This window comes from Pituophis catenifer, unplaced genomic scaffold, assembly GCF_029215685.1.
Source record: "Pituophis catenifer annectens isolate HBS135680 unplaced genomic scaffold, rPitCat1.0.hap2 SCAF_2, whole genome shotgun sequence".
Classification (NCBI taxonomy): Eukaryota; Metazoa; Chordata; class Lepidosauria; order Squamata; family Colubridae; genus Pituophis; species Pituophis catenifer.
The window spans coordinates 28,683,757-28,803,007 of NW_027256882.1; the positions used below are offsets into that span (position 1 = coordinate 28,683,757).

A 119,251-nucleotide genomic window follows, 5' to 3' on the forward strand; every position below is an offset into this window, starting at 1 on the left:
CGAGTTGGCCACGCCCAGCCAGGTTTTGTGGCTCCGGTGTGTTTTTTTTCTGTGGGAAACGGGTCCAAGTGGCTCTTTGAGTGTTTAAGTTTGCCAACCCCTGAGTTAGGAGAACTGGTAAATATCACCTCTTCGCCCCCATCTATTCTCTGCCTCCTGAGTCCTAGCTGATCAGGAGGAAATGGGGATTTTGCAGTGACCTTCCCCTGGAGTGGGGAGGGAATGGAGATTTTACAGTATCCTTCCCCTGCCACGCTCACCAAGCCACACCCACCAATCCACACCAACTGAACCGGTAGTAAAAAAATTTGAAACCAACCATTGGTATGCTGGCAGCAGGCTTTCAGCATAATTTCATCAATTAAAGCCTCAACATCTCTAAATTTAGCTCAGAAGATTTGACTGTAACCATTTTGGGACATTTTATCAGGCTTGAAATATTCTCCATGTATATCTGTATTTCTCTCTGTAGGGATGTCTGCAATGATAAAATCTATCCCCAGCACTTCAAGATATAATTGATGATAGTCCTTTGCATTGCTAAGAATTTATGATTGACCCAACTAAACAACTGAATTTGTTTGAATGCTTATTTGAACATGGACCTCAGTAGTATTCCATGTGTCAAATGAATCATAAATAAGATAAGAGACTATTCATGCATTGGGGCATGTTTGCTTTTTCATTGTAATATGTTATTTTTTCCTTTTTCACATCATCTCTAACCATTTTATAAACAATTAAAATTAAACTTTTCTTTGAATCTTACAGACAAAGAGGATGGCAATAAGAGCACTCCGGACACTTGTCAATAACAAGCAATGTTGAAAAGAGAAAAAAATCAAGCCAGAAATCAAAATATTTTCTATTTCCTTCAGAAAAACACACTATTCTCCTTCTCCTTCAGCAGCTGTTAGACAAAAGAGAGAAAATCGAGAAAGGTTTCAAGATGGAATAAGCAGATTATGCAGAACTCAAGGATACATTACATGAAAAGTGAAAGGAGATTATTTTTCAATCAGCAAAAATGGTAAATATCTGGAAATCAGTGGGGAGGAAAAGGTCAATAAGGAAAGTCACGTAGAACAGAGATGAATATAGCCACACCCTGTCAGGAAGAAAATGGCTTGAATGAAAGCACCATTAAACAAGGCATTATCCATATTTTTGACCTCCTCAAGAATATCAGCTGTGGAAAAGCTCCATAGATTTGCCTATTGTGGGAAAAGCACAGATTCCAAATCACAGCTGATTATGCAACAAGGAGCTAGACAGGAGAAAAGCCATACACATTATCTCAATGTAGCAAAAACTAGTCAGAACAACTCCCTTGTGGAAGCAACCACACAAGAGGGAAGTCATAAAAGTGCTCCCAATGCAATAAATGCTTTAGTGAGCATGGCAACATGGTGATACATCAGAGGACTCGCTATAGGGAGAAAACGCATGACCGTGTAGATTGTGTGAAAGTTTCATTAGAAATTGCCAGGTCATGAGGCACTAAAGGACTTATACACAGGAAAAAAACCATTTGAATATCCTTTCTGTGGGCAAGGTCTCAGTGAGAATTCCAATCTGATGAAGCACCCAAGACTCACACAGCAGTGAAACCCTTTGAATGTCCTGACTGTGGGACGACTGTGCGTCATCACAGCAGCGTCACTTGATGTATCGTGACTTTTCCTCTCTGCTAAAATGGGCATGGGCGTGGCCAGTGTGTGACGCATCTAGCCAGTAGGCTGCGGTTTTGACTGGCCTGCACTTGAGGAATCCCAAAGGAGAAAAACCCTTTCAATGTCCTGACTGTGGGAGAAGTTCCAGTCATAATTCCAGCCTGGTAAATACATCAGAAGATTCACTCCATGGAGAAACCCTATAAGTGTCGAGGTTGTGGGAAACGTTTCATTAGAAATTCCCACTTGATGATACACCAGAGGATTCACAAAAGAGAGAAACCCTTTGATTGTCCTATCTGTGGGAAATGTTTTAGTGATAATTCCATGCTGGTGAGACACCAGAGGATTCACACAGGAGAGAAACCCTTTCAATGTCTTGATTGTGGGAAATGTTTCATTACAAATTCCAACCTCATGAGACACCAGAGGATTCACACAGGAGAGAAACCTTTTCAATGTCTTATCTGTGGGAAACGTTTTAGAGATAATTCCAGCCTGGTGACACACCAGAGGACTCACACAGGAGAGAAACCCTTTCAATGTCCCGATTGTGGGAAAACTTACAGTCAAAATTCCCAACTCATGAACCACCAGAGGACTCATACTGGAGAGAAACCCTTTGAATGTCCAGATTGTGGGGAAAGTTTCATTAGAAATTCCCACCTCATGAGACACCAGAGGACTCACACAGGAGAGAAACCATTTGAATGTCCTGACTGTGGAAAAGGTTTCAATCAGAATTGCGAACTCATGAGACACCAGAGGACTCACACAGGAGAGAAACCATTTGAATGTTCTGACTGTGGAAAAGGTTTTAGTCAGAATTCCCACCTCATGAACCACCAGAGGACTCACACAGGAGAAAAACCTTTTGAATGTCCTGACTGTGGAAAAGGTTTTAGTCAAAATTCCCATCTCATAAACCACCAGAGGACTCACACAGGAGAAAAACCTTTTGAATGTCCTGATTGTGGAAAAGGTTTTAGTCAGAATTCCCACCTCGTGAGACACCAGAGGACTCACACAGGAGAGAAACCCTTTGAATGTCATGATTGTGGGAAATGTTTCATTACAAATTCCCACCTCATGAGACACCAGAGGACTCACACAGGAGGGAAACCCTTTGAATGTTCTGATTGTGGGAAATGTTTCATTACAAATTCTCACCTCATGAGACACCAGAGGACTCACACAGGAGGGAAACCCTTTGAATGTTCTGATTGTGGGAAAAGTTTCAGTGAAGATTCCTATCTCGAAATACATCAGAGGACTCAAACAGGAGAGAAACCCTTTGAATGTTCAGATTGTGGGAAAAGTTTCAGTCGAAATTCCTATCTCATGGATCACCAGAGGACTCACACAGGAGAGAAACCCTTTGAATGTCCAGATTGTGGGGAAAGTTTCATTAGAAATTTCCACCTCATGAGACACCAGAGAACTCACACAGGAGAGAAACGCTTTAAATGTCCTGACTGTGGAAAAGGTTTCAGTCAGAATTCCCACCTCTTGAGACACCAGAGGACTCACACAGGAGACAAACCCTTTGAATGTCCTGATTGTGGCAAAAGTTTCAGTCAGAATTCCCACCTCATCAACCACCAGAGTACTCACACAGGAGAGAAACCTTTTGTATGTCTTGACTGTGGGAGAAGTTTCAGTCGAAATTCCCACCTCATCTATCACCAGGGTACTCACACAGGAGACCAATCTTTTGAATGTCTTGACTGTGGGAAAAGTTTTAATCAGAATTCCTACCTGCTAATACACCAGAGGACTCACTCCATGGAAAAATCTTTCTAATGTCCAGTCTGTAGACATTACTTCAAGCATGTTTTTGTTGTTCGTTGCGATGTCATGTCCGACCCATTGCGATCCCATGCATAACATTCCTCCAGGCCTTCCAGTCCTCTACCATCCTCTGGAGTCCATTTAAGCTCATGCCTACTGTTTTAGTGACTCCATCCAGCCCCCTCGTTCTTTATTGTCCCCTTCTTTCCCAGCATTAGGCTCTTCTTCAGGGAGCCCTTCCTTCTCATTAGGTGGCCAAAGTATCTGAGTTTCATGTTCAGGATCTGGCCTTCTAAAGAGCAGTCAGGGTTGCTCTCCTCTATGACTGACCAGTTTGATCGCCTTGCAGCCCAAGGGACTTGCAGGAGTCTTCTCCAGCACCATAGTTCAAAGGTCTCAATTCTTTGGCGCTCAGCCTTTCTTATGGTCCAACTTTTACAGAATTTTCACTTCAAGCATGAACCATCCCTTATTGCACACAAGGAAATCCATATGGGAAAAAGTAGGTGAGTTTAGAGAAGTCCTGAATTTCATTTCTGATCTCCCATTGAAAGTGTAGGTGAGAAATTGACTATTTGAATTCTGGCCTGATTCTTTTTACTCAAACTTTTCTCAGGATTAAACTTGTAGGTGGAGAGAAAAAGAAAGCGGAAAATGGCTAACTACCAGATTCTGGTTATCAGGAGAATCTTCTGGCTATTTCCTTTTGCAGAAGAAGTAGAATTCCTCAAAAAGGATTTTTGGATGGAGCTTTTGTATTTTCATTATGGACCCACATGTGGAGTTTCAATCTTCTAACTTGGTTTCACCCAGATTTTAACCCCAGAATTCCCTAGCCAGCATAGAAGTAGTCCTCAAGATACAACTATTATGGGACTTGCAATTATGATTGCATGTTGCAATGGCCGTTAAGTGAGACTGCTTTTCTTAACTGCCCGAGGCAGCTATTAATTGAATGTGCAAGTCACTAAGCAGAACACTGGCTACCTCGATGCAGGGGAAAACTGTTGGAAGCCTAGCTCAGCATCATGATGCTTGCCTGCCATAGGCATCCCTAAACCTTCCCAACCCTCCAAGACTCCCTGTGCTCTGTTTCCTATCCCTTGTGTCCCCTCGGCCCTTCACTCCTCCACGTGGTCCTCCCACTCCTTTCCCTCCTCCCCAGGGTCTCCACAGGCCTCTCCTTTCCCCAAGGATCTCCTTAAGCCTGACTCTATCCCTCCAGACCTCATACCCTCCACCTCCTTACCTTTGGAAGATCTCTGATCCTCATGTTGGGGAAGGAGGGGAGGACACACATCCCTGGGACATATGACTGTGTCATGGAAGCAGCTATCATTTTCAGTGGGCCCTGGATTTGTCCCTGGGTCACGCAGTGGACTTGTGGAAGCGGCTGCTATTTTGCCACAGTTTGCACTGTTGCACAGAAGATGGACAAAACTCTGTGTTTGGCTACCTTAACATGAGGGGAAAAAATGTACAGTAGAAAATGTTCTTTTTTAAAAAAATGCATCATGTTACCTTTATCAGTAGCTTTTAACATGTAAAAATGGTTATTGTCAGTGTTGCTATGAACATTAGGGCAAGGCAAGATGCTCAGATTTGCCTCAAACTGTGAAAGTTTAATAATGAATGAATGTAATAGGTAATGTAAAGCTCATTTCCCAACTCTTGCTCAGTGGTGAGGACTCCACACATACAGTGGGTTTTTAATGCACTACAATTGTTAACTTGTAATCTCTCTCTTCTGCATTTTGCATCTCTGAGGTCTCCATGATGGAGGCAGTGGGTAGACACAAATATCTCAAAACGCCTGGTGGTGAATTTTTTTAACAAGAAGAACTTGGCTGATCAGTCTGAAAGCTGCTCCGGAGTGTGGGACTTTAGAGTATTTGGAGATGCCTATGCCCCCCTCTTGATTCTTCAGGGGTTGTGTCAAGAGAACAAGAGGTAATAGTACTGCTTCACACTATGCTAGGTCCTAAATCCTTGGGAACCACAGGAAATCAGTCATAAAAGTTTAAGATCTAGAGAGATAATCTTTACTGAGAGCCAAACCCCTACAAAAGTGCAGGAATCTATTGATAGGCTTTCAATCTGCAAACTAACACCCTCCAAATATTCTGCTCAGGAATACTCAGGTCTGATTTCTTACTCTGGAAATTGGAAGACTGCTCTAGCGAGATTCACTCCCCAATAATACAGATGGGGAATTAATGTTGCATGTTCCTTTATTCTATTAATGGAATCAAGCTAGCAATAATTTAGGGACTCTGCACACAAATAAGTGCTTGATGAGCTTTTAAGGCCCAGAAACTGGTTAATGTTGAAAAGCTAAGTACAGTCAAGCTTCCATCTTCAGGTTTCTGTCTCTTGCAAAACTAAGTGTTCATTTGTTGTTCTGTGCGCGCACACCCCACAACAAAAAAAGAGCCTTGATAGTACAGTGGTCTAAGCACCCTGTTATTAACACAGCTGCCTGCAATTACTGCTGGTTCGAATCTCTTCAAGGCTCAAGGTTGACTCAGCCTTCCATCCTTTCTAAGGTACGTAAATTGAGGACCCAGTTTGTGGGGGCAATAAGCTGACTTTGTATAAATATACAAAAGTATGAAGGCTGTTGCTTAACGCATTGTTAGCGCATTGTAAGCCGCCCTGAGTCTCCAGAGAAGGGTGGCATATAAATCAAATTTAAAAAAAAATAAATGAGTGGCTGGAACAATCTTCACCAATCCTTAAAGGAGGTGTGCTTTGACTGCTGTATGCATATAGTGCTCCCCCCTTCTTTCCCTTGATGTGGTCTTCGCTTCTTGCATGAGGAGCTTCTTGCTCTTTTTCTGTGCTGATGAGTGAATCCTTGGGAGGCCTAAACAAATAAGTTAGGAACAATCATCATGGAGAAATTCTATTGATGGGATAACTGGAGTGAAAAATGACTAGATGGTGCACAATCAATGAAAAAATCTTGCAGCTGCCTTAGGTAGAGATGGAACTACATGGTTTTCAGCTTAATGTCATTAAATGGCACACTATAGATAAGCAATGGCCACAATAGAAAACTGTAGACCAGAGTACAGGAAAACATTGGTAATTGAGGCCAAAAGAGTTGGCCTCAAAAAAAAAGAGTTTAAACATTTGAACAGTTGATTCCAAGAGAGGATTTGGAGGAGAAAAGGAGAACAGCAGGAGAGCTTCCTCTTCTGGCTCTCCGCTGCGATGTAGTGAGGTAGGAAGGGAGGCCTCCTGGTCTTCCCAGGGTAGAAGCAGCAGCTGAAAGGTGGTGGAGAGCCAGAAAGCAAGTAGGACTGTTTGGGTTTCCCCAGGGTGTAAAAACGGAGACGCAACGAGGCTGAAACTTGTCAGCTGCTACATATTCCTTCCCTCCCCAGATTGTATTCCACAGATGATGCATACTTTAAAACTAGTGCTTGAGTTTTTCTTTGTGTTGGGAGTTTTAAAAGGTCTCCTTCATGTTAAGGCTGACTCCTTGTAATTTTATGGGCATGTTCGTTTCTTGGCAACAATTTGGAACTGATCTGCCAGTGCTGTCTTCAGGAATTTTGTTTTTACTTCTATATCTAGCAAACAAACACAGGATTTTCTGGTGGTGTACCATCCATAGACTAACATGGCACAACTGTGCTTAACCCACAACTTTTTAAATAAGTCATTATTGAGCCCATTTGTGATGTCCTGTTTTATAGGTAGACCTACCTTATGACTTATCACTCAGTCTTCAAAGCTACATTCACAACTGACTTCTAACATACAAAATGAATTGGAAATTGACAGGAAGCTGCAAGTCACAGCCATGTTTACACTGCACTGAGGAGACCACAGTGATTCACTTAATGACCACAGCCAGAACAGTTGTTGTAAGTTGGCATAGTTATGTGATATCATAGTTAATGACTATGCCATTTAGGAATGGACTTGCTGGTCCCAGTGAGGTAAGTGAGGACTACCTGAATTGGGTTGTCATCAGTGTGATTGTGGACAGTATTTCTTGCCTATTTCTTATTTGGAATGGTGGACTTCCATGGGCAAGCATGGTCCTTTCAATCTTACCGAGGCTCTTGAGATCATTTCATCAATTAATCCACCCACCCATCTACCCCCACCCCCACCCCTCTACATTTAGGTCGAAAAGTGTGAGTTTATCCACATATATGTATATATGTATGATCTGTCCCCAGCACTTCCAGAATCCAGATATATTTAACTCTTTGCAGTTCTATGAATTTGTGATTTATCCAAGTCAGTAAGTAAATTTCCCAATTGAATGGGTATTTGAATGTAAGGGGTTAAATTAGCATTTTGGCATCTTTGATATGTTTTACTGTAATATACATGCTTTTGGCTCTTATATTTTTTGAAATGTTGTGTAGCCATTTTATAAACCATAATTAAACTAACCCTTTTATGTGAATCTTGCAGGCAAAAGAATGCCAGTGAGAGCACTGTGGAGAACTGAGAATCACAAGCAGCCTTAAAATGCCCAGGAAACCAAGGCAGCAATCAAAACGTTACTAGTTCCTCTGGAAAACCCCAAAACTCTTCTTCCCCAGCAGGTAACAGACAAGGAGAAAAAAACTAAGAAAAGAGTTCTGAGCTGGACAAAATAGAGTTTGTGGAAGAAACATCAAAATATCAAGGGAGATCAATTCCTAGTTCAAAAAAAAGGGGAAATAGCTGGAAGTTAGTGGGAAGGAAAAGGTCGCTTGGACAGCCACATAAGGCAGACAATAATTCAGGTCTCATTCTGTGAGGAAGGAAACAGTAGCTTGAATCAAAGTCCATCCAAGAAGTAATTCAGAGTATTTTTGATATCCTTGTTAATCCAAGAATATCAGTGGTGGAAAAGATCTACAGATCTGACTATTGCGGGAAAAACCCAGATATTGTAGATCACAACTGATTATGCCCGAGAGGATCGACACTGGAGGAAAGCCATATCAGTGCTCCCAAAGCAAACAAAAGCTTTGGTCAGAAGAGCTTCCTGGTTTTTCATGGATGGACTCACACCAGAGAGGAGCCCTACCAGTTCAATGAGTAGATTTTGTGAGTAAAAAGATCCAGGTTGGTGTAGTGGTGAAGGCACCAGGTTAGAGACCAATAAATACTCAGTTCCAGTTCTGCTTTAAAGTGTGAAACCATCTGTGCAACTTTTGGACAATCCTATCAGGCCTAGGTCTAAAAGCAGCAAAGGAAATGGCTTGCCTAACTTAAAAGGCACCAAAACCAAACATCTGGTGTAAGGCTCAAGGATGCTGGATGAAAAGCCCCCATCCAGCAAAAACAAAAACGAAAGAAAGAAAAGAGTTAGGGTTAGGTCATAAATTAGTGTTATAATTTAGCAGTAGGTCAGACATAAGGACACCTTCCATAAACTATGGAATATTGAGAAGCAAAGTGTATGTCACGATAGGTAGGTAGGCTGTCTGGGGGACATTTACCCTGTAAATTAAAGCATGATACCCTGTGCTTTGTATGCCATTATGTGTTCCTGAATGAAAAGGAAATCAATACAATTTTGGGGTTATTTTATTCCAAATTCCTTCATACAACAGAGTTCAGAGCCAATATCATCAGAATAGAATAGAACTGGAAGGGATCTTGGAGGTTTCTAGTCCAACCTGCTGCTCAACAGAGAACCTTATACCAGTGTTTCCCAAACTTGGGAACTTTAAGAAGTGTGGACGTCAACTCCCAGAATTCCCCATCCAGCATGGCTGGCTGTGGGATTTTGGGAGTTGAAGTCCATACATCTTGAAGTTCCCAAGTTTGGGAAACACTGCCTTATACCATTACAGAGAAGTGACTTTCTAGTCGCTTCTTAAAAACCTCCAGTGGTGAAGCACCCACAACTTCTGAAGCCAGTTGGTTCCACTAGTTAATTGTCCTTACTGTTAGGAAGTTTTACCTCAATTCCAGGTTTCTTCTCATTTTCCATCCATTGTTTCTTCCCTTGCCTTCTCTGGCTTTGGTAAATAAGTTGACCCCCTGCTCTTTGTGGCATCCATTCAAATACTGGAATATTGCTATCATCATCATCATCATCATCATCCATATCTTATTAAATCTGTATTAAAATGGCATTGTAGGGTGTCCTTCTAAAAAGTTTAGCCTGGTGATCAGTTAGCCATGTGGTTTGATTGGCTATTCTATTTTGACTTTTATTTTTTTTAGGAATCTTTTTTTGGAAACATTTCTACCAAATACAGACTATCACTCCTTCTTTTTTAGATTCTATTTTCTAGAGCCTGCTGCATATTTTTCGCTCTATGTGACCTAATGGAGACTTCCATGCAGACCAATTTACAAAAGCACATGGCATTTAGTTAGCAAAATCAGGAATGAAGAGATGTAGTGCTCTTGGATGCAGCCCTGGCCAACATAAGTGAAGTTGGCTGTCTGGCCAGATGGTGCTCCCATATAATATGTTGTAGAAATAAAGAACTGAAGCACATTCCTGGGTCAGACAGATCTGTTTATTTTGCGCAAAGATTCAGGGCTTTGTTTGAAAGTTGCAACCTGAATGAAGATTGGTCATTTTTCTATTACTTAAATATGTTTTCAAGACAAAGAGTCCCATGAGCCTTTTCCGGCTTCCATATATGGTTACATTAAAAATACATTTCACTTACATTACACTTTACTAATTATCAAACCATTACATGCTACTTAATACAATTATTTTGGCTATACATTTTCACTACTTCATGATTTAACCATTATACCTTAACTAACCCATCACTTCATGTTTTACAACAGTTCTTTAAAAGCTGTAATGTGTAAATGCAGAAATTATGACTATACTTTTAAACAATAAATAACTTTTTGCATCCCCTGTATCCGTCCAGATGTTCACATTTGATTCTGTTAAGAAGATGTATAGAATCAGAGAGTTGGACACAGGGCCATAGGTCAAGTGATTAGGGGGACATCCATGAACTAATTGCTCAGTTCTATTCACCAAACTCTACTCTTAACTTTTCTGCTGGATGACAGCTGAGCCTTATCAGAAGATATATTTGACTAATAAGGCAGTCCAGCTGCTTTTAGCCAGCACATATCTTTAAGTGAATAGATGAGCTCATTCAAAGGTTGCTTAGAGTTCATAGGATTTGATCTGACTTTATATACCTGACTTGGAATGATTATTTCTTTTATTCACCTTTTATCTTCTCTTATTTATCCTGATGCCATCTCAAATAAATCAATGGGACCCATAGGAAATCAGTCATAAAGTTTTGGGATGTAGGGAGATTTTGATCTTCACCAAGAGTCACCCCTAAAAAAGCTGATTGTGTGATTCTGTAAAACCTCCATGAACTTTTAGGGCTCAGCACTAGCTAGTCTTCCTAAGCTAAGTAGCCTCACATTTCATTATTTCACTTGGCTCAGCTGTCGGTTGCTAGAAGTCAAAACCGACTTGATAGCATTTAATCAGTGAAAACATCTTGCAAACGCTTTAGGCAGTAGAGACGGAACAACCTTGTTTTTCTGCCTCCTATCTGGAGGTGGCGATCAGGTAGGCAACCCCTGTGCCTGAAAAGTGCATAATAAAGGAGTTAAAACCGTAGAGTACTAGATTGCTAGAAAAGATGGGAGGAGAGGAGAAGCGCAGAGCAACTTCCTCTTCCAGATCAGAGGAGTAAAGTGGAGTGCAGAGCGGCTTTTGTGCTCTTCCCAGGGTCGAAGCAGCAGCTGGCAGGTGAGTTGAGGGCTGCAGGTGGGAGGAGAGTCCGGGAGCAACTTGGGCTGGAAGCGGAGAAGCAACTGGGCTGAAGCCTCTCAGCTGCTGCTGCTGCTGCAGGTTCCTTCCCTCCCCAAATGGAAGCCCACTGGTGCTGCAGGCTGGGAAACTGGTGGCTGCAATTTCTGCTGGTGGGAAGATTGAAAAAGCCTCTTTCAAGTGGAGGTTGATTCTTTGGGAATGGCTTCCCTCCAGAGGTTGTGGCTGCTCCTCACTGGAGGGTTTGTAACAGAGTAAAAGAGCTGGAAAGGACCTTGCAGGTCTTCTATTCCTACACCCTGCTCAAACAGGAGACCCAATATCATTTCAGACAAATGGCTCTCTAGTCTCTGTTTAAAATCCACAATAATAAACAATAATTTAACTACCAGTTTTCTGCCCTAATGACCATTTTAAGTATATAAAACCGATACTAAGTCTTATTTCCAGGGGATCATGTACTTACTTTACCGGGGTGGGGTGGGGGGCTGCGTATAATTCAGTGCCTGGAGCCCAGATGCCCTCACTTAAGCTGCTGTATATTTGATATCACGGACAGTACAAATCTTATTATCTGTGTTAAGGTTATAGAAAATAGCAGACTTAACAGAATGATGATGATAGTATATATTTTATATAGTTTGTCCCAAATTCAAACATTATCATTTAACTATTGGGTGCAGAGACATTGGGCTCTTCTTTATGGCTGAATTAAACTCCTATTCACTACAGCTTGAACTAACAGGAAAGTATACCAACTTAAAATGTATTGTTCCAGTGCCAATCTAATCCACTATAGTAATGAAGCTGATGACCAATACTATTTTTACTATTTTAGTGTCAAATTAAGGAGACATTGGAGCAGGGGAAGCCATGTTAGTCTATAGCAGTGGTTCCCAAAGTGGGCGGTACTGCCCCCGGGGGGGCGGTGGAATAATAATAATAATAATAATAATAATAATAATAATAATAATAATAATAATAATAATAATAATAATAATAATAATAATAATAATAATATTTTATTTCTATATCGCCCTTCTCCCGAAGGACTCTGGGCGGTGTACAGCCTATTAAAAGCACAAAGACAGACATCAATTTAAAAATAATTAAAATTATTAAATAATTTCGGTTCAGATTTAGAACCCCAAATTTAAAACACCCAATTTAAAATCATTACATTGATAGCCCGGCCTGGCGGAACAGCAGGGTCATGAGGGCACAGCGGAATACACAGAGGTCGGAGATCTTACGCATTTCCGGGGGCAGTTCATTCCACAGGGCAGGGGCTCCCACAGAGAAGGCCCTCCCCCTGGGTGTCGCCAGCCGACATAACTTGGCGGATGGCACCCTGAGGAGACCCTCTTTGTGGGAGCGGACTGGCCGGTGGGAGGCTATTGGTGGCAGAAGTTGGTCTCGAAGGTACCCGGGTCCTATGCCATGGAGCGCTTTAAAGGTGGTGACCAGCACCTTGAATCGCACCCGGAAGACCACTGGGAGCCAGTGCAGCTCGCGCAGGAGGGGTGTCACGTGGGCACAACGAGTTGCGCCCATAACCACCTGCGCGGCCGCATTCTGGACCAATTGGAGCCTCTGGGTGCTCTTCAAGGGGAGCCCCATGTAGAGAGCATTACAATAGTCCAGCTGGGAGGTGATAAGGGCATGAGTGACCGTGTGCAAGGCGTCCCGGTCCAGAAAGGGCTGCAACTGGCGAATCAGGCAAACCTGATAAAAAGCCCCCCTGGCCACGGCCGTCATATCCTCTTCTAAAGACAGCCATGCGTCCAGGAGGACACCCAGATTGCGAGCCCTCTCTGGGGGGGGTAGAGATTCACCCCCAATAGTCAGCGATGGCACCAGCTGACTATACTGGGACGCCGGAAGCCACAGCCACTCGGTCTTGGAAGGATTGCATCTGAGCCTATTTCTCCCCATCCAGACCCGCACGGCCTCCAGGCAGCGAGACATCACATCAAGGGCATCGTTGGGGTGGTCTGGGGTGGAGATGTACAGCTGAGTGTCATCAGCGTACTGATGGACTCTCATCCCAAAACCACGGATGATCTCACCCAGCGGCTTCACATAAATGTTGAACAGAAGGGGCGAGAGGACCGACCCTTGCGGCACTCCCCATGTGAGGCGCCTCGAGGTCGACCTCTGCCCCCCTGCCAACACAAACTGCGAACGGTCGGAGAGGAAGGAGGAGAACCACCGCAGGACGGTGCCCCCTATTCCTAACCCATGGTTGATGGTATCAAAAGCCGCTGAGAGATCTAATAGGACTAGGACAGAGGAGCAACCCCTGTCCTGAGCCCTCCAGAGAACATCCACCAACACGACCAATGCCGTTTCTGTGCTGTACCCCTGCCTGAAGCCCGACTGGTACAGGTCCAGATAGATAGCTTCATCCTGGTGCCGGGGAAGCTGTCGTGCCACCACACTCTCAACAACCTTCGCCACAACACGAAGGTTGGAGACCAGACGGTAGTTAGCTAATTCAGCCGGGTCCAGGGAAGGCTTCTTGAGGAGGGGCCTCACCACCGCCTCTTTCAAGGCAGCGGGAAAGGCATCCTCACTCAAAGAAGCACTTATAATCCCCTGGAGCCAGCTTCGTGTAACCTCCCGGGAGGCCAGTACCAACCAGGAGGGACACGGGTCCAATAAACATGTGGTGGCACTAATCTTACCCAGAACCCTGTGCACATCCTCGGGAGTCACAGGATCAAACTCCTCCCAGATAATATTCTCAAGACCTACCCTCGTCTCCTCCCCTGGACTCATCCAGTTGGAGTCCAAGTCTTCCCGAATCCAAGCGACTTTATCATGCAGGAATTGCACAAAATCCTCAGCTCGACCCTGCAAGGGATCATCCCGCACTCCCCCCCCCCGAAGAAGGGAGTGGATCACCCTAAACAGAGCGGCTGGGCGGTTCTCTGCAGATGCGATAAGAGTGGAAAAATGGTTAGATTTCGCCGCTTTTATCGCCACTAGGTAGGTCTTGATATAAGACCACCAGTGTCCAGTCAGAATCAGATTGACTAGTCCTCCAGATGCTCTCTAGGCATATTTTCTGATGCTTCATATCTCTCAGCTCCTTGGAGAACCAAGGAGCCAATTGAGATCGGCATCGGGTCAGAGGCCACAAAGGCACGATGCTGTCCAAAGCTCCGGCGGCCGCACTCTCCCAGGCGGCCACCAGGTCTTCGGTCAGGTCATATGCCAGGGTCTCAGGAAACGGCCCAAGCTCCGTCAGGAATCTTTCAGGATCCATCAGGCGCCTGGGATGGAACCATCTGGTTGGTTCCGTCTCCCTGCGGCGGGGGGAAGCAGCTGGAAAGTCCAAGTGAAGGAGCGAATGATCTGTCCATGACAAGGGTTTAATGTCTAGGTCCCCTCTACCAAGATCATTCAATCACTGACCAGAGATGAAAATCAAGTCCAGAATGTGTCCTCCTATGTGAGTGGGGCCTTGAACTAACTGGGTCAGGTCCATGGCCACCATGGAAGCCATGAACTCCCAAGCCACCTCTGACGTCTCACCTGCGGATGGTAGGTTGAAATCCCCCATGACAATAAGTCTGGGGGTATCAACCGCCACCCTGGCAATAACGTCAAGCAGCTCGGGCAGGGTCGCCGCCACGTGGCAGGGAGCCAGGTACGTAGTCAGCAAACCCATCTGCACCCCACAGCCCCACTTCACAAAAAGGGACTCACATCCGGCTATTTGAGGAACAGTGGTCTCCCTCGGACAAAGACTTTCCCTAATAATCGCCGCCACCCCCCCCACCCCTCCCCTGAGCCCTTGGCTGATGAAATGCATGGAAACCTGGTGGGCACATTTCAACAAGGGGGACCCCCCCCCCCCTCCTGGCCCAACCAGGTCTCTGTAATACCTGCCAGGTCCACACACCCCTCCAAAATAAGATCACAAATGAGTGGGGCTTTGTTAACAACCGACCTGGCATTACATAACATCAGCCGCGGACCCAGGGCCTGAGGCTCTGTGCAACCCCAGACATGAGTCGCGCATTGGGGGCCGGAGTGCGCAATTGCTCGTAAACAGCGTGTGTGCACCCCTGGTGCGTGATATGGCCCCCTGCATCTGTCATATCTGCCCCTCCCATTCATTATTTCAATTACACTGCCCTTCCTATCACCCCCCTGCTCTCCGGTCAAATTTCCTTCCATGACCTCTCTGCTGTGTCCAATCGACCATCACCCCGCTCAGTGGCTGTATGGACCCCCCCCAGGTCCACTTTTACAACTCCCTCCCACCCCAGAACCCCTTAAAATTTTAGTTAATACATTTAAAAAACCTCTTAATCTTCTCTTTAATGCATGCCATCTCTCGGGGTTCCAAAACCCATCATCAAGATAGGCCCTCAATAACATAGAGGGCCAAACCTGCGATAAGGGGAAATCTTGCAGCGCAAGAAGTTTGGACCTTGAGTACATCCAAACTCTGGGATGATGGTGAAAATATGGCCAGGGAGTCCACAGTGATAGTGCAGAAACGTCCAGGAGACAGGTCAGATTAAACATAACCGGGAGAGCCTCCATTGCCCTCTCACGGCAATGGGCTGGAGTCATAGCGTTCCGATAACTGGGGGGGGGAACATCCAAGCCATCCTCTCATGGTGGTTGGGCCACACTGGCCCTGGAAAAGGTGGAACATCCCACCAGTGGTGAAAATGTAGTACAGAACCGGCTCCATCAATCCTCCCGTAAACTGCCATTCTCCATATGGCCAGCAAGCAGGATGAAAAAAAGAGCCAGGTCCCAAGACTCCGAAATAAGGAGGTCCACATTGTTCACAAAGGTGATTGTACCAGAAAGGGAAAAGATGGAAATGGGTAGGGCCACCTCCATTGAGCAGGAACCAATAGGGCAAGGGTGACTGTCCTGGGGCCTATAAACTGGCCGAAGGTGGGGGAGGGGTCATACGAGGCAACAGGGTAGACACCACTGTCAACCTCTCGACCCTCCTCATCCACCCCGGATCTTCAACAGCCACCCCATGTCCAGTCTTGGCCTCCAACGATGTTAATGGAGGAGGCCTCGCCACAGGGGCTAATCTTTGGGAGTTACCCCAACAGCCTTGTAGCGGTCCAGCAGGCTCCGGGATCTAAATTCCACGATGGAGGGGCTCCCACCATCGTAATACCCCTCATCCGCTGTTAGCACCCGACTTCTAGCCGTCCCACCAGCCAACTGTTGCCCCGTCAGCAGCGTCGGCGTCAGCATCATCGCAGGCACCACCAATAGCCATCTTGTCGAGTATCTTCACCTCGTAGATGCCCCTCTACCTCCAACCAGGCATCTACGGCTCCGACGGAGAGATGTTGCCCACGTTGACGCCACAGCCAGCGCCGCCGGCGTCGCTCCAGCTGTAACTACCAACGGGCCATCTAGCTAGGAAAGCTGGCTAAACAAGCCGACGCGTTAGTTCGCCACCACCACTGCCACTGACGCCACCCTTCCCGTGGCGACCATGGACCGGCATTTCCTTACAGAGTCGATGTTCCAGGGAACGTTAGAGAGCGAGAAAGCTCTCTAACTGCTGATAATAGGCTCCGCTTGCTAGGGGGGGGGCATAGATGGTCAAAACGGCCCCTCGGAACTCCCTAAAGGCCAAATATCACCCTATCTCTCCACAGCGTTTAGAGCAGGACCGCCATCTTGGACATGCACAAATTGAATGACTTAGGGGGGCGCTAAGAGGCAAGGGGGGCGGCATGGGGGTGCTAAGTGGCAAGGGGGCAGCAGAAAAGTGCTGGAGGTGGGCTTGCGCAGTGTCGGCCATTCCTCTTCTGGGCTCACAACCCAAAGCTCAGATCATTAGACTAGCTGGCCAGTGTGCATGCATGCACCAGAAACTGAAAGTTTATTTCCTGCCGCGCGCATGCCCACTGGGCAGCTCCTCTTACCACACGTGAGGCTGAACTGTTGGATGCTTTCTTATTGCTCTCCTTGCTTGCTATTGGTCGCTGCTTGCCCGAACCACCCAGTCCAGGCCCAGCTGCTCTGGTCCTCGCCCACGTGATTGCCATTGCCTTCCTAATTTTTGGTAAGTTGCAGGTGGGCTGCCGTGGGAGGTGAGGGCCTTGGGGAGTGGCATGGCTGGCTGGCTGCTGCTGTTGGTGCTGTGCCGCTCAGGGGGGAGGCCCGGGGAGGGTGGCAGGCCTGGCTGGCTGCCGCTGGTGCCATGCTGCCCAGAATCAAGGTAGGCTGCCATGGGGGGGGGGAGGCAGGCCTGGTTGGCTGGCTGGCTGGACACATACTAGCCATCCCGGGAAGGCCTCTGGTGACATCAGGTTCGGCGGCAAAGCTCTGAATGCCTCTTTCTTACCGTAGTAAGGGGACGGGCTGAGGTGCAAAACGTCAGCAGCTGTTGCGCTGTCGCCTGCACTGCTTGCTTGGAGCTGGTTTGGAAATGGAAAAAATGCAGCCGAATTAGGTGGGACACGCCCCACCCAGATCCTCCAAACGGGTCTCCCTATGGTAGCCTCCCTGCTGAAAAGTGCTTCCTGCTTCTCCTCTACCTGCATGCTGTTATAGGCTCTGTACCCAGGTAGCGGCCAGTGGCCCTGGGTAGTGGCGTCTTGTTGGTCTTGGAGGGTGCAGCAGCATGCAGGTAGAGAAGCAGGAAGTGCTTTTCGCACCCCCAGCTCATTCGCTGGAAGAAAGAGCGGGCACTCAGAAGAGCGGGCTCCATTTGGGTGGGCGATCACTTTTGGGTTGCGTAGTTCAGCGGGAAGGCTACCGAAGGGAGACCTGTTTGAAGGGAGCTGGGTGGGGCATATCCCGCCTAATTTGGCTGCATTTTTTCCCTTTCCAAACCAGCTCCAAGCAAGTGGTGCAGGCGGCGGCGCAAGAGGACCTCGTGAACACCAGAGGGAGGAGCAATGATTCCCAGCGCTCGCCTCTTTCTTCCCTTCCTCGGTGGGAGGAGTTATAGTTGTTCCCACTCAGATTTTCCCTGGGAAGGCTGACTTCTCCAGCAGAATGTTAGGATCCACAGGTACCAGGCCGCTTCATTCGATCCTCCTGCAGAGCTGAGCCCCTTTCTTTGTTTTTTTTTGGGGGGGGTCCTTTAAGAAAGCCGCGGAATTATATATTCACGTTTAAAACAAAGCGAGCGATCCCAGATGATCAGATAAGATCCGGAAGACAGAATCAAAAGCCAGCTACATTTCAGCTGGATGTGTTGTGCGGACGCAGCCTTTGTAATTTTTAAAAGTAAAGCTTTTACTACTCACTACAGCTTGGTCAGCAAAGCAGGTCTATACGAACCATCATTTCACATATTGTGTTAATCCACCCACATTTCCACCTAATCATTATCATGATGTCATCACGCCGGGTACTCGTATGTGTGCGTATCTGCATGTGGGCGGACCTGCTTGGAGACGGATAGAGGAGCGGTGTCTTGGTTCCTAAGACCATCAAAAATATGTGTTTTCCGATGGTCTTAGGCGACCACTGTGAAAGGCTCGTTCGACCCCTAAAGGGGTCGAGGGCCACAGGTTGAGAACCGCTGTTCTAGGTGTTTATAGATCTGTTGTCTGGTTATCTTTTTCAGGCTCTTCTCAGGCATTGATGTCAGGTTGATTGGTCTGTAGTTTTGTGAAAAGTTTTCCCTTTTTGGAAGATGGGCGCTACATCAGTGTTCTGAACCATGTCACTCTGGAAAGGCAGGGTTTAAGTAGCATTATTTATTACTCACTTATCACAGTGTCAAATGAAGCACCAATCTTGCCAGTGAAAATCCTCTGCCCCCGGTCTGGATTCCCCTGCTGTAAAAAGTAGGTCCTAGCTGACCATGAAGCAAATTGAAGTAATGATACCCACAAGTCCAGAGTTCCAACAACAAAAGCACAATTCGAAAGTCAAGTCCAAAGTCCACAAGGAAAGTCTGAGGTTCAGAGTCCAAAAACACAGTCCAAAGTTCAAGAGGCAGGATCCAGCAAAGCTGGGAAGATACACAACAAAACAAACGTGTGTTCTCAAGAAACACACTTTTACCCAGCATCTAGTTAAATCACCTTTCCACAGCTGTTCCCTGTGAGGAGGGGTGGAGCTGCTTCCTCTCAAGCAGCCTTGCTGACCTCCTCTGTGCCTCCCTCTGGTCTGCTTTCCTCACCCGTGGATCGATTGGAGTAGCGGCTCCTCTTAATCAGAGGTGAACTGGAGACTCTCATCTCTGCTGGCCGTCTGTAGCTGCTTGGTTTTTTTTTACTTCCATGCCTTGCCAGTAACCATGGTGTTTCCTATTGGTGCTGCATCCATGTATTAACCAGGTTCAATTTGTGCTTTTTAAAAAATAGCTATTGAGGACTTTTTGGGATGTTCAGTTGTATAGGTAGAACTTGTCTATTTGTTCCCTGAGCCTTCAAAGTTATTATAGCACTGTAAAGGCACATGTACACCTGGTCCACAAATTTGTGGTCATAGTAGCACATGTTCAGTGACTGCACATTAGCAGTTGCTGTGGTTATGAAGGTGCAGGAAAAACAGATGGACCAATTTGGGTTCTGCCAACCAGTGCACATATACGATTGCCACTGTATCCCATACTCATGATCCCCATTTATGACCTCCCCAGCTAGTTTCTGACAAGCAACTCAGTGGAGATACCAGCAGGAATGTCAGGTCCCATATATTTCTATAGGGATGCTGTCATTCTGCGGGGAGGCTTGGGGGGATCTCTGTATGGAGTTTCTGTTTCTATTTCCTGCTTTGCTTTGCTGTAACTTTCAGGGCCTTGGGAGGAGGGAAGGAACATGCCTCAATCCAGGTGCCTTATCTCATCTCTGGAGAAGAGCAGCAGCGTTGCCTTGGAGACCGGCGTTTATCACCTCCTCAGCCTGAGTTTCTCATAATATCTTTACACCTCGGGTGTGATGATGTATTGGACTTTGGGAGGGACTCCCTGTCTGCTTTGCACTGATTTAATTTGCACTGATTTAATTTACTCTTTTAAGCGGGAAACTTAATTCCTGCCTAGATCTCTTGCTATCACAATCTTCCAATAAAAGTTTCCTTTTGAAATGGCTTTTGTTTCAAGAGTTCTGTTTTCTTGAGAGGATTGGTAAGGCAGGACCTTACAAGGAATTTGCAAGTCACGGTCATTTGAAATTGCCTTGAACAACCCACAGTGATTTGCTTAACAACTGCAGAGGAACAGATGTAGGTTGGCACTCTCATGTGATAACATGATCATGATCAGGCTGCTTAGTGACCAGGTATCAGTCTCAATTGTGGTCAGTAAATGAGGACTGCTTGAATTGGGATGTCTCTAGATAGGTTGTGGACAGTATTTTCTGCCCATATTTGGATCTGAAGACTTCCATGATTCCATGAAACGGGTGCTTCAAATCTTGCAGAGGCCTTAGGCATCATTTCATCAATTATAGTCCCACATTTCTAAAATTATCTCAGAAGGTTTGACTGTGACCATTTTGGAGTATTTTTTCAGGTTTGAAAGACATGGATTTTTGACATATATACATTTGTATGTGTCTGTATCTGTTTTTCTCTCTGTGTGCATATATCTGCAATTAGATAATCTATATAATATTAGCACTTCCAGATATATTTGAGGATAAGCCTTTGCACTGTAAAAATTTGTGATTGACCCAAATCAACAAGAGAATTTCATGATTTTTTTTTTATTGCAAAAGTTTTACAATTACATTTTCACCCCTTTTTTCCCCCCCCACCACCCACCCCAAACTTTCCAACCTCCCTAACCCTCCCTAACCCTCCCCTCCCCCCAGACTTCCCTATATTATACTCATTTCTGGTAAAAAAAAAAAAACAACAACCCTTAATATAAAACTTATGTAAAAACTTGAACCCCTCCCTCCCCTTTATAATTTTTCTTTTTACCCTCATTACATTAAAATATTTCTAATACATTATTTTCAAATAAAAGCTATTTGATACTTTCTAGTTTGATATTTGTTCTGAACATATTCTATCCACTTTTTCCATTCCCATTCATAAGTCTCTTGTGAACAATCTTTTAAGTATGCTGAAATCTTCGCCATCTCTGCAAAACTGGCCATCTTCAAAGTCCATTCCTCAATAGTGGGCAAAGCTTCATTTTTCCAATATTTACCTATCAACAATCTTGCTGCTGTTATCATATACAATATCAGTTTTGTTTCACCCAATGTAAAACCCTTAACTATGCCCAATAAAAACAATTGTGGAGAGAATTGAATTTTTTTCTTCAAAACATTCTGCATGACCCACCAAATTTTTATCCAAAAAGCCTTAACTTTCCTACAGGTCCACCAAACATGATAATACGTAGCATCCAAACATTCACATCTCCAACATTTTGGCTGAACATTAGGGTACATACATGACAACTTTTTGGGATCTAAATGCCATCTATAAAACATTTTATAGAAATTTTCCCTCAGGTTCTGCGACTGTGTAAATTTAACATTCTGAACCCAAATTTTTTCCCATGTTTCCAACATCACTGGTTCTTCAAAATTTTGTGCCCACTTAATCATACAATCTTTAACTAATTCAGTTTCTGAGTCCTTTTCTAGCAAAACATTATAAAGCCTTTTGATATGCATTGGACCTTTCTCTTTTATACGTCTAACCAATTCTTCCTCGTGCAACATAATACCAGTTTTTTGGTCCTCTTTCCATCTCAATTGTAATTGATTATTTATTATTTATTTATTTATTTTTATTTATTTATTAAATTTTTATACCGCCCCCTCTCCCGAAGGACTCGGGGCGGTGAACAGCCAAAATTAAAAACACACAATACAAATATTAAAATGCATTAAAACAGAATTAAATTATCTTAGGCTTCTCCAATTTAAAACCCCATTACCCATAAAATTCACCAATTAAAAAAATTTTAACCCAGCCCGGCTTGCTGAAATAAAAAAGTCTTCAGGGCCCGGCGGAAGGTCCGGAGATCCGGGATTAGTCGTATCCCTGGGGGCAGCTCATTCCAGAGGGCGGGTGCCCCCACAGAGAAGGCTCTTCCCCGGGGGGTCGCCAGCCGACATTGCCTGACAGACGGCACCCTGAGGAGACCCTCTCTGTGGGAGCGTGTTGGCCGGTGGGAGGTTATCGGAGGCAGAAGGTGGTCTCGTAAATAACTGGGTCCTAAGCCATGGAGCGCTTTGAAGATGAGAACCAACACCTTGAAGCGCACTCGGAAGACCACTGGAAGCCAATGCAGCTCGCGCAGGAGAGGTGTCACGTGGGAGCGCCATGCCGCCCCCATAAGTACCCGCGCGGCCGCATTCTGCACCAGTTGGAGCCTCCGAGTGCTCCTCAAGGGGAGCCCCATGTAGAGAGCATTACAGTAGTCAAGGCGGGAAGTAACGAGGGCATGAGTGACCGTGCATAGGGAGTCCCGATCCAGAAAGGGGCGCAACTGGCGTATCAGGCGAACCTGATAGAAAGCCCCCCTGGCCACGGCCGTCAAATGCTCTTCTAAGGACAGCCGTGCGTCCAGGAGGACACCCAAGTTACGCACCCTCTCCGTGGGGGCCAATGTCTCGCCCCCAATAGTCAGCGATGGCACCAGCTGACTATATCGGGACGCCGGCAGCCACAGCCACTCAGTCTTGGAGGGATTGAGTCGGAGCCTGTTCCGCCCCATCCAGACCCGCACCGCCTCCAGGCACCGGGACATCACTTCAAGGGCATCGTTGGGGTGGTCTGGGGTGGAGATGTACAGCTGGGTGTCATCAGCATACAGATGGCACTGCACCCCAAAACCACGGATGATCTCGCCCAGCGGCTTCACATAAACGTTGAACAGGAGAGGCGAGAGGACCGACCCTTGTGGCACCCCACAAACCAAGTGCCTTGAGGTCGACCTCTGCCCTCCAGCCAACACAGACTGCGACCTGTCGGAGAGGTAGGAGGAGAACCACCGTAAAACAGTGCCTCCCACTCCCAACCCCTCCAACCGGCGCAGCATGATACCATGGTCGATGGTATCAAAAGCCGCTGAGAGGTCTAATAGGACCAGAACAGAGGAGCAACCTCTGTCCCGAGCCCTCCAGAGATCATCAACCAACGCGACCAATGCCGTTTCCGTGCTGTACCCGGGCCTGAAGCCGGACTGGAACGGATCTAGATAGACGGTTTCCTCCAGGTACTGCGGGAGCTGTCGCGCAACCACACTCTCAACAACCTTCGCCAGGAAGCGAAGGTTGGAAACTGGACGATAGTTTGCTAAAACAGCTGGGTCCAGAGAGGGCTTCTTGAGGAGGGGCCTCACCACCGCCTCTTTCAAGGCGGGAGGCAAGAACCCCTCACTCAAGGAAGCATTTATAATCCTCTGGAGCCAGCCTCGTGTAACCTCCCGGGTAGCCAGCACCAACCAGGAGGGACACGGGTCCAATAAACATGTGGTGATTATATTGTAACCAAGTTAAATTAATCCCTTCGTCCAACAGTGTCTGCAATGTCTTCAGCTGCCATCTGCCCGCATCTGTAAAAAGAACCTCTTTGTATAAAAACCCCCCGAGTGACATTATATTTGTATTCCATAAAGTATGACCAAGATCCAGCCATAGCGGTATTTTATAATCCCATTTGAGTCGGTGCTTCTTCCAAACTCTCATCAAAGAGTCTCTAAGTATATGACTTTTAAATACTTTATCAACTTTGTCATCATAAAATAAGTAAGCATGCCATCCAAATTCAAGATCAAAACTTTCTGCATTCAATATTCCAGCCTTTTTACTTCCAAACCAATCACTTGTTAAAGTTAAAGCTGCTGCATCATAATATAACTGTAGGTTTGGAAGTTTAAGTTACTCTTTCTGGAACATCTTGCATAATTTTCAATTTCACTCTTGGTTTTTTCTCGTTCCAAACAAACTTATTAAGTCCAGTTTACCAAACTTTCAATTGTTTATCGCTTTTAAGCACCGGAATCATTTGAAACAAAAAAAGAAATCTTGGCAAAATGTTCATCTTAACTGCCGCTATTCTTCCAAGTAGAGACAGCTGCAGTTTTTTCCAAGTCTCCATGTCTTTCTGCACCTCTCGCCACAACACCTCATAGTTATTTTGAAACAATTTCATGTTTGATTCTGCAACCTGAACTCCTAGATATTTTACCTTAGGTACAGTCTCAAAACCTGCCCTTCTTTCAAGCTCATGTTTACGATCTTGTGTCATGTTTTTAGCTATCATTTTAGTCTTTTTTGAATTCAGTCTAAAACCTGAAACTTTATGTCAGCCTCAGCTTTCTGCTTTAGCTGCCATAAGAAACGGGGAGGGATTAGGTATGGAGCAAAGGGGGGGAAGAGAGCAGGAGGGGGTTTGTCTTTGTAGGAGGGGACTTCGTGGGAATCGAAACTGGATTTCAGAAGGGGATGGCTGACCAACTATCTCGACATTCCTGATGGATGACGCTGCCAGACGTGTTGCCACCTGACCTTTGGAAGACCTTTAGATTGGCTGAGAAAATATAAACACGAGGGGGGGAAGAAGCTTAGTAGATGCATTTCGCGCGTTTTGTTCACTTCCAGCTTTTCACTGGGTTGTTAATCTTTTCATATTCAGTAAAAGTACCAAATTCTTCAAAATGCTTGAGTTTGGGGTTTTCTTTCCTGGATACTGAAGGAAGCATACCTGACATTAAGCTGGAAGACATCTCAGTCATCCCGGACAAAACCCGAGGGGACTGAAAATCCAAAGTATGTCAGATCGAGGGAGTGATGAAGAAGGGAAGATGGGGGCAGCGAGTTCAACCGCCCTCCAGTCGGAAAGAGAAACTGCAGAATGGCTGGAAAAACTCCGTTTGGAACCGGAGGAAGCTAGATGGTCCAAAGGAGTGGGGAGACTGCCGGACTGGGGGGAGAATCCCCGGGGAGTGACAACTTCCAGACCTCGAAAAAGGGAGGCAGTGTGGATGCAACAGCATAAGGAACGTCTCATGATAGATCAAGCCTTGCAGCTCATCCGTGATGTGGAAGAAAGCAGAAAAAACCGTGAGTCTTTTGAAACTCCTGTGGAGAAGGGGGAAGCAGACCCCAGGGGGGAGGCCGAAGAGACAGCCTGCGGGGGAGAGGAAGAGTTTTAGGAGGGAACATCCCAGGCTTCGGCAGCTCGAGGAAGAGATCCAGCCGGCCAGAGAACCCCAGCCCTGCAGGCCCCCCCCCCCGCAGACGTAAAAAGCCAAAAATCCCCCCCTTCCTGGGAAGTTTGATGGAAATCCTAAAACCTTGGGATTTTTCCTGACCCAAGTGTGGAACCACATGCAGGATTGGGGGGAGGACTACGAAATGGATGCGGCTAAAGTCAGAAGCGTTGCGAATGCCCTAGAGGGAATGGCGGCTGAGTGGATGGTAGTTCTCCACAATAACAACTCCCTCCTGCTGAGAAATTACAACCAGTTCATGAGGGCCCTTAGAAGACGTTTTGAAGACCATTTAGCTGAACGAAAGGCGAGACTCAGAATGAAGAGCATTCAGCAGGGTCGGAGGCCGGTGGCAGAGTATATCCAAGAGTTTCGTGAACTGGCACCCTATATGACAGGCTGGTCAGAAATGGCTCTTTTGGAGAGTTTCAAGGATGGATTGAATGATGAGATATATCGAGATTGCAGGAGCATGGGGGTCCCCGATGATTTGGATAGATGGTACATAGTAGCTGAGGATGTGGAGATCGAGCTGAAACGGAGCGAACTCCGAGGAAGGCGGATGGGGGACCAGTCATCCTCTTTCTACCGTAAGGGGGCGGCCAAGATGACTGGCGGGAAGACCGAATTCAAACCCAAGTCAAAGCCCTTCACCTGTTTCAAATGTGGGAATGAGGGTCACCGGGCGGCCGAATGTTTCTCCAAACCACCGCCAAAAGCTACCGGGACCAGCCAAAAGAAAAGCGATAAAATACCCGCCAAAACCCGCGGCACCGCCCTGAAAGGAGAAGTCGTTGAGTTAACTCCCCGGAACCAGCGTGAGTTGGGAACTCCGGCCAACGATGACGACAGCAAGACGGACTCCGACTCAGACACCGATGAACGGGTGAGTCACACGGAAGAACCCTTACTCATCCCCGTAGAAGTAAGGGTGCCCTCCACAGGAACTCACGCGCAATTGTTAGCCCTGTTGGACTCGGGGTGCACTAGGTGCATAATTAGCCCCAAAGTAGTGGAGGAAATGGGACTGAGACTGAAAACTTTAAAAAGACCCATTGCATTTTGTCAATTAGATGGGTCGATTGCAGGAGGGGGCCCAGCTAGTTTTATGACCGAACCCCTTGAACTACAGTTGGGGAATCATATAGAGAAGCTCAGTTTTATCGTAGCACCTGGCATGGAAAGGCCCCTGATTCTAGGACTGCCCTGGCTTCGTAAATGGAACCCACGAGTAAATTGGAAAACGGGGGTCCTGCGCATCCGTACGGCAGAACCAACTCCGGAAAAGGAAGGCCCCTCCCTAAGGGACGACATAAGACCAGAAGGGGCCGCAGTAGCCATTAACTATATTGAGGGAGAAGAGAAAATTCCGAAGGAATATTGGGACCTCAAGGAAGTGTTTAGTGAAAAAGCGTCTGATACTCTGCCTCCCCACAGGGCCACTGACTGCACCATTGAAATACTCCCAGGGGTGAAGCTTCCCAAACCAAAAATATACCCCATGACACCTCGAGAATTAGAGGAATTGCGGAATTTTATTGACAAAAACTTAGAACGGGGATTTATCGAACGAGCCAAACCCAAGGTAGCAGCGCCAGTAATGTTCCGCGAAAAGAAAGATGGATCCTTCAGATTAGTTGTTGATTATAGAAACATGAACGCCATTTGCGTGGAAAATGTCTATCCCCTCCCACTTATGAAGGACATGTTGGCCCATTTAGGAAAGGGAAAATTTTTTACCAAACTTGATTTAAGAGAGGCATATTACCGAGTGAGAATAAAAGAGGGAGATGAATGGAAGACAGCATTTAATTGCCCACTGGGGTGTTTCCAATTTAGAGTACTCCCTTTTGGACTACAGGGGGCCCCGGCCGTATTCATGCAGTTGATCAACGAAGTGTTGCATGAGCATCTATATAAGGGGGTGTTGGTCTATTTGGACGATATTCTAATTTATTCTGACAACATGGCCGACCATATAAGATTGGTTCGAGCGGTCTTGAATAAACTCAGAGCAGCTGAACTCTATGCCAAACTTTCTAAATGTGAATTCCATCAAGACAAAATCGACTATCTTGGATATCGTATATCGCATGAGGGAATAGAGATGGACCCGGAAAAGATCCGGGCAGTAATGGAATGGGCCGCACCATGCACCTGTAAACAGTTACAGAGTTTCTTAGGGTTTGCTAACTTTTACAGACAATTTATCCCCTCTTTCGCAAAAATCGCACTGCCAATTACAAACTTGCTCAAAACCAAAGGGGAAATAAAACCCAAACCCTCGAAACCACTAGAATGGACTATGGACTGTCAGGCCGCTTTCGAAAAACTGAAACGGTTGTTTGCAGCTGAACCTGTGCTCAAACACCCCGACATAGAACAACCTTTTGTAGTACAAGCGGATGCTAGCGACGTTGCCGTAGGAGCGATACTCTTGCAAAAGAATGAGAATGGAATATTACAACCCTGTGCTTACACATCCCGTAAGCTATCTGAGACGGAAAGGAGATGGGCCATATGGGAGAAGGAAGCGTTTGCAGTTAGATGGGCGCTGTTAACATGGAGACAATTTTTAGAAGGGGCAAAACACCCTTTCGAGGTGTGGACTGACCATAAGAATCTAGAAGCATTAAAAACACCACGCAAATTGTCACCCAAACAGGCACGCTGGGCCCAACATTTCAAGCGTTTCAATTTCACTTTATGTTACCTTCCTGGGGGGAAAAATTTCATGGCGGACGCACTTTCCAGATTACCACAGTACAACAGCGTAAAGAAGGAAGTGGTTCAACCAATGATCCCCTTAACGCAATTGGCAACACCTGTCACTACCAGAGTGCAGAGTAAAACCGATCCAGAACTCTCAGGGGATTTACTCGAAAAGTTACGAGAAGCGCTAAAAGCTGACGAGTGGTTTAAAATCCACTCGAATGAATGCACACTTCGCGACGGACTAGCTTGGGTTGGATCAAAATTGTATGTTCCAACCACATTAAGACCAACCGTATTGAAATATGCGCATGATGCCAAAGCCGCAGGACACTTTGCGTTTGTCAAAACTTTACATCTTGTTAAGAGACAGTTTTGGTGGCCTGCACTAAAAAAGGACATACAGGCATATGTGGCTAGCTGTCCAGTATGTGCCTCGGCTAAAAGACCTCCAGGAAAATCCCCTGGATTACTGCAAAGTGTGGCTAGACCGAACGCCCCATGGAAGGAAATATCTATGGATTTTATTGTGGACTTACCCGACAGTGAGGGCTGCACTGTCATTTGGGTAGTAACTGATTTGTTTTCCAAACAAGTACATTTCATACCTTGCTCAAAGATCCCTTCAGCAAAAACCCTCGCAAAATTATTTATTCGGCAGATTTACCGACTACATGGGTCTCCGAAAAGAATAATTTCTGATAGGGGTGTGCAATTTACTTCCAGTTTCTGGAGAGAATTTTTAAGATTGATAGGCTCCGCACAGGGGTTGAGTTCCAGTCACCACCCTCAGACAAATGGTGCTTGTGAAAGAACCAATGGGGTGCTCGAACAATACCTTAGGTGTTACATGAATTACCAACAGGACAATTGGGTAGACTTGTTGCCATTTGCAGAAGTGGCGTATAACAATTCTGTGCATAGTAGCACCGGATTCACCCCTTTTAAGGTTGCATCGGGCCAGGATTTTGTACCCATTCCCGAGTTACCTCAAGATGATCCCCAAAATCCCTCCTTGATAGATTGGATGGAACAATTAAGGAGCACCTGGACAGTGACTCGGAAGGCATTAGATGAGGCACACCGAGCTCATAAGGCACAAGCCGATAAGAAAAGGTCCCCAGCTCACATTTATAAAGTGGGGGATAAAGTCTATTTGTCTACCAAATACTTACAAACCACCCAGAGATCTAAAAAGCTGGGGCCTAAGTATGTAGGACCATTCCGTGTGATTAGACTGATAAATCCAGTGACAGTTGAATTAGAATTACCAAAAACCTTGAGACGGATACATCCTGTATTTCATGTTAGTTTATTGAAACCTGAACACTCATCTCCCCTAAGGGTTGATCATAGCAACCCTCCAATTCCCATCCTCATAGAAGGGGAGCAACACTTTGAGGTTAAGGAAACACCATGGTAAAATCCAATATCTAATTGCCTGGAAACATTTTCCACTATCTCAGGCTGAATGGGTAAATAAACGGGATGTCCGAGCTCCCAAGAAAGTACAACAGTTCTATGCCAAATACCCTGATAAACCTTGATCATTGTATATATTCTGTTTCTCTTTCTCCTTTTTCCTTTTATTTAGGACTAACGTCTCTTCTGCAAGAGGGGCCGAATGTCAGCCTCAGCTTTCTGCTTTAGCTGCCATAAGAAACGGGGAGGGATTAGGTATGGAGCAAAGGGGGGGAAGAGAGCAGGAGGGGGTTTGTCTTTGTAGGAGGGGACTTCGTGGGAATCGAAACTGGATTTCAGAAGGGGATGGCTGACCAACTATCTCGACATTCCTGATGGATGACGCTGCCAGACGTGTTGCCACCTGACCTTTGGAAGACCTTTAGATTGGCTGAGAAAATATAAACACGAGGGGGGGAAGAAGCTTAGTAGATGCATTTCGCGCGTTTTGTTCACTTCCAGCTTTTCACTGGGTTGTTAATCTTTTCATATTCAGTAAAAGTACCAAATTCTTCAAAATGCTTGAGTTTGGGGTTTTCTTTCCTGGATACTGAAGGAAGCATACCTGACACTTTACCATAGTCATGTATAATGTCCTTCATCAGGATTATTGATTCCATTGGTTGTGATAGGGTAACAACCAGATCATCTGCAAATGCCTTTATTCTGTAATCCTCTTGCCTAATCATTATACCTTTCAAGATATTAGAGTCCCGTATTGTGTTTAGCAAGACTTCTAGTGTTAGAATAAATAAAAGTGGGGACAACGGACATCCCTGTCTTGTTCCTTTTTCAATTTTAAACTCTGTTGTTAAACTTCCATTAATGATGATCTGTGCCTTTTGCTCTTGGTAAATTGCTGAAATCGTCTGTATAAATTGATCCCCAAAATCCATCTTTTTTAAAGTCTTTAATAGAAAATTCCAATCCACTCTTATCAAAGGCCTTCTCAGCATCCAGAAAGACCAGCACTGCAGGAATCTGTTTATTCTTCTCAAGATATTCCAATAAATCTATTACTTGCCTTACATTATCCTTCATGTGTCTGCCCTCGATAAATCCCGCTTGATCATCATGAATCACCTTTTGGATTACTGGCATCAAGCTGTTGGCTAATACTTTTGCATAGATTTTATAATCTGTATTCAAAAGAGATATTGGTCTATAATTCTCTGGTTTTTTAGGACCGACTTGTTCTTTTGGTATCAAAGATATATAAGCAGTTGTCCATGATGGGGGTATTTTACCCCCTTGTTGAATATTGCAAAATAAATCTCTGAGTTGTCCCACCATTTCAGCTTGCAAAGTTTTATAATACACTGCAGTCAAACCATCCGTGCCAGGAGCTTTGGCTATTTTTAACTGTTTAATTGCTACTATTATCTCCTCCTCTGTTATAGGATAATTCATTCTTTCCTTTTGTTGATCAGTAATTTTTGTAACTCTTTTATCATTTAAATATTTTTCTATAAGTCCATTCTGCACCTCCTCTTTGGCATATAGTTTGGTATAATAGTCCACAAAAGCTTCTTTAATTAATTTTTGTTGAAAAATTTCTTTCCCTCCAATATCAATACTATCAATAGTCCGTATACTTTGTTTTTTCCTCAATGTGTAAGCCAGCCATCTGCCCGGTTTATTAGCGTTACAAAATGTGTTATGCTTCGCATATTGTAAGTTTGTTGCAACTTGTTCCGCCATAAGCATTTGAAATTGGTCTTTCAAAAGTTTTATAGCACTACGTACTCTTTCATCTGTTGGATTTTTAATGAGTAACTGTTATTTATTCTTTATTTCTATTTCCAGTTCAGATCTTTTCTTTTGTCGAAACAGTCTATGTTTAGAGTTCATGTAAATAAGTACCCCTCTCATATAAGCTTTACTTGCGTCCCACACAATTTCAATTGGGGTACCTTTATTCAAATTTATTTCAAAAAATTCTTTCAAATGCTTTTTAAGTTCTGTTGTATTTTTTTCATATCTAAACAAATTCTCATTTCGTCTCCAAGAACATCTCTCAACCTTATCCATCTCAATTTCTATCCATACTGGGCTATGGTCAGTCAAAGTTCTTGGAAAGATCTTTGTTCTTTTTGTCTTAACAAGTAAGTCATCTGTCAACAAAATGAAGTCAATCCTAGAGAAGGATCTGTGTCTGTCAGAAAAAAAAGTGTAGTCCAATTCTTTTGGATTATGTATTCTCCAAACATCTTTTAGTTCCATATCTTCTTTCATGTCAAAAAAGGTCTGTGGTAATCTGATCCTAGACTTTTTTATCCCAAACTCTTTTTATCTACTTTAGAATCAATTACTCCATTCCGGTCTCCCATAATTAAAATAGATCTGTAATCCCATTGCAGTATTTTAGTATGTAACATCTTATAAAAATGGTCCTGTTGTTGATTGGGAGCATAAATTCCAATCAGAAGAATTTGGCCATTTGCTGTAAGCAATTCAATTGCTACAAACCTACCATCTTCATCTGCTTCTATAACTTTAGCTGTTAACTTTTTATTTACATAAATAACCACACCATTCTTTTTTTGCGAAGTTGAAGATATAAAATGTGTTCCTAGTTTGGAGTTTATCAAATATTTTTGATCTTGAGTTGTGATATGCGTTTCTTGTAAACAAATTATATCATTATTAAATTGTTTCAAATATGTAAATAATTTCTTCCTTTTCTGTGCTGAATTCAACCCATTAACATTCCAAGATAAACACTTAAACATCATCTCCCTCTTTCTGGAGCAAAGAGCAGAATAATTGAAGGTCATCCGAAAGCTTCGATCTCGCTCCCCCCATGGCTCCAGTCTCTTGTGCAGTACTCTTGACTGCCTCCTTGTCTTGTCTTTCCTGTTGTTGTTGTTGCTTTTGTTTAAGTAACTTAGATTGAGCTCGAGTTATACGTTGGTCCTTAACTTTGATCATCCGAGTCAGGTCCAAAATTGGAGAAGATTCCAGCAAAGGCTCATCCAGAAAACCTCCTTCTGCACCTTGCATTTCCTCTAATTCCTGCTTAGACTGTTCTTGCAATTCTCGTTGAGGTTGCTGCTCTTCACTCTCCTTAATCTCCAAAACTGTAGATGTACGTGGAGATGGTGTTCTTTCCTTAAGAGTAGTAGTATAGAAGTGCTGTGCCTTCTCCACGGTATTCAAACGATATCTTTCTCCCTTATATCTGAAAATTATACCAACTGGGGCGTCCCACCGGAAAGGTATCTGTAAATTTTGCAGTTCCTTAACAAGAAAGCCAAATTCTTTTCTAGCTTTCAGCATTTTAGGAGGTAATTCTTTATAAATTCCAATTTGTGAGCCCCCCACTTGCACAGAAGTATAAAAGGATTTTTGCAGGATATCGTTTCTTATTTCTCTATCTGTAAAATATATGACCATATCTCTAGGTAATTGTCTTTGTCTGGCCACCCAAGAATTCACTCTGTAAATTTTGTCTATTTTGTGGAAAACCACATCAGGATTAACTTGTATAATCTTGGCCAGGGCCTCAGAACAAACTTGTCTCAGATCCTGTCTTTCCTCCTCTCGAATTCCTCGAAGCCGTATAGCAAACTCCATTGCCCTGAATTGTATCATGACAATCTCGTTTTCAACTCTTTGCATTTTATTGTCAACATCAGCAATTTTATAATCATTGTCTTTCATCTTAACATTAACTTCTGATTTAAGTTCTTCAACTTTAAAATCAACTTTCCCAATAAATTCTGCCAGGCCAGATGCCACTTCTGATATTTTTTTGGTCACCTTGTTTTGGTTCTGTTTCACCATATCTTTAACTTCATTAATTTCCTGCATAAATTCCTGATGTGATTTTTGAAGTTTATCATCTATCTCCTGTTGAGATTTTTGAAATTTATCATCCAAAGTTTTAGAAATAAATTCTTTTAAATCTCCCACATCAAATTCTTTTTTCTGAGTCTGTAGCTGTTGAGCAGGGGGAAGCTGCGTTTCATGTTTATGTGTGGGGGATCCCCCCCCCTGTTGCCTTCCCTTCCTGCTTCTTTGAAGCCATCCTGCCACGTAGTCTAGTTTTTCTAAAGAGGGAGGTTCCTTTTCCTTTCCCTCCTGCACAAAGACTTCTAAAAAAGTCCCCCAGATTTGATCAGGTAAAAGCTGAAGTAGAGCAAAGTCAAGTATTGAAAAGGGAGAAATTTTTCACTTGTTTCTCTTATTACAAACAAGGCAACTTTGTAGCAACTTGGAAACTTTGTAACAAAGCAAGATAACTTCACCAATCCACACTCGCTGGCTCGTTAACTTTAAGGCTAAGCGCCATGTTTTTTCAAAGCACTTTCACTCATTCGCATTTTTCTCAAATTAAAAAGTCAACAAAGCGCTAATACTTGTGTTTCCAAGTTTCAGGGTTCAGATAGTTTCGCTGTTTATTAAAACTGGTTCTTTTCGCTTTGAGTTTCCTGCAGCCGGCTTGTTCTGCAAAAGCAGAATCGTCCCACGTCGCCCGGAGTTTCAACAGGTTGGGAGGGAGCCGCGCCTGTTCTCTCCCCAGAAACAATTCCCTGGGGGGTTACAGGGGCTCGACCTGTGCCCTGCGATCTCTGCTTCAGCAATCCTAAGGATTTTGAAGTTTTCGAGCCGCTTCTGGGTCGCGAAGCGGCTCTACAGGCGGCGGGGCTGGCGGAGCTTCAAAAGGCACCGCCGTCGCCGAAGACAAGGAAACCGGAAGTCTCAAGAGAATTTCATGATTGAATAGATATTTGAACTTGGACCTTGGTTGTTTTCCATGTGTCAAATGGATCATGATTAATGTAAAACGTTATTCTAGCAATGTGGCATATTCGCTTTTTCATTGTAGCATAAACTTTTTCTTTTTTTACATTTTCTACAATCACTTTATAAACAATTAACATTACACTTTTCTTTGAATTCCATAGGCAAAGAAGATGGCAATAAGAACACACTGGAAAACTGATAATAACAAGCAACTTTGAAAAGGAAAGAAAATCAAGCCAAAAATCAAAATATTTTCCATTTCTTTCACACAATTCTCCTTCGCCAGCAGCAGATAGACAAAAGAGATAAAATTAAGAAAGATTTCAAACTGGAATAAGTAAATTATACAGAATTCAAGCATACATTACATGAATAGTCAAGGGAGATTATTTTTTATTCAGAAATAGAGGGAAATATCTGGCAGTTACTGGGAAGGAAAAAGGTCATTTGGAGAGCCATGTAGGGCAGACAGAGAAGCAGGCCTCACTCTGGGAGGAAAAAAACTGATTTAATCAAAACACCACTAAACAATGGATCACACATATTTTTGACCTCAAGAATATAAGTGTTGGAAAAGCTCCATAGATGCGCCTGTTGTGGGAAAAGCACAGGTTCTAAATCGCAGCTGATTATGTACAAGGAGATCCACACAGGAAACAAGTTTTAAAAGTGCTCCCAATGTGGTAAATGCTTTAGTGAGCATGGGAACATGGTGTTACATCAGATGACTCACAACATGTATTAGTATCCAGATTGTGTGAAAGTTAAATTGGAAATTCCCACCTCATGAGACAACAGAGGATTCACATAGGAGAGAAATCTTTTGAATGCCCTGATTGTAAAAAAGTTTCAGTCAACATTCCTACCTGGTGAAACACCAGAGGACTCGCACAGGAGAGAAACTCTATCAATGTCCTGATTGTGGGAAAGGTTTCAGTAACAATTCCAACTTGGTGATGCACCAGACGATTCATACAGGAGAGAAACCCTTTGAATGTCCTAACTGTGGGAAAAGGTTCAAACACAATTCCAGCCTGGTGACACACCAGAGGACTCACACAGGAGAGAAACCCTTTGAATGTCCTGATTGTGGAAAAGGTTTCAGTAAAAATTCCAGCCTGGTGACACACCAGAGGACTCACACAGGAGAGAAACCCTTTGAATGTCCTGACTGTGGGAAAGGTTTCAGTCAGAATTCCAATCTGGTGAAACACCAGACAATTCATACAGGAGAGAAACCTTTTGAATGTCCTTATTGTGGGAAATGCTTCAGTCAGAATTACCATCTCGTGATACACCAGAGGAGTCACACAGGAGAGAAACCCTTTGAATGTCCTGACTGTGGGAAAGGTTTCAGTCAGAATTCCAACCTGCTGATGCACCAGACGATTCATACAGGAGAGAAACCTTTTGAATGTCCTGATTGTGGGAAAAGATTCAAACACAATTCCAGCCTGGTGACACACCAGAGGACTCACACAGGAGAGAAACCCTTTGAATGTCCTGATTGTGGAAAAGGTTTCAGTAAAAATTCCAGCCTGGTGACACACCAGAGGACTCACACAGGAGAGAAACCCTACGAATGTCCTGACTGTGGAAAAGGTTTCAGTCAGAATTCCAACCTGGTGACACACCAGAGGACTCACACAGGAGAGAAACCCTTTGAATGTCCTGATTGTGGGAAAAGTTTCAGTCAGAATTACCACCTCGTGATACACCAGAGGACTCACACAGTAGAGAAAGAGTTTGAATGTTCTGATTGTGGGAAAAGTTTCAGTAAGAATTCCAACCTCATGATATACCAGAGGACTCACACAGGAGAGAAACTATATGAGTGTCCAAACTGTGGGAAAGATTTCAGAACCAGGGCTAGCCTTTTAAATCATGTCCTTATGCACACAGGAGAGGAACCATTTAAGTGCCCCGAGTGTGCATGGTGCTTCAGGAAACCTTCCAGCTTTATCGCACACAAGAAAATGCACCTGAGGCCCAAAGTGATGAGTGTAGAGAAGGCTTGAATTTCATTTCAAATGTCCCATTGTAAGTTCAACTGAGAAATTGACTTTTTAATTTGAGTATAAAGAATTTGCCTGATTTTTTTTGTCATTAAATAGGTCATGGTATTAGATGGGAAGGAGAAAAGATATAAGTGGAACATGTTAATTTGATAAGGACCATTTGGCCATTAGCAGCAGAAGTTGCTGGATATTTATTTTTGCAGAAATTGTAGAAATCTGTAAAAATCTTTTTAGGAGTGTTCTTTCCATTTTTATCATAACAAATGATAGAAATGTCACATGCAGAGGCCCCGTCTTCTCCCCAGGTGTCCTCAATATTTTCAGCCCCAGAATTCCCCAGCCAGCATCTTTTCAGGATAAGAGCACTAAGGCTATAGTTAAAGATTGTGACTCCTCATATAATGAGAAAATGGGAGGAGAAGACAAATACTATATTTTTTGGTGTATAAGGCGCTCCAGAGTATAAGATGCACCTTATTTTGGGGAAGGAAAAAAATTCTGCCTACCAGCATCCATCAGTATTCATCTGGCTAGCGTCCTTGCAGCAAATAGCGAACAGCCAGGTCAGCTTCAGCACATTATTGCAGCCTGATTTAGCACGAGCAGCTGATTCGTGGGTGAATCGGCCTCCCGGAATACCCCCAATCAGCTTTTCCAGGCTGCAGGGATTGCTACAGACCATCACCGCCTCCGTGCCTTGCGTTTTTGGCCTTTCTGCCTCACATTTTCAACATCTGAATGCTCCTTTTCAGACCTGTTCAAGGCTGCGGGAATCACCAGGGCATATCGCCGCCTTTGTGCATCGCATTTTCAGCCTCCACAGCCCTTATATGGCCTCTGCACGTCGTGTTTTTTGGGTGGTCCCAGGCTGCTGATCCTGCCCAAGAATGCGATGTGCAGAGGCCAAAAATGGGGTGTGCAGAGGCCAAAAATGTAATGCACAGAGGCTGAGAACGCAATGGCCAAAGGGTGGGGCCGGCGTGTGGGTAGGGCTTCATTCAGAGGTGCCTGCCTCCTTGTTAGTCTTTGATGGCTTGGGTGTGAGAGCAGCACCAAAGGTCTGACATTTTGTGGTTCCCCCCTTGGTTGGAAAATGTGAGAAAAATTATATAGTAAATAATGTTTCATTTCTAAAACAGCTTTGCGTAAGAATCATGAATAGATTTTGAGAGAAAAAAAGGGAAGTGTCAGCATTTATGTAAACATTGAGACAAGGTAATCCAACACTCTTCCCAACACATGGGAGGTGTTTCCTGTTTTTCATTTCTCTCCCAGAGCACCTTAATTTTTTTCAAACATTTATCCTTCAAATATAGAGAGGAACATTATTTGTAGGAGCGAAAGTGATGTTTTAGCTATGCAGATAGATTATCCTGATTTTGCTGGGATTGGAAGACACCAAAGAATTCCAAGATTGTTCATTTCACCAGCACAATTCAAACAGACAGTTTAGGGTTAGGGTTAGAGAAACCAAGATGTAACTCAGTGGTCTGTCTGGATAATCACTGGGGACTTTCCATGACTGAGTGGAGAACACAAACTGTATCTCCCTGCTCTTAGCCCAGTACTGTCACCCGCCCCCCCTTATGCCCAGAAGCCCCAGTGCACAGACTAAAGAAAATATCTTGGGAGATATGCAAACTCCATTACTAAAGAGATGAGGGGAAAACATCTCCCCAAGTCCACAGCATATGAATCCTATTCAGAAGAGACTCACAGAAAAACCTCTCTAATTCAGAGGAGTATAAGAAGGTGGGAGAAGGTACAAGGAAGATACTTGTGTCAGGGAATTGTGCAGCCTGTGTCCAAATGGAGTCAGAGACTCTGACAAGAACTTGTGGCTTTATATAAATTAATATATTTACAGGAAATAAGAGAGGCAAACAGGAGCATAGTGAGGTAAAATCAACATGGCAGGAACATCAGGTAAAACAGAGAGCACACAGGGCAAAAAGGCGGGAAACAAGGAAACTCCCCCTTTTCACTCAAGGCACCCAATCACAGTTCAGATTGCCTCATGCAGTAGCCAGCTCTCCTCAATCAATCAGCTGTAATGGTGGGTTCTGACTCTTTACACAACCCCCACTGTTCCAGTTATAAATTTAAATATCTTGACACCCCTCCAATTTATAGTTGGACAGCATTTTAACCATGTTGTTTCACAAGATCCTTTAAGAACTACCAAAGACAAAAAAAACAAAAAAAAACCCCTAAGAAATAACTGGGTTTTTGACCCATTGCTTAACGCACTGTAAGCCGCCCTGAGTCTCCGGAGAAGGGCGGCATATAAATCAAATTAAAAAAAAAAAAAAAAAGACCATTTTGCAAGTTAATCATATTTTATGCATTTTAATAAATAACATCAAGCTAATCTTTTGCCAACTCAAAAATGAATTATGTGGTGTGTGAGTGGTCTGTTCTAGAGAGAGGGAATAATTGGAATTGTGCTGGTCACAAACTAAAGTGGAAATTATAATAAGCTGACACGTGACTGAGGTGCTTCTACTCTTGCTTATCTCTTCTGTTCATTTCCCTCACAAAGCATCCCTTTTCTTGTTTGCCCTACTATTTTGTGGGTTGCTTTCCTCTCATGTGACAATCCCAATCTCACACCTGGCATCCCCCCTGCCCATCCTTTGTCAGGCCTGGAAGCCATCTTTTGCCTTAGGCCTTCAGTCCTGCCACATTTACTACTGTGGGAAACTGGGAGGGGGGGGATTGTATGGACTGTGATGGACAGTCATAATGACATTCCTTTCTCAGAAAGTCAAGGACATCTTGCCCTGCACCTGGAAGGCTGGACCTGGGAGGCATCTCCAGTTTTTTTGGTGGAATATTCTATTTTTATTTTTTAAAAAATGTATTTTAGAAATACATTTAAAATAAGTTTAGAAATGGTAGTAACTGTGAGAGGCATCTTGAAGTCCTTGTAGACCATGGGTGTCACGTGACGTATTGCAACTGTTTTTGCCTCTTTGGAGCCAGGGCGGACGTGGCCTCCGTGTGACTCATCCGGCCTGGCAGCCACCAGTTTAAGAGGCCTGTACTAGACAATCATTTAAATATGAGCCAACAGTGTGCTGCGGTGACCAAACAAATCCAACACAGTTCTAGGCTGCATAAACAGAGGGATAGAATCAAGATCATGTGAAGTGTCCCCCCCCCAGGTATAAAAATACAAACAACCAAGAAGATAAAATATTTAGGGATTTGGCTTACAGCTAAATGTTCCTCAATCAAGGAGGACAACTAGGATAAAATTCTACAGCAAATAAAAAAAGACCTAGAAAATTGGAAAAACTTACAGATCTCATTTTTGGGGATAAAATTAGGGATTTTTTTTTTTTTTTTTGAGGCTTTAAATACAGTAGTTACTAAATTTATATGGCAGGGGAAAAGGCCGAGAATTAAGACTCAAACTTTTACAAGACATAAAAAGTGGGATTAGCACTTCCATAAGGGGACTATACTACCAACTTTTATCTTAATCTGGTTAAAAGATTGGATAGAATTAAAAAATAAAAGAGTTTTAGCAATAGAGGGGCACGACCTACAAGTAGGATGGCATGCATTGCTTTGGGATGAAAAATACAAAATACAAAGCTACTTTAGAAGGCACATACTAAGGAATGCATTGCTACAAATCTGGCTAAAAAGAAAAAAACAGCATTATGCAAAAATACCAATGTGGATATCACCAATGGAAGCATTAAAGCACCCAAATTTAATCGAGATGGATAAGATAATTAGGTATAGGGATGTACTAAAAGAACAACGAAATTGGAAAACAAAACAGGAATTGGAATAGGATTTAGGTAGGGAAATTGATTGGAGGGCATATACACAATTCAATCTAAATATAAAGAAGACATAAAATTATATGAAATACAAAATGAGCAGCATGACCTGGACAAAATTATACAAGGGACAGGAGAGAAATTAATTAGCAAGATATATAAATTTTTATTGCAGTACAAGATGGAAGACAAGGTAGTTAAGGAAACAATGATTAAATGAGCAAAAAGTTTTAATTATAATATAGAACTGGAGAGATGAGAAAAATGTGGCAAGTAAATGCAAAATTAACTATGTCTGCGGCATTCAAGGAGAACCAGTTGAAGATGCTTTAGAGATGGCACCTCCCGCCGGCAAGGCTTGTTAAGATGTTCCCGAACAGCTCACCAATATGCTGGAAATATAACAAGGTTTACGGAACATATTATCATCTTTGGTGGACATGTCCGGCTGCAAAAAGTATTGGGCCAAAATCAAGAAATGGTTGGAAAAAATAACAGATCAACTGATTGATTGGAAACCAGAGACATTCTTGTTAGGAATATTTACTAGAAATTATACCAAACAAATAAAATACTTAATTTTACATATAATAACGGCCGCAAGAATATCTATGCACAAAATTGGAAAAAAGGAAATAAACCAACAGAGGAAGAACTGATAAAGAAAATTTTAGATTGTGACGAGATGTACAAATTAACAAAGGAAATTAAAGAAAAGTAAGATACAGAATTCTATGCAATATGGAACAAATGGTATAACTGGCTGGAGATTAGAAATAGTGAACAATAAGAAAAGGGGAGAAATCATAAGCGTAAAGTTAATGTATAAAGTGTATAAAATCAATATTATGAGTGATAGAAATTATAGAGTAATAAGGGATAATGGGACAAGGATATAAATATTATAAGGGAAAATGGGAGAAAATGTAAATATTAGAAGACTACCGCTATGAAACAGTTGTAATAAGGGAATCTACGTTATGTGTTTTGTGTTTGTTATATTGTGTTGTTTTATAAATAAATTAAAAAAAAAGATCATGTAAAGTGTTAATACCATTTTATAATATCTTGGTAAGGCCACACTTGAAATACTGCATCCAGTTTTGGTTGCCACGATGTAAAAAAAGATGTTGAAACTCTAGAAAGAATGCAGAGAAGAGCAACAAAGAAGATTAGGGGCCTGGAGGCTAAAATATATAAAGAAGGGTTGCAGGAACTGGGTATGTCTAGTTTAATGAAAAGAAGGACTAGGGGAGGCATGATAGCAGTGTTCTATCTCAGGGGCTGCCACAAAGCAGAGGGAGTCAAGCTATTCTCCAAACCACCTGAGGGCAGGACAATGGGGGAAGCAATGGGGGAAAACTAATCAAGGAGAGAAGCAACTTAGGAGACATTTCCTGGCAGGTAGAACAATTAATCGGTGGAACAACTTGCCTCCAGAAGTTGTGAATGCTCCAACACTGGAAGTTTTTAAGAAGAGATTGGACAACCATTTGTCTGAAGTGATGTAGGGTTTCCTGCGTAAACAAGAGGTTGGACTAGAAGACCTCCAAGATCCCTTCAAGCTCGTTCTGTTCTTTCTTCTACTATATATTAACAATTGTCTCCTCTTTCTTAGCCCCCATTTTCTAGTCCCTGCTGCATATTTTCCTCTATCTGTGACCTAATGAAGACTTGCCTGCAAATAAATGTACAGAAGTTACACATGGGATTTAACATTTAGCAGATATACAATTTCCTCCTTCAGGAATAAAGCTTCAGGCTAGGTGCTCTTGGATGCAGCCCTGGCCAACAGGAGTGAAGCTGGCTCCCCTGGAGACTCTCACTTGATGGTGCTGCCATGTCCTAAATCCTTGGGAGCTACATTAAATAAGTCATAAAGATTTGGGGTGCAGAGAGGCTTTGATCTCCACTGAGACACCCCGAAGAAAACTTATTCTCTAATTCTGTAAAAAACAACACGTGAAGACCTTTTAGGGCTCAAGCACGTGAGCTAAGTAGCCTCACACTTCACTATTTCACTTGGCTCAGTTGCAAAGGTCGGTTGCTAGAAGTCAAAACCAACCTGATAGCATTTAAACTAGGGGTGTCCAAACTTGGCAACTTTAAGACTTGTGGACTTCAACTCCCAGAATTCCTCAGCCAGCTTCTGGGAGTTGAAATCCGCAAGTCTTAAAGTTGCCAAGTTTGGACACCCCTAGTTTAAACAGGGGAAACATCTTGCAAACGCTTTAGGTAGTAGAAACGGGACAAGCGTGTTTTTCTGCCTCCGATCTGGAAATGGCGATCAGATAGGCAACCTCTGTGCCTGAAAAGTGCATAATAAAGGAGTTAAAACCATCGAGTACTATATTGCTAGAAAGGATGGGAGGAGAGGAGAAGCGCAAAGGAACGTCCTCTTCCGGATGACTCATGGGAGGAAGTTGGTGTGTGCAGAGTGGCTTTTGTGCTCTTCCCAGGGTCGAGGCAGCAGCTGGCAGGTGAGTTGAGGGCTGCAGGTGGGAGGAGAGTCCGGGAGGAAGTCGGGCTGTTCGGTTCCCTCCACGGCCTGGAAGCGGAGAAGCAACTGGGCTGAAGCCTCTCAGCTGCTGCTGCTGCAGGTTCCTTCCCTCCCCAAATGGAAGCCCACTGGTGCTGCAGGCTGGGAAACTGGTGGCTGCAATTTCTGCTGGTGGGAAGGTTGAAAAAGCCTCTTTCAAGTGGAGGTTGATTCTCCAGAGGTTGTGGGTGCTGCATCCCTGGAGGTTTGTAACAGAGGAGCTCATAGTTTGAAGGATCCTTGGAGGTCTTCTATTCCAACCCCCTGATCAAGCAGGAGACCTGATATCATTTCAGACAAATGGCTCTCCAGTCTCTGTTTAAAAGCCCCCAGTGATGGAGCACCCACAACTTGGATATTCCTGCCAGCTTGGTTTCATCGAAATTTGATGAGTTTGGTGAATATAAATCACCAGGATCTGATTCTCAGAACACCAGGGTTCTGAGGGAGCTGTCAGATGTTATCTCAGAACCCTTGTACCATATGGACCCTCTGGAATGGATTGCCCACTGAGCTCAGGACAGCCCCCGACCTTCTTTCCTTCTGTCGCGAGCTGAAGACGTGGCTCTTCCGCCAATTAAACTGATCCGTTTGGGGGTACACTGGTATAATTTTAAATCGTTTTTTTAATTGGGTTACTGATTTTAATTTGGTATTGTATTGTGATTTGTATTGATGTTGTCATTTTGTAAGCCGCCTTGAGTCCCTAGGGAGAAAGGCGGCATATAAATCGCAATAAATAAATAAATAAATAAATATCTTTCAAAAATCCTGGAGTATCCCGGAGTATTACCTGAGGATCGGAAAAGAGCTAATGTAGTTCCCATCCTCAAAAAAAAGAAAAACCAGACCCAGGAAACTACAAAACTACAAACCCAGGGCTCCAAGATTTTTTAAAGATATGATACAGTGATTATGAGATAACATCTGCCAACTCTTTCAGAACTCTGGAATGTAATCCATCAGGTCCTGTTGATTTATATTAATTAAGGTCAGACAAGTGGTCTCTTACCATTTTCTTGCTTATTTTAATTTTTATTTCTAGTCTATCTTTTACAGTTTTTGGTAGGTTGGACAATAGTTTCCTTTGTGTGAAGACTGATGCAAAGAATGAGTTAAGCAGCTCTGCTTTCTCTCTACTGCCTGTTACTTCCTTGCTATCTTCTCAAGTGGACCAACTGTTTCCTTGACTTTTTTTTGTTTTGCTATTTATATGTGGAAACTTTTTTTATTATCTTTGACTTTTGTTGCAAGTCTTTGTTCATTGTGAGCCTTTGCTTACCTGACTTCACCTTTGCGGATTCAGGCTATCTGCTGATATTCTGCCTTAGTTATGTGTCCCTCTTCCACTTTTTGCACTTGTCCTTTTTATTTTTCAGTTTATCAGAGAGAGAGATCTGCAACCATGCTGGTTTCTTGTTGGATTTCATGTTTTTTCCTTTTAGTGGTATAATGTTTGACTGGGCTTATATGATCATATTTTTCAGTGTTTCCCATGCTTCTTGAGTTGTTTTCCCCTTTAGGCTTTTTATCCATGAAATTTTGCTTAGGATCTCCCTGAGTTTGTTAAAATCAGCTCTTCTAAAGTTTAAAACATTGGAATTAGTGTTGCTCCTCAGTCCTCTTCATTTCCATCCTTGTTTGTTGCTCCTCAGTCCTCTTCATTTCCATCCTTGCAAGCAGCCAGGCTTGCAAGGATGGAAATGTCCTCCTCCCACCCCCACTCCCACTCCTGTCCTTTGTGGCAAAGAGATGCAAACCAGCATCAGAGATGCAAACTTGTCTCAGGCACTTTGGTTCGCAAGGATGGAAGTGTCCTCCTCCCTTCTTCCCCAAATCCTCAAAATCCCCAAACCCTCCTCCCTCCCCTCCGTCCTTTGTGGCAAAGAGATGCGAACCATTTGGGAGGGGGGGTGTTGTTGGCTGTCCTGAGCCTCCCTCTGAACTGCAGCCCTCGCACTTCCACTCCCAAAGCCCCCGAGTCTCTGCACCGATTGGCCGGCTGCGAATTGTCCTGGGAGGCCAAAAGCCCAATGTGAAATGTACTTTGATGAATGGGCCCCAGCGAACGGACTGGGACAAAGGGGCCATGGCCGATGTGCAGACTGGGGGCGGGATCAGCTGAGGAGAAAAGTTTGTGGCTAATAACGCAGAGGTGAAAACCTCAAGGTGAAACAGGCAAGGCGAATAGACCAAGGCGAAAAGTCCTCAACCATCTCCAGCAGTATGTGGACCGAGAACTACCAGAAGTACAGGCAGAATTTCGAAGAAGCAGAGGAACTAGAGATCAAATTGCCAACCTATGCTGGATCATGGAGAAAGCGAGGGAGTTTCAGAAAAACATCTACTTCTGTTTCATTGACTATGTTAAAGCCTTTAATTGTGTGGATCACAAGAAATTGTGGCAAGTTCTTACAGAGATGGGAGTACCAGACCATCTTAAAAATTAAAATTATTTTTTTTAAAAAAATTAAATATTTTCCGTTGCAAAGTGTCAGTTTACAATAATTTACAACAGTTCTTGACCTTTTCTGTCTTGAAAAATTCTTCACTATCTTCCCTGTTTTAAGTGTGTATCTCTTTTTCTGTGGTTTATTTTTTCCTCTTAGATAATTAAGAATTTAAACATTTCTAAAGAATTAAAATAAGTAAACCTTTTTTTAATGTTTAGTTGAAAAAAGAAATTGAAAAATTGAAAAAGGAATATTATTTTAAAAATTTAAAAAAGAATTTTAAAATTGAAAGATTTAAAAATTGAAAAAAGAATTTTATTAAAAATTGAAAAAAGAATTTTAGAATTGAAAAAGATTTAAAAATTAAAAAAAATTAAATTAAAAATGTTATATAAGAGTTGAAAAAAAAGACTTAAAATTGGAACAAGGAGTTTAAAAATTGAAAAAAAGAAATTGAAAAAATTAAACTCTCCCATTACATCTTGATGTTTCCCTCTTGATACAGTTTGTAATCGACACGTGTATTGAAAATGACAGATGAATAAAATTTACTACTTTTTTTTACTTCCATGTCTTGCCAATAAGTATGGTATTTCCTGTCCCACCATCCATATATTAACCAGGTTCAATTGTGCTTAATCCAGCACTTCCTAAGAAATAGCTATTGAGGACCGTTTGGCATTTTTGGTTGCACAGGTAGTCCTCACCACTTCTTCCCTGAGCCTTCAAAGTTCCTGTGGCACAGTAGAAGCAAACATGCACCTGGTCCACAAAATTTGTGGTAATCCTAGCACTTGTTCAGTGACCGCACGTCAGCAGTGACTGTGGTTTTGAAGGTGGAGGAAAAGAAGTTGCACCACTTCGGGTTCTGCCAATAGTTGCACATTTATGATGCCTGCAACATCCCACACTCATGATCCCCATTTGTGACCTTCCCAGCTAGCTTCTGACAAGCAAAATCAGTGGATATACTGGCAGGAAATTGCAAGTCACGGTCATATGAAATTGCCTTTAGCAACCCACAGTCATTTGCTTAACAACTACAGAGGAACAGATGTAAGTTGGCCCTGTCGTGTGACATCATGCTTAATGATTGAGCTGCTTAGTGACGCAGATATCAGTTCTAATTACGGTAGGTTAAGTAAGGACTTCTTGAACAAGGATGTCACCATAGGGGTTGCAGACAGTATTTTCTGCTATATAGTGGGTGAATCTATATTTCTCTATATGCATATATCTGCAGTTACATAATCTATTCACAGTACTTCAAGATATAATTGATGATAGTCCTTTCCATTGCTAAGAATTTGTGACTGACTCCAATCAACAACTAAATTTGAATGGATATTTGAACGTGGATCTCGGTAGTCTTCCATGTATCAAATGAATCATAAATAATTTCAGTGATGATTCTAGTATTGGGGCATGATTGCATTTTCATTGTAATATATACTTTTCATTTTTCACATCTCTAACCATTTTATAAACAAAGTTACACTTTTCTTTTAATCTCAGGGACAAACAGGATGGCAATAAGAGCACTCTGGACAACTGTAAATAAGAAGGACCATTGAAAAGGGAAGAAAATCAAGCCAGAAATCAAAATATTTTCCATTTCCTACAGAAAAACACAGAATTTTCCTCCTCCTCCTCCAACAGCTGTTAGACAGAAGAGAGAAAATCAAGAAAGAATAAGCAGATTATGCAGAATTCAAGGATACGTTACATGAAAAGTCAAAGGAGATTATTTTTCAATCAGCAAAAAAGGGAAATATCTGGAACTGAGTGGTGAGGAAAAGGTCAATAGTAAAGCCATGTAGAAGAGACAGTAAGGCACCCGTGTGAGGAAGAAACCGGCTTCAATGACAGCCCCACTAAACAAGGCATTGTAAGAATTCCAGCCAGGTGATCCATCAGTGGATTGACTCCAGGGAGACACTGTATGAGTGTCTAGACGGTGAGAAAAGCTTCATTAGAGATTTTCATCTCATGAGACACCAGAGAACTCACACAGAAGACAAACACTTTGAATGTCCTGATTATGGAAAAGTCGCAATTCCAGCCTGGTGATACACCAGAAGACTCACATAGGAGGGAAATGCTTTGAATGTCCTGATTGTTGGAAAATGTTGGTTGAACTTCCAGCTTGGTGATATATCAGAGGATTAACTCCACAGAGAAACCCTGTGAGTGTTGAGGTTGCAGGAAAAGTTTCATTAGAAATTCCCAACTCACGAGACACAAAACCATGCACACAGGAGAGAAACCCTTTGAATGTCCTGATTGTGGGAAATGTTTCAATAGAAATTCCCACTTCATAATACACCAGAGGACTCACACAGGAGAAAAACCCTTTGAATGTCCTGACTGTGGGAAACGTTTTAGTAATAATTCCAGCCTGGTGACACACCAGAGGACTCACACAGGAGAGAAACCCTTTGAATGTCCTGACTGTGGGAAACGTTTTAGTAATAATTCCAACCTGGTAATACACCAGAGGACGCACACAGGAGAGAAACCCTTTGAATGTCCTGACTGTGAGAAACGTTACATTCAGAATTCCAGCCTGGTAAGGCACCAGAGGACTCACACAGGAGAGAAACCCTTTGAATGTCCTTTCTGTGGGAAAAGCTTTAATTATAATTCTGATTTGCTGATACACCAGAGGACTCACACAGGAGAGAAACTGTTTGAATGTCCTTTCTGTGGGAAAGGTTTCAGTAAGAATTCCTACCTGGTGATACACCAGAGGACTCACACAGGAGAGAAACCCTTTGAATGTTCTGACTGTGGGAAAACTTTCATTACAAATTCCCACCTGGTGACACACCAGAGGACTCACACAGGAGAGAAACCCTTTGAATGTCCTGACTGTGGGAAAAGTTTCATTACGAATTCCCACCTGGTGTCACATCAGAGGACTCACACAGGAGAGAAACCCTTTGAATGTCCTGACTGTGGGAAAGGTTTCAGTCAGAATTCCGGCCTGGTGACACACCAGAGGAGTCACACGGGAGAGAAACCCTTTGAATGTCCTGAATGTGGGAAACGTTACAGTCAGAATTCCGGCCTGGTGAAACACCAGAGGATTCACACAGAAGAGAAACTTTTTGAATGTCCTGACTGTGGGAAAGGTTTCATTGAAAATTCCAGCCTGGTGACACACCAGAGGACTCACATAGGAGACAAACCCTTTGAATGTCCTGATTGTGGAAAAGGTTTCAGTAAAAATTCCTACCTGGTAACACACCAGAGGACTCACACGGGAGAGAAACCCTTTGAATGTCCTGACTGTGGGAAACGTTACATTCAGAATTCCAGCCTGGTAACACACCAGAGGACTCACACGGGAGAGAAACCCTTTGAATGTCCTGACTGTGGGAAAGGTTTTAGTAATAATTCCAGCCTGGTGACACACCAGAGGACTCACACAGGAGAGAAACCCTTCGAATGTCCTGACTGTGGGAAATGTTACAGTCATTATTCTAGCCTGGTAATACACCAGAGGACTCACACGGGAGAGAAACCCTTTGAATGTCCTATCTGTGGGAAAAGCTTTAGTAATAATTCCAATCTGGTGACACACCAGAGGACTCACACAGGAGAGAAACCCTTTGAATGTCCTGACTGTGGGAAACGGTACAGTCATTATTCCAGCCTGGTAATACACCAGAGGACTCACACAGGAGAGAAGCCCTGTGAATGTCCTATCTGTGGGAAAAGCTTTAGTAATAATTCCAATCTGGTGATACACCAGAGGACTCACACAGGAGAGAAACCTTTTGAATGTTCTTTCTGTGGGAAAAGTTTCAGTCAGAATTCCAACCTGGTGAAACACCAGAGGACTCACACAGGAGAGAAACCCTTTGAATGTCCTGATTGTGGGAAAAGTTTCAGTCAGAATTATGACCTGGTGAACCATCACTCTGGGGAAAAACCATATAAGTGTCCAGATTGTGGGAAAAGTTTCCTTTGGAATTGTCGACTGGTGAGTCACCAGAGGACTCACATAGGAGATTAACCATATGAGTGTCCAGACTGTGCAAAGATTTCAGTACTAAGGATAGCCTTCTAAATCATAAGCTTATACAAATAGGGGAGAAACCATTTAAATGCTCTGAGTGTGCATGGTGCTTCAGAACCTTCCAACCTTATTGCACACAAGAAAATGCACCTGGGGCCCAAAGTGATGAGTGTAGAGAAGGCTTGAATTTCATTTCAAATGTCCCTTTGTAAGTTCAACTGAGAAATTGACTCTTTGAGTACAAAGAATTTGCCTGATTTTTTGTCATCAAATAGGTCATGGTATTAGATGGGAAGGAGGAAAGAAAAAAGTGGAACATGTTAATTTGATAAGGACTGTTTGGCCATTAGCAGCAGAAATTGCTGGATATTTTATTTTTGCAAAAATTGTAGAAATCTGCAAACATCTTCTTAGGAGTGTCCTTCCCAATTTTATCATAATAAATGATAGAAATGCCATATGCAGAGGCCCTGTCTTCTCCCTGGGTGTCCTCAATATTTTCAGCCCCAGAATTCCCAAGCCACCTTTTTTTCAGGATAAGAGCACTCAGGCTACAGTTAGAGATTGTGACTCCTCATATAATGAGAAAGCAAAGGAGGAGAAGAGAAATACTGTGCTTTTTGGGGTATAAGGCACTCTGGAGTATAAGATGCACCTTAATTTTGGGGAGGGGAAAAAAATCTGCCTCTGCCTACCAGCATCCATCGGTATTCATCTGGCCAGCTTCCTTGCAGCAAATAGCGAACAGCCAGGTCAGCTTCAGCACATTATTGCAGCCTGATTCAGCATGAACAGCTGATTGGCGGGTGGATCGACCCCCCAGAATATCCTCAATCAGCTCTTCCAGGCTGCAGAGATTGCTACAGACCATCACCGCCTCTGTGCCTTACATTTTCAGCCTCTGAATGCTCCATTTCAGACTTGTTCAAGGCTGCGGGAATCGCCAGAGCATATTGCCACCAATTGCATTATCTGCCTCTGCATTGCTTTTTCAGCCTCCACAGCCCCGTTTCTGGCCGCCTTCCAGGTGGAGGCCACCAGCCTCCACCTGGAAGGCTGGACCTGGGAGGCATCTCCAGTTGGGACAGTGTTTGATTGGACCATGTGATGGACTTGTGGGTGTTGGGCCGGGACTTTAACTTTTCTTTGGGTGGGGAAAACCTGGAAACTTTCAGATTCGGTTTTTCCCCAATGTGCCATTATGACATCTCTAATAAAATGTAACTTTGAAGAAACTCAAGCCTTGGAGTTTCTTTCATTGGCGGTGTTACTTGGAATCCTGACACATTGGCTGCCCCTGACCCCTTTTGCCCGGTGTCATCACCATTGTTATATCACAAGTGCTGGGCAGGGCAAAGGGTGCTCTGGGAACTGCCCTGCCATTGCTCTCGCCAACTTGCACTGAGCACCAGCTGGCTGGCAGGTATGTGGGTGGCTGTGGCTACTTCTGTGTGGCTCCCACAGCAAGTTGTCCCTGCAGTAAATTAGTCATGTCAGGTTGTCCTCAAGGAGTTGGCAGAGGCGACTTGCCCCTTTCTGCCAGTTAGTTTCAAATTTAAACATGTTGAAAGTTTCTAAATTTTAAAATATTGAAAGACACTTGTGGTTGGCTTTGTACCACAGAGTTCATTGCCAAGAGTGGTTTTTCTTTTTATTCCAATTCTGCAATTTTTCCTTTTTGGGGGGTGGTATTGGAGATGTGTGATGCATACAAGAAAATCCCCAGAAGGTAAAAAAGGTGGACAACACGTATCAATATGAGGATAAAAATAATAATTTATGTCATGATTAAGAGTTAAGTGCAGAGCAACAATAAACATTTATTGAATTTCATTATACAAAGAAGAAACATTAAAACGAATCCAAAGGAAATAGCAGAATACCCAACAAAATATTTCCTAATAGAAAAATGAGACCCCAAAAACTTACTAACACCACATATCTAACAAAATTGAGCAAACTAAAAGACAATCCAATGCCAGAGGAGATGGTCCATGGGGCCGGGCCTGAAGCCACCAGTCCCTAATCAGAGGAATTCTCCATTTCCTCAGAAGAAAAGTCCGAAATTCTTACTAGATCTTCATTAAAAATGGCAGTGTAGGGTGCCCCCATAATAAAGTTAGCCTGATGATTAGTCAGCCATGTGCTTTGGTGGAATATTCTATTTTTTTTTATTTTTTTAAAATGTATTTTAAAAATACATTTATAATAAGTTTAGAAATAGTAACTGTGAGAGGCATCTTGGAGTCCTTGTAGACCACAAGTGTCCAACTTGATCCTGTCACGTGATGTATTGCAACTTTTTTTGCCTCTGTGGCCTCTGTAACACATCCGCCTGGCAGCCACCAGTTTAACAGGCCTGTAGTAGACAATCATTTAAATATGAGCCAACAGTGTACTGCAGTCACCAAAAAATCCAATGCAGTTCTAGGCTGCATAAACAGAGGGATAGAATCAAGATCATGTGAAGTGTTTTCCTCCCCACCCCCACCCCCCAAGTATAAAAATACAAACAACCAAGAAGATAAAATATTTAGGAATTTGGCTTACAGCTAAATGTTCCTCAATCAAGGAGGACAACTAGGATAAAATTCTTCAGCAAATAAAAAAAGACCTAGAAAATTGGAAAAACTTACAGATCTCATTTTGGGGTGGATCGCTACAATCAACATGAATATACTGCCAAAAATACTATTTTGTTTCAGGTTATCCCAATAAAATTAGGGAAATTCTTTTTTGATCCTTTAAATAAAGCACCCAAATTTAATCGAGATGGATAAGATAATTAGGTATAGGGATGTACTAAAAGAACAACGAAATTTGAAAACAAAACAGGGATTGGAAGAGGATTTAGGTAGGGAAATTGATTGGTGGACATATACACAAATTCAACCTAAATATAAAAAAGACATAAAATGATATGAAATACAAAACGATCAGCATGACCTGGACCAAATTATACAAGGGACAGTGGAGAAATTAATTAGGAATATATATAAATTTTTATTGCAGTACAAGATGGAAGACGAGGTAGTTAAGCAAACAATTAAATGGGCAAAAAGTTTTAATTATAATATAGAACTGGAGAAATGGGGGAAAATGTGGCAAGTAAATGCAAAATTAACTATGTCTGCGGCATTCAAAGAAAACCAGTTGAAGATGTTTTAGAGATGGCATCTCCCGCCAGCAAGGCTTGCTAAGATGTTCCCAAACAGCTCACCAATATGCTGGAAATATAACAAGATTTACGGAACATATTATCATCTTTGGTGGACATGTCCGGCTGCAAAAAGCATTGGGCCAAAATCAAGAAGTAGTTGGAAAAAATAACAGATCAACTGATTGATTGGAAACCAGAGATATTCTTGTTAGGAATATTCATTAGAAATTATACCAAACAAATAAAATACTTAATCTTACATATAATAACGGCCAGAATAATAATATATGCACAAAATTGGGGAAAAAAATACACCAATAGAGGAAGATCTGATAAAGAAAATTTTAGATTCTGCTTAGATGGACAAATTAAGAAAGGAAATTAAAGTAAGATACAGAATACTATGCAATATGGAAGAAATGGTACAACTGGCTGGAGATTAGAAATAGTGAACAATAACAAAAGGGGAGAAATCATAAGTGTAAAGTGTTTGTAAGTTAATGTATAAAGTGTATAAAATCAATATTATGAGTGATAGAAATTATAGAGTAATAAGGGATAATGGGACAATAAGGATATAAATATTATAAGGGAAAATGGGAGAAAATGTAAATATTAGAAGACTACCGCTATGAAATAGTTGTAATAAGGGACTATATGTTATGTGTTTTCTGTTTGTTATATTGTGTTATAACACAATATAAATAAATTTAAAAAAAGATCATATGAAGTGTTAATGCCAATCTATAATGTCTTGGTAAGGCCACACTTGAAAGCATCTAGTTTTGGTTGCCACGATGTAAAAAAAAGATGTTGAGACTCTAGAAAGAGAGCAGAGAAGAGAAACAAAGATGATTAGGGCCCTGGAGGCTAAAATATATAAAGAAGGATTGTAGGATGTTATGTATGTAGATTTTGGGCGGGCAGTTTGAATTAACTGACTGTCAGCTGATTGGCTGACCACCACAGCTGCAAGGTATATAAAGGGAGCTGTTTCCCCTGGTCAGTCGCTGGGTTCTCACCCTACAATAAAGAGCTGTTGTCACTCACTGCCTGGCTTACTGCGTCCTCATTCATCCAACTTAACATTGGCGACGAGGGTGGGATATTGAGGCCAGAAGCCACAGACAGAGCTGAAGTCACGAGCCGACAAGAGAACTGCAAACCCGAATCCAGCCAGACGAGCGAGCGGAGCACTTGGAGAATCTACGGGCCGCCAGCGCCTTTCAACCCTGTGGAAGAGAAGTGGGGATCCTACATGTCCCGCTTCGAATGCTTCCTGGTGGCCACCGACCAGCAGGGGCTGCCTGATGTACGGAAGAAAGCCCTGTTCCTGAGCCATTGTGGAGCGAAGGTGTTCAATATGGCCAAGGCCCTGTTGGAACCGAACTCAGTCCACACCATCTCGTGGCAGACGCTTCAGACACTGCTGAAGGACCACTATGCCCCAACGCCATTGAAGTACGTCCAACGGTTCGACTTCCGACAACGGCTGCAGCAGGAGGGAGAATCGATCAGCGAGTACGTCGCTGCCCTGCGTAAGGCCGCAAACCAGTGCGAGTACAGAGACCTCGATGAGATGCTGCTAGAGCAACTAATCTGCGGAGTGAGAGATATTCGTGTGCAGAGGAGGTTGCTCTCAAAGACAAATCTCATGCTACATGTCGCACTGGATGAGGCAAGGGCTCAAGAATCCTCATCCAAGGCAGCTGAGAGACTACAGGGGACGACGCAGAGCAGAACGGCACAGAAGTCAACCCCGGTTCACCAGGAAACCGTGGGAACGGAGAGCGAGGGAGAGTCAGATGGGGAGGTCTACCAGACAGAACAATACCGGCAGAGCAGGTGAGGTCAACGAGATGCCTGTGTGAGTTGTGGGGGGACCCCATCCACGCCAGACCTGCAAGTTCCGAGACGCCATTTGCCAGCAATGCGAGCGGAAGGGGCACATCGCCAGAGTCTGAAGAGCCAAGCAGAACCCCATTACAAGCCACGGAGTAACGCGAGCCAATCAGAGACGACGCAGCAGACGAGAACCAATCCGAAGGGCGGCTACAGGAGAAGCGCGAAATCTGAGGATCTCAAGGCCTGCACCATCCGAATCAGCCAGACCTGCACATCCCCCGGGGAGAAGACCTACACGATGGTCGGTATCGAGGGACAGGAGTGCGTAATGGAGATCAACACCGGATCTCCAATTACCATCATGTCCTGGGACAAGCTAAAGGAGGCTGTCCCCAGCATCCAGATACGGCAACTACGGCACCAGCGGCTGGGACTGCGCGATTACCAGGGGAACCGCATCCCCATGGAAGGAATCGGCGAGTTCCAGGTGGAGTACAGGGAATTCCGGGAGAAGCTTCCCCTCATCAGCTTCCCCTCATCAGCGGAAAACTCCCAACCCTCCTGGGCATGGACTGGTTCAGAGCCCTGGGCATGGGATTCACCGGAATCCGCAACGTGCAAGGCACCCTGAACGACGACCTGATGCAGGAGTTCCAGGACGTGTTCGACGAGCGGCTCAGCAAGTATGTGGGGACCCCTATCTCATTTAACCTCGACCCCAACATTGCCCCCATCAGGCTGAAACCAAGGAGGGTACCTTTCGCCCTGAAGCCCAAGATCGACGTGGAATTGGACAAATTGATAAAGCAAGGGGTGTTAGTGCCAGTCGATCATGCTCAGTGGGAGACCCCAATTGTGACCCCCGTTAAACCAGATGGGTCTGTGCGCATCTGCTCTGACTATAAGTGTACAATCAACAAGGCCCTACAGCAGAGCGCCTATCCGGGTCCGATCGTGCATCACCTTCTGTACTCCCTAGGCCCAGGCAAGATTTTCGCTAAACTCGATCTTGCGCAGACGTACCAGCAGCTGCCGGTAGATGGCGCTACCACAGAGGCACAAACTATAGTAATGCATAGAGGTGCCTTCAAATGTACCAGATTCCAGTTTGGAGTCAGCATAGCTCCAGGACTATTCCAGAGCACCACGGAGCGACTGCTATAGGGGATCCCCGGGGTGGTCCCGTATTTCGATGATGTGCTAGTCACTGCAGGAGATGAACAGCAGCTAGGGGAGAGGCTGAGACAAGTCCTAGGAAAGTTCAGGAGTGCAGGACTCAGGGTCAAACGCAACAAGTGTATGATTGCAGTCCCTTCCATGGAGTTCCTGGGATACCGGGTAGACGGAGCCGGCATACACCCCACCGAAAGCAAGATTAGGGCGATCCGAGAGGCCCCCACCCCCAAAGATAAGGCGGAACTGCAAGTGTTCCTGGGACTATTGAACTTTTATGCAATTTTTCTAAAGGACAAGGCAACAGTAGCGGAGCCCTTACACAGACTGTTGGCCAAAAAGTCCAAATGGGTTTGGGGGAAGGCTGAAGCTACAGTGTTTGCGGCTGTAAAGAAACTCTGTCGGCCGAGAGTTTCCTAATTCAATACAATTCTATGCTTCCCTTAGTGCTAGTCTGTGATGCGTTCCCTTTCGGCGTGGGGGCCGTCCTGAGCCATAGACTACCGAACGTTCTAGAGGCACCCATCGCCTACTACTCCCGGACTCTTTCAAGCGCCGAACAGAACTACAGTCAACTTGACAAAGAGGCCCTGGCAGCTGTCTCAGGAGTCAAGAAGTTCCACGAGTACCTGTTCAGCAGAGACTTCGAACTCATCACAGATCACCGCCCCCTTCTGGGTCTCATCGCAGGGGACCGATCCACCCCGGCAGCCCTATCTCCCAGGATGACACGCTGGGCCATCTTTCTGGCAGCATACTTCTATCGCCTGGTACATCGACCAGGGGTGAGCATGGGCAATGCCGATGCCCTCAGCCATTGTCTGTTACCGGACAGGATAGAGGACCCCACACCTGGAGTTCCAGTCCTGCTGATTGACATCTTGGACTCGGGGCCCATCACTTCAGCAGAGGTAGCGAGAGCCTCAACCAGAGACCACGTGATTAGGAAAGTCACAAGTTGGATCACGAGGGGGTGGCCGGAAAAGCCTGAGGGCGGAGAATCCAAACATTTCGCGAACAAAAAGGGCGAGCTGACAATGCAAGGGGATTGTCTTTTGTGGGGCGATCAGGTTATTGTTCCCTTGTGCCTAAGGGAGAAAGTTTTAAAGCTGTTGCATGAGGGGCATCCCGGGATTGTAAGAATGAAGGGGTTAGCTAGGAGTTACGTATGGTGGTCCCTAATGGATAAAGACATCACTGAGGGTGGGGAAGTGCCGACCCTGCCAAGAGTCCAGACCAGACCTCCCCACAGCACCGGTCAGGGAATGGGAATGGCCCCACGGTCCCTGGTCCACGATCCACATAGACTTCGCTGGCCCATTCCATCGGCAGGTATTTATGGTCGTAGTGGATGCTTTCTCGAAGTGGTTGGAGATCAGACTCATGAAAACCACTACCACCGACGCCGTCATTAGGGAACTAAGGCAGTTGTTCGCCACCCATGGGCTACTGGACACTTTAGTCTCAGATAACGGGCCCCAGTTCACGGCCACACAGTTTGAGGGGTATCTAGCAGAGTTGGGGATCAGACACGTCCTCTCCGCCCCGTTTCATCTGGCTAGTAATGGATTGGCGGAGAGATTTGTGAGAACGGTTAAGGAAGCCATCTCACGCCTAGGCCCCGGGGACTGGCAGGAGCGGATAAATTCTTAATGGCCCAACACGCTACACCATGCACCGCCACAGGCAGGAGCCTGGCGGAACTTCTGATGGGGAGGAAGCTCCGAGGAGTCCTAGACAGGCTACACCCCAGTTATTCCCCTGACAATTTCAGAGGGGCAGAAAGAAGGCTGAGAGAGTTCACAATAGGGATGCCCGTCTTTGCTAGGAATTACAGAAACGGGCCCCTCTGGGAAACTAGGACAATCACAGAGATAACAGGCCCCAAGTCGTATAGGGTAGACAAGGGAGATGGGAGGATTTGGCGCCGACACATTGACCAGCTACAAAAGCGTTGGGCTGCTGACACAGAAGAAGAATTCGATGAACCGTTCCCTAGCTACCGACAGAACTCCTGAACTAACTCAAACCCGAGTCTAGCGGAGGGCTTAGCTGTCGGCCCCAAGATCCAGCGCCGCCCCACAGCGGAAGATTGACCAGCCGCAGAAGTCGCCGCCCACAACGAATTCTCGGAGCTTCCATTGGCGGAGCAGGGAGAAACAGGGAGTTCCTCCGACCTGCTCGACGCCACACCTCCGATTGAACTGCGCAGGTCAACTAGGGTGAGGACATGCCCCAGTCACCTGAGAGACTTTGTATGCTAATGTTCACCCCAAGTGACTTCTGGGAGGGGAGGAGTGTTATGTATGTAGATTTTGGGCGGGCAGTTTGAATTAACTGACCATCAGCTGATTGGCTGACCACCACAGCTGCAAGATATAAAGGGAGCTGTTTCCCCTGGTCAGTTGCTGGGTTCTCACCCTACAATAAAGAGCTGTTGTCACTCACTGCCTGGATTGCTGCATCCTCATTCATCCAACTTAACACAGGAACTGGGTATGTCTAGTTTAATGAAAAGAAGGACTAGGGGAGGCATGATAGCAATGTTCTGTCTCAAGGGCTGCCACAAAGAAGAGGGAGTCAAGCTATTCTCCAAAGCACCTGAGGGTAGAACAAGAAGCAATGGGTGGAAATAAATCAAGGAGAGAAGCAATTTAGACATTTCCTGGCAGTAGAACAATTAATCTGTGGAACAACTTGCCTCCAGAAATTGTGAATGCTCCAACACTGGAAGTTTTTAAGAAGAGATTGGACAACCATTTGTCTGAAGTGGTGTAGGGTTTCCTGCCTAAGCAAGGGGTTGGACTAGAAGATCTCCAAGGTCCCTTCCAGCTCCTTCTGTTCTGTTCTTTGTACTATATATTAACAATTGTCCCCTCTTTCATAGCCCCCATTTTCTAGTCCCTGCTGCATATTCTCTAATTTTGTAAACAACAACAACACGACCTTTTAGGGCTCGGCACATGAGCTAAGTAGCCTGACATTTCACTATTTCACTTGGCTCATTTGCAAAGGTCGGTTGCTAGAAGTCAAAACCAACCTGATAGCATTTAAACCAGGGGTGTCCAAACTTGGCAACTTTAAGACTTGTGGACTTCAACTCCCAGAATTCCTCAGCCAGCTTCTGGGAGTTGGAATCCACAAGTCTTAAAGTTGCCAACTTTGGACACCCCTGGTTTAAACAGGGGAAACATCTTGCAAACGCTTTAGGTAGTAGAAACGGGACAAGCGTGTTTTTCTGCCTCCGATCTGGAAATGGCGATCAGGTAGGCAACCTCTGTGCCTGAAAAGTGCATAATAAAGGAGTTAAAACCATCGAGTATCATGTTGCTAGAAAGGATGGGAGGTGAGGAGAAGCGCAGATGAACTTCCTCTTCCGGATGACTCATGGGAGGAAGTTGGTGTGCAGAGCGGCTTTTCTGCTCTTCCCAGGGTCGAAGCAGCAGCTGGCAGGTGAGTGGAGGGCTGCAGGTGGGAGGAGAGTCCGGGAGCAACTTGGGCTGGAAGCGGAGAAGCAACTGGGCTGAAGCCTCTCAGCTGCTGCGGCTGCTGCAGGTTCCTTCCCTCCCCAAATGGAAGCCCACTGGTGCTGCAGGCTGGGAAACTGGTGGCTGCAATTTCTGCTGGTGGGAAGGTTGAAAAAGCCTCTTTCAAGTGGAGGTTGATTCTCCAGAGGTGGTGGGTGCTGCATCCCTGGAGGTTTGTAACAGAGGAGCTCATAGTTTGAAGGATCCTTGGAGGTCTTCTATTCCAACCCCTGATCAAGCAGGAGACCCGATATCATTTCAGACAAATGGCTCTCCAGTCTCTGTTTAAAAGCCTCCAGTGATGGAGCACCCAGAACTTCTGAAGGCTAAGCTTTTCCACTGGTTAATTGTTCTGGGTGTCAGGAAATTTCTCCTTAGTTCGAGGCTGCTTATCTCCTTGCTCCATCCAGTTTCTCCTCCTACCTTCAGGTGCTTTGGAGAAGAGGTTGACCCCCCCCATCCCCCACTTCTTTGTTGCAACTCCTAATGTATTGGAACACCTAGTTTTCCTTTTCGCTAGGCTAGACATACCCACTTCCTGCAACCATTCTTTATATGTTTCAACCTCCAGCCCTCTAATCACCCTTGCTGCTCTTCTCTGCCCTCTTTATAGAGTCTCAACACCCTTTTTATATTGTGGTGATCAAAACTGGATGCAGTATTCCAAGTGTGGTGTTACCAAAGCCTTATAAATTGGTACTAACGCTTCACTTGATCTTGACTGTATGCCTCTGTTAATACAGCTGAAGATTGCATTTGCTTTTGGGGCCACTGCAACACCCTGCTGGCTCATATTTAAATGATTGCCGACTAGGATTCAATGTTCCCTCATAGATACTGTCAGGTGCCACCTATTCTGTACCTGTACACTTGGTTTTTCTTGCTTAAGTGTAAAACCTTGGGGTTCTTTTTCTCCATTGAGTTTCATTTGGGCCCAGGGTTCAAGTTTTTCAAAAATCCTGTGGTATCCCAGAGTATTACCTGAGGATTGGAAAAGAGCTAATGTAGTTCCCATCTTCAGAAAAGAAAAACCAGACACAGGAAACTACAAAACTACAAACCCAGTGCTCCAAGATTTTTTAAAGATATAATACAATAGTTATGAGATAACATCTGCCAGCTCTTTCAGAACTCTGGAATGTAATCCATCAGGTCTTGGTGATTTATATTCATCCAGGTCAGACAAGTGGTCTTTTACCATTTTCTTGCTTATTTTAATTTTTATTTCTAGTCTGTTTTTTATAGTTTTTGGTAGGTTGGACAATAGTTTCCTTTTGTGTGAAGACTGTTAAGTAGCTCTGCTTTCTCTCTACTGCCTGTTACTTCCTTGCTATCTTCTCTAGTGGACCAACTGTTTCCTTGACTTTTTTATTGATATTTATATGTTGAAACTTTTTATTATTATCTTTGACTTTTGTTGCAAGTCTTTGTTCATTGTGAGCCTTTGTTTTCCTGACTTCATCTTTGCAGATTCAGGCTATCTGCTGATATTCTACCTTAGTTATATGTCCCTCTTACCACTTTTTCTACTTGTCCTTTTTATCTTTTAGTTTATCAGAGTGAGAGATCTGCAACCATGCTGGTTTCTTGTTGGATTTCATGTTTTTCCTTTTTAGTGGTATAGTGTTTGACTGGGCTTATATGATCATATTTTTCAGTGTTTCCCATGCTTCTTGAGTTGTTTTCCCCTTTAGGCTTTTTATCCATGAAATTTTGCTTAGGGTCTCCCTGAGTTTGTTAAAATCAGCTCTTCTAAAGTTTAAAACATTGGTTGGATTATGTTCTATTGCTTGTGTTTGCTTTATATTGAATTTCAGTAAGACGTGGTCACTCTTGCCCAAGGTTCCAAAATCTTCAATGCCTATCACTTCTTCTCTATTAGTAAGAATTAGGCCAGTATAGTTTTTCCTCTAGTTCCCTCCTCTATATTTTGGATGATAAAGTTGTCAGCTAAATTGGTTAGGAATCTGTTCAATCTCCCACTTGCTGCAGAGTTTGTCTCCCAGTTGACATCAGGACAGTTAAAGTCTCCCATTACTATTGCAGTATTTTTCTTACATACATTTGTTAATTGATTAGCAAAGAGTTCATCTATTTCTTCTGCTTGGTTGGGTGGTCTGATAGATAGTAGGGGCTCTTGGTTGTTTTCTTCTAAGAGTGACATGTTTCCATTGCCTCTTTAGATGCATATGGAGGCTCAATTTTTTAGGAAGCTGTTTGTTCCGTATTGTATTCAATTTGGGTGAATCCATTTTTAAAATAAATTTGACTTTCAGAGTGCTTGAGTTGCCTCTAAACACTTTACTTTTTCTTCTATTAATTCAAATATTTTACCTTTAATACATACATAGTTTCATGCAAAGATGGGCATGATAAAGGACCAAAATGGCAGGGACCTAACAGTGGCAGAAGAGATTAAGAAGGGGTGGCAAAATTACACAGAAGAACTATACAAAAACGAGCTTAATATCCCTGATAACCACGATGGGGTGGTCATTGACCTCGAGCCAGACATCCTGGAATGTGAAGTCAAATGGGCCTTGGGAACATCTGAGCAACAACAAAGCTAGTGGAGGTGACAATATTCCATCTGAGCTCTTCAAAATCTTAAAAGACGATGCAGTAAAAGTGCTACCCTCAATTTGGAAAACTCAACAATGGCCGCAGGATTGGAAAAGGTCAGTTTACATTCCAATTCCAAAGAAGGGCAATGCCAAAGAATGTTCCAACTACCCCACCATTGCACTCATTTCACATGTTAGCAAAGTTATGCTCAAAATCCTACAATCTAGTCTCCAGCACGGAATGGGACTTTTTCCAGCACGCTGCTCCTCCAATCCATCCACTGGGATATTCTCCTAGTTGCTGGGGAATACTGAGTGTAGATTTCTCTCTCCTCTGGCTGACCACGCCCACTCTGTCAGTCCTACGTCAGTCTTTCTCACTCAGTGACTGAGGAAACTTGCTTCTTTGCTTCTCTCTCGAGTGATTTCTCTGGCTGACTTGGTGTAGCTAAATTTTCTTTATTTTGGGGGTTTTTTTGTTGTTGTAGCTGATTAGTTAGCTTATTAATGTAGAAGGAGCTGCTACATGGGAGATTTGTGGCTGCAAGGGGCGGTAACGAGCCTGGGGCTTCAGGCTGTTCCGCTTCAGATTTCACCATCCCTCAGCAGCATTCTGGATTCCGACCCGGCTGGGCGGATCCGTGCAGTATTTAGCCGCTGGCATCTCGTTGGGATACCGGTGAGCCGGTACAGTCACGAACGCCTCAGCTCCAAAATTTTAGCGGCTCTGGAGTCAATGCGCCCTGATCGAGCACGGAGTCACCGACCGCTGGTGATTCTGTTGGAGTCTCGCGGCCGTCGTTATCAGACTGAGGAACGGGTGGCCGCCATTTTGGGATCGTTCGGTGGCGTTTCCTTTTTTTGGGGACTGTTGACAGTTGCGACCGCCATTTTGACTGACTGAAGGTTGGCGGCTGCCATTTTGAATTACCATTACAGGCCTGAGGCACTGAGCTAATTTGGGGCGCGTTGCTAACTTGTTCAGGCGGTGTTGTTTGGCACTCGCGTGAGGCCTAGCCAGTGTGCCTGGATTACGATCAGCGTTGGGGCGATTGGAGTCTGTGGACGTTTAGTCAGGCCTTGCTGGCCCTGCACACATTTGAACCCCATTGCTGTTCTAAGGGAAGGAACTGCTTCCACTGTGCATCGGAGCTTAGCCTTCCTTAGCAACCTTTGCCATCAACTGCACTTGCACCTGCAAAATGGCAGATTCCGATTTATCATCAGATCTGGAGCAGGCGTTTGAGCAGCATTTGAGCAACGATCAACCTAGGGCAGGACACAAACGGAGTAAAGCCAAGACTTCTGATAGACCTGCCAAAACATCTCGTTCCAAGGCCTTAGCTCATACCAGAGTTGAGCTGCGCCGCCATAAAGCGCTTGAAAAACAATTTGAAAAGGTCAGGAAGACCAAGGGATCATTAGCCTGTCCTGAATTGGCTGCAGAACCTCCCTCTCCGTCCAACTCTACAACCAGAGACAGTGTAGCCAGATCCCAGTCACGGACCTCTGACTGTTGTTGCTACCAGGGTGAGCCTATGTCGAATTTGCAGGCTTCAAGGAGGGTTTCGATGTCCCTGCCCAATGTCTCTTTGGCACCTCTGAGTGATCAGCCTGTGAGTTCTAGGCGTGCCCCTGAGGCGACCTTTACACCAACGCCGGCGGGGCTTCAGCCAGAAGAACCCGCCTCTCAGCTGGAGCTTCAGTCCATGTTGTCAGATGCCTTGGCGAAGATTTTGGCGGCTGGACTCCAATAAGGTTCCAGCGCGTCTCAACCTTCTGCTGCGAGCTCTCATACTCAAGGTCACCCTGCTCGCCGTACTGAGGCACCAGCTTTGGCTCCTGTGGAGGTTACGTCATCTGAGGAGTCAGACCAGGCTGGTGACGGTCCTGAAGATCTTGAATTCTCAAGAGGATGAAGGCTTGCCACCTGACAAGCCGGTATTTGCTGGACTTTTTCGACCTTCTGTTTTTAAATCGCTTTTGCATAAGGCTAAGGTCACTACCCAATGTGGTTTGATAACTTCACCATCTGACAGTGTTACACCAGCTACATCCCCTCATGACGCCTTGTTTCAGGTGTCCAAGCCAGATAAGGACGTCATCCCTTGCCCACCGCTGTTTACTGAGGTGGTTCAGAGTGCGTTTGGGTATCCTGGGTCTCTAACTGCCCCAAGTAATCTGGACAAGCGTCTTTATTGTGCAGCTTCGGAGTTAGAGGACATATTGGCTCTACCATCTGTTGATACGCCTGTGGCCAGCCTTTCATCTCCTTCTGTTATATCCGCTGACGTATTGGATGGATTGAAGTCTGAGGAACGTAAGGCCGAGTTGGGCTTTAGGAAGACGCATGAGGTGGCTGCTTGGGCGATCAAGGCGGCTACTGCCATTTCGTTCTTCAATAGAGCTACATTGTTCTGGCTCCGGCAGCTGCAGGAGCGTCTCCCTGCGAATGAGACGCTCATCCAACAAGATATCAACAAAATTGTGGCGGCTACAGAGTACTCAGCGGATGCTTCCCTTAATGCCGCTAAGTTTGCCTCTTGCGCCTTAGCATCGTCAATCACCAATCGCCGTCTCTTCTGGCTTCGGATCGGTGGATCAAGGCCTGCATTTCGACCGCGTATGACATCAAAGACAGACCTGTTCCAGGAAAGCTTTATGCTCATTCGACCCGAAGTGCAGCGACGACAGTGGCCTGGGCTACGCAAGCTTCTGTCCTGGATATTTGCCGAGCAGCCACGTGGGCGTCGGCTTCGTCGTTCATTCGCCCAGGATAGTCAGCTTGGGTAGATCCCACTGGATGGATTGGAGGAGCAGCGTGCTGGAAAACGGATGTTGACTTACCTGAATGTCCCTTTTCAGAATGCTGCGACTCCAATCCATGCCCACCCTGTTAGGGCTTCCTGTTCCCGAAGTCCTGCTACCTGTTATGGTTGTTGTTCCGGCTTTTAGACTTACGGTTTTTTTGTTCCTTCGTGAGGAAAGACTGACGTAGGACTGACAGAGTGGGCATGGTGAGCCAGAGGAGAGAGAAATCTACACTCAGTATTCCCCAGCAACTAGGAGAAGACCCAGTGGATGGATTGGAGTCGCAGCGTTCTGGAAAGGTAAGTCAACGTCCGTTTCGCCTCGGTCTATTCGCCTTGCCTGTTTCAACGTGAGATTTTCACCTCTGTGTTATTAGCCACAAACTTTTCTCCTCAGCTGACCCCGCCCCCAGGCTTCACATCGGCCACGGCCCCTTCGTCCCAGTCCATTCACCGGGGCCCATTCATCGAAGTACATTTCACGTTGGGCTTTTGGCCTCCCAGGAGAATTTGCAGCCAGCCAATCTTTTGAGGATTTGGGGAAGAGGGGAGGAGGACATTTCCATCCTTGCAAGCCAAAGTGCCTGAGACAAGGGCTGGTTCGCATCTCTTTGCCACAAATGACGGGGGGTGGGGGGGGCAGGAGGGAGGAGGGGAGGAGGACATTTCCATCCTTGGAAGCCAGGCTGCTTGCAAGGATGGAAATGAAGAGGACTGAGGTTTCACTGAAAGGAGTATGTGTGAAGTCCAGTATGTTTGAAGTCTGAGAGAAAAAATCTTTTTACCACTTTTTTTTTTTTTTTTTTGGCCAGGGGCAAAAACATTGATCTGGCTTTGATTTTCCCGCCCTTTACCCTTAACAACCTCTTTCCTCAATAAACAAACAGGGGAACTTAAATAGCCAGATTCCCTCCTAATTTCCCAAGGAAAAAAATTGTGTCCTCTCCTATAAGGACATACCATTGAGTGAACAAATGAATTCTTTATTGGCCAAGTGTGATTGTTTCAGTTTCAGTTTCAGTTTATTTAGATTTATATACCGCCCTACTCCCGAAGGACTCAGGGCGGTGAACAGCCAAGATAAAATACATACCGCTGTTTTTAAAAACAAATTAAAATTAAATAATTAAAAGAGTTAAGCCAGCCCAGCTTGTTGAAATAAAAAAGTCTTGAGGGCGTGGCAGAAGGTGCATAAATCTGGAATCCTCTGTATCTCCGGGGGGAGCTCGTTCCAAAGGGCAGGTGCCCCCACAGAGAAGGCTCTCCCCCTGGGGGCCACTAGTCGACACTGTTTGGCCAAATGCACCCTGAGGAGCCACTCTCTGTCGGAGTGTACTGGCCGGTGAGAGGCTACCGGTGGCAGAAGGCAGTCTCGTAGGTATCCAGGTCCTGAGTCATGGAGCGCTCTAAAGGTGGTAACCAATACCTTGAAGCGCACCTGGAAGACCACCGGGAGCCAGTGCAGCTCGCGCAGGGGAGGTGTTACATGGGAACACCATGTCGCTCCCATAACCACCCACGCGGCCACATTCTGGACCAGCTGGAGCCTACGGGTGCTCCTCAAGGGGAGCCCCATGTACAGAGCATTGAGGTAGTCCAGGTGGGAAGTGACGATGACATGAGTGACTGTGCCTAAGGAATCCTGATCCAGAAAGGGATGCAACTGGCGAATCAGGCGAACCTGATAAAAAGTCCCTCTGGCCACAGCCGTCAGATGTTCTTCTAAAGACAGCCGTGTATCCAGGAGGACACCCAAGTTGTGAGCCCTCTCCGTGGGGGCCAATGACTTGCCCCCAATAGTCAGTGATGGCATCAACTGGCTATATCGGGATGCCGGAAACCACAGCTACTTGGTCTTGGACAGGTTGAGCCTGAGTCTGTTTCTCCCCATCCAGATCCGCACAGCCTCCAGGCACGGGACATCACTTCAGGGGAATCATTGGGGTGGCCCGGGGTGGAGATTTATAGCTGAGTGTCATCAGCGTACTGGTGGTACTTCACCCCGAAACCACGGATGATCTCACCCAGTGGCTTCACATAAATGTTGAACAGGAGGGGCGAGAGGACCGACACTTATGGCACCCCACACACAAGGCGCCTCGGGGTCGATCTCTGCCCTCCTGCCAACACCGACTGCGACTGGTCAGAGAGAAAGGAGGCGAACCACCTCAATACGGTGCCCCCCACCCCCAACTCTTCCAACCAGAGCAGCATGATATCATGGTCGATGGTATCAAAAGCCGCTGAGAGGTCTAATAGGACCAAGACAGAAGAACAGCCCCTGTCCCGAGCCCTCCAGAGATCATCAACCAATGTGACCAATGCTGTTTCCGTGCTGTATCCAGGCCTGAAACCCGACAGGAATGGATCTAGATAAACCGTTTCATCTAGGTACTGGGGAAGCTGTCGCGCCACCACACTCTCAACAACCTTCGCCACAAAGTGAAAATTGGAGACTGGACGATAATTTACTAACACTGCCGGGTCCAGGGAAGGCTTCTTAAGGAGAGGCCTCACCACCGCCTCTTTCAAGGTGGCGGGAAAGTCACCCTCACTCAATGAAGCATTAATAATCCCCTGGAGCCAGCCTCATGTAACCTCCCGAGAAGCCAGCACCAACCAGAAGGGACACGGGTCCAATCAACATGTGGCCGCGCTAAGTCTACCTAGAATCCTGTCCACATCTTCGGGAGTCACAAGATCAAACTCCTCCCAGATAACATTCTCAAGACCTTTCTCCATCACCCTTCCCGGATCTACCCAGTCAGAGTCCAAGTCTTCCCGAATTTGAGCGATTTTGTCATACAGATACTGTACAAAGTCCTCAGCCTGACCCTCCAAAGGGTCTTCCTGCGCTCCCAGATGGAGCAGGGAGCGGGTCACCCTAAACAGGGCGGCCGGGCGATTATCTGATGATGCAATAAGAGCGGGAAAATAATTAAATTTTGCCGCTTTTATTGCCACTCGGTAGGTCTTAATGTGAGACCTCACCAGTGTTCGGTTGGATTCGGAAAGGCTGGCCCTCCAACTGCTCTCCAGGCATCTATTCCGGCGCTTCATCTCCCTCAGTTCCTCGGTAAACCAAGGAGCCAAGTGAGATTGGCGCTGAGTCAGACGCCGCAAAGGCACGACCCGGTCCTAAGCTCCGGCGGCCGCCCTATCCCAGGCGGCCACCAGGTCTTCAGTCGAGTCGTGAACCAGAGCCTCAGGTAATGGCCCAAGCTCCGTCTGGAACCTATACGGATCCATCAGGCACCTGGGGCGGAACCAACTCATCGGTTCTGCCTCCCTGCGGCGGGGTGTAGTGGTTCGAAGGTGAAAGCGAAGGAGAGAATGATCCAACCATGACACGGCTCCATCACTATCCCCTATAGGATTGGACACACAAGGAATTTGTCTTGGTGCATATGCTCTCAGTGTACATAAAAAGAAGTGTTACTTTCTTTATTTTTACTGACTTTTACAATGCAGATTATATGACTAGAGTAATATTATACTGCTATGTCTCATGTTTTGTAGAATTTTCCTTCCATGTTTCTGGTAAATGTGTTTGGAACTTCTTACTTTGATCAAAGAATAAAGCCTATTTTCTTTGGTTTTCAAGCCTCCGTTTAAGTCTTTGTTTTGGTTCATTTTTGGCTTAAGCGTATTGCCAAACCTTACACTAGTATGATTCGATTGCTTATTTGTACCCTATGACTACCATTAAGTGTTGTACCTTATGATTCTTGATGAAAGTAACTTTTCTTTTTATGTACACTGAGAGCATATGCACCAAAGACAAAATCTGGCTATTTAAGTTCTCCTGTTTGTTTATTGAGGAAAGAGGTTGTTAAGAGTAAAGAGCAGGCAAATCAAAGCCAGATCAATGTATTTGCCCCAGGCAAAAAAAAAAAAAAAAGGGTGGTAAAAAGAATTTTCTTCTCAGACTCCAAACATACTGGACTTCAAACATACTCCTTTCAGTGAAACCTCAGTCCTCTTCATTTCCATCCTTGCAAGCAGCCTGGCTTACAAGGATGGAAATGTCCTCTTCCCCTCTTCCCCAAATCCTCAAAAGATTGGCTGGCTGTGAATTGTCCTGGGAGGCCAAAAGCCCAACATGAAATGTACTACGACGAATGGGCCTTGGCGAACGGACTGGGACAAAGGGGCGTGGCTGATGTGCAGACTGGTGGTGGGGTCAGCTGAGGAGAAAAGTATGTGGCTAATAACGCAGAGGCGAAAACCTCAAGGTGAAATAGGCGAGGCGAATAGACCGAGGCGAAAAGTCCTCGACCGCCTCCAGCAGTATGTGGACCGAGAACTACCAGAATTACAGGCAGAATTTCAAAGAAGCAGAGGAACTAGAGATCAAATTGCCAACCTATGCTGGATCATGGAAAAAGCGAGGGAGTTTCAGAAAAACATCTACTTCTGCTTCATTGACTATGCTAAAGCCTTTGATTGTGTGGATCACAAGAAGTTGTGGCAAGTTCTTACAGAGATGGGAGTACCAGACCATCTTATTTGTCTCTTGAGAAACCTATATGCAGGTCAAGAAGCAACAGTGAGAACTGGACACGGAACCACTGATTGGTTCAAAATTGGGAAAGGAGTTCGGCAAGGCTGTGTACTGTCGCCTTGCCTATTTAACTTATATGCAGAGCACATCATGAGAAAGGCGGGGCTAGGTGAATCACAAGTTGGAATTAAAATTGCCTGGAGAAACAACAACCTCAGATGTGCAGATGATACCATTCTAATGGCAGAAAGTGAAGAGGAACTAAAGAGCCTCTTGATGCAGGTGAAGGAGGAGAGTGCAAAAGTTGGCTTGAAACTCAACGTTAAGAATACTAAGATCATGGCATCCAACCCTCTCAATTCCTGGCAAATAGATGGGGAAGAAATGGAGGTAGTGACAGATTTTATTTTCCTGGGCTCCAGGATTACTGCAGATGGGGACTACAGCCAAGAAATTAAAGATGCTTGCTCCTGGGGAGGAAAGCTATGGCAAATCTAGACATCATACTAAAAAGCAAAGCCATCACCCTGCCAACAAAAGTGCGTATAGTCGGCTATGGTTTTCCCAGTTGCAATGTATGGCTGTGAACGTTGGACCATAAGAAAGGCTGGGTGCCAAAGAATTGAGGCCTTTGAACTATGGTGCTGGAGAAGACTCCTGCGAGTCCCTTGGACTGGAAGGCGACCAAACTGGTCAGTCCTAGAAGAGATCAACCCTGACTTCTCTTTAGAAGGCCAAATCCTGAAGATAAAACTTAAATACTTTGGCCACCAAATGAGAAGGAAGGATTCACTGGAGGAGAGCCTAACGCTGGGAAAGATTGAGGGCAAAAGAAGAACGGGACGACAGAGAATGAAGTGGCTGGATGGAGTGACTGAAGCAGTCGGCGTGAGCCTAAATGTAATCGGGGATGGTAAAGGACAGGAAGGCCTGGAGGAACATTGTTAATGGGGGTCTCAATGGGTCGGACACGACTTCGCAACTAACAACAACAATGGAGTCTGCTCCCTCAGTGTCGAAGGGATTGCCACTATCGAATTGGCCTTTTTAGTCACACTAGATGCTGTTTTAGGACCGCTTTCCACAGCACGATACCATAGTTTTTTGAGACTGAAGGATGCCACTGCCAATGCATTTGCTCTCTATTGTGTTTTACTTTGGTGTAGTCTTCTTGGTTAGGTTGGGATTTCTCTTTTGCTCATTGGCTTTCAGAGCGCTAGAGTTGCCTCTAAACATTTTAGTTTTTCTTCTAGTAATTCAAGTAGTTTATAGTTTGGATCCTCTGTGGGCATAAGCTGAAACATATGGCAGACTTTGCAAGAACTATAGTGACAGTTTCTATCTCCATGACTTTTCTTTGTTGGCTTAAAAATTAAAATTAATTTTTTTAAAAAAATTTCAATATTTTCTGTTGCAAAGTGTCAGTTTACAATAGTTTACAAGAGTTCTTGACCTTTTCTCTTCTGTCTTAGAAAATTCTTCACTATCTTCCCTGTTTTAAGTGTCTGTCTCCTTTTCTGTTGTTTATTTTTTTCCTCTTAGATCATTAAGAATTTAAACATTTCTAAAGAATTAAAATAAGTAAACTTTTTTTAATGTTGAGTTGAAAAAAGAAATTGAAAAATTGAAAAAGGAATATTATTTAAAAAATTGAAAAAAATTTTAAAATCAAAAGATTTAAAAATTGAAAAAAGAATTTTATTAAAAAATTGAAAAAAGAATTTTAGAATTGAAAAAGATTTAAAAATTAAAAAAAATTAAATTAAAAATGTTATTTAAGAGTTGAAAAAAGAAGACTTAAAATTGGAACAAGGAGTTTAAACATTTTTTAAAAAATTGAAAAGATTGAAAAGGAATTTTTCTTAAGGAATATTGGAATATTCCTTAAGAAATATTAGAATATTCCTTAAGGAATATTGAATTCCGGTATGATGTGGTCACTCTCGATAAACGTTATGGCAACTTCAACTCCTTCTATTGCTTCTGTATTAGTAAGAATTAGGTCCATTATAGTTTTTCCTCTAGTTCCCTCCTCTACCTTTTGGATGACAAAGTTGTCAGCTAAATTGGTTAGGAATCCACACATGTATTGACAATGACAGATGAATAAAATTTACAAGTTTTTTTACTTCCATGTCTTGCCAATAAGTATGGTATTTCCTGTCCCATCATCCATGTATTAACCAGGTTCAATTGTGCTTAATCCAGCACTTCCTAAAAAATAGCTTTTGAGGACCTTTTGGCATCTTTAGTTGCACAGGTAGTCCTCACTTACCACTTCTTCCCTGAGCCTTCAAAGTTCCTGTGGCACAGTAGAAGCAAACGTGTACCTGGTCCACAAAATTTGTGGTAAACCTAGCACTTGTTCAGTGACCGCACGTCAGCAGTGACTGTGGTTTTGAAGGTGCAGGAAAAGAAGTTGCACCAGTTCGGGTTCTGCCAATAGTTGCACATTTATGTCCCACACTCATGATCCCCATTTGTGACCTTCCCAGCTAGCTTCTGACAAGCAAAATCAGTGGATATACTGACAGGAAATTGCAAGTCACGGTCATATGAAATTGCCTTTAGCAACCCACAGTCATTTGCTTAACAACTACAGAGGAACAGATGTAAGTTGGCCCTGTCATGTGACATCATGCTTAATGATTGAGCTACTTAGTGACGCAGATATCAGTTCTAATTGCGGTAGGTTAAGTAAGGACTACTTGAACAAGGATGTCACCATAGGGGTTGTAGACAGTATTTTCTGCTATATAGTGGGTGAATCTATATTTCTCTATATGCATATATCCGCAGTTACATAACCTATTCACCGTACTTCCAGATATAATTGATGGACTTCCGGTTGGCGCTGTGGGGATACAGATGGGGAAATGGTGAGCTCCATGGAGCTCTGCCAAAACCCCGTCTGCCAAATTTCTGCCGACAGGTCTTCGGACCTTGAAGGGACAGGGGGACAAGAAGGGACCCCTTGGGCTGCCGAGAGGAATGGGCAGGTTCCTCGGGGCCGGAGGCTTTCCCTTCACGCCGGCGGCAGTGGAACGACAGCCATGGCGGCCATCCCGAAACCGCGGCAACCAGGAACAAAGCTCGTGCTGGAGGAGAGGAGAAGAAGCGAGAAGCGGAGAGCGGAGCAGGGAGTTTGAAAGCCAGGTGAGTTGACTTCTGCCCAGGCGAGAACTGCCCATAAATGTTGGATTTACAAAAAGTGTGCCTAGCCTTAACAGTGGCTGAGAAACATCGGGGCAAAAAGACTCAAAAGAATGGTGGAGAAAAGACCTGTTGATAGATAGCATTAATTATAGACTTTTTGGAAATGATTTTATTACAGATTTGGTCTTTTTTTTTTTTTTTTTTTTTTTGTGGCTAAACGAGATTGGATTATGTTTGAGAGAGAGGAAGGAGAAGAAGAAATAAATATGTTTTTAAAAGTAAAGATAAAAGACAAAAGAAGATGGAACAGATGGCTGCCAGCTGAAAAGGGAAAGTGTAACTTCCAGACTGCTTGTTACTTGAAAGAGAAACTTTGATGCCTGTTATTTAAAGTGGATTATTTTGAGAAAAATTTCAAGAGGCTTGACTTTGGACATATAATCTGTGTATTGGAGGATATTGAAGATCAGAAAGAAGAAACTAAATGGAATAATGAAAACTGATTTATTAAGTGTGACAACAAGAGAAAAAGGGTATGGCAACAAAAGAAGAACATGATGATACCATATATGGAACAGTCAGTTCAGAATTAACTTTATAGAACTTCTAACTTTGAGGACATTGAAATGGAAAATAAATATACTCAGATGATGATGATGATGATGATGATGATGATGATGATGATGATGATGATTGTATTTATATACCGCCCTACTCCCGAAGGACTCAGGGTGGTGAACAGCCAGAAAGTAAAATATACATAATACAAACGTTAAAAACCATTTAAAATACATTAAATACATTGGCCAGATTTAAAACACCCCAATTATAAAACCAATTTAAAAACAATTAAAAAAGGTTAGGCCAGACCAGCCTACTGGAATAAGAATGTTTTGAGGGGGCGGCGGAAAGTGCGCAGATCCGGGATCCTCCGTATCTCCGGGGGAAGCTCGTTCCAGATGGCAGGTGCCCCCACAGAGATAGATTAGAGAGGGGAAAAAAATGGAATATAAAGTAACAAGATAACAAAATACCATAGTTTGAATTAAATGGATGTAATGGTGTCTGGGAGTTTGATCTTTGAATAATTTTAGGAGATACCTTCCTTCTTCTCTGGGCTCTCTCTCAATTTTATTTTATTTTATTTTATTTTATTTTATTTCTTTTTTCTGTTTTTTTTCTTTTGTCCCTTTTTCCCTCTCTATTTTTTTCTAATTCTCTTTTCAATTTCTTTTGTTATATTTCTATTCTCTTTCCTATTCTTGTTTTTTTCCTTTTGTTTTTATTTTAACTGTTATTAATATTGTTACTATTCTCTCTCTTTTTTACTATTATTTTTATCTAAGTTGATTTTATGAATATACAACAATTTGACTAGGAAAAAATGAGTATAAATGATTGAAAATTACGATTTTTGGATGTTTTAATACTTTTTTAAACTTGGAATTTTTAAGCTCTATTTACAGACCTAATAATTTAGAAGAAAATGTTTTCTAAGGTGCTGGATATTAAGAAGAATTAATTACAGATTTAATAATTATGGAAAATTGATTTTAAAGTGATTTAAAATGTTGATATTCACTGGAAATAAATATGGCACGGGAGAAAGCCTAGGAGAGAATAGGAGCTAAGATATTTGTCGATATATTTTTTTTATTTTAAATCAGTTAAAGATATGGAGGAGAATGGATTTAAAAATGAATATGAGTAATATATTGTGAATTAATTTAAAGTTAAATAATTGAATAAGAGATGTAGAAAAGAAGGAAAACATAAAGCTGGACAATAATTAAAATAAAGTGTTATGAATTAGTTAAACAAATGAAGTTAGGAATGGAGGGAAGCATGATTCTGGAGAACAGTTAAGGCAAAACTGGGAAATAGTTAAAAATAAAAATAAGAGTTAGGAGTGGAGGAAAGCACACGCTAGGTAACAGTTAAAGCAAAACTGTGAACTAGCCAAAAAATAAAAAGTGAGGAGTGGAGGAAAATATACCTGGAGAGCAACTGAAATATAGTTGTGAACCAGTTAAAAATAGAAGTTGGAGCGGAGGAAAGCATTGCTGAGAAGCAACTATTTGAGTTGTGAACCAGTTTTATAATAGATTTAGGAGGATGGAAGGAGATAATGTTGGTATGCAGTTAAAATTATACTGTGAACCAGCTCAAATAAGTAAGGTTAGGAGTGGAGGAAAGCATTGCTGGAAAGCAATCGATTAAGATGCGAACCAGCCAAAAAATAAACTCAGGAGGAAGTGGAGGAGATAATACTGGAGAATAGTTAAGCCAAACTGTGAACCAGTTAAATAAATAGAGATAGAAGTGGCGGAAAACACTGTTGGGAAATAGCTATTTAAATTATGAATCAGTTAAATATTAGACTTTAAAATAAAGTATTTTGGGAGTGACAAATTCTAATGTTGATTGATTTAGAAACAATTAAGAGAGGAGGAAAATATTCTTTGTCAAGATTATGGATACTAGTTGCCATTTAAAAGAGGTACAATATAGACTCGATGTAATAGGTCTTAGAAATGAGGAATATATATGAAATATTGATTGTTAAAATGACAAAGATTTGGAATGATGTCTATTTGGAAATAATTGTTTAGAATTTAGGGTGACATAGTAGATTTTTTAAAATCTAAATGTTTAGAATAAGATTTTTTTTTTTAAAGAAGTAAATGGATAAAATTTGGAACAAAATTGGTTGAGGAAATGTGAGTAATTGTATTTAATTTATACTGGATCAAATCCTTGCTCTAAAAAGATGTATTTTATGTTTTATGTTTTAAAAAATAAAACAAAAATATAATAGATGATAGTCCTTTCCATTGCTAAGAATTTGTGATTGACCCCAATCAACAATTGAATTTGAATGGATATTTGAACGTGGATATCGCTAGTCTTCCATGCATCAAATGAATCATAAATAATTTCAGTGATGATTCTAGTATTGGGGCATGATTGCTTTTTCATTGTAATATAAACTTTTTTCATTTTTCACATCTCTAACCATTTTGTAAAAAAAGTTACACTTTTCTTTGAATCTTACAGACAAACAGGATGGCAATAAGAGCACTCTGGACAACTGGAAATAACAAGGAACGTTGAAAAGTGAAGATAATCAAGCCAGAAATCAAAATATTTTCCATTTCCTTCAGAAAAACACAGAATTTTCCTCCTCCTCCTCCAACAGCTGTTAGACAGAAGAAAGAAAATCAAGAAAGAATAAGCAGATTATGCAGAATTCAAGGATACGTTACATGAAAAGTCAAAGGAGATTATTTTTCAATCAGCAAAAAAGGGAAATATCTGGAACTGAGTGGTGAGGAAAAGGTCAATAGTAAAGCCATGTAGAGCAGACAGTAAGGCACCCGTGTGAGGAAGAAACCGGCTTGAATGACAGCCCCCCTAAACAAGGCATTGTAAGAATTCCAGCCAGGTAATCCATCAGTGGATTGACCCTAGGGAGACACTGTATGAGTGTCTAGACGGTGAGAAAAGCTTCATTAGAGATTTTCATCTCATGAGACATCAGAGAACTCACACAGAAGAGAAACCCTTTGAATGTCCTGATAATGGGAAAGTCGCAATTCCAGCCTGGTGATATGCCAGAAGACTCACATAGTAGGGAAATTGTTTGACTGTCCTGATTGTTGGAAAACTTTTAGTTGAACTTCCAGCTCGGTGATACATCAGAGGATTAACTCCACAGAGAAACCCAGTGTGTGTCGAGGTTGCAGAAAAAGTTTCATTAGAAATTCCCAACTCATGAGACACGAGACCATGCACACAGGAGATAAACCCTTTGAATGTCCTGACTGTGGGAAAGGTTACACTCTGAATTCCAGCCTGGTAAGGCACCAGAGGACTCACACGGGGGAGAAACCCTTTGAATGTCCTTTCTGTGGGAGAAGCTTTAATTATAATTCCGATTTGCTGATACACCAGAGGACTCACACAGGAGAGAAACTGTTTGAATGTGCTTTCTGTGGGAAAGGTTTCAATAAGAATTCCTACCTGGTGATACACCAGAGAACTCACACAGGAGAGAAACCCTTTGAATGTTCTGAATGTGGGAAAACTTTCATTACGAATTCCCACCTGGTGACACACCAGAGGACTCACACAGGAGAGAAACCCTTTGAATGTCCTGACTGTGGGAAAAGTTTCATTACGAATTCCCACCTCGTGACACACCAGAGGACTCACACAGGAGAGAAACCCTTTGAATGTCCTGACTGTGGGAAAGGTTTCAGTCGCAATTCCAACCTGGTGAAACACCAGAGGATTCACACAGGAGGGAAACCCTTTGAATGTCCTGACTGTGGGAAAGGTTTATGTCAGAATTCCCACCTGGGGATACAACAGAGGATTCACACAGGAGAGAAACTCTTTGAATGTCCTGACTGTGGGAAAGGTTTCACTCAGAATTCCAACCTGGTAAGGCACCAAAGGACTCACACAGGAGAGAAACCCTTTGAATGTCCTATCTGTGGGAAAAGCTTTAGTGATAATTCCAATTTACTGACACACCAGAGGACTCACACAGGAGAGAAACCATTTGAATGTCCTGATTGTGGGAAGGGTTTTAGTGATAATTCCAGCCTGGTAAGGCACCAGAGGACTCACACAGGAGAGAAACCCTTTGAATGTCCTGATTGTGGGAAAAGTTTCAGTCAGAATTCCTACTTGGTTATACACCAGAGGACTCACACAGGAGAGAAACCCTTTGAATGTTCTGGCTGTGGGAAAAGTTTCAGTCAGAATTCCCACCTGGTGATACACCAGAGGATTCACACAAGAGAGAAACCCTTTGAATGTCCTGACTGTGGGAAAGGTTTCAGTCAGAATTCCAACCTGGTAATGCACCAGAGGACTCACACAGGAGAGAAACCCTTTGAATGTCCTGATTGTGGGAAAGGTTTTAGTGATAATTCCAGCCTGGTGACACACCAGAGGACTCACACAGGAGAGAAACCCTTTGAATGTCCTGACTGTGGGAAAAGTTTCAGTCAGAATTCCCACCTGGTGACACATCAGAGGACTCACACAGGAGAGAAACCCTTTGAATGTCCTGATTGTGGGAAAGGTTTTAGTGATAATTCCAGCCTGGTGACACACCAGAGGACTCACACAGGAGAGAAACCCTTTGAATGTCCTGACTGTGGGAAAGGTTTCAGTCAGAATTCCAACCTAGTGAAACACCAGAGGATTCACACAGGAGAGAAACACTTTGAATGTTCTGACTGTGGGAAAAGATTCAGTCAGAATTCCCACCTGGTGAAACACCAGAGGATTCACACAGGAGGGAAACCCTTTGAATGTCCTGATTGGGGAAAAGTTTCAGTCAGAATTATGACCTGGTGACTTACTCTGGGGAAAAACCATATAAGTGTCCAGATTGTGGGAAAAGTTTCCTTTGGAATTGTCGACTGATGAGTCACCAGAGGACTCAAATAGAAGAGTAACCATATGAGTGTCCAGACTGCAAAGATTTCAGTACTAAGGATAGCCTTCCAAATCATAAGCTTATATACACGGGAGAAACCATTTAAGTGCTCTGAGTGTGCATGCTTCTTCAGGAAATCTTCCAACCTTATCGCACACAAGAAAATGCACCTGAGGCCCAAAATGATGAGTGTAGAGAAGGCTTGAATTTCAATTGAGAAATTGACTCTTTAATTTGAGTACAAAGAATTTGCCTGATTTTTTGTCATCAAATATGTCATGGTATTAGATGGGAAGGAGGAAAGAAAAAAGTGGAACATGTTAATTTGATAAGGACTGTTTGGCCATTAACAGCAGAAATTGCTGGATATTTTATTTTTGCAAAAATTGTAGAAATCTGCAAACATCTTTTTAGGAGTGTTCTTTCCATTTTTATCATAACAAATGATTGAAATGCCACATGAAGAGGCCCCGTCTTCTCCCTGGGTGTCCTCCCCCAATCTGCTTTTCCAGGCTGCAGGGATTGCTACAGACCATCGCTGCCTCCGTGCCTCACATTTTGAGCCTCTGAACGCTCCATTTCAGACTTTTCAAGGCTGCAGGAATCGCCAGAGCATATTGCCACCTCTGTGCATTGCCTTTTCAGCCTCCACAGCCCTTTTATGGCCTGTGCACATTGTGTTTTTGGGTGGTCCCAGGCTGCCGATCCTGCCCAAAAATACAATGCGCAGAGGCCAAAAATAGGGCGTGCAGAGGCCGAAAACGTGATCCGCAGAGGCTGAAAACACGATGTTCAGAGGCAGCAATCAGTGGCGATGTGCTCTGGCATAGGTCTAAAATGCGTTGTGTGGAGGCCAAAAATGGCCAAAGGGTGGGGCCGGCGGGTGGGCTTGGCTACATTCAGTATATTAGACGCACCCAAATTTTCACTCTCTTAGGGGGAGAAAACTGTGTCTTATACTCCAAAAAACATAGTAGTTTATCTTTTCCTAACAATTGCAGAAATTCATTGCGCCAAGCATGTCTGCTCAGATTTTGTCAAGAATGAGGCATGCAAGTGGGAGAAACCATACAAATAGCAAATATATTGTGGGAGTTTGAGGCAGTGACAAAAGCAGTGTAGAATTTCAGATGTAAATGTTCTGCCCTACAGGTGACCTTCATGGAGAAGAGCTGTAGGAATATTGAGTTGAGGAGAAAAGGGATTGTGTGTCAGGTCCCCATAGATCCTTGTGGGGATGCTACCATTCTGGCAGGGAGGGCCTGAATGCCATTTTATGATATTTTCCCGTTTCTGCCCTTTTCTCAACTTTAATGTACTTTCCTAGAAATGGGAGGGGTGAGGAATTGCCTGTGGCCATCTGTTTTGTCTCAGCTCCAACAGAAGGAGCAAGCAGCGCCTGAGAACAACTTCTTACCACCTTCTCAACTCAGAGGTCTCACAACAACTTTGCACCTGTGTATTGGCTCCCCTTGGATTGGGCAGAGAGGAGGGGTTTCTACAACTTTTTACCTAACGGTTCTGAGCAGGAACTTCAGATCCTACCTTGCTCTACTTACTATCACTGTCTCTCAATAAATATTTCCTTTTGAAATCCCTCCTGTTTCAAGAGTCCTGCTTCCTTGAAGAGACAGTAGAGGCAAGTCCTTACATTGTGTTTCTAAGCACAGGCTCCAGGTTTATTCGCAACTCCTTCGCTTGGAGGTGCCTGCTTCCTTGTTAGTCTTTGATGGCTGGGGTGTGGGAGCAGCACCAAGGGTCTGACATTTTGTGGTTCCCCCCTTGGTTGGGAAATGTGAGAAAAATTGTACAGTAAATAATGTTTCAATTTCTAAAGCAGCATTGCATAAGAATCATGAATAGATTTTGAGAGAAAAAAAGGAAAGTGTCAGCATTTACATAAACATTGAGACAAGGTAATCCAACACTCTTCCCAACACATGGGAGGTGTTTCCTGTTTTTCATTTCTCTCCCAGAGCACCTTAATTTTTTTCAAACATTTATCCTTCAAATATAGAGAGGAACATTATTTGTAGGAGCGAAAGTGATGTTTTAGCTATGCAGATAGATTATCCTGATTTTGCTGGGATTGGAAGACACCAAAGAATTCCAAGATTGTTCATTTCACCAGCACAATTCAAACAGACAGGTTAGGGTTAGGATTAGAGAAACCAAGATGTAACTCAGTGGTCTGTCTGGATAATCACGGGACTTTCCATGACTGAGTGGAGAACACAAACTGTATTTCCCTGCTCTTAGCCCAGCACTGTCACCCACTCTACCCTATGCTCAGAAGCCCCAGTGCACAGACTAAAGAAAATATCTTGGGAGATATGCAAACTCCATTACTAAAGAGATGAGGGGAAAACATCTCCCCAAGTCCACAGCATATGGATCCTATTCAGAAGAGACTCACAGAAAAACCTCTCTAATTCAGAGGAGTATAAGAAGGTGGGAGACGGTACAAGGAAGATACTTGTATCAGGGAATTGTGCAGCCTGTGTCCAAATGGAGTCAGAGATGCTGACAAGAACTTGTGGCTTTATGTAAATAAATATATTTACAGTAAAGACAGGCAAATGGGAGCAAAGTGAGGTAAAATCAACACGACAGAAACATCAGGTAAAACAGAGCACACAGGGTAAAAAGGCGGGAAACAAGGAAACTCCCCCTTTTCACTCAAGGCAGCCAATCACAGTTCAGATTGCCTCATGCAGTAGCCAGCTCTCTTCAATCAATCAGCTGTAATGGTGTGTTCTGACTCTTTACACAACCCCCACTGTTCCAGTTATAAATTTAAACATCTTGACACCCCTCCAATTTATAGTTGGACAGCATTTTAACCATGTTGTTTCACAAGATCGTTTTAAGAACTACCAAAAGACACACACACACACACAAAAAAAAAAAACCACAACCCTAAGAAGTAACTGGGTTTTTGAAAGTTAATCATATTTTACAAGTTAATCATATTTTATGCATTTTAATAAATAACATCAAGCTAATCTTTTGCCAACTCAAAAATGAATTATGTGCTCTGTGAGTGGTCTGTTCTAGGATGAGGGAATAATTGGAATTGTGCTGGTCACAAACTAAAGTGGAAATTATAATAAACTGACACGTGATTGAGGTGCTTCTACTCTTGCTTATCTCTTCTGTTCATTTCCCTCACAAAGCATCCCTTTTCTTGTTTGCCCTACTATTTTGCTGGCTTGCTTTCCTCTGATGTGACAATCCCAATCTCACACCTGGCATCCCCTTGCCCATCCTGTGTCAGGCCTGGAAGCCATCTTTTGCCTTAGGCCTTCAGTCCTGCCACATTTACTACTGTGGGAAACTGGGAGGGGGGGATTGTATGGAACAGGGGTGATGTACAGTCATAATGACATTCCTTTCTCAGAAAGTCAAGGACATCTTGCCCTGCACCTGGAAGGCTGGACCTGGGAGTCATCTCCAGTTGGGACAATGTTTGATTGCACAATGTGATGGACTTGTGGGTGTTGGGCAGGGACTTGAACTTTTCTAAAACAATGTCCATTATTCACCCCAGCGAGGACATATTATATTTAGTGGACATAGATTTCTGAATAAAATAGGACAAGAAACAGAACAGAAGACATTGAAAGACTTTTGTGGTTGGCTAGGTACCACAGAGTTCATTGCCAAGAGTGCTTTTTCTTTTTATTCCAATTCTGCAATTTTTCCTTTTTGGGGGTGGTATTGGAGATGTGTGATGCGTACAAGAAAATCCCCCCGAAAGTAAAAAAGGTGGACAACACGTATCAATATGAGGATAAAAATAATAATTTATGTCATGATTAAGAGTTAAGTGCAGAGCAACAATAAACATTTATTGAATTTCATTATACAAAGAAGAAACATTAAAATGAATCCAAAGGAAATAGCAGAATACCCAATAAAATATTTCCTAATAGAAAAATGAGACCCCAAAAACTTACTAAAACCACATATCTAACAAAATTGAGCAAACTAAAAGACAATCCAATGCCAGAGGAGATGGTCCATTGGGCCAGGCCAGAAGCCACCAGTCCCTAATCAGAGGAATTCTCCATTTCCTCAGAAGAAAAGTCCAAAATTCTTACTAGATCTTCATTAAAAATGGCAGTGTAGGGTGCCCCCGTAATAAAGTTATCCTGATGATCAGTCAGCCATGTGCTTTGGTGGAATATTCTATTTTTCTCTTTTTTTAAAAAAATGTATTTTAGAAATACATTTAAAATAAGTTTAGAAATGGTAGTAACTGTGAGAGGCATCTTGAAGTCCTTGTAGATCACGGGTGTCAAACTAGGCTGCATAAACAGAGGGATAGAATCAAGATCATGTGAAGTGTTCCCCCCCCACACACACACACACCGAAGTATAAAAATACAAACAACCAAGAAGATAAAATATTTAGGGATTTGGCTTACAGCTAAATGTTCCTCAGTCAAGGAGGGCAACTACAGATCTCATTTTGGGAGAGGATCGCTACAATCAAAATGAATATACTGCCAAAAATACTATTTTTGTTTCAGGTTATCCCAATAAAATTAAGGATTTTTTTTTTTGATGCTTTAAATAAAATAGTTACTATATATGGCAGGGGAAAAGGCTGAGAATTAGACTCAAACTTTTCAAGAAACAAAAGACAAAGGGGGATTAGCACTTCCAGAACGGGGACGATACTACGAAACTTCTATCTTAATCTGGTTAAAAGATTGGATAGAATTAAAAAATAAAAGAGTTTTAGCAATAGAGGGGCACGACCTACAAGTAGGATGGAATGCATTGCTTTGGGATCAAAAATACAAGATACACACCTACTTTAGAAGGCACATACTAAGGAATGCATTGCTAGAAATCTGGTTAAAAATAAAAAAACAGCATTATGCAAAAATACCAATGTGGATATCACCAGTGGAAGCATTAAAGCACCCAAATTTAATCGAGATGGATAAGATAATTAGGTATAGGGATGTACTAAAAGAACAACGAAATTTGAAAACAAAACAGGGATTGGAAGAGGATTTAGGTAGGGAAATTGATTGATGGACATATACACAAATTCAACCTAAATATAAAAAAGACATAAAATGATATGAAATACAAAACGATCAGCATGACCTGGACCAAATTATACAAGAGACAGTGGAGAAATTAATTAGGAATATATATAAATTTTTATTGCAGTACAAGATGGAAGACGAGGTAGTTAAGCAAACAATTAAATGGGCAAAAAGTTTTAATTATAATATAGAACTGGAGAGATGGGGAAAAACGTGGCAAGTAAATGCAAAATTAACTATGTCTGCGGCATTCAAGGAGAACCAGTTGAAGATGCTTTAGAGATGGCATCTCTTGCCGGCAAGGCTTGCTAAGATGTTCCCAAACAGCTCACCATTATGGCGGAAATATAACAAAGTTTATGGAACATATTATCATCCTTGGTGGACATGTCTGGCTGCAAAAAGTATTGGGCCAAAATCAAGAAATGGTTGGAAAAAATTACAGATCAACCTATTGATTGGAAACCAGAGACATTCTTGTTAGGAATATTCACTAGAAACTATACCAAAGAAATAAAATACTTAATCTTACATATAAAAACGGCCGCAAGAATATCATATGCACAAAATTGGAAAAAAGAAAATACACCAACGGAGGAAGAACTGATGAAGAAAATTTTAGATTGTGCCGAGATGGACAAATTAATAAAGGAAATTAAAGAAAACTAAGATACAGAATACTATGCAATATGGAAGAAATGGTACAACTGGCTGGAGATTAGAAATGGTGAACAATAACAAAAGGGGAGAAATCATAAGCGTAAAGTGTTTGTAAGTTAATGTATAATGTGTATAAAATCAATATTATGAGTGATAGAAATTATAGAGTAATAAGGGATAATGAAGACTTGACTGCAAATAAATGTACAGAAGTTACACATGGGATTTAACATTTAGCAGATATACAATTTCCTCCTTCAGGAATAAAGCTTCAGGCTAGGTGCTCTTGGATGCAGCTCTGGCCAACAGGAGTGAAGCTGGTTCCCCTGGAGACTCTCATCTGATGGTGCTGCCATGTCCTAAATCCTAGGGAGCCACATTAAATAAGTTATAAAGATTTGGGGTGCAGAGAGGCTTTTTTTTGAATTTTTTTCTTTTTAAACAAACATACATAAAACCATCTTCAATTACAAACAGTGTGTCGGTTGGTTACAAGTTTTTTGTGCATCTTCACCATATTCATAGCTAACAGTGTTAGAATCTCCGCAGAGGTTTCCCCAAAAGGTTGAATTTCCCAGGTGGGAATTCCCCTCCTACAACAGTTTACCTATCTTCTCATATTATCGATCTAATATATATCTATGTATTATTGTCCTCATAAATCATTTATTTGACTATGGCTATTTCTTCTCTCATTTTGTACGAAATATTCTAAGATTTTAGTTAATTTATATTATAAGATTCATTTCATCATCCTAAATCAATCCAATAATAATACATCTTTATGTTATATTTTATATAATTCTACAATTTTTGTATTATAAAGATCTCTACCATATTTCATTCCCATTTTTTTTAACCATTAATAAAATAGGTCCTATATTTTATAATATTGTCTATCTTCTTTTTTTTTTTATTGAAAAAGTTTTCAAATACAAATTTTTCCTTTTTTTTTTCTCCCCCCTCCTCCCTAGCCCCCCCTCACCACCCATCCCCCCCTGTGACTTCTTCACAACAAAAACCTAATTCATAACAGATTACATAATGTTTTACCATCCCCTTACTCCCTCCTCTAAATACTGACCCTTACTTACGAAATATATTATTAATATTGTTACTTCCCCCTTTAAACCATACATTTCAAAAAAAAAAACATTCTACTATAACATTGTATGATAACTTCTAATTTAGCATAATATTATTATAACTCCCAATTTAGCAATAATCTGCCCTTTTTCTCCTCTCGCAAACTTATATCTGTATATTATTACAACATTTCATAACCACCTTCCACTTTAAAACTATATAATAAATCCTACTTTAACATTTAATCTTTTGTGTATATTAATATAACATTTCAATGCAGCCTTCCCCATAAATCCTAATTTAACATTTATTCAACTCTATCCATTTCCTCCACTCCCCTAAATATATCACTTAAACATCCCTTTTCTTAAACTAATCAATCAGTAAACTAACCTATTTCCACCCACTTTCCTACAAAATTGCCATACACAACAATTCTTAATATCTTTCATCCACTGCCCACTCTGCTTAAAAGTATACATACATATATATATATATATATATATATATATATATATATATATATATATATATATATGTAGGTCTTTGGTTATTCGGGTCTTCTCCCACGTAAAATTGGAAGTGTCTTGGCGACGTTTCGACGAAGTCTCATTCGTCATCTTCAGGCTGGTGTTCTCGGCTTCGTGCTTCCAGGAGCAAACTTGCTCCTGGAAGCACGAAGCCGAGAACACCAGCCTGAAGATGACGAATGAGACTTCGTCGAAACGTCGCCAAGACACTTCCAATTTTACGTGGGAGAAGACCCGAATAACCAAAGACCTACATACAAACACCCGCGAAAACCTGAGAAAACAAATATATATATATATATATATATATATATATATATATATATATGTAGGTCTTTGGTTATTCGGGTCTTCTCCCACGTAAAATTGGAAGTGTCTTGGCGACGTTTCGACGAAGTCTCATTCGTCATCTTCAGGCTGGTGTTCTCGGCTTCGTGCTTCCAGGAGCAATGTGAGATTGCAGCTGTCTCTTCCTTTTAACTGCTAGTGGGGGTGTGAGCTGATTGGGTGGGAACTTGGCTGTGTTCTGATTGGGTGGAGGCGTGTTCTGATTGGTTAGGGGCTTGGCTGTGCTCTGATTGGCTGGGGGTGTGTTCTGTTTGGGTGGGGGCTTGGTTGTGCTCCGCTTAGTCTGAGTTGCAGGGGGATTTGAGCTGGTGAGCTGCGTTGTTGTTGTTTGGCTTCGTGTTTGTGGCCGTGCGAGCTCTTCATGGTGGGTGTCAGTCTGCTTCATGTATGGATTGGAGGGGTTTAAAGTGGCTAATGATGCAGCTGCGGTCTGGCTTCTGGTCCTTGGTCGTGGCTCATTATCAGTGTGGGTTTGAGTCTGCTTTCTGCGTGGATGTGTGATGGTGACATCAGGTGTGGCACTCGTGAGTGTGGGTCTGGTGTCATTCGTCGTGTTAGGGACTCGTTTGTCAATAAGGGCGGGTTTCCAAATGGCTGGTAGGCGGGAGGTATCGTCTCGTTTGTTCATGCTGTGTGGGCGTTTTTCTATCTCGATGGCTTCTCTGATTATTCTGTTGTTAAAGTGTTCAGTTTTGGCGATAGTTCTGGTCTTTTTAAAGTCAATATCATGTCCTGTGGCTTTAAGGTGTTGGACCAGGGAAGAAGTTGGTTCCTCTTTTCTGACTGAGTTCTTGTGTTCTTCTATGCGTGCACTTATTCGTCTGTTGGTTTGTCCGATGTATGTGGTGGGGCAGGCGGTGCATGGGATTTCATATACTCCTTGATTTTCTAACTCAATTTTGTCTTTGGGGTTCCTTAGGATGGTGGATATTTTTCGGTTTGTGCAGAATGCTGTCTTGATGTTATGTTTGTGGAGGATTTTGCTTATTCTGTCTGTGGTGCCTTTTATGTATGGGAGGAGGGCCTTGCCATTTTCTTGTTCTCTGTCTTGGATTTTAGTGGGGGTTTCTTTTTGGATTAGGTTGGTGATCTTATTTCTTTGGAATCCATTGGATGTGAGTACGTTAGTGAGGGTGTGTAGTTCGGTTTTTAGGTGTTGTTCGTCAGCTAAGCGTTTTGTTCTGGAAATGAGTGTCTTGGCTACAGAGTTGATCTGGGCAGGGTGGTGGTGTGAGAGTGCGTGCAGATAGCGGTTTGTGTGTGTTTTCTTCTGGTATATAGTGTGTCCTAGGGAGCCATTGGATTTTCTGTAGACTAAGACATCCAGGAAGGGAAGTTGGTTGTTCACTTCTGTTTCCATGGTGAACTGTATTTTGGGGTGTAGGCTGTTGAGGTGTGTGAGGAAGTTGTCCAGTTTTTCTTTCCCATGTGGCCAGATTATGAAGGTGTCGTCCACATATCTGAGCCAGAGTTTGGGTTTGTGATCGGATTTTTCTAGAGCTTGGGTTTCAAAGTATTCCATATAGAGGTTGGCAATGACAGGTGAGAGGGGTGATCCCATGGGTGCTCCTTCTGTTTGTTTGTATTTCTGTCCATTATAGATGAAGTATGTATTGGATAGGCAGTGGTTGGTCAGATCTAAGATGTGCTTGGGGGGGTTATATTTGTTTTGGATAACTGTCAAGGCTTCTTTGATTGGTACTTGGGTGAAGAGGGATATGACATCAAAGCTCACGAGTAGGTCACTGGGCTGTAAGTTTTGTTGCTTTATATATATATATTCCATTAAAAAAAAAAAGACAATGACTTTAAATTTATAATCCATGTAGTATCTTCTTTGATGTCTTTCCACTGGATTGTTGAGTCCATCATCCATAATAGGGTAACATAGCTTCCTGATGCAACAGTTTGTTCAAAATCTTCAGTCATCATCTGCCCCCATCAGTAATAAATATCCTCATATATATATAAAGTAAAAACAACCACCCGAGTGACATTATAATTATATTCCATATAGTTGTAATTGTGGCTTTCATCAGGATTATTAATTCCCGTCATCCTAGTGGGTAACAACCAGATCTTCTGCATGCCCCAGTGTAGCTCTCTTGCCTTGTAGCTCAGGATAGTTATAATATATTTATTGATATAAGAAAGAGATCCAAAGTAGATAATTCAAATCCAACAATTTAAGGCTCTTTTCACATCCCAAAATTACGGCATTGCAGAGGTCTGTCACTGTCCTCAGGATAATATTAACCAATACTTCGCCTCCACTATCTTTTCACATATTCATTCATTTTTTTAAAATCACTGGCTTCACTGTTGCTTGATTTAGAAGTTTCTGTTTTTGTGAGACCTATTTCTTTTTTTCCTTTCTTTTTGTGGGTTTAATTTCCATCCTGGTTTCCTTTCTACAAGTTGTGTATCAACTAATCGGTTTTCATTCTGCTTTATAAATTGATCTTGTTGGTTTTGTTTTTGTATCTCATATTTCTTTTTTGCCAATTGTATATCAGCTACTTAGTTTCCATACTTGTCTTTGACTTGATGAATCATCACGTTGGAGTCAGATGCCACCCCTCTCATATTTGTAGATAATCCAGCTGGGGTATCTAAAGAATCCAAAGGCAGTTTATCTACCGCAACCTCTGTAATTCGATGTTTTCCCTTTATTTCCAACTCCTTCTGCTTATCCTGTATTATGCCTAAAGATGTTAAATTCATTTGCAAAATTTTTTGATAAAATTCTTCAGCTCTTTCAACAGTATTTAGTTGGTATCTTTCTCCTTGATATCTCAATATAATACCAACTGGGGCATCCCACCTAAATGGAATATTTCTTTTTTTTAACTCAGTCACCAAAAAACCAAATTTCTTCCTTTCCGTTAGCATCTTGGGCGGGAGCTCTTTGTAGATCCAAATCTTTCTTCCATACAATTGCAAAGTAGAATTAAAGGAATTTTGTACAATATTATTCCTAATTTCTTTATCTGTAAAATAGATCACCACATCTCTAGGCAATTGCCTTTGCTTTGCAATCCAGGAGTTTATTCTATAAACTCTGTCAATCCTGCAAAACACTTCCTCAGGTTGAACCTTTAAAATCCCAGCCAGAATTTCAGAAGATATTTTCCTTAAATCATCTCTGTTATTTTCCTGCAAACCTCTCAGTCTAATCGCATATTCAGTGAAATTATACTGCAACATTAAAACTTCTCTTTCAATCCTCTGTTGCAAATTTTCTACGTTACCAGTCTTTTGATCAGCCTCCATTTTAGGTTTTTCTTCTGAACTATTATCTTGAGTATTTGTCAAGTCATTTTCAATTTTTTGGATTCTATTGTCCAGATTATCCTGAGTTTCTTCCAATTTATAAGTTATTCTTCCAATAACTTAGTATTTGCATCCAACTGAATCATAAATTCTGAAAAACCGTTAGCCATTTTTAAAATCTTTCGCTCCAAAAAGTCAAACTTAGATTTCACCAATTCTTTAATTTCCTGCTTAAATTTTTCAAGATGCTGATTCACAATCTCATCCCTTCTTACAATCTCCTCTAAGAGAAATTCTATTATGTTAAAATCAGGTTTCTGAGACTGGAGACTTAAAACTTGTTCTTGTAATTTGTTAATGGGGGAATCCTCCCCCGCTGCTTGTTTGTCTGACTTTATAGGTCTCAGTGCCATGTTTCCACCCAGACAAACTTTATTAGAAAAGAGAAGAAAACTTCTTTCCAACCAAAAGCAATAACAGATCTCCAGGAAAAAAAAACATGAAAGTGAAGTTTGTCTTCAATTGTAGCCAAAAGTATTTATTCCGCTACATTGTAATAATAGAAAACGGAAGGACTTTCCCTTTCAGCCTCTTCTCAAGCCGCGGCAGTCGCCATTTTAAAAGTCTTTTTTTTTTCTTCCCCTTTCTTTTTTTTCTTTCTTAAATAGCTTTTGTAGAATAAGTAAAATACTTGCGATTCAGGAGCACAGGTCCAGCTCAGGTCTTCTTTAATTGATCTGTTAAATTTGCAGGCTTGCTCTTGACGCCTGGCTCTGCATATAGCAGAAGTCTCCCAAAGCCCGGAGCAGCAGCTGGGGATATGGGGAGACTCATCCACTCCGTCCCAAAAGTAAAAGAAAAACTTTTGGGACTGTGCAGAGATCTCTACCCACCCCAGCCGGCTCTATCTCCGTTTCCTCATGGAAACGGAGTTTTTTCGAGCCGCCATTCCGTTGTGAAGGCGGCTCTAACAGGCAGTGGGGCTGATGATCCCGAAAGAACGTCTGGCGGCTACAAGCAGCAAACCGGAAGTCTTGATATTGTCTATCTTCTTGTTCTCTAATTTTAAATGTCAATTTGCTCATTTCAGCACATTCCATTATTTTCTTAATAACTTCATCTTGCATTGGTATTTTCTCATTTTTCCAATTTTTAGCAAACAGAATTCTAGCCGCTGTTAATACATTCACAATCAGATATCTCAATTCTCTATTATATATTTCAGGTACAATCCCCAATAGAAAAATCTCTGGTTTAAAATCTATGTGTTTTTTTCCAACCATGTGTGGATTTTAGTCCAATATCTCTTGGCTTCTGGGGTGCAGAGAGGCTTTGATCCCCACTGAGACACCTCCCCAAGAAAGCTTATTCTGTAATTGTGTAAAAAAAAAACAACAACACCTCATGAACTTTTAGGGCTCAGCACGGGAGCTAAGTAGCCTCACACTTCACTATTTCACTTGGCTCAGTTGCAAAGGTCGGTTGCTAGAAGTCAAAACCAACCTGATAGCATTTAAACCAGGGGTGTCCAAACTTGGCAACTTTAAGACTTGTGGACTTCAACTCCCAGAATTCCTCAGGCAGCTTCTGGGAGTTGAAATCCGCAAGTCTTAAAGTTGCCAAGTTTGGACACCGCTGGTTTAAACAGGGGAAACATCTTGCAAACGCTTTAGGTAGTAGAGACGGGACAAGCGTGTTTTTCTGCCTCCTAGCTGGAGATGGCGATCAGGTAGGCAACCTCTGTGCCTGAAAAGTGCATAATAAAGGAGTTAAAACCATCGAGTACTGTATTGCTAGAAAGGATGGGAGGTGAGGAGAAGTGCAGATGAACTTCCTCTTCCGGATGACTCATGGGAGAAAGGTGGTGTGTGCAGAGCGGCTTTTGTGCTGTTTCCATGGTCGAAGCAGCAGCTGGCAGGTGAGTGGAGGGCTGCAGGTGGGAGGAGAGTCCGGGAGCAACTTGGGCTGGAAGCGGAGAAGCAACTGGGCTGAAGCCTCTCAGCTGCTGCTGCTGCAGGTTCCTTCCCTCCCCAAATGGAAGCCCACTGGTGCTGCAGGCTGGGAAACTGGGGGCTGCAATTTCTGCTGGTGGGAAGCTTGAAAAAGCCTCTTTCAAGTGGAGGTTGATTCTCCAGAGGTGGTGGGTGCTGCATCCCTGGAGGTTTGTAACAGAGGAGCTCATAGTTTGAAGGATCCTTGGAGGTCTTCTATTCCAACCCCCTGATCAAGCAGGAGACCCGATATCATTTCAGACAAATGGCTCTCCAGTCTCTGTTTAAAAGCCTCCAGTGATGGAGCACCCAGAACTTCTGAAGGCTAAGCTTTTCCACTGGTTAATTGTTCTGGGTGTCAGGAAATTTCTCCTTAGTTCGAGGCTGCTTATCTCCTTGCTCCATCCAGTTTCTCCTCCTACCTTCAGGTGCTTTGGAGAAGAGGTTGACACCCCCCCATCCCCCACTTCTTTGTGGCAACTTCTAATGTATTGGAAGACTAGTCACACCTAGTTCTTCTTTTCACTAGCCTAGACATACCCACTTCCTGCAACCATTCTTTAACCTCCAGCCCTCTAATCATCCTTGCTGCTCTTCTCTGCCCTCTTTATAGAGTCTCAACACCCTTTTTATATTGTGGTGATCAAAACTGGATGCAGTATTCCAAGTGTGGTGTTACCAAAGCCTTATAAATTGTACTAACGGTTCACTTGATCTTGACTGTATCCCTCTGTTAATACAGATGAAGATTGCATTTGCTTTTGGGGCCACTGCAACACCCTGCTGGCTCATATTTAAATGATTGCCGACTAGGATTCAATGTTCCCTCTCATAGATACTGCCAGGTGCCACCTATTCTGTACCTGTACGTTTGGTTTTTCTTTCTTAAGTGTAAAACCTTGGGGTTCTTTTTCTCCACTGAGTTTCATTTGGGCCCAGGGTTCAAATCTTTCAAAAATCCTGGGGTATCCTGGAGTATTACCTGAGGATTGGAAAAGAGCTAATGTAGTTCCCATCTTCAGAAAAGAAAAACCAGACCCAGGAAACTACAAAACTACAAACCCAGGGCTCCAAGATTTTTTAAAGATATAATACAATAGTTATGAGATAACATCTGCCAGCTCTTTCAGAACTCTGGAATGTAATCCATCAGGTTTTGGTGATTTATATTCATCCAGGTCAGACAAGTGTTCTCTTACCATTTTCTTGCTTATTTTAATTTTTATTTCTAGTCTGTTTTTTTATAGTTTTTGGTAGGTTGGACAATAGTTTCCTTTTGTGTGAAGACTGTTGCAAAGAATGAGTTAAGTATCTCTGCTTTCTCTCTACTGCCTGTTACTTCCTTGCTATCTTCTCAAGTGGACCAACTGTTTCCTTGACTTTTTTATTGATATTTATATGTTGAAACTTTTTATTATTATCTTTGACTTTTGTTGCAAGTCTTTGTTCATTGTGAGCCTTTGTTTTCCTGACTTCATCTTTGCAGATTCAGGCTATCTGCTGATATTCTGCCTTAGTTATATGTCCCTCTTACCACTTTTTCTACTTGTCCTTTTTATCTTTTAGTTTATCAGAGTGAGAGATCTGCAACCATGCTGGTTTCTTGTTGGATTTCATGTTTTTCCTTTTTAGTGGTATAGTGTTTGACTGGGCTTATATGATCATATTTTTCAGTGTTTCCCATGCTTCTTGAGTTGTTTTCCCCTTTAGGCTTTTTATCCATGAAATTTTGCTTAGGGTCTCCCTGAGTTTGTTAAAATCAGCTCTTCTAAAGTTTAAAACATTGGTTGGATTATGTTCTATTGCTTGTGTTTGCTTTATATTGAATTTCAGTAAGACGTGGTCACTCTTGCCCAAGTTCCGAAATCTTCAACGCCTATCACTTCTTCTCTATTAGTAAGAATTAGGCCAGTATAGTTTTTCCTCTAGTTTCCTCCTCTATATTTTGGATGATAAAGTTGTCAGCTAAATTGGTTAGGAATCTGTTCAATCTCCCACTTGCTGCAGAGTTTGTCTCCAAGTTGACATCAGGACAGTTAAAGTCTCCCATTACTATTGCAGTATTTTTCTTACATACATTTGTTAATTGATTAGCAAAGAGTTCATCTATTTCTTCTGCTTGGTTGGGTGGTCTGATAGATAGTAGGGGCTCTTGGTTGTTTTCTTCTAAGAGTGACGTGTTTCCATTGCCTCTTTAGATACATATGGAGGCTCATTTTTTAGGAAGCTGTTTGTTCCGTATTGTATTCAATTTGGGTGAATCCATTTTTAAAATAAATTTGACTTTCAGTGTGCTTGAGTTGCCTCTAAACACTTTACTTTTTCTTCTATTAATTCAAATATTTTACCTTTAATACATACATAGTTTCATGCAAAGATGGGCATGATAAAGGACCAAAATGGCAGGGACCTAACAGTGGCAGAAGAGATTAAGAAGGGGTGGCAAAATTACACAGAAGAACTATACAAAAACGAGCTTAATATCCCTGATAACCACGATGGGGTGGTCATTGACCTCGAGCCAGACATCCTGGAATGTGAAGTCAAATGGGCCTTGGGAACATCTGAGCAACAACAAAGCTAGTGGAGGTGACAATATTCCATCTGAGCTCTTCAAAATCTTAAAAGACGATGCAGTAAAAGTGCTACCCTCAATTTGGAAAACTCAACAATGGCCGCAGGATTGGAAAAGGTCAGTTTACATTCCAATTCCAAAGAAGGGCAATGCCAAAGAATGTTCCAACTACCCCACCATTGCACTCATTTCACATGTTAGCAAAGTTATGCTCAAAATCCTACAATCTAGTCTCCAGCACGGAATGGGACTTTTTCCAGCACGCTGCTCCTCCAATCCATCCACTGGGATATTCTCCTAGTTGCTGGGGAATACTGAGTGTAGATTTCTCTCTCCTCTGGCTGACCACGCCCACTCTGTCAGTCCTACGTCAGTCTTTCTCACTCAGTGACTGAGGAAACTTGCTTCTTTGCTTCTCTCTCGAGTGATTTCTCTGGCTGACTTGGTGTAGCTAAATTTTCTTTATTTTTGGGGTTTTTTTGTTGTTGTAGCTGATTAGTTAGCTTATTAATGTAGAAGGAGCTGCTACGTGGGAGCTTTGTGGCTGCAAGGGGCGATAACGAGCCTGGGGCTCCAGGCCGTTCCGCTTCGGATTTCACCATCCCTCAGCAGCATTCCGGATTCCGACCCGGCTGGGCGGATCCGTGCAGTATTTAGCTGCTGGCGTCTCGTTGGGATACCGGTGAGCCAGTACAGCCACGAACGCCTCAGCTCCGAAATTTTAGCGGCTCCGGAGTCAATGCGCCCTGATCGAGCACGGAGTCACCGACCGCTGGTGATTCCGTTGGAGTCTCACGGCCGTCGTTATCGGACTGAGGAACGGGTGGCCGCCATTTTGGGATCGTTCGGTGGCGTTTCCTTTTTTTGGGGACTGTTGACCGTTGCGACCGCCATTTTGACTGACTGAAGGTTGGCGGCTGCCATTTTGAATTACCATTACAGGCCTGAGGTACTGAGCTAATTTGGGGTGCGTTGCTAACTTGTTCAGGTGGCGTTGTTTGGCACTCGCGTGAGGCCTAGCCAGTGTGCCTGGATTACGATCAGCGTTGGGGCGATTGGAGACTGTGGACGTTTAGTCAGGCCTTGCTGGCCCTGCACACATTTGAACCCCATTGCTGTTCTAAGGGAAGGAACTGCTTCCACTATGCATCGGAGCTTAGCCTTCCTTAGCAACCTTTGCCATCAACTGTACTTGGCACCTGCAAAATGGCAGATTCCGATTTATCATCAGATCTGGAGCAGGCGTTTGAGCAGCATTTGAGCAACGATCAACCTAGGGCAGGACACAAACGGAGTAAAGCCAAGACTTCTGATAGACCTGCTAAAACATCTCGTTCCAAGGCCTTAGCTCATACCAGAGTTGAGCTGCGCCGCCATAAAGCGCTTGAAAAACAATTTGAAAAGGTCAGGAAGACCAAGGGATCATTAGCCTGTCCTGAATTGGCTGCGGAACCTCCCTCTCTGTCCAACTCTACAACCAGAGATGGTGTAGCCAGATCCCAGTCAGGGACCTCTGACTGTTGCTGCTACCAGGGCGAGCCTATGTCGAATTTGCAGGCTTCAAGGAGGGTTTCGATGACCCTGCCCAATGTCTCTTTGGCGCCTCTGAGTGATCAGCCTGTGAGTTCTAGGCTGCCCCTGAGGCGACCTTTACACCAACGGCGGTGGGGCTTCAGCCAGAAGAACCCGCCTCTCAGCTGGAGCTTCAGTCCATATTGTCAGATGCCTTGGCGAAGATTTTGGCGGCTGGACTCCAACAAGGTTCCAGCACGTCTCAACTTTCTGCTGCGAGCTCTCATACTCAAGGTCGCCCTGCTCGCCGTACTGAGGCACCAGCTTTGGCTCCTGTGGAGGTTATGTCATCTGAGGAGTCGGACCAGGCTGGTGACGGTCCTGAAGATCTTGAATTCTCAGAGGATGAAGGCTTGCCACCTGACAAGCCAGTATTTGCTGGACTTTTTCGACCTTCTGTTTTTAAATCGCTTTTGCATAAGGCTAAGGTCACTACCCAATGTGGTTTGATAACTTCACCATCTGACAGTGTTACACCGGCTGCATCCCCTCATGACGCCTTGTTTCAGGTGTCCAAGCCAGATAAGGACGTCATCCCTTGCCCACCGCTGTTTACTGAGGTGGTTCAGAGTGCGTTTGGGCATCCTGGGTCTCTAACTGCCCCAAGTAATCTGGACAAGCGTCTTTATTGTGCAGCTTCGGAGTTAGAGGACATATTGGCTCTACCATCTGTTGATACGCCTGTGGCCAGCCTTTCATCTCCTTCTGTTATATTCGCTGACGTATTGGATGGATTGAAGTCTGAGGAACGTAAGGCCGAGTTGGGCTTTAGGAAGACGCATCAGGCGGCTGCTTGGGCGATCAAGGCGGCTACTGCCATTTCGTTCTTCAATAGAGGTACATTGTTCTGGCTCCGGCAGCTGCAAGAGCGTCTCCCTGCGAATGAGACGCTCATCCAACAAGATATCAACAAAATTGTGGTGGCTACAGAGTACTCAGCGGATGCCGCTAAGTTTGCCTCTTGCGCCTTAGCATCGTCAATCACCAATCGCCGTCTCTTCTGGCTTCGGAACTGGAAGGCTGATTCAAAAGCTAAGTGGAAGTTGGCTTCTTCAGAGTTCAAGGCGCCCTCCTTGTTCGGAGCTTCTCTCGAGCCTCTCTTGGTGGAAGATAAAGAGAAGCGTAAGATCCTTCCTTCTTCTTATCGAAGGCCGGAGCGCCGTTACGTTCCTTACGGCCAGCGCCAGCCCTTTCGGTCCAGCTCCGGACCCAGCGGGTCCTACTCCCACCGACCATTTGCCCAAGGTGCGGACTGTTGTTCAGACAGGCAGACATCCAGAGACCGTGCCCGCAATCAGTCCTTTTCCAAGCGGCCGTTTTGAGGCGGGGGTTTCCGCTCCAACAAACGAGGCAAGTGACTCTCGGCTCTCAGATCCCATTGGTGTCGCCTCCAACTGTATCACCATCATTGGGCTCTGTCAACTCCGGAGGAGTGGATCCGCCGCACGGTTCGATACGGTCTTTGGAATTTCTTGGGGTCCCGCCAAGTCGCTTTCGTCGTTGCCCAGTGCCCCACCTGCCTCAACAACGCCAATTGATGGAAGCAGAGATCTCTCATCTACTGACCATCAGTGCTATAGAGCTGGTTCCCGAAGGTCAGGAGACAACAGGATTCTATTCCACCCTGCTTCGGGGGGACAAAGAATCTGAAACAACTAAACAAATTCATCTTGTATCGAAGGTTCAAGATGCAGTCTCTTGAATCGATCCTGGTGAGCATCAGACGGAATGACCTTCTGCAGTCCGTAGACCTTCGAGAGGCGTATTTACATGTACCGATCCACCCGGCGCATCGCCAGTATCTGAGATTCGAGTACAATAACCATCATTTGTCAAACACACAGGCGGATTGGCTGAGCAGAGAACGCCTCGACCCGGCCGAGTGGAGGCTTCACCCCGACATTTTTGCAGAAATCGCTCACCGATTCAGACATCCGCTGGTGGATTTATTCGCCACACCTCAAAATACACAGTTGCCTCATTTCTTCACGCGCTACCAGTGCACAGGTGCGGAAGGCTGCAACGCTCTAAGGTGTCCGTGGCCATGCTCTATGCCTTTCCGCCCCTTCCACTGATTCCACAAGTGGTTCGGAAGTTGTTGAAGGAACAAGCGGAACTTCTGTTGATCGCTCCACTATGGCCACGCAAGCCCTGGTATGCGGACTTGGTCAGTCTGTCAGTCTCTCCACCGTGGACAATCCCTCAGCATGTAACCTCTCTCAGCCAGGGGGTCATCGCCCATCCGGAACCTCAGTGGCTCCGGTTGACCATCTGGCATTTGAGAGGATCTTGCTGAGGAAGGACAGACTTTCCGACAACGTCATAGATGTCATTCAGTCGTCCAGGCGCCTTTCCACGACTCGTATTTATCAGGCATCTTGGACGGCTTTTGCAGCTTGGTGTTCAGCACACCATGTGGACCCAACCTCTGCCGACATTCCGGATGTGTTGGATTTCTTGATGGACGGTTTGTCCAAAGGTCTAGCCCCAGCCACCTTACGAAGACAAGTAGCCGCTCTTGCCACGGTGATTTCTTGTGAGCCACATCGAACGCTGTCTCAGAATCCTCGTATCAGGGGGTTTCTCCATGGAGCCACCAACTTATCTCCTCTGACAGTGCATCAATACCCGTCTTGGGACTTGACTCTGGTGCTCCAGGCACTTACCTCTGCTCCCTTCGAGCCGCTGGGTTCCATCCCGATTAAGTTTCTTGCCTTCAAACTTACCTTTCTACTTGCTATCACATCTGCGAGGAGGATTTCTGAGCTCACGGCCTTGTCGGTTTGGAAAGACCTTTGCATTTTTTACCCCGACAGGGTGGTGATGAAGTTGGACCCTTCCTTCACACCTAAAGTCAACTCCTGGTTTCACAGGGCCCAGGAGCTCTTCATCCCGGACTTTTGCCCCGATCCACGTAATCCTCGTGAGAAAAGTTGACACACACTTGACGTGAGGAGAGCACTCCGTCGATACATTAGACGAACTGAGTCCTTTCGTCTTACGGAGGCCTTTTTGGTGTCGTTTCACCCATCTTCGATGGGCAAGAAAATGTCATCGGCTACAGTGGGTCAGTGGATCAAGGCCTGCATTTCGACCGCGTATGACATCAAAGACAGACCTGTTCCAGGAAAGCTTTATGCTCATTCGACCCGTAGTGCAGCGACGACAGCGGCCTGGGTTACGCAAGCTTCTGTCCTGGATATTTGCCGAGCAGCCATGTGGGCGTTGGCTTCGTTGTTCATTCGACACTATAAGATAGACTCTTTTGCATCAGCGGAGGCTGCGTTTGGCCGTAGGGTTTTGCAACAGGTGGTCAATGTCCCAGACTCGGGAAGCAGTCAGCCTCCCGCCCAGGATAGTCAGCTTGGGTAGATCCCAGTGGATGGATTGGAGGAGCAGCGTGCTGGAAAACAGATGTTGACTTATCTGAACGACCCTTTTCAGAACGCTGCGACTCCAATCCATGCCCACCCTGTTAGGGCTTCCTGTTCCCGAAGTCCTGTTACCTGGTATGGTGGTTGTTCCGGCTTTTAGACTTATGGTTTTTTTGTTCCTTCGTGAGGAAAGACTGACGTAGGACTGACAGAGTGGGTGTGGTCAGAAAAATCTACACTGAGTATTCCCCAGCAACTAGGAGAAGATCCCAGTGGATGGATTGGAGTCGCAGCGTTCTGAAAAGGGACGTTCAGGTAAGTCAACGTCCGTTTCGCCTCGGTTTATTCGCCTTGCCTGTTTCACCTTGAGATTTTCACCTCTGTGTTATTAGCCACAAACTTTTCTCCTCAGCTGCCCCAACCCCCAGGCTGCACATCGGCCACGGCCCCTTTGTCCCAGTCCGTTCACCGGGGCCCATTCATCGAAGTACATTTCACGTTGGGCTTTTGGCCTCCCAGGAGAATTTGCAGCCAGCCAATCTTTTGAGGATTTGGGGAAGAGGGGAGGAGGACATTTCCATCCTTGCGAGCCAAAGTGCCTGAGACAAGGGCTGGTTCGCATCTCTTTGCCACAAATGACGGGGGGGGTGGGGGGAGCGGGAGGGAGGAGGGGAGGAGGACATTTCCATCCTTGGAAGCCAGGCTGCTTGCAAGGATGGAAATGAAGAGGACTGAGGTTTCACTGAAAGGAGTATGTGTGAAGTCCAGTATGTTTGAAGTCTGAGAGAAAAATTCTTTTTACCACTTTTTTTTTTTTTTTTTTTGCCAGGGGCAAATACATTGATCTGGCTTTGATTTTCCTGCCCTTTACCCTTAACAACCTCTTTCCTCAATAAACAAACAGGAGAACTTAAATAGCCAGATTCCCTCCTAATTTCCCAAGGAAAAAAAATGTGTCCTATCCTATAAGGACATACCATTGAGTGAACAAATGAATTCTTTATTGGCCAAGTGTGATTGTTTCAATTTCAGTTTCAGTTTATTTAGATTTATATACCGCCCTACTCCCGAAGGACTTAGGGTGGTGAACAGCCAAGATAAAATACATACCCCTGTTTTTAAAAACAAATTAAAATTAAATAATTAAAAGAGTTAAGCCAGCCCGGCTTGTTGAAATAAAAAAGTCTTGAGGGCGCGGCAGAAGGCGCGTAAATCTGGAATCCTCCGTATCTCCGGGGGGAGCTCGTTCCAAAGGGCAGGTGCCCCCACAGAGAAGGCTCTCCCCCTGGGGGCCACTAGTTGACACTGTTTGGCCGAATGCACCCTGAGGAGCCACACTCTGTCGGAGTGTACTGGCTGGTGAGAGGCTACCGGTGGCAGAAGGCGGTCTCCTAGGTATCCAGGTCCTGAGCCATGGAGCGCTCTAAAGGTGGTAACCAATACCTTGAAGCGCACCTGGAAGACCACCGGGAGCCAGTGCAGCTCGCGCAGGAGAGGTGTTGCATGGGAACACCATGTCGCTCCCATAACCACCCGCGTGGCCGCATTCTGGACCAGCTGGAGCCTACGGGTGCTCCTCAAGGGGAGCCCCATGTACAGAGCATTGCAGTAGTCCAGGCGGGAAGTGTTGAGGGCGTGAGTGACTGTGCATAAGGAGTCCCGATCCAGAAAGGAATGCAACTGGCGAATCAGGCGAACCTGATAGAAAGTCCCTCTGGCCACAGCCATCAGATGTTCTTCTAAAGACAGCCGTGTATCCAGGAGGACACCCAAGTTGCGAGCCCTCTCCGTGGGGGCCAATGACTCACCCCCAATAGTCAGTGATGGCACCAACTGGCTATATCGGGACGCCGGAAACCACAGCCACTCGGTCTTGGATGGGTTGAGCCTGAGTCTGTTTCTCCCCATCCAGATCCGCACGGCCTCCAGGCACGGGACATCACTTCAGGGGAATCATTGGGGTGGCCCGGGGTGGAGATTTATAGCTGAGTGTCATCAGCGTACTGGTGGTACTTCACCCCGAAACCACGGATGATCTCACCCAGTGGCTTCACATAAATGTTGAATAGGAGGGGCGAGAGGACTGACACTTGTGGCACCCCGCACACAAGGCGCCTCGGGGTCGATCTCTGCCCTCCTGCCAACACTGACTGCGACTGGTCACAGAGAAAGGAGGCGAACCACCGCAACACGGTGCCCCCCACCCCCAACTCTTCCAACCAGTGCAGCATGATATCATGGTCGATGGTATCAAAAGCCGCTGAGAGGCCTAATAGGACCAGGACAGAGGAACAGCCTCTGTCCCAAGCCCTCCAGAGATCATCAACCAATGTGACCAATGCTGTTTCCGTGCTGTATCCAGGCCTGAAACGTGACTGGAATGGATCCGTTTCATCCAGGTACTGGGGAAGCTGTTGCACCACCACACTCTCAACAACCTTTGCCACAAAGTGAAGGTTGGAGACTAAGTCTACCCAGAATCCTGTCCACATCTTCGGGAGTCACAAGATCAAACTCCTCCCAGATAATATTCTCAAGACCTTCCTCCATCACCCCTCCCGGATCTACCCAGTCAGAGTCCAAGTCTTCCCGAATTTGAGCAATTTTGTCATACAGATACTGTACAAAGTCCTTGGCCCGACCCTTCAAAGGGTCTTCCTGCGCTCCCAGATGGAGCAGGAAGCAGGTCACCCTAAACAGAGCGGCCGGGCGATTATCTGATGACGCAATAAGAGCGGAAAAATAATTAAATTTCGCCACTTGTATTGCCACTCGGTAGGTCTTAATGTGAGATCTCACCAGTGTTCGGTTGGATTCGGAAAGGCTGGCCCTCCAACTGCTCTCTAGGCGTCTTTTCCGGCGCTTCATCTCCCTCAGTTCCTCGGTAAACCAAGGAGCCAAATGAGATTGGCGCCGAGTCAGAGGCCACAAAGGCATGATCCAGTCCAAAGCTCCAGCGGCCACCAGGTCTTCGGTCGAGTCGTGAGCCAGAGCTTCAGGGAATGGCCCAAGCTCTGTCTGGAACCTATCCAGATCCATCAGGCACCTGGGGCGGAACCAACTCATCGGTTCCGCCTCCCTGCGGCGGGGTGTAGTGGTTCGAAAGTCAAAGCAAAGGAGAGAATGATCCGACCATGACACGGGCTCCATCACTATATCCCCTATACGATTGGACACACAAGGAATTTGTCTTGGTGCATATGCTCTCAGTGTACATAAAAAGAAGTGTTACTTTCTTTACTTTTACTGGCTTTTACAATGCAGATTATATGACTAGAGTAATATTATACTGCTATGTCTCATGTTTTGTAAAATTTTCCTTCCGTGTTTCTGGTAAATGTGTTTGGAACTTCTTACTTTGATCAAAGAATAAAGCCTATTTTCTTTGGTTTTCAAGCCTCCGTTTAAGTCTTTGTTTTGGTTCATTTTTGGCTTAAGCGTTTGCCAAACCTTACACTACTATGATTCGATTGCTTATTTGTACCCTATGACTACCATTAAGTGTTGTACCTTATGATTCTTGATGAAAGTACACTGTGAGCATATGCACCAAAGACAAAATCTGGCTATTTAAGTTCTCCTGTTTGTTTATTGAGGAAAGAGGTTGTTAAGAGTAAAGAGCAGGCAAATCAAAGCCAGATCAATGTATTTGCCCCAGGCAAAAAAAAAAAAAAAAAAAAAAAGGGTGGTAAAAAGAATTTTCTTCTCAGACTCCAAACATACTGGGCTTCAAACATACTCCTTTCGATGAAACCTCAGTCCTCTTCATTTCCATCCTTGCAAGCAGCCTGGCTTGCAAGGATGGAAATGTCCTCTTCCCCTCTTCCCCAAATCCTCAAAAGATTGGCTGGCTGTGAATTGTCCTGGGAGGCCAAAAGCCCAACATGAAATGTACTTTGACGAATGGGCCCTGGCGAACGGACTGGGACGAAGGGGCCGTGGCTGATGTGCAGACTGGGGGCGGGGTCAGCTGAGGAGAAAAGTATGTGGCTAATAACGCAGAGGCGAAAACCTCAAGGTGAAATAGGCAAGGCGAATAGACCGAGGCAAAAAGTCCTCGACCGCCTCCAGCAGTATGAGGGCGCGGCGGAAAGTGGGCAGATCCGGGATCCTCCGTATCTCCAGGGGGAGCTCGTTCCAGATGGCAGGTGCCCCCACAGAGATAGATTGGAGAGGGGAAAAAAATGGAATATAAAGTAACAAGATAACAAAATACCATAGTTTGAATTAAATGGATGTAATGGTGTCTGGGAGTTTGATCTTTGAATAATTTTAGGAGATACCTTCCTTCTTCTCTGGGCTCTCTCTCAATTTTATTTTATTTTATTTTATTTTATTTTATTTCTTTTTTCTGTTTTTTTTTCTTTTGTCCCTTTTTCTCTCTCTATTTTTTCTAATTCTCTTTTCAATTTCTTTTGTTATATTTCTATTCTCTTTCCTATTTATCCTTGTTTTTTCCTTTTGTTTTTATTTTAACTGTTATTAATATTGTTACTATTCTCTCTCTTTTTTACTATTATTTTTATCTAAGTTGATTTTATGAATATACAACAATTTGACTAGGAAAAAATGAGTATAAATGATTGAAAATTACGATTTTTGGATGTTTTAATACTTTTTTAAACTTGGAATTTTTAAGCTCTATTTACAGACCTAATAGTTTAGAAGAAAATGTTTTCTAAGGTGCTGGATATTAAGAAGAATTAATTACAGATTTAATAATTATGGAAAATTGATTTTAAAGTGATTTAAAATGTTGATATTCACTGGAAATAAATATGGCACGGAAGAAAGCTTAGGAGAGAATAGGAGCTAAGATAAGGAAAACATAAAGCTGGACAATAATTAAAATAAAGTGTTATGAATTAGTTAAACAAATGAAGTTAGGAATGGAGGGAAGCATGATTCTGGAGAACAGTTAAGGCAAAACTGGGAAATAGTTAAAAATAAAAATAAGAGTTAGGAGTGGAGGAAAGCACACGCTAGGTAACAGTTAAAGCAAAACTGTGAACTAGCCAAAAAATAAAAAGTGAGGAGTGGAGGAAAATATACCTGGAGAGCAACTGAAATATAGTTGTGAACCAGTTAAAAATAGAAGTTGGAGCGGAGGAAAGCATTGCTGAGAAGCAACTATTTGAGTTGTGAACCAGTTTTATAATAGATTTAGGAGGATTGAAGGAGATAATGTTGGTATGCAGTTAAAATTATACTGTGAACCAGCTCAAATAAGTAAGGTTAGGAGTGGAGGAAAGCATTGCTGGAAAGCAATCGATTAAGATGCGAACCAGCCAAAAAATAAACTCAGGAGGAAGTGGAGGAGATAATACTAGAGAATAGTTAAGCCAAACTGTGAACCAGTTAAATAAATAGAGATAGAAGTGGCGGAAAACACTGTTGGGAAATAGCTATTTAAATTATGAATCAGTTAAATATTAGACTTTAAAATAAAGTATTTTGGGAATGACAAATTTTAGATGGAAATGTTGATTGATTTAGAAACAAGAGAGGAGGAAAATATTCTTTGTCAAGATTATGGATACTAGTTGCCATTTAAAAGAGGTACAGTATAGACTCGATGTAATAGGTCTTAGAAATGAGGAATATATATGAAATATTGATTGTTAAAATGACAAAGATTTGGAATGCTGTCTATTTGGAAATAATTGTTTAGAATTTAGGGTGACATAGTACAATGTTTAAAACCTAAATGTTTAGAATAAGATTTTTTTTAAAAAATAATCTTTATTTACATTTCATTTAAAAAGAAAGGACAAACAACATAAAATGACAAACATAACAATACAACAATAAATATATGAACTTCCATATAGTACCCTAGTAAACACGTATTCGGTACTATAACTCTAAATTATATTCCAGAGAAGGCAGAACATCTTATATCTCTTAATGCATCACTTAGGTCTATCCGACCACACTTGTCTTATATAGCATATATTTCTCTTCCAAATACCAGTCCTCATCTAATGTGGGTTATAAATTCCTCTTTTCTAACCATTTATAAAATTTGTCCCAAACTAAACCTACTTGTGTTTGCTCTCTATCCTGTAACTTTTTAGTTAGCGTATCTGCTTCCGCACATTCCAAATTTTTTTTTATAATAGGCTCCTCTGTTGGGATATTTTGGTTCTTCCAAAATTGAGCGTATATCAGTCTCGCCGCTGTAATGATATGTAATGCCAAATACCATAGGTCCTTTTTTATATTTTGCGGTTTGGAGCCGAGCAGGCATGTCTCTGGTCGCCAGTCAATCTTTAACACTAATATCTCGTTAAGCCATTTTTTGATTTTCCCCCAAAATATCACTGCCTTCGGGCATGACCACCATTGGAGATAGTAAGTGCCATGATCCCCTCCACATTTCCAACAATCCACTGATTGCCCTGGGAACATTTTAGCTAGTCTATTAGGCTGCAAATGCCACCTAGAGATCATTTTATAGATATTTTCTTTATAGGCTGTAGATACAACTAATTTCATATTATCCCACCAGATCTCTTGCCATTTATCTAGGTATATTGGGTACCCAAAATTCTTCCCCCAAGCAATCATAGAATCTTTGACTATTTCTTCCCCTATCTCTAATTTCATAAGCAATTTATAAGATTTTGAGATCATACCCTTTTCTTGACCCATCAAAATTTTATCTAATTCTTGTAATCCTCCATCAATCCCTCTTCCATCCCTATCCTTTTGGTATTTAGACTGGATCTGCAGATAACTCCACCAATCCATCTGCACTCCTTGGGCGGTTAATTCCTGTTTGGACTTTAATTTCCCTTGTGAATTCAGTAGGTCCTTGTATGTTAATTTTTTAGCCACATTATATAAATTGGGATATGTTACTGCTTCTAAAGGTGCTAACCAACCGGGTGTTTTGATGTAGTATTTTTTACTGATCTTTTCCCAATTTTGAATTAAGATCTTTCTTAGATAATGTCGGGTAAACCATTTACTCAATGGGATATTCTCACGCCAAAGTGCCTTATGCCAACCCTGTTGTATATCAAAGCCTTCTAACTTAAGGAGCCGATTATTGGATAAAGTAATCCACTCTTTTACCCAGGTTAGTAAAGCAGCTGAATAATACATCTCCCAACATGGAAGTCCTAAGCCTCCTCTTTCCTTTACTTCTTGCATCATCTTTCTTTTAATCCGTGGTTTCTTCCCCTGCCAAACAAATTTCGATATTATTTGATTCAACTCTATAAAAAATTTCTTAGCTAAGCTCACTGGTGCAGTCTGAAATAAAAAGTTAAACTTTGGTAAAACATAGGATTTCACAGTTGTAACTCGCCCAAGTAGTGAGAGTTGTATTTTACCCCATCTCTCTAGATCTTTTTTGATTTGAATTAATAATTTATTGTAATTATCCTCCTGTATACTCGAACATCTATTAGTTAGCCAAATTCCCAGATATTTAACTTTATTGACTACTTTTAGTCCAGTTACCACCTGTAGCTCTCTCTTAGGTTCTTCTCGAATATTCTTAGTTAATATATTTGTTTTGTTCTTATTAATTAGTAACCCAGCTACCGCCCCAAATTCTTCGATTGTCTCTAACAAATATAAACAAGATTCTATGGGCTCTTCCAGAATAAAAACCATATCATCAGCAAAGGCCTGGGTTTTATATACCTGTTGTCCAATTCTAAGGCCTTTAATTTTTTCTTCTTTCCTTATTTTACGTAATAGGGTCTCTAATGATAGAATAAAAAGTAAAGGAGATAGGGAACATCCCTGTCTTGTGCCTTTGCCAATAACAAATTCTTCCGTCAAATCCCCATTTATCAATAATCTAGCCACTTGTTTGGAGTAAATAGCTTTAATCGCTTTTATAAACCTCTGCCCAAATCCCATATATTCTAGTTGCGCTATTATAAAATCCCAATTAACTTTATCAAATTGCTGAGCACATTGTAAGCCGCCCTGAGTCTCCGGAGAAGGGCGGCATATAAATCAAATTAAAAAAAAAAAAAAATGCCTTCATGGCATCTATAAAAACTAATGCAACCTGTTTGCCTGGGTGTTCTTCATAGTATTCTAATATATTTAACATAAATCTCATATTATCCTGTAATTGTCGTGATGGTAGAAATCCATTTTGGTCCATGTGTATAAATTCATTCAAAAACCCTTTTAATCTATTTGCCAAAATTGTAGTGAAAATTTTATAATCTGAATTCAACAGGGAAATCGGTCTATAATTTTTTATATCTGATGGGGGGGCATCTTCCTTAGGAATCAAGCTAATATTTGCTTCTCTCCATGAATGGGGGATTTCCGCTTTTCCCACTACTTCATTAAATAGATCCTTCATATGCTCTCCCATAACCTCAAACATTGTTTTGTATAGTTCTGCTGGAAGTCCATCTGTGCCAGGGGTTTTTAGATTCCCCTGTTTCTTTACTGCTTTTTCAATCTCCATTAAAGTAATTTCTTCCTCTAGTATCTCTTTTGTTAGATTGGATATCCTAGGTAGGTCCGAATTCTCTCTGTAATTTTTTATTGCACCAGATGAAATTTCCTCCCTTTTATACAATTCTTTATAGAAATCCACTGCAATTTTTTCCTTTCCTTTTTTATCTTTTAGTAAATTCCCTTCCTTGTCTTCCAATTGGTCTATTCGTCTACTCTGTTTTTCTTTTTTTAATCTAAATGTCAGCCATCTTCCTAGTTTATTAGCTGATTCAAAGTGTTTTTGTTTTGCTCTCCTTATCTTATCTTTCATTTTATCCAATTCTAGGAGATTAAGCTGATGTCTTAGTAATATTATTTGTTCTTTTGCTCCTGCAGAGAGTGGGTTATCTTGTAATTTTTCCTCCGCCTTTATTAATTTACTTATTAACTCACCTCTTTCTTGTTCTTCTTTTTTATGTTTATTGGCCATATATTTGATGCTAATCCCTCTTATAAAGGCTTTGGCGGTGTCCCATATTATTTGCAGTGACATTCCCGGTGTTTTATTCTCTTGAAAGAACCGAGGTATTTCTATTTTAAGCTTCTGTATGAACTCAGTCTCTTTTAAAATCTCTGGCCTCATCATCCATCTTCTTCTATTTTTCTCTTCCTTCTTTAATGTAACTAGTACTGGATTATGATCTGCCCAGTCATTCGGCATAATTCTAATCTCTGTTACTAGGGAGTTAAGTTCTTCTCAACCAAATCATGTCCAGCCTGGACCACGATTTATGTCTGGATGAGTAATAAGTAAATTGTTTTTTGGTCGGATTGTGCTCACGCCATGTGTCTTTCAGTCCTAATTCCTCTCTCATTTCATTACAAATGACTGGTAAAATTATCCTATCTTGTCCTCCTTTTCTTTTTTGATTTTCCCCTGCTTTATAATCCTGTATCCTATTAACAACTGCATTGAAATCTCCCAGAAGACATACCTGCTTATAGTCCAAGTCACGGATTTCTCTTTGTATTTTTCGGAAGAACAATTTATGTTTAGAATTTGGAGCATAAATTCCTATCAGTAAAACTTTACTCTGAGATATTTCCACCTCTAACAATAGTATTCGTCCCTCTTCATCTGCGAAAAGTTGTTTTGGGGAAAGATACTCTTTTACATACATTGCAACGCCTCTCTTTCTCTCCTCTGAGGCCGCTACAAACAATTTCCCTGCTTTAGGGCATTTCAGTAAGTTGGCCTGTGACAATTTAATATGCGTTTCTTGCATACAAACAATATCCACATTAATTTTCACAATTTTGGTTAATATACGTCTCCTCTTAGCCGGAGCATTGAGGCCATTGACATTAACTGTCAATAGTCTCACTCCTTGATCCATCCCTATTTATTGGTCCCTTTAATTTTAGCTGCTAAGCGAGTTTCAATCCCATATTCTTCTATTTCTCCTTCCTCCCCCTTCCTCCCATTTCGTTTCCCCTTTCCTTGGTATGCTTGTATTCCTCTCTCATTTCTCCACTCCTCTTTCTGATCTTTCTGATTCTTTTTATCTATTTCTTTCTCTCTTTCCCCTTCATTGGGTCCAAAGAAGTTTTCACAGAAATCCTGTGCATCCTGTATATTTTCAATTTTTATCTTTCGGTCTTGCCAGGTCAACAAAAGTCCTTCCGGCAATAACCATCGATAAGGCGCGTTGTGTTTTCTTAATTGCAAGGTTATAAACTGATAACTTTGTCTCTGTTCTCGCACCCTTCTAGGGATCTGCTTTAAAAATGTGATTTGCCGTCCCTTATATGTAATATTCTGATCCCTGGCCTTATGAAGGGTTTCGTCTCTAAGCGCCTTTTTTGTAAGTCTTATGTGTATTTCTCTAGGCAGATTATGCCGTCTCGCATAGTTGGTATAAACATGGTAGGCCTCATCTATCTCGCCACAAACTTCTTCCTTGTTCCTCCCCACTACTTCAGCAATCACTTCTCCCACAATTTCCTCTAACCGTTCCTCTCTGTCCTCCGCCACATTTTGCAAACGTAAGAAGAAAGCAGACTTCTCCATCTCTAAAAATACTACTTCCTCTTCGAGTTTCCCGACTGCTTGAGCACATCTCCTTTCACAAATGTCTATTTGAGTTTCAAATCTTTCGGTAGTTTTTTCAACCTCAGTCAATCTTTCCTCATGTTTCATCAGAGTTGATCTCATCTCTCTCAGTGTCTCTTTGATTTGTTTCATCTCTCCTCGTAATTCACTCATCTCTGTTTTCAGGCCCTCGAAATTTTTAGATGTAACTTCTTGGTTCTTTTCAATTAGCTCTTGAATATTTTGGAACATTGTCTGCATTCCTTGCATTGTGATTGGTTTCTCTGCTGTTGGTAAATTTTCAACTGATTTTCTTAAACCTGGAGGCGTTGTGATTGGTGAGGATGCTGCTGTAGAGGGTATGTGCTTTTTAATTACTTTGGTGGCGGTTACTGTGGTTGACATGTTTGCTAAACAAAGAAAACTTTTCCAAATTATCATACACTACTATTATTACGTATTATTATTATTAAATATTAAATATTATTATGAAGTCTATTTAGATATACACAATCAATCCACTTTCTCCCTTATTTCATTCCTATCACGATACACAAGTAAACTCTATATGACTATATATACAAATTATTATATCAGTTTATGTTAAGTAATAAATAAATCTAAGTAAATAATTAATTGCTCAAACTATTAGATCATAATTAATATATACACTTGTACTAAGAGTTGATTAAGTCTTCAAAGAAAAAAGGAGAACTTCTTTAATCCCCACTCTTATTTCCGTTTGTCCAACTAATTAATATAAACAGGAAAACGGCTCACTGTCACGCTAAGTTCCTAGTAGGGAAGGCGGGGGGGTCCGGAGAATAGATATTCACCCCCAAATCATCCTTGGCTTTATAGTGATAAACACTATATATTGTTCCTTAATCCACTGAGTTTTAGTTCTTATCTCAGCTAGAAGTTTTCACTCACTCCAAAAGTCACCGATATTTAGTCCAATTCACTCGCCCTTCCGGTTCTCTCCAATTTCTCAGCAGCGAGATCGCCAAAAACTTTGTAAATAAAAACTTCCTTCTCTTTCCTATCTGGGCTGCCGCTATTCTCTCCAGTCACTGTACAGCCCTGCAATTCTCAAGTCAGTCTCTCTTTCATCGTCTTCTCCTTTCCCGTTCTGTCCTGCCTCCCTGTGCCGGTCAAAACCGCAGCATCATTGGCTTTGGGGCTGCTTATACGCGGCCTTCTTCTTGCTCTCCGAATCCTCGGGGCTCACGTTTCGTTGCAGCAAGGGGGTCGCACGCCCTCTCCTCGCCCCCGAAGGAAGCCCCTCTGTTCCTCCTGCCTCTCCGGGGCTGGAAGCGGCTAAACAAAGCCGCGGAGTTTCAAGAAACTTGATCGGCACCACGGAGCTCGCGCCGCGCCGATCCTTCGCCTTGACTGCTGCACCGGATTTTTTTCAAGATTTTTTTTTTAAAGAGGTAAATGGATAAAATTTGGAACAAAATTGGTTGAGGGAATGTGAGTAATTGTATTTAATTTATACCGGATCAAATCCTTACTCTAAAAAGATGTATTTTATGTTTTATGTTTTAAAAAATAAAAAAAAAGATATAATTGATGATAGTCCTTTCCATTGCTAAGAATTTGTGATTAACCCCAATCAACAATTGAATTTGAATGGACATTTGAATGTGGATATCGCTAGTCTTCCATGCATCAAATGAATCATAAATAATTTCAGTGATGATTCTAGTATTGGGGCATGATTGCTTTTTCATTGTAATATATACTTTTTTCATTTTTCACATCTCTAACCATTTTATTAAAAAAGTTACACTTTTCTTTGAATCTTACAGACAAACAGGATGGCAATAAGAGCACTCTGGACAACTGGAAATAACAAGGAACATTGAAAAGTGAAGATAATCAAGCCAGAAATCAAAATATTTTCCATTTCTTTCAGAAAAACACAGAATTTTCCTCCTCCTCCTCCAACAGCTGTTAGACAGAAGAGAGAAAATCAAGAAAGAATAAGCAGATTATGCAGAATTCAAGGATACGTTACATGAAAAGTCAAAGGAGATTATTTTTCAATCAGCAAAAAAGGGAAATATCTGGAACTGAGTGGGGAGGAAAGGGTCAATAGTAAAGCCATGTAGAGCAGATAGTAATGCAGGCCTCTCCCTATGAGGAAGAAAATGGCTTCAATGACAGCCCCAGTAAACAAGGCATTGTAAGAATTCCAGCCAGGTGATCCATCAGTGGATTGACTCCAGAGAGACACTGTATGAGTGTCTAGACAGTGAGAAAAGCTTCATTAGAGATTTTTATCTCATGAGACATCAGAGAACTCACACAGAAGAGAAACCCTTTGAATGTCCTGATTATGGGAAAGTCTGGTGATATGCCAGAAGACTCACATAGGAGGGAAATGCTTTGAATGTCCTGATTGTTGGAAAACTTTTAGTTGAACTTCCAGCTTGGTGATACATCAGAGGATTCACTCCACAGAGAAACCCTGTGTGTGTCGAGGTTGCAGAAAAAGTTTCATTAGAAATTCCCAACTCATGAGACATGAGACCATGCACACAGGAGATAAACCCTTTGAATGTCCTGATTGTGGGAAAGGTTTCAGTCAGAATTCCAGCCTGGTGACACACCAGAGGAGTCACACGGGAGAGAAATCCTTTGAATGTCCTGACTGTGGGAAAGGTTACAGTCTGAATTCCAGCCTGGTAAGGCACCAGAGGACTCACACAGGAGAGAAACCCTTTGAATGTCCTTTCTGTGGGAGAAGCTTTAATTATAATTCCGATTTGCTGATACACCAGAGGACTCACACAGGAGAGAAACTGTTTGAATGTGCTTTCTGTGGGAAAGGTTTCAGTAAGAATTCCTACCTGGTGATACACCAGAGGACTCACACAGGAGAGAAACCCTTTGAATGTTCTGAATGTGGGAAAACTTTCATTACGAATTCCTACCTGGTGACACACCAGAGGATTCACACAGGAGAGAAACCCTTTGAATGTCCTGACTGTGGGAAGGGTTTTAGTGATAATTCCAACCTGGTAAGGCACCAGAGGACTCACACAGGAGAGAAACCGTTTGAATGTCCTGATTGTGGGAAGGGTTTTAGTGATAATTCCAGCCTGGTAAGGCACCAGAGGACTCACACAGGAGAGAAACCCTTTGAATGTCCTGATTGTGGGAAAAGTTTCAGTCAGAATTCCCACCTGGTGATACACCAGAGGACTCACACAAGAGAGAAACCGTTTGAATGTCCTGACTGTGGGAAAGGTTTCAGTCAGAATTCCAACCTGGTAATGCACCAGAGGACTCACACAGGAGAGAAACCCTTTGAATGTTCTGGCTGTGGGAAAAGTTTCAGTCAGAATTCCAACCTGGTAATGCACCAGAGGACTCACACAGGAGAGAAACCCTTTGAATGTTCTGGCTGTGGGAAAAGTTTCAGTCAGAATTCCCACCTGGTGATACACCAGAGGACTCACACAAGAGAGAAACCCTTTGAATGTCCTGACTGTAGGAAAGGTTTTAGTGATAATTCCATTCTGATGACACACCAGAGGACTCACACAGGAGAGAAACCCTTTGAATGTCCTGACTGTAGGAAACATTTTAGTAATAATTCCAGCCTGGTGACACACCAGAGGACTCACACAGGAGAGAAACCCTTTGAATGTCCTATCTGTGGGAAAAGCTTTAGTGATAATTCCAATTTACTGACACACCAGAGGACTCACACAGGAGAGAAACCATTTGAATGTCCTGACTGTGGGAAAGGTTTCAGTCAGAATTCCAACCTGGTGAAACACCAGAGGATTCACACAGGAGAGAAACACTTTGAATGTTCTGACTGTGGGAAAAGATTCAGTCAGAATTTCCATCTGGTGAAACACCAGAGGATTCACACAGGAGGGAAAGCCTTTGAATGTCCTGATTGGGGAAAAGTTTCAGTCAGAATTATGACCTGGTGACTCACTCTGGGGAAAAACCATAGAAGTGTCCAGATTGTGGGAAAAGTTTCCTTTGGAATTGTCGACTGGTGAGTCACCAGAGGACTCACATAGAAGAGTAACCATATGAGTGTCCAGACTGCAAAGATTTCAGTACTAAGGATAGCCTTCCAAATCATAAGCTTATATACACAGGAGAAATCATTTAAGTGCTCTGAGTATGCATGCTGCTTCAGGAAATCTTCCAACCTTATCGCACACAAGAAAATGCACCTGAGGCCCAAAATGATGAGTGTAGAGAAGGCTTGAATTTCAACTGAGAAATTGACTTTTTTATTTGAGTACAGAAAATTTGCCTGATTTTTTTTTCATCAAATATGTCATGGTATTAGATGGGAAGAAGGAAAGGAAAAAGTGGAACATGTTAATTTGATAAGGACTGTTTGGCCATTAATAGCAGAAATTGCTGGATATTTTATTTTTGCAAAAATTGTAGAAATCTGCAAACATCTTTTTAGGAGTGTTCTTTCCATTTTTATCATAACAAATGATTGAAATGCCACATGAAGAGGCCCCGTCTTCTCCCTGGGTGTCCTCTCCCAATCAGCTTTTCCAGGCTACAGGGATTGCTACAGACCATCGCTGCCTCCGTGCCTCACATTTTGAGCCTCTGAACGCTCCATTTCAGACTTTTCAAGGCTGCAGGAATCGCCAGAGCATATTGCCACCTCTGTGCATTGCCTTTTCAGCCTCCACAGCCCTTTTATGGCCTGTGCACATTGTGTTTTTGGGTGGTCCCAGGCCGCCAATCCTGCCCAAAAATACAATGCGCAGAGGCCAAAAATAGGGCGTGCAGAGGCCGAAAACGTGATCCGCAGAGGCTGGAAACACGATGTACAGAAGCAGCAATCAGTGACGATGTGCTCTGGCATAGGTCTAAAACGCGTTGTGTGGAGGCCAAAAATGGCCAAAGGGTGGGGCCGGCGGGTGGGCTTGGCTACATTCAGTATATTAGACGCACCCAAATTTTCACCCTCTTAGAGGAAGAAAACTGTGTCTTATACTCCGAAAAACATAGTAGTTTATCTTTTCCTAACAATTGCAGAAATTCATTGCGCCAAGCATGTCTGCTCAGATTTTGTCAGGAATGAGGCATGCAAGTGGGAGAAACCATACAAATAGCAAATATATTGGGGCAGTGACAAATGCAGTGTAGAATTTCTGATGTAAATGTTCTGCCCTACAGGTGACCTTCATGGGGAAGAGCTGTAGGAATATTGAGTTGAGGAGAAAAGGGATTGTGTGTCAGGTCCCCATAGATCCTTGTGGGGATGCTGCCATTCTGGCAGGGAGGGCCTGAATGCCACTCTACTTACTATCACTGTCTCTCAATAAACATTTCCTTTTGAAATCCCTCCTGTTTCAAGAGTCCTGCTTTCTTGAAGAGACAGTAGAGGCAAGTCCTTGTGTTTGTGTTTGTGTTTGTGTTTGTGTTTCTAAGCACAGGCTCCAGGTTTATTCGCAACTCCTTCGCTTGGAGGTGCCTGCTTCCTTGTTAGTCTTTGATGGCTGGGGTGTGGGAGCAGCACCAAGGGTCTGACATTTTGTGGTTCCCCCCTTGGTTGGGAAATGTGAGAAAAATTGTACAGTAAATAATGTTTCAATTTCTAAAGCAGCATTGCATAAGAATCATGAATAGATTTTGAGAGAAAAAAAGGGAAGTGTCAGCATTTATGTAAACACTGAGACAAGGTAATCCAACACTCTTCCCAATACATGGGAGGTGTTTCCTGTTTTTCATTTCTCTCCCAGAGCACCTTAATTTTTTTCAAACATTTATCCTTCAAATATAGAGAGGAATATTATTTGTAGGAGCGAAAGTGATGTTTTAGCTATGCAGATAATTATCCTGATTTTGCTGGGATTGGAAGACACCAAAGAATTCCAAGATTGTTCATTTCACCAGCACAATTCAAACAGACAGGTTAGGGTTAGGGTTAGAGAAACCAAGATGTAACTCAATGGTCTGTCTGGATTATCACGGGACTTTCCATGACTGAGTGGAGAACACAAACTGTATCTCCCTGCTCTTAGTCCAGTACTGTCACCCGCTCTACCCTATGCCCAGAAGGCCCAGTGCACAGACTAAAGAAAATATCTTGGGAGATATGCAAACTCCATTACTAAAGAGATGAGGGGAAAACATCTTCCCAAGTCCACAGCATATGGATCCTATTCAGAAGAGACTCACAGAAAAACCTCTCTAATTCAGAGGAGTATAAGAAGGTGGGAGAAGGTACAAGGAAGATATTTGTATCAGGGAATTGTGCAGCCTGTGTCCAAATGGAGTCAGAGACGCTGACAAGAACTTGTGGCTTTATATAAATAAATATATTTACAGTAAAGACAGGCAAATGGGAGCAAAGTGAGGTAAAAGCAACACGACAGGAACATCAGGTAAAACAGCACACAGGGTAAAAAGGCGGGAAACAAGGAAACTCCCCCTTTTCACTCAAGGCAACCAATCACAGTTCAGATTACCTCATGCAGTAGCCAGCTCTCTTCAATCAATCAGCTGTAACGGTGTGTTCTGACTCTTTACACAACCCCCACTGTTCCAGTTATAAATTTAAACATCTTGACACCCCTCCAATTTATAGTTGGACAGCATTTTACCATGTTGTTTCACAAGATCGTTTAAGAACTACCAAAAGACAGGAAAAAAAAACAACAACCAACCCTAAGAAGTAACTGGGTTTTTGAAACAAAGACCATTTTGCTAGTTAATAATATTTTATGCATTTTAATAAATAACATCAAGCTAATCTTTTGCCAACTCAAAAATGAATTATGTGGTGTGTGAGTGGTCTGTTCTAGGGAGAGGGAATAATTGGAATTGTGCTGGTCACAAACTAAAGTGGAAATTATAATAAGCTGACACGTGATTGAGGTGCTTCTACTTTTGCTTATCTCTTCTGTTCATTTCCCTCACAAAGCCTCCCTTTTCTTGTTTGCCCTACTATTTTGCTGGCTTGCTTTCCTCTGATGTGACAATCCCAATCTCACACCTGGCATCCCCCCTGCCCATCCTGTGTCAGGCCTGGAAGCCATCTTTTGCCTTAGGCCTTCAGTCCTGCCACATTTACTACTGTGGGAAACTGGGAGGGGGGATTGTATGGAGCAGGGGTGATGTACAGTCATAATGACATTCCCTTCTCAGAAAGTCAAGGACATCTTGTCCTGCACTTGGAAGGCTGGACCTGAGAGGCATCTCCAGTTGGGACAATGTTTGATTGCACAATGTGATGGACTTGTGGGTGTTGGGCAGGGACTTGAACTTTTCTAAAACAATGTCCATTATTCACCCCAGCGAGGACAAATTATATTTAGTGGACATAGATTTCTGAATAAAATAGGACAAGAAACAGAACAGAAGACATTGAAAGACTTTAGTGGTTGGCTAGGTACCATAGAGTTCATAGCCAAGAGTGATTTTTCTTTTTATTCCAATTCTGCAATTTTTCCTTTTTGGGGGGTGGTATTGGAGATGTGTGATGCATACAAGAAAATCCCCAGAAGGTAAAAAAGGTGGACAACACGTATCAATATGAGGATAAAAATAATAATTTATGTCATGATTAAGAGTTAAGTGCAGAGCAACAATAAACATTTATTGAATTTCATTATACAAAGAAGAAACATTAAAACGAATCCAAAGGAAATAGCAGAATAACCAATAAAATATTTCCTAATAGAAAAATGAGACCCCAAAAACTTACTAAAACCACATATCTAACAAAATTGAGCAAACTAAAAGACAATCCAATGCCAGAGGAGATGGTCCATTGGGCCAGGCCAGAAGCCACCAGTCCCTAATCAGAGGAATTCTCCATTTCCTCAGAAGAAAAGTCCAAAATTCTTACTAGATCTTCATTAAAAAATGGCAGTGTAGGGTGCCCCCGTAATAAAGTTATCCTGATGATCAGTCAGCCATGTGCTTTGGTGGAATATTCTATTTTTCTCTTTTTTAAAAAAAATGTATTTTAGAAATACATTTAAAATAAGTTTAGAAATGGTAGTAACTGTGAGAGGCATCTTGAAGTCCTTGTAGATCACGGGTGTCAAACTTGATCGTGTCACGTGACGTATTGCAACTTTTTTTGCCTCTGTGGAGCCAGGGCGGGCGTGGCCTGCATGTGACTCATCCGGCCTGGCAGCCACCAGTTTAAGAGGCCTGTAGTAGACAATCATTTAAATATGAGCCAACAGTGTGCTGCAGTCACCAAAAAATCCAACGCAGTTCTAGGCTGCATAAACAGAGGGATAGAATCAAGATCATGTGAAGTGTTTCCCCCCCCGCCCCCAACACACACACACACCCAAGTATAAAAATACAAACAACCAAGAAGATAAAATATTTAGGGATTTGGCTTACAGCTAAATGTTCCTCAGTCAAGGAGGGCAACTACAGATCTCATTTTGGGAGAGGATCGCTACAATCAAAATGAATATACTGCCAAAAATACTATATTTGTTTCAGGTTATCCCAATAAAATTAAGGATTTTTTTTTTGATGCTTTAAATAAAATAGTTACTATATATGGCAGGGGAAAAGGCTGAGAATTAGACTCAAACTTTTCAAGACACAAAAGACAAAGGGGGATTAGCACTTCCAGAACGGGGACGATACTACGAAACTTCTATCTTAATCTGGTTAAAAGATTGGACAGAATTAAAAAATAAAAGAGTTTTAGCAATAGAGGGGCACGACTTACAAGTAGGATGGAATGCATTGCTTTGGGATCAAAAATACAAGATACACACCTACTTTAGAAGGCACATACTAAGGAATGCATTGCTAGAAATCTGGTTAAAAATAAAAAAACAGCATTATGCAAAAATACCAATGTGGATATCACCAGTGGAAGCATTAAAGCACCCAAATTTAATCGAGATGGATAAGATAATTAGGTATAGGGATGTACTAAAAGAACAACGAAATTTGAAAACAAAACGGATTGGAACAGGATTTAGGTAGGGAAATTGATTGGTGGACATATACACAAATTCAACCTAAATATAAAAAAGACATAAAATGATATGAAATACAAAACGATCAGCATGACCTAGACCAAATTATACAAGGGACAGTGGAGAAATTAATTAGGAATATATATAAATTTTTATTGCAGTACAAGATGGAAGACGAGGTAGTTAAGCAAACAATTAAATGGGCAAAAAGTTTTAAATATAATATAGAACTGGAGAGATGGGGAAAAACGTGGCAAGTAAATGCAAAATTAACTATGTCTGCGGCATTCAAGGAGAACCAGTTGAAGATGCTTTAGAGATGGCATCTCTTGCCGGCAAGGTTTGCTAAGATGTTCCCAAACAGCTCACCAATATGGCGGAAATATAACAAGGTTTATGGAACATATTATCATCCTTGGTGGACATGTCTGGCTGCAAAAAGTATTGGGCCAAAATCAAGAAATGGTTGGAAAAAATTACAGATCAACCTATTGATTGGAAACCAGAGACATTCTTGTTAGGAATATTCACTAGAAATTATACCAAAGAAATAAAATACTTAATCTTACATATAATAATGGCCGCAAGAATATCATATGCACAAAATTGGAAAAAAGAAAATACACCAATGGAGGAAGAACTGATAAAGAAAATTTTAGATTGTGCCGAGATGGACAAATTAACAAAGGAAATTAAAGAAAAGTAAGATACAGAATACTATGCAATATGGAAGAAATGGTACAACTGGCTGGAGATTAGAAATGGTGAACAATAACAAAAGGGGAGAAATCATAAGGGTAAAGTGTTTGTAAGTTAATGTATAATGTGTATAAAATCAATATTATGAGTGATAGAAATTGCTTTATACTGACATGGGCCAACAGAAATCGAGGCAGATTAGTTAACCATAACAATGTCCTTTAATTATTACTTCAACAACAGAATAACGTGAACAGCTAACTGCATGAACGGTGCGAGCGAGCTAGCCCTCATAAGCTGACAGCTCTTATATACCCAAGCTGTCAGTGTCTAACCCAATCAGCGCCCTCTTACTTCCCGCCAAGTTAGCGCCCTCTCCTGGCAACTTCGATTACGCATGCGCCGACTGTCAGGACATAACAGAAATTATAATAATAAGGGTATAATGTAAGAGGAATAAGGGATAATGGGACAAGAAGGATATAAATATTATAAGGGAAAATGGGAGAAAATGTAAATATTAGAAGACTACCGCTATGAAACAGTTGTAATAAGGGAATATGTTATGTGTTTTATGTTTGTTATATTATGTTGTTTTATAAATAAAAAAAAGATAATGTGAAGTGTTAATACCACTTTATAATGTCTTGGTAAGGCCACACTTGAAATACTGCATCCAGTTTTGGTCATCACAATGTAAAAAAATTTAGGAGACATTTCCTGGCAGGTAGAACAATTAATCTGTGGAACAACTTGCCTCCAGAAGTTGTGAATGCTCCAACACTGGAAGTTTTTAAGAAGAGATTGGACAACAATTTGTCTGACGTGGTGTAAGGTTTACTGCCTAAGCAAGGAGTTGGACTAGAAGACCTCCAAGATCCCTTCAAGCTCATTCTGTTCTGTTCTTTCTTCTACTATATATTAACAATTGTCTCCTCTTTCTTAGCCCCCATTTTCTAGTCCCTGCTGCATATTTTCCTCTATCTGTGACCTAATGAAGACTTGACTGCAAATAAATGTACAGAAGTTACACATGGGATTTAACATTTAGCAGATATACAATTTCCTCCTTCAGGAATAAAGCTTCAGGCTAGGTGCTCTTGGATGCAGCCCTGGCCAACAGGAGTGAAGCTGGTTCCCCTGGAGACTCTCACCTGATGGTGCTGCCATGTCCTAAATCCTAGGGAGCTACATTAAATAAGTTATAAAGATTTGGGTGCAGAGAGGCTCTTTTTTGAATTTTTTTTCTTTTTAAACAAACGTACATAAAACCATCTTCAATTACAAACAGTGTGTCGGTTGGTTA

At 42.9% G+C, this 119,251-nt stretch overlaps 4 protein-coding genes across 5 annotated transcripts; all 4 read left to right on the plus strand.

Annotated features, from left to right (window-relative positions):
* The first annotated feature begins 1,862 nt into the window (after positions 1–1,862).
* Positions 1,863–3,476, plus strand: LOC139310048 (zinc finger protein 84-like). Its single transcript, XM_070934213.1, has one exon. The coding sequence runs from the start codon at positions 1,863–1,865 to the stop codon at positions 3,474–3,476; it is 1,614 nt and encodes a 537-aa protein (XP_070790314.1).
* Positions 3,477–34,979: 31,503 nt separating this feature from the next.
* LOC139310049 (zinc finger protein 850-like) lies at positions 34,980–50,301 on the plus strand. Its single transcript, XM_070934215.1, has 3 exons — positions 34,980–35,008; positions 35,118–36,131; positions 47,295–50,301. Exons 1-3 carry the CDS (start codon positions 34,980–34,982, stop codon positions 49,096–49,098), a joined length of 2,847 nt encoding a protein of 948 aa, XP_070790316.1. The 3' UTR covers positions 49,099–50,301.
* LOC139311963 (zinc finger protein 84-like) lies at positions 42,508–77,606 on the plus strand. 2 transcript variants are annotated; one of them, XM_070936488.1, is made up of 2 exons: positions 42,508–42,565; positions 74,898–77,606. In XM_070936488.1, exon 2 carries the CDS (start codon positions 75,615–75,617, stop codon positions 77,211–77,213), a length of 1,599 nt encoding a protein of 532 aa, XP_070792589.1. In that variant the 5' UTR covers positions 42,508–42,565; positions 74,898–75,614; the 3' UTR covers positions 77,214–77,606. The 2 variants fall into 2 exon arrangements, with proteins under 2 accessions (XP_070792589.1, XP_070792588.1); XM_070936487.1 differs by lacking the exon at positions 42,508–42,565 and adding an exon at positions 58,676–58,732.
* A 12,538-nt stretch (positions 77,607–90,144) lies between these two features.
* On the plus strand, positions 90,145–113,623 carry LOC139311968 (zinc finger protein 84-like). Its single transcript, XM_070936490.1, has 2 exons — positions 90,145–90,176; positions 110,095–113,623. The coding sequence occupies exon 2, from the start codon at positions 110,806–110,808 to the stop codon at positions 112,234–112,236; it is 1,431 nt and encodes a 476-aa protein (XP_070792591.1). The 5' UTR covers positions 90,145–90,176; positions 110,095–110,805; the 3' UTR covers positions 112,237–113,623.
* The last annotated feature ends 5,628 nt before the right edge of the window (positions 113,624–119,251 follow it).

What these genes read in the sequence shown, in the direction of transcription:
- LOC139311968 (XM_070936490.1), top strand. Translation starts at nt 110,806, where the DNA reads ATGAGACATGAGACCATGCACACAGGAGATAAACCCTTTGAATGTCCT.
- LOC139311963 (XM_070936488.1), top strand. Translation starts at nt 75,615, where the DNA reads ATGAGACACGAGACCATGCACACAGGAGATAAACCCTTTGAATGTCCT.
- LOC139310049 (XM_070934215.1), top strand. Translation starts at nt 34,980, where the DNA reads ATGGTGTTACATCAGATGACTCACAACAT. An exon ending in CATCAGATGACTCACAACAT is followed by an intron (nt 35,009 to 35,117) that starts GTATTAGTATCC and finishes ATTGTAAAAAAG; the next exon opens with TTTCAGTCAACATTCCTACC. An exon ending in AACTGTGGGAAAGATTTCAG is followed by an intron (nt 36,132 to 47,294) that starts AACCAGGGCTAG and finishes GAAAAGTTTCAT; the next exon opens with TAGAAATTCCCAACTCACGA.
- LOC139310048 (XM_070934213.1), top strand. Translation starts at nt 1,863, where the DNA reads ATGGAGAAACCCTATAAGTGTCGAGGTTGTGGGAAACGTTTCATTAGA.